The 136,299-nt window shown below is 44.1% G+C and overlaps 2 protein-coding genes across 2 annotated transcripts; one reads left to right on the forward strand and one right to left on the reverse strand.

The window, feature by feature from the left end:
* The first annotated feature begins 6,742 nt into the window (after nt 1-6,742).
* Nucleotides 6,743-26,709, forward strand: NOS2 (nitric oxide synthase 2). The gene is made up of 27 exons (XM_009488897.2): nt 6,743-6,971; nt 8,578-8,753; nt 9,880-9,976; nt 10,567-10,689; nt 10,781-10,929; nt 12,943-13,105; nt 13,545-13,636; nt 14,030-14,171; nt 14,578-14,717; nt 15,306-15,480; nt 16,232-16,333; nt 16,969-17,163; nt 17,517-17,599; nt 17,918-18,062; nt 18,318-18,422; nt 18,582-18,631; nt 18,725-18,899; nt 19,367-19,499; nt 19,911-19,989; nt 20,924-21,102; nt 21,752-21,915; nt 22,710-22,920; nt 23,247-23,334; nt 23,779-23,900; nt 24,718-24,866; nt 25,617-25,811; nt 26,391-26,709. The coding sequence occupies exons 2-27, from the start codon at nt 8,647-8,649 to the stop codon at nt 26,502-26,504; spliced, it is 3,477 nt and encodes a 1,158-aa protein (XP_009487172.1). The 5' UTR covers nt 6,743-6,971; nt 8,578-8,646; the 3' UTR covers nt 26,505-26,709.
* A 10,294-nt stretch (nt 26,710-37,003) lies between these two features.
* On the reverse strand, nt 37,004-109,919 carry KSR1 (kinase suppressor of ras 1). Its single transcript, XM_075719492.1, has 20 exons — nt 109,665-109,919; nt 71,952-72,092; nt 60,592-60,739; nt 57,940-58,411; nt 55,758-55,762; nt 53,786-53,846; nt 52,595-52,678; nt 51,950-52,011; nt 51,736-51,842; nt 51,256-51,424; nt 49,929-49,970; nt 48,900-48,954; nt 48,135-48,180; nt 46,704-47,083; nt 45,697-45,793; nt 44,776-44,909; nt 44,219-44,350; nt 43,811-43,946; nt 43,322-43,455; nt 37,004-37,858 (listed from the first exon to the last, which is right to left on the reverse strand). Exons 1-20 carry the CDS (start codon nt 109,917-109,919, stop codon nt 37,780-37,782), a joined length of 2,739 nt encoding a protein of 912 aa, XP_075575607.1. The 3' UTR covers nt 37,004-37,779.
* Nucleotides 109,920-136,299: the final 26,380 nt, after the last annotated feature.

Genomic DNA, 136,299 nt, shown 5'->3' on the forward strand with positions numbered 1-136,299 from the left:
TTTCCTGATACATGTAAAATCATTAAAAATTTCTAATGATTTAACTTCCTACTTCCTTAATCCAGGACGGAGTTCTGTTGCTTCTGTTTACATCTGAGGTTATATATACACATCCTGAGTGTATATTACCCACTTTAGTATTAAGCAAAAATGTGATTTTCATTATTTCAATGTTACGCCTATGTGCTTCCAAAACAGAATATGGCAGAAATAGACTGCCTTACATGCTAACTTCAGGCGCTGGGGATTTTGGTGGACTTCCCAATAGACTTAATAATAACAACCTTTTTCAGAGCTCATTAAACTTCGAAGAAAGAGTCACTGTTCATATTTCATGCAAAGCATGGACTGTGTTTTATAATTATACAGTCTAATGTAAATATGTGAAATCAGTCATTTAGGAGAAAATTATGTAAAAGGTAAGAAACAAAACCCCCCAAGTTTCAGAAGTGAGTGATGGAACACTGGATTAAGAGCCCTCATCGTTGCCCAGACTGACTTTAAACATTTATTTGGTGTGAATTGCAGGTAAGTTTTCAAGTCCTGTTAAACTGAAGAACATGATCCGCCCTCCATGATAACAGAGACTCAAGGACCCTACTCAAGGATTTTATAGAGTGCCTAAATCAACCTCTGGAACGATATCATTCTCTACTCAACTTCACAGCTTTTGGAGCAGTTTCTGTGGAAGTGCATTGTTTTAATGATATTTCTAGCACATTCCCATGAGAAATAATACAACGATTGGCTGTATGTTCCTTCACGTTAGGATTAGGGACTGTGCTGTGAGATCAAAATTTTGATATGTTTCAGCGATACTTTAATATCTTTGGATGAAAAATGGCACAGAAATGCAGAATGCAGTTATACCATATAGAAATAGTCCTCGTGATTTCTTAGGCTGAATTTTAGCTTCTGTTCCCTTTTGTTTATTAGGTATTTTTAACTTTCAGAACTGAAGTTACTTTTATACTTGAATATTCTGTTCTTTGTTTCAGCCCGGAAATTTACGGATAGTTTTTTGAAAGCCAGTATTTAAATCTCTTGTATTAGCTGACCTTGATTAGAAATTCTGAATCCTACTGACATCAGCCAGTGCTCTGTTACTTAAATGGGAGTTTCTTCCTCGGACCATGCTTTTACTAAATGAGAACACATTTGCAATTCTGTCGTTCACTCTTATTTCTCAAGCAAAAAAATCTTTTTGCACACAGTAATTTTAATGTCATCTTTCTTTACACTCAGCTGTGACAAGCGTGAATTGCAGGAGCAGAACACACACCATTCTATACGTTTTCCCTATCCACATGCCAGCTTTTCCTCACGCTCCAGACAGTGACACCTTCGTTCAGTAGGCTGAATAGAATGAAATCATGTCAAGGAGCGTAGGGCACGCAGCCCAGCAGACAGCCACATGCAGGACACCGGTTTTTATGCCCAGCCAGCTGCCAGTTGCTGTTTTACTTTTCTTGCTTTAATCTGCGAGTAGCTAGCCTTTACTGCTGCCGCTGTGGCTGAGGAACCTGGGAGCGGGTCGCTACATTTCCGAAGTCACTGCTGCTTGAGGCGACGTGCATCCAGGCACAAAGAAGTCTGGTTATTGGTTGTCTGATTGCTTTGTCCCTCCTTCACTTCCTCGTTGATGTTTATAGTGTGCACACATGGGAATTTTGAAAAGGGTGGCTCATGGGGGGTTTTGTTATTACCGCATTTCTGAACTTGGCTTAACTCTTACAACTAGCAGACAGGAAGGGATGGGTTTACTGGCACAGCGCTGCAAATATAGCATTCTCCTTAACTTTCACTTTCACCCTCAGATGTCATATCATGAAATTTTCCACTCTGCCTTGTCGTCATTTGACAAGCAATCTCACACTGCCTAGATCAGGAGAGGGCAAACGAAACGTTAGACTTTTCACTGTAAAGTGCTGCTTTTAATATACCTTAAATCTAAAAGAACTAAAAAGGAGTCCAGACAGTGGATTTGGGATCCTGCTTGTATTTGCCTATTTTAAAGTGCCTAGACCCGAGTCTTTCATTTTGCTTATGATAGAAAGTTGTTATCCCCACTTTATGAAGAGCATTTCAAAATAATAAAGAAGCCAGTGATGAAGACATTAAAATCCTTAAAGGTGCAGTAAGCAATCAAAACACTAAACCAAAGAAACAGTTTTGCCATCTTGCAAAGTTTGAGAGAATATTCAAACCGAAGAAATTTTTCTTTGGGAAATGAAAAACCAGACCAGTGTAAAAGATGATGATTAATGGTAGTCAATATGAGGAGCACACCTTTTTTAACAGTAGTTATTAGTGTTATTAATTTCTTTGTCAGAAACTTAGCAGAAGCTTCCAATAAAAACAATGAATCTATTGAGGATCCAGAGCATAAAGGCAGGAAGAATTGGTGAGAAGCTCCATTGTTTCATTGCATAAATCTTCATTTTAAGACATACACTGCCCGGGAGTTGGCTTCCATGGACCAGCTTTTTTGTGCGTTTAAGAGTGGAATGTCATAAGGAAAGAAAGTGTCCTTAGAAGTATTTGTACTTTTTTTTCACCTTCTAAATTCAATGTAGCAAACTGACAAAGTAGAAGTCTTGCTTTTTTATAGAAGTTACCGGTTTCATTTTTCGCATCTCCGTTAGACATTTAAAGAAACAGAGTGTGAGAAAGTGGAAATGTCTAGCCAATGTTACTGTGTAATTCTCCAAGTGTGGTGTGCATATGCAGTTGTCACTGTTTCTACCTCCGTCCTTTAGTACAGAACATTTCCACCTTACTCCACTCGGAAGAGCTTTAAGGACAATGACTCTGAAACACATCGCCATGAGATTAGCAAGCACTGAAAAATAAGACCAACAGAAGTGGGTCACCTATACCCTTTAAAAAGTTCTTACCATACAACTCCTGTATCACAGGCTTTCTCTTCCATTTCTGGTACATTTGGTATATAGTGTAGGGAATTTGGCAACTAAAAATATACTTTTTGCGGATAACATTTTTGGATGAGAAGTGCAAAGTTGCCAGCAAACTGCGACTTGTAGATGCTCTCCCAGGGCGGTCTGGCACCTAGCCTATGACACAAACCCTCACCGTTGTCATTATTTCTGTATTCATTTACCTCCAAGTTGAAAAAGTACCGAGAGGCTTTCCCGTGGCTCAGTGCCCCATCGTACCAGGCATTGGATACAGCACAAACAAAGAGACAACGCTTGTCTTAAAATAACCTTTTAAGTATGTAATACGCAATTTCCCTAGCAACACTTTAGTATGTCTCTTCTACAGTCAAGTGATAGCAAGCTGGAAAATGTGAATGAAGTCTCATAGCTAGTAGAGAAAACGGCACTTAAAGGAACAGAGAGTGAATAAATGGTCTTAATGGACCAAAGGAGTTATTTGTACCACAGAGCGCTCATGTGTGAAAGAAGTTGTGAGCGTTTTACTGAAAAGCGTGTGTCCATTTCCATGATTTAAATGGTCTTTTGTGATCTGACTTCATTTTGACTGATTATCTTACTCTTTGGTTACTGGGCAGCTTTTCTGCTGTTGAGTCCTGCCCCTCATACTGACTTGTAATCGTTTTCTGGTGGTTCAAAAATATCTTGGTTACAGCTGATCTTGCTGATGGGCCAGGGAGTTGGGCAAGGTGCCACGTGGGGGTTCTTTCCAATTCTTTTTCAATGATTATGTGTTGCTGGTACTTCAAAGACCAAATTCCCTGTTCAGCCAGGGAAGTTAATCAAATGGGGTAAAGCAGGAAAAGGGGAAAGGAAATGCATACAGAACAGAGCCATCAGTTTGTACATGCACATAGAGTACTCTGTCCACTCCTTCATACTTCATCCTGTGTGCTACTCCTACACGGGAGGAGCATGTGAAGTCTGAAAAAATCTTCGAAGTGTGAAGTGTTTATAGGTGCCTGCGATGTTATATTTTGAATTTGTGATGTCGTATGCAACATTTCTGAAGGACCATCATGGAGACATCTCAAATAGTTAGAAAATAGATTAGTTAGGAAAAGGGGGTTAGAAAAAAATCACTAGTAATTTATGAAAAGTTGGGACAATTGAACATTACCTCTTTAGGGTTACATGAAGTTCGGAAAATCAGCCCTTGTTATCATCGGCTTTGCCTCAGTGTAATAGTTCTTTGAAGGCTCCAGGTGTCCTGATCTCAGAGGAGCAACCTTACAGACAGAGCTTGTTTTTTAAATGTTTTTAAGAACATAATTTCTTGAGCTGATGCCGAATATTGCAGTCAGGCAAAGAATGTGACTTGATTTGAATGAAATTGCAGAAGGCTTATTGTTGAGGCTACAGGCCATCATGTTTTCAGAAACAAAACAAAATTGAACTCAAAATGACAGCATGGTCAGAATGCCATTGAATAGGTCAAACATTCTGCTCTGAAAGGGCACCTCTTTCATCAAAGTTAATGCAAGAAAAGCAACCAGTTCTTGCATTTTAATATGGCAGAGGCAAAAGTGGCTGCGCAAAAATAGGAAGTATGTGCGGAACTGGTTTTTCGAGGGAGGAACTTTCCAAGCAGTGTAGAATATTTGTAGGAGGTATGCATGGTCAGCTTGTTTAGTTAGTCTCTGACTGCAGCTAAGGAATGAATGGTGCTCTCATGTTCTTTTTACATAGAGGGAGTTTTATTATTGATTTTGGTAAGTAAAAGGGCAGGTCCTGCTTGAAAAACGAGTGATTAAGCAGTTCCCTGAATGGCTGTACCTCAGCCAATTCTTTAACCAATTCTCATGAGGAAAGGAGGTGTTTCTCCTCTTCTGGTCATTCCAAATCTGATTTTTCATATCCAATCCCTACATAGCCTTTCCTTGATTTCAGCAGTCTCCAATCACAGGGAAATAAGGAAGCTGAATAATAAAAGCTTAGAAACCATTGGACATAATTAAATTCACTTAAATTTCTAGTAAGATACGTTCTTTTTTACAATACTAGACATTAAGGTTCCCTATGTTCTGTAGAAATTAATAATAATCAGATTTAATAAGAAAGGGAAGGATGCAAATAGAATTTTTAAACCCTGACAAAACAGCAAATGCGAAGAAGAGCGTAACCTTGCTCTTTGAACTCTGAAGGTTTCTTTCAGTTCAAGCACCTTCAGTTTGACCCTTAAGATACACAGAGTTGTATTCACACTCAAGCAATCACAGCTTGTCTGTATGGTTTGGGACGAGCTGCCGTGGATCAGAAGCAAGGTAGAAATTTGTGGCATGGCATTGGGTCACACAGCTCACGCGTTATTTCTGCCTGCTGATTAAATGTCTGGAATATTTTAAAGAAAGGGATGTCAAGTGATAATTCCAGTGAGAGGAAGGGTATCACATAAAAAAAAAAATCTGAGTGTGAATATTCATGAGCGGTGAACGCAAAGAAACTTTGGCTTGATACAGTCAAGCCGATGAATGTTCAAACTGCAGAAAGCTCAGGTCTATTTTTCAAGAGCTTCATCTCTAGCAGCCCTGGGTGGGATGTATACGGGTATCTTCATGCATGAACACATGTACACGTAACTCGGTTTACCTCTAGCAGTGCTTTACACAAGCACTTAATGTTCATTTTTAAACAGAGAAACTAGACACACAAAAAAGAAAATGCCTTGTGCACGTTTGTCCAGTAAAAATGTGACAGATGAAGAGGGAATGCGATTTCCTTGTTTCTCTTGCAGCCTTATGCCTTATCTGTGTAGATCTTTGTTCGGTACCTGCAACTCCCTCTCTAGTTATCGGTGTACTCATTTTGACCTTGTATTTGTCAGCAGATTTAAGTATTGTCTTTAATTTGAAAACAGTTCCAAACAGTTTCCTTAAAATAGTCATACATAATGTCAATGAACAAATAACTCGGGCCAAAATCCTTGAGAGTGTGCTGGCATGCCACAGCAGTTCTGAGCCTGCAGCTGCCTGGCAGCACTTTGCACTGCATGCCGCCGTTGGCTCCGGGATTGCCTGCGGCTTTCAGACCGCAGGTTGAAACCTGATTTTGGAATATGAAAATGTCCACATAATGTCTAGAATTGAAAATCAGCTCACTAATCCCATCTTCATTATCTAGCTGTGCTTCTGGTATTCATGCACACAACGCGGCATGAATCGTTTACATGCCGGGGAGTTGCCGTTTCCTTCCAGTTTTTTTAGTACGTTGGAAAAGCACAAAGGGACGAACCGCACAGGCAGCAACAGGCAGGATAGGGAGCTCTGGAGAGGAAGAAACTCTACAAATACTCTATTGACAAAGATCCTTTAAAACTTGATCAAAAATAGCGAAGTAATATATTTTTGCTAAAATACCTGTCCTCAGTTACAATCACCTGTTTAAATGCTTTACTGGTCCGTGTCCTAAAGCTCTGTGGTTCTGTAAAATTTCTCTTGGAGTTGCTTACTCTCCTTCTACAGCTGCTAGTTTAATGTATAGGAGAATGGCCAGCCAGCGATAAAATCTGTAAGAGCTCTTTCAGGATTCTTTAAATGTTTTTATTTTGTTTTGTTTAGGTTTAACATTGCCTGCCAGGTTGTAAAAACTGTTTGGTGTGGCACACTGTGCTTATTACTAAGCACACGCAGAAACCGAGGTCACAGCACGCGGCGCAGGAAGGAGGGGATGCTCGTAACACCAAGAGCTCGTCACTGCTCTCGCTCCTGTCACACGCATTATGCAATAGTGCAGCGGCTCAGCGGCTACGGGCTGGAAGGATGCTGGGACATTTCGGGATTCCCCTTTCATCCACTGTCTGTCTGTGACCTGGCTGCTGCTTTGCTTACTTGGTCCTGGAGTATAAAATGCCTTTGCCTCGCAGGAGGGGTACAGAGCAGGCGAGGTTGGAAGGAAGGAACTTGGCCAGGGAAGACCATCGCCTCGCAGGTCTGGAAAAACCTCCCGAGAGCGCAGCAAGACAGCACCGTGTCCAAGCGTTCAGTTTGCCGTTCATTTACTGCAGCCACAAGTGAAGTAAGTACATGGCAAACTGTTTGGGGTTGTTTTTTTTTTTTTTTCTATATTAGGAGTAAAGTGTTGGAATCAGTCTTCTGCTCAGTTTCCAAGCTGTCCTGCTGCTCTGAAAACTTCATCCCCCTTTCTGCAGATTTAAAGGTTTGTGCATCTAACAGGTAATATTGTAAATGTTATTTACAGAACTTTGTTGTGGAGAACACAAAAAGCAAGCAAGTTCTTACTCTGAATGCCAGTGAATGGAAAATGTGAGTCTTCTCTCTTCTCTTTTTTCTTTTTTCCTTCTTTTTTTTCCTATTTTTTTTTCTTATTATTTTTTCTTCTTTTTCTTCTTGTGTATTGTTTTTCTGGGTTTTTTTCTGGTTTTATTTTTTTCCTTTTTTCCTCTTTCCATTTTTCTTTCGTCTTTCTCGCTTTCTTTCTAACTTTCTTCCTTCCTTTTCTTTCTTTCTTTCATTCTTTCTCTCTCCCTGTCCTTTCCTTCTCTCTTCCCCACTGTGTTTTACAAAATTGCATATGCACACTGCAACATTTTTTATTGCAGAATGGTAATTTAGATTTGTTCCTATTTTGTAACTGTAGAGCTTATTCTTTTACTTTTTCTTTTCTTTTACTTGGAGTAACAGAGAAGTCCTAGCACCTAGAGTTTCTGCACAGATAGTTGAATGGATTTCTTTTCTTGTGTGATTTTCCAGCAGACAGCATCTTGGAAGCCCAGCAATATAAATTTTACTTTGACTGAAAAAGCAATATAAATAGCAAAATAATACATAATTTACATCCGGAATATGTATATTTTCTTTCTTTATCTTTAATTTTTTGGAAACACCAGTTTCTTATTTCTGTTATGAACCAGATGAGGCTAATTTTGCTTTACCTAGCAATTTACTAGTTTGCTCTTTTTCTTCTGTCACACTTTCCCTAGTGCAAAAATCCATTTTAGGATCAGACATTAGCAGAAAATGTATGTTAACGTGAATAGCATTAAACTTTGTATGTTCTTATATAAATGCTATATGTTACATTCAAATATGTTTATATGATTTATATGTTTATATATCTCACAAAATGCAGAATTCAGAATCTCAGAATTCCATTTGTCTCTGGCAGACGAACACATTGCAAAACCTTTTGGTTAATTTACAGACTGATTTACTTTTTTTCATTACTATGTGAATAATACAGCAACATTTTACATCCCTTTTCCTAGCTAACATACAGTGACGTGAATTAACCAAATGTTTAATAACACCTAACAAACTTTAGAAAAACACAGAACTTTAAAAAAAAGTGTCAAGGTGTATTTTTCATAGAAGTAAAGCATGCATGTGGTTTTCTTAGACACTGATGTTTGCTGGTTTATGCACCTGGGGGACATGTGAAATTCTTGTGCCAGTATTTTACAGTAAGGCATGGCTGCAGCATGACACTGACAAAGAGAACTGTTAGTTTTGGTATCACTATTCTAAGAGTCATGCAACTTTCATTTTTAGAAACAGGCCGTTAATTAGATCAGATCGGTTATTCTGGTGAGTTTCTGGGTAATTTTAGAGGGGGTTACCTTCTCTACTTAAAAACTGACCTTGTTGTTTTTTTCCCTCCTCAGAAGTGTTCCCACATCACACAAAACAAGATTTCAGCACTGTGAACTAAAATCATAACTAAAGTGTACAAAATGTTGTGCCCGTGGCAGTTTGTGTTCAAACCTCGTGCTGCTAAGAACGAGTCCTCTGAAGAGAAGGATATCAATAACAATGTGGAGAAAATTGGGAAGATCCATGGGTAAGACCTTTGTCTTTTAATGGTTTCATAGTTTCTCTTTCATTTGAAAAGGAAAGATATTAAGTGACATGGGTTCTGGAGAAACCTGTAATGTGTTTCCAAAGCTATAATATTAAACCAAGAACAGTTGTCCCTGGGGGTCACTGGGTGGTGTTGACTTGGTAAGGTACATTTAAGCTTTTGTGTCCAAGTTATACAGTCATTGAGGAAAGAAATCATCTTGCTTTCTATTTCATAGCTGTAAATTTATTTGGTGTGTTATAATGGTTTCATGTATGCTAGGACTTAGCAGGCATGAGTATGCTATAAAAATTAGCAAAGTGATTATTCATGCTGCAATTAGTTTGGTAAAGTATTTCTGTGATACAATTTATACAAAACACTGTATAAAATAAATTGCACATGCATATTAAATTTCTCATTTTTCAGGCCATTATTTATTTCAGTTTTCTATTGCATACCATTTCTTTCCCTGCACATTCCCAACCCTTTCCTGTCATTGCTCGAAGTAGTTTGTATTCAAACGTGAAGATACGTGGAGCTGACTAGTGGAAGTGGGTGACCACATATGCTCTGCTAGCTAAAACACATCATTGCCCTCTCCAAACTAAGGGTTTTGTTTGGAGTTTGTGCTCTGGATGCCTCTTGGGTGTTTTTGAACATCTTTTGAAACCTGATATCCAAATTAAAAAGTAGTTCAGAAAGTAAGACTTAATGCAGAAAACAAAGGAAATTAATATGAAAATATGTCATTTGCTTAATGGACTGGAGACTGGACCTAGCTGAAATTTTCACACGTTTCCCTGAAGTATTTCCCTGAGTATTTTCTGGCCAGATCATAATTGTACAGATGTCCTTCATTTAGCTTACAGCAACGATACTCGACCTTTACTATTCCAGGCCTTATCTGTTGTTCTTCCCACAAAGTGATCTGGAAAGGGTGATTGTAGCTTTTCTATTGAATTCCAGTCCGCTCCACCCCTCATGCTGCTGCAAATGGTTGGCTTATTGACTCAGTACATCTTTCAGAGACAACTCTGAGCATCTCCCTACTGATGCTGCAGGTAAAACTAACAAAAACTAAGCACGTTGCATTATACTGAATTTTCTTTCTCTTCTTTTCAAGCTTAGAAAATGGTGATGCCAAATTACATGGTCTGAGCAAGAAGCGGATAGAGATGCCGCCTATGGTAACTTCAGCGAAGGCCAGTGATGGGAGAGAGGTCTGTTTCTAGCATCATCGTTTGATACTAACAGTTCACACGGGTTGTGCTTACTGCTCAAAACTTCTCAAAGTTCTCATGTGAGGACTAACTGTGGTTACATGAGGTTAGGACTGCTGCGAGATCTTTGGATGAAAGATCTTTTCTGAACAAAAAGGAGCTTTGGTAAGACTTAAGGAAAAGAGGTGACCCAGTAGGGCTGGAGTGCTCGATCCCTTTATACACCTTTGAAAACCCAGCCTTTAGTTACAAACATGTCCTTTCTCTAAAATTCTCCGGTTCACTGTTTTCCTGAGACTGTGATTATTATATTAAGAGGCCTTACTGAAATTAAAAAGGTGTTTGCAGTGGCAGATATTGTTTGGTTATTACAAAAATACTTTTTTTTTCCCCATTTCATATCAAACTGTGGATTAGATCAATAGTTTTGTTCAAATGAGTAAACACACATGCCGGAGAAGATCACGTTTATACCCAGTTTCTTGAATTTAATTTGTAGCATTTTAATGGTCAAATAAAATTAAAAATTAAGCTTTAAGATATTTAATAGGTCTGAAGACAGTATGTATTTTTATCTTTTCTCTGTCCAGAACCCCCCCCAAAATGGTATCAAAGCTTCAAACCAAATATCAAGGTGTCCAAGACATGTAAAAGTAAGAAACTTGGAAAATGGATCCAGCTTTCTCGACACACTACACCTGACAGCAAAGGAGGTAAGATGTGGAAGCCTGAACAGTGATTTTTTGATCATTTTGAAAAGATAGAGAGTGCAACGTTGTTTTTTGACATTTTATTGTTTTTCAGGTTATCAACTGCCGGACCAAGGCCTGCCAAGGGGCACTCATGACCCCAAAGGGCCTGGTGAGAGGTACTAGAGATGGGCCAGTTCCACCAGCAGAGCTTTTACCTCAGGCAATAGACTTTATCAAGCAGTACTACAATTCATTTAAAGAGTAAGCCAACTTTACCTTCATTTTTGGTATAAAAGTCCTTTACCTACCTGTCTGTCTGTGAGACTATAGGAGTGTTTGGTTTCTTCACAGCTATTGGTAACTATCCCGTTACATAGCATGCATTCAAAAAATAGATAAAAACTATTAGAAAAGGTAAATAAAACTATTAGTGCACTTCATAGGCTGTACCTGCCAATCCTAGGTCTTGGGAATACAGAAATGAACTCTGTACAGTGCATTCCTCAGCCCCATCCTTCTGAGTGTGTGACATTACGGTACCTTTTAATAAGCAGCTTGCTTAGGACCCTTACATAATGTTACCTTCTGTTTTCTTAACACTGGATGTTAATGGGATTAGCTCCTACTCAGGTCAGTCTTAGACATGAATAATGTGCATAATGCTTTTTGTTTGTGCTGTTCCAAGTATCTTTTCTCTGTGTTCTTTTGTTCTCTGTTTTGACTCTCAAGGCTTTAGCCAAAGATTGGAAGGCCAATCTCTTGCTTCTCAGCCTTGCTCTGTGCTATCATCAACATAAGCTTACTGAGCATGCTGAGAGGGATGCTCTAGCTTCCGAAAAGAGGTTTGTGTTTTTGCAAAAATGGACGTGGTACAGAGACATCTTGTTGCAGGAAAAGCTGGAACATCTGGTTGAGGTCCAAGAGTTTGCAGCGACAAAGTTTTCACATGACAAGCTTTCAAGTGACAGTTCAGTGTTTGCTCATCCCATTATAAAACATTATCAGACTTTCAAAGGGACTCAGCCACGTAATGGCTACTTCTTTAGACACTTTGAACTCTTCTACAAAGCCTTCTTCCATCTGAATCTTTCTGAAAGTCCCTATCTTACACACAGGCTGTACTCACTTGCCAGCGTTATTACATTTGCACATCCCTGTGTTTCTGCTCATGGCTATTTGATCACATTGATTTACACTATCTTACATGCTTGCCCTTGATCTTTCATCTCGTTGAAAATGTGAAAACTCTCAGACAGTGCAGGCTATTTTCATTCTGTCTGTAAGCCAACAAAACAATTTTTGTCTGTGCTGTGATAAATATTTCCTGATGTTTTGACTTCATTCTCTGTTATCAAACTGAAGAATTTTAGAGTTGGTTTCCCTGACAAAGGAATTGCTCAGTGCTTCCTTTTAGGAATGAAAATCCTACTTACTTTGCTCAGAAGACCTGCGTCCCTGTGAAAGTAATGGAACGTTGAGAGGACAGTCACTATAATCCTACTTTTGAGCTGAAGCTAGCCTGTTCTCTACTCTTCATTTGCTTGTGATTTGACAATCCAAATTTAAACTGAAAACTTACACAGAAAAGCTTGTGATGAATCCATGTGTGTGTTGGGTGGTGAAAGGATGGCTACTTAAATTCCTAGCATGTTAGTTTCTTCATTAGGCTAGTAAGCTCTGTCATTTGCACTCGATAAGGACAGTTCCTAAATTCTGAAGCCAGGAAAAATTCTCATCAGCAGTCCTCAGCCAGATCTATGTACTTAACTCATCCCTTTACCTGGAATACCCCCTGCTTTTTGATAAAAATCTTGGACCCTAGACTGCTGCGACAGGTAACAGCTATGTTTTGGGGACAAAAGTGTGGTGCAGTAGAGGGGAGGTCAGGAGTAGATGATGGTGGCTTCTCGCAGCCAAAGCAGAGTGAAATTGCTGACTTCATGAGGCGATGGATGTTTTCATAAAGGACAGAGTATTTTATGTTGACCTGTTTCACATCCAGAGGGTGTAGATTTATACCAGGGATGGGTTTCTCACTGTTTATCCAAACTTGCTGTATCAACCTACATAGATGCTAATCCCCTCTCTGGAAATCTACCTGCATCCTGGCAGATAAAATCAGTGATGTGAGTAGAAGTCGTCTTGTGCAAAAGGATGCTCAAAAGCTTTGTGGCTTCAGCTGTGCTCTTTTTGACCCAGAACACAAGAAGAATGTCTGCAATTTAAATCAGTTCTGAGTAATGAAATTCTCATTGTTTCTTTCCTGTTCAAAAGGCCAAAAATAGAAGAACACCTGGACCGACTGGAAACAGTGACCAAGGAGATAGAAACAACAGGAACCTACCATCTGACAAAGGACGAACTGATCTTTGCTGCCAAACAGGCCTGGAGGAATGCTCCTAGGTGTATTGGGAGAATCCAGTGGTCCAATCTACAGGTAATCTATGAGCCTAGACATTATGGGCCAAACAGTCATCTGCTGTAAATCAGAAGAATGTCCTTTACTTTGGTAAAATATAGCAGTTGCTTCAACTGAGGACTACTCCCTCCTGTACGTGTCGTAAGATCAACATTTTTTTTTTAGTTCTCTGCTTCATAGTTGAATGAAAACATGTGTAGGGGTGCTAGTATAGGAACCAACTATGTCGTGGAACCAGGTGCATGTCTTGGTTCTTGGATGTGTGAAAAGGATGCATATAAGAACAATAAAAATGAACCTTTCCTTGTGGAGCTACAATTAAATTGAGAAATACTGATTTTTCATTTCACTTTTTTCCTGAATCTTGCCTTTCCTTAACTGCATGAGAAAAACAATGACTTTACATTACTGCTTCCAAATCAGGTTTTTTCTTTATGTTTCTTTTGGAAACATATAGGTATTTGATGCACGTGATTGTAAAACAGCAAAGGAAATGTTTGAGCATATCTGTCGTCATATTCAGTATGCCACAAACAATGGAAATATAAGGTAGGTCTCTTTAATTTTGCACAACAAAAAGCACATCCAGATCTGGATTCAAAACCCTACATAAGACCTGAAATGGTCTTTCTAGATATTTTGACAACTTGTCTCTGCTCTTAATTCTCCTGGTAATTACATGTTCCTCTCATGTGTACCATCAGCCATTTTGAAATTTTGTAACTTTCATGGCTGGTATTGCAAAATCTTGTAATTCCTGGGGAAAAGAGATGATTTGAAGATTCAGGGAGGTGGGTAGAGAAAATGAATTATTTTATTTCTACTGATGTTTATTTTAGTAATACAAAATAACTGCTGTTGGTAACAATTTATGTCTTAATAATTAGAATGCATTTGATGTGCTGCTGTGGTGTAATGGGATTTGATTGTCTCTCTGGGCAGATCAGCCATCACTATCTTCCCCCAGAGGACTGATGGGAAACACGATTTCCGTGTTTGGAACAGCCAGCTCATCCGATATGCTGGATATCAAATGCCAGATGGGTCTATCATAGGAGACCCTGCCAGTGTGGAGCTCACACAGGTACAGGTCCAAATACAGAATCATAACTGCTTTCCATCTTGTCTAACCCATCTGTTTTTTTGTTTGGGTTTTTTTTTCCCTTGCATGTTTATGCAGAGTGGGAGGGAAGAGTGGCGGTAAGGAGGGAATGGGATGTTTTGCCCCACAGGCTCTAGGTGCAGGCTGGAGCAATAATTTCGTATAATCCTGATATAAAAATACTCCCTGCCATCTCAGAACAGGGTGAGCTAATGCTCCCCTTAAGTCAGGGGCACAATCAGTACTTGAACAGCATGTCTCAACGTTGTTTGAATGTGAAAGATAACTTAGAATTTACCTCAGCAGGTTCTAAAGCATTAACATTCTTTTGTCTTCAAATCTGGTGGGGAGGGAACCTAAAAAAACCCAAAATGTACTTTATTTACAGTTATGCATTGAGCTTGGGTGGAAGCCGAAGTATGGCCGCTTTGATGTAGTTCCACTGATTCTCCAAGCAAACGGCCAAGACCCAGAAATATTTGAATACCCGCCAGGAATTGTCCTGGAAGTGCCAATGGAGCATCCAAAGTAAGCATGCAAGATTTAGATAATTGCATTTTTGCCTCTGCCTCACCTTGGCAGGTTATTAGCCTGCGCCTGCGGCAGTCATTTTATGAGTTCTTTGTTAGGATGAAAGTCTGGTAAATTGTCCTGAAAGATAAAATGCCTGTTAGAACAATGAAATGAGATTTGAATTAGGGAAGTCAATAGCAATTTTGTTGGAAATCTTTTTTTCCCAATCTACATTTCAATGATATTCAGAATTTAAAAAATCATTTCTTATGCTGGTGTAATACATATGTAAAATATGGCTGCACTCATAACAAAACGTTTTTTGCCTAGAGAGGCAATAAACGCTTTGCTGTTTTTATTTCATGGCTGCTTTGGGAGTGGCCTGCAGATTGCAGAACTCTGTAATACCATTCTGCAATTTCCTTAGCTGGCACTTCCCAGTTTACCACATTGTAAAGGAAAACGGACATGGGCTTTTGCAGACTGTGCTTCATGGGCCATTCCTCCTAGAGATGGTACTCTCTCTCTTCCCGGACTTTTCTGGTTATCACCTAAAGAGGGAAAAGACATATCAAGTAATAAATCAAAATGCTTGTTTGACAGGTATGAATGGTTTAAGGAGTTAGACCTGAAGTGGTATGCGCTGCCGGCTGTTGCCAACATGCTTCTTGAGGTGGGAGGCCTGGAATTTACTGGGTGTCCTTTCAATGGCTGGTACCTGGGGACAGAGATAGGAGTGCGAGACTTCTGTGATGTACAGCGATACAACATCCTGCAGGTAATCTTCTGAAGTAGAATTGTGTCGATCTGCGGAGGGAATGAACTTGGTGGGTGGAGCGTTTTCGAAAAAGAGACACCGCCGGTCTTTGCTGGGATGGGTGTTGTATTTACATCACACTAACACTGCCGTGCTAATCTGACACAGTATCCTGACTGCTGTGGGACATCTTGAATTGCTGCCAAGATTATGACTGCCAGATTATATGACAGTTTTTACAGTGTTCTGACAGTATCTGTTCCAAATACCTGGCTGGAATGGTGAAACTGCACCTGTAAAAAAAATATAGAAAATGCTATCCCAAGGGTATTCTTCCCCAATTTCACCCCGAGTCCTGCTGATTCAGGACTTTTGGTCTCTGACCGTACATTTCTCAGAGGTATATTTGTGTCAGTTCTGGTCTGCTGTTGACAAGGCAGAGCAGTCCTGGTTGTTAGCTGCAGGTCTTGGGCACCTCACCAGTACAAATTAATAATGATGACTTATAACCAGATACTGCCACTTTTTAAACCATTTAGTCTAGGAGAGAACCACTCCCCGCTTCACCAAACTGGAATAGCCTCAAGAACCAGAACTCCATAATTGAAGTTTACCTCTAATCTCAAGTGTTTCTGCTGCCATCACTTTCCCCAGCATAAGATTGACTCTTCCCCCTTCCGCAATACTTTTTCCTGCATATTAATGTGATAAGGTGGAGAAATCATGAGGTTGAAGCCCCACTTTCCCTTTTCTCTCTCTTTTTCACATGTAGGAGGTAGGAAGAAGAATGGGACTGGAAACAAACAAACTTTCATCATTATGGAAAGACCAAGCTGTTGTAGAGATAAATGTGGCTGTGCTTTATAGCTTCCAAGTAAGTCGACAAGAGTGGTATCTGGAGAGACACTGAATATTGTGTGTCCCTTTTTCCTTTCACTTACAACAGCTTTATACAAATATAATGCCAGTGGACCAATGCTCAGTGGAGGTTATCAATGGAATTCCAACAGAGTTATTCTTGATTTACACCTGGGAAGGCAGAGGAATCCATATTTCCTGTTGTTGCCAGAAAAAAATCTGAGGTGAAGGCAGAAGGGAGAGAAAAAGAAAAGCAAGTTAAGGGCAAGATCTTTTTAACACATATGTCTAAGTGTCAAAATGTATGTAAAGCCATTGGATTAGTATCTTTTATTTACAATTACAGTTCATTTAAGGTACTATAACAATATGAAAGATGGGTAAAAATGAATCAGGGGGGTTTCAGCATGCACTCCCAGTGCTGGAGAGGTAAAATGCTGATGTTTAAAAAACAGAAAAATGTAACAGTCCTTAATCAAACGTCCACATCCATCTGTATCTATCTATAATAGCTGCTGATAGTAAATATTTCCCAGCACTGTATAAAGTCCTTGAAATATTAACCAAAGCAAAAAACTTACTTTAACTATATCAGGAAGAAAAGCAGAATGGGCTTTTTAATGTATGTCTGTCTTTTTGCAATTATTCTAGAAACAAAATGTGACTATCATGGATCACCACTCAGCTGCTGAGTCCTTCATGAAATACATGCAGAATGAGTACCGTGTGCGAGGAGGCTGCCCGGCTGACTGGGTGTGGATCGTACCTCCGATGTCAGGGAGCATAACCCCCGTGTTCCACCAGGAGATGTTGAACTATGTCCTCACTCCCTTCTATTACTACCAGGTACACGTTATCTAAAAAAATATGATTCTAGTAGATGACTTCAGCAGTGCAGATGATAATACGGGACCTAAAGAAGTGTGAATGAAAAGCCCTGGTTAATGAAAGTTCACTAGAGAGATTCATAAATAGTAGGCAATATCTATTATACTGTGAAAGGTTATGTTAGTTCTGTTGAATTCTCAAGCTGTAAGTAAAATGCATTTAACGCTAGAGACTGATCCCATATTTGTACACAGTGGATTGTATATATAGATTCTATTCAGTCTGGCCCTTTCAAAGATATACAAATTTTGTATTTATTATTTTACATGTCTTACCTGAAGCTTAACTTTTTTTTTTTTTTTTTTTAAAAGGTGGATGCATGGAAAACACATGTCTGGCATGATGAGACTCGGAGGCCAAAGAAAAACAGAATAAAGTTTAGCATCTTGGCAAAGTAAGTTGTTCAAATAAGAATCTTCATGCTTTTGTCCCGCTATTCTATTCTTGTGATGTTTCTGTTCCACTTTTTTTTTTAATAATTATTACAGTAGGGACCACTTGAATTGCCTGAAGCATAGACTTACCTGTCCACAGTTAGGTATTACTCATATCTAAGATTCTTATTCAGGGCTATCTATAGGGTATTTCTTCTGAACAATATTCCAAGGAAAAGCTGTGCTCGAGATCAGTCTTTCCTATCTTGTTTGTGAATCAATCTGAATTACTGTGTAGCTATATTAAAAGTTATATGTGATTACTTTTTTTTTCCCAGGGCTGTACTCTTTGCATCTTCACTCATGCGACAAACAATGGCAGCCAGGCCCAAGGTCACTGTAATCTATGCAACAGAGACTGGGAAATCTGAAACACTAGCCAATGATCTGTGCAGCTTGTTCAATTGTGCCTTCAACACTAAGGTAAGAAAGTATAAATCATACACACTAAATGGAGAAAGAAGTTTGGCTAGTTTTATCAGATTCTGCAAGCTTTTTCATTCTCTAAACCTATGTTTTGAATGTCCTGTAAATATAAGTCGGACTAGAACTTCGGGTTTGTATTCATTTAGCATAATGCCTTGTGAATTTGGTCAACAGTCATCTGACAATCACAGAGCTATCTAATGCTAGTTCTTATGTCTGCTAGCAATTTCTCATGAGCTTTATATCTTCCAGATTCTGTGCATGGATGAATACAACATCTGTGACCTGGAAAAAGAAACACTTCTTTTAGTGGTTACTAGCACTTTTGGAAATGGAGATTCTCCAAATAATGGAAAGGTAATATTCACCGCAGAAATATATATGAGGCTCAACTCAAACCAAAGACAACCCTTTCATTTGTCCCATGTACTAGAGTAAGATATGGATCAGGGTGTCACTTCTGTTTTAAATCAGAGTATTTTTCTAACCTTAAGTATTCTATGAATTTTTATACAGACCTTGAAGAACTCCTTGCTCACCCTGAAATTGCTGAGAAAGAAAATGAGGTAAAAATACTTTGCCATTTTGTTTGCATGTGATCGAGTCCTTTTGCATTTCACTTAGCATAACAATGATCTTATTTGTATCTCCTTCTGCAGATATGCAGTGTTTGGTTTGGGGTCCAGCATGTATCCAGAGTTCTGTGCCTTTGCGCATGCCATTGACCAAAAACTGGCCCAACTAGGGGCTTCTCAGCTCACTCCAATAGGTGAAGGAGATGAACTCAATGGGCAAGAAGAAGCCTTTCGCACATGGGCAGTCAGTGCATTCAAGGTGACTCTATAAATAGTTAGCTCATATTTTAGTTCTTTCATTTGTTTTATTTCAGTATTCACTAGCATTCCATAAAAATGGGGGAAAATTAAGGAAAATAACCATCTGGATTTATATCTCAATTTCGAACTCCCCTCTTTTCTACTGCTTGCCTAAGTCAAAGCGGGAACTGGGCCCCTTTTCTATTATTTTTTAATATTCACATAAAGTTCTATGAAACCTTTTGGATAGTGGGATGCACAGTATGAACAAGGGTGGTAGCATCAGACTTCAAAATTTTTTGAAGCAGATCCTTTTCTTAGCTATACTGGTGTAGAAGTGGATCCTTACTGAACTCACTGAACTCCTATAACAATACTGAACTCAACAGAATTTATAAACAGTAGCAATCTGTGAAATTAGGATTATGACAATGCTAAGAATATTTTTTTCTGCTATGACTAGCCTTATTTTTTTCTTTTTTCTAGACTGCCTGTGACGTTTTTAACATCCATGGGAAAAACAGTATTCAGTTGCCTAAGATATATACCTCTGATGAAAGCTGGGATCCTAAGAATTACAGGATAGTGCCTGACTCTCAAACCATGGACTTGGCTAAAGGTACTACCTCCCACCTTCCACTTCCTCTGTCCATTTTGCTTCAGATAGGTCTGAACTGTAAAGGTTTTCTAGAAGTGATATTGGTCCTGCTAGATGATCAAATTCATATAATAAAGTACAGTGGTCAGAGAAAGAAAGACATTGGTTTACATTGCATAAATCATTATCTTTTCCAGCACAATAACATCAGAACACAAGAACTAGCACACATTTTGACAGCCCCAGAAGAACAGAAGCTGAGATGAACTACTTTTAGTCAGGGAAGACATGCATATAGGACATATAACTGAGTAAAAGTATATTGCATTCTAGGGCGAGCATGGTACAGTTCTTTTCTGCATATTATTTGAAGGCATTTGAAACAAACCTGATCACAAAATTGCTATGAGTCATGTCCTCTTTTCTCAACAGCACTTGCAAACATTCATGCCAAGGATATAATTCCCATGAAGCTGAAGTTCAGACAGAATCTTCAAAGTTTAAAATCCAGGTACGATACCTCATTCTTTTGAATAATGCACGACTACATTTTACAAATATCTTAAATGTCTGAAATGCCTGGTTATAAACATCTTCTCCCTGCAGTTATTAAGAAATACATGTGAATTTTGTACCATCATTAGTAGAAGTAAATCATTATCGCAAGACCACAAGAACACGTACAGTCTTAGCTCTGATTTTGATAGGAGCGACTTCCCAGTAGAGTCTCTGGGAGTGTAGGGAACTAAATAACTTTGTAATATGGCCCTTTGATACCTACTAAATGTGGAAGGTCTCCATTGCTTGGTATTCTATATGCCAGGCAAATGTCTACTTCGTTTAGGGGAAAAATTGCCCCTTAGCAGAAAAAAAAAGAAAAAAAAAAGAGAAAGAGACAAAAAGAGAAAAAAGAGAAAAAAAGAAAAAGGTATAGTGTGAGAAGCTGCTGCTTTCAGTTGTACTGCAAAGCAAGCTGAGACAAGACAATACACAAAGAAATACAAAAAGGTAATTAGTGCTAACATCTGTCTGAGAAATAGCATCCATGAATGGCTCTTCGACATCCTCCGGTAGGTCTCTCTCGTCCCTGTTCTAAATACAGTCGTCTTATGGGAAGCCCTCTGAGCTGGTTCCAGATGTGAGCTATTCAGCCCTCAGTAGAGCGGCACTCCCTTTCACTGGCTGATTGCAGGCACGTTTATTCTATACTGGACAGATAGGCAGCACTTCAGCAGCTTATTTGTTTTGATACAAGTACTTCACATATCTGGCTGTTATTTGTTTAAGTCTCCATGAAGTACTAAGCCGGTCTGATAATTTGGTAATGAACACAAGTAAGCCCTTGCAACTGTCACTTCGGATTTCTTCCTTTTCTGCGCAATTCAAGGGAAATCCTGTCGACGTAACCAAGATCTGTCTGATTTCTTTTTTTTTTCTATATCTAGTCGTGTTACCATTCTAGTTAAGCTTTCCTGTGAGACTAATCAGGAAGTGCGCTACCTGCCCGGAGAACACATTGGGATTTTCCCAGGCAACCGGCCAGAATTAGTCCACGGCCTCATTGCACATGTCAAGGATGCCCCTCCAGCTGATCAGACTATCAGAGTTGAAACCTGCACCGATGGTAAGTTGGTTCTCTTTAGACAAAATAACAGAGGTGTTTGACAGATTTCTCTAAAATTCCCAAGAATTTTTATAGGCTGAATTTGATTCTATTGTACTTTTCTTAAGTTTCAGTATGATTTTGTTGATGCTTTTAGTTTTTCCTATAATTCTCGATTCTGATTTTGCATACTCTGGCAGTCCATGGTAACTTCACCAGTGTTCGCAGAGTTATCTTAGGTTGACGCTGTTTGTAATTCAGTTGCTAAACTGGCCATGGACCACAGTTAAATTAATCAACAGAGTTTGCTTATTGTTGCTACATATCAGAGTCCTAAAATAGATTTACATGTCATGACTATCTTTTCCATCTTAGTAGGAACAATCTGCTAAATCACAGGATTCTGACACACAGAAAGATGATTTCGTCAAATGAAAGACTTTTCATTTTAAAGTGGTGTTTTGTTATCATGCAATTCTCTGCATCAGATCCTCCCCTTACAAAAAGTTTGCACCCTCACATTAACGTCTTTTCAGAAGGGCCCTGTGGTCTAGACCTGCTGCAACCTAGACTGAAGTCATATTTTGAAGGACACTGAGTTTTGCAAAGCTTTACAGCTGTCAAATGCCATGGGAATTGCCACGTGTTCTTTTATTTCCCTCATTTCCAGGTGGCTACTGGACAAGTGACAAAAAGATTCCAGCCTGCACACTCCCTGAGGCTTTGACATACTTGCTTGATATCACTACTCCGCCCTCCCAACAACTGCTAAAAAAACTCTCCCAGCTGGTAACAGCGGAAGGAGACAAACAGAGACTGGAAGTTTTATGTCAGGTGAGTGTTAGGGCGAGATTTATGTTAGAAGTGCTGTATACTGGACCATTTACTGTGTAGCAGAAGCTTAACAAATTTTTGTAGTGATGGTGCTTGATTTTTATCCCTGTGTTACCTGTTCTGTGTGCTTGTAAAACCAACCACAGTGAGAGAAAGGGTGGTCTTGTGGCTCAACTTGGGCGTGGGAATCAAGAGATTACTTCAGATCTGATATTTCCTGTGTGGTTCTGGGTGGGTCATTTTGCCTGCCTGTTTCTCTTGCCTGCCTCATGGTGGTTTCTGATGATACACCATTAAAAGACCTTGCAGCTTGCAGGTGGAGGGGTTGGAGGGGAGCTGCTAGATATTTTTGTCAGAGAATTTGGTACCGTGAGAGTAAGAGGAATGTCGCTTTAGGTAACCAAGACTCATAGGTGTGGCAAGTGCTTGCCTCTCCTGCTGTTTCAGCAAGGGTCCGTAGGTATCGGTACCTGGGCACATACAGTTTTCTGTATATCCCATAGCAAGGGGCTGAGAAACAGATTCTACTTCAGTTTCTACATCCTCACTGAGAGAGATGGTATCTGAGAAAATTACAGCAGGTATTCTGTACTTGTGTTTTCAAAAATTAAACAATTTCTTAGGAAACCCCAGTATTGGTCTAGGCAAAGTTTTGAGAATTCTCGGTTGATTTGCCTGCGTATTTAATTGAATGTAAAGCAGGAATCTTATTTGTAAGTGACACTTCAAATATCCCTGCTCTCCTGAACTGAGCATGACCTGGTATCATTGTGATGCTGGCCTTTGGCTTTTAGAGCACGGAAGAATACAATAAATGGAAGTTTTACAACAGCCCGAACATCCTGGAGGTCCTGGAGGAGTTTCCTTCCGCTGAGGTCTCAACAGCTTTCTTACTGACTCAGCTGCCATTTCTGAAACCCAGGTACTATTCTGTCAGTTCCTCCTGTGACATGACACCCGGGGAGATTCATCTGACAGTTGCAGTTGTAAACTACAGGACAAGAGGTAATGAATTGTTGTTTTCATTTCTCTCTTAATTGAACGATATTTAGGCTGCATTGTGGCTCAGAAAAAAAAACGTGTCTGCCATATGGCATGAAGCACATCTGTAACAAAAAGTTTGTATTGGCATACACGTGGAATAGTATACTGCAGTGCAGATGTTCATGCTGTGTCAGGATTTGCTAAAATCCTGCCTCATCATCAGTGTATCATTTTATAAAACATTACTAGATATACACCTATTTAAAAAACATAAGTATAAACTGTGCTTTTTTAAAAACTGAGAGCTTTTCAATACTGACAGAGGTATTTTCCTTTGCTCTGATTAGATGGACAAGGGCCTTTGCACCATGGAGTTTGCAGCACATGGCTGAATACAATAGCTCTCCATGAAATTGTCCCGTGCTTTATACGCAGGTAAGTGTGTGACAGAGAAAAAATGAAAAAAGAAGAAAAAATCCAAAAAAACCAAACAGCGGTTCTTAGTTCAGCTTCACCATTTGTTTTCATTGTTTGCATATGAGTTTCAAGCTACTGGTGAGTGCAAGTTGGAATATCTGAGTTTGAGAAGAGAGGGAACTCCCTGTCTTCCAGAGATGAGACCCTTTACCTTGTCTTACGTTGAGTAAAATCATAAATTATTAGAAAATTCTGAAAGAATTCTATTCTTTCGACACCATCCCCACTGTCAGCATATCCACTATAGAGCAAGTAAACAAGAAGCAACCGTCACCAAGCTAAGCCCCATTACTGTTTTCAAATCAGTAACTTGGGCTGTGCTGTTCAAAATCATTCAGGAAACTTGACACTGAGAAGTCAGTCATAAACTAATTACCTGATTAACATATTTTTGCATTTCAGTGCTAGTGGATTCCATCTCCCAGAGGAGCCAACCAAGCCATGCATTCTGATTGGCCCAGGAACAGGAATTGCTCCCTTCAGAAGTTTCTGGCAGCAGCGTCTCTATGACTTGGAAAAGAAAGGTACTTGTGGGGATTGCCACAAGGGGGAGGCCGTACCTCCGCCAGCAGCAGAAGACATCCCTAGTCCGCCAAACGAAATCCCGACAGATGGAGACACCCTGAAGCATTAGCCAAGTAAACGCCCTAGGGATCTGTCATCCCGAGACTGCTTGAACACTGCGCTCCAACAGCCAATCCATCCCACTTGAGACCGTTCCGGTGGTCTCGAGGCGCTGGGTCACTGGGAGCGCTCCAACAGCCAATCCATCCCACTTGAGACCGTTCCGGTGGTCTCGAGGCGCTGGGTCACTGGGAGCGCTCCAACAGCCAATCCATCCCACTTGAGACCGTTCCGGTGGTCTCGAGGCGCTGGGTCACTGGGAGCGCTCCAACAGCCAATCCATCCCACTTGAGACCGTTCCGGTGGTCTCGAGGTGCTGGGTCACTGGGAGGGAGCAGCCTGTGTGTCCCTGTGAATGCTGCGCGCCCAGTGACTGCCCCGGCGCTCGCACAGGGGCCACGACGTGGGGAGGCAACGCCTTGGCCTGCCTGCCTGTATCAGCCCCTTTGGGGAACCGGCTCCAACGGAGTCCATGTAGCCCTCCAAGGGCTTGGGCAGGTCCAGTCCTACTGCAAGACCCTGAAATCAGAAGCTGTCACGTGCAGACGCACACGCTCTCCCTCTCAGGTGTTTAGTGAGGAAGGCTGATTAGAGAGTAGCTGTACAGGCAGCTGCACACAGCTAGTTACTGGGACAACAGGGCCCTCTACGGGAATGGCTGTATGAGGTAACAGGCTTTACCGGGAAAGACTAACCACTTCCCAATGTTGGTTTCAGGGATCAAAGGTGGTGACATGACATTATTGTTTGGCTGCCGGCAGCCAGGCATGGATCACATCTACAGAGAAGAAACTGAGGAAATGAAGAGGAAAGGAGTCCTGAAAGAAGTCTATACAGCTTACTCCAGGCAACCTGGCCAAGCTAAAGTAAGGCCGGTTCCTTTGTTCTGTAAGGCTTGGCTCCTTTCAGAACGGTCCCTCAAGTTAATATTTGGGCTCTGTTTAACAATGTTCTTTACAAAAATGTTGGCATTTTGCTTCAGTGTATTGTGAACAAGTGACAAAAGGCCCCACTCCTTCAAAATAAAGGAGAATCTCACTGTGCGCTTCAGTACGAGCAAGCTACATGAATATAAAGCCCTCACTGCCATATAGAGAGGCATAATAGACATATAATCAAATCTTTGAGTGCAAACAGCCTTTGAAACTAGAAGCTGGAACATTTTCAGAAATTTTGCAGGATTTGATTAGCCCATGAGTTAGGAACGAGTTGGCTCTGGCCATTTGTCACCATTTCAGTGACACAGTGACCCTGGAGATTACTTTTGCTTAGATGAAATGTTGATTGGAGAAAACAACTGTGCTTAAGCTATCCCCTTTTTAGCTATCCTAGTCTCCTGGCAAGTTAGGAGACTTTGGCAGTTGTAACTGGTTCTAAAAAAGAAGAGTCTTAATCTGCTCTCGTTTAATCCAGAGACAGGCCTAGCCTCCAGATCTGGGGGCTTGTAAAGACAGCATGAAGACAGTTTTCTTCTCCTTTGCTGTGGTGCAACACACAGCTGGAATAGATAGGGCATGTAGAACCTTGCTACGCAGACCCACACTGAATTTAGAAAAGCCAGTAGCCACAGTAGCATTTAAGAAACCTTGTCCAGTGATCCTTTTTCTGTTTCTAAGGTCTATGTTCAGGACATTCTTCAAAGCAAGTTGGAGACCAAAGTGTGTGACCTCTTGCATAAGGAGGAAGGGCATCTCTATGTCTGTGGAGATGTACGCATGGCCAAGGATGTCGCTCAGACTTTGAAAGGGATGCTTGCAAAAAACCTGAACCTCAATGAACAGCAGGCAGAGGAGTATTTCTTCCAGCTAAAGGTATGCTGTGGTACGCAAGGCATTCTTCCCAGTCAGACAGTGTTCCAGGATGGGTTACAGAAGTCTTCAAAGTCACACTCAAGATCTTGAGGGCTGCCGTGAGCTTCTTTTCAGTAGAATGCACAAGGAAAAAAGCTTTAAGCGATCAGCTTAGTCTACCCACCATGATTTCAAACGCAGTTTCTGTTTGGTTAGGGTGTATGGTTGCACATCATGTTCTTCTCTTACATCGACCATTTTCCCCAGTGTCTCCCTTTGGGGTCCTGGACAGCAGCTTTGCAGCATGTCTGGAACATCAAGAGTTTGAGACTTTGTTGTACCAAAGGAGGAAAGTGAATTTAAGAAATTAGTGGGCCCAGCGCTGAAAACACAGTGCCTGGGTCTGCTGGCTCTTTAGGACCCTTTTGTTATCAGAACTCGTCCGGGAGCACGTGTGCCTGGGGTCCAGATAGTAGCAAAAGTCCACTAGCACAGAACCAGTCACACGAATGCAAAAGACCTTTTAGTTACTTAACTGTCACATAAGGAGGAGCTAGCAGCATTTAATTCATCTCTTGGGTTTCCTTTCTTTTTTTGCAGAGCCAAAAGCGATACCATGAAGATATCTTTGGGGCTGTATTCCCACATGAAGTCAAAGGAGGTGTAAGAGCTTTGCAACCCACCAGTCCAAGAACGAATCAACTTATGTTTTAGCCAATACTTGCACGTTTGTTGTTATTTTCAAAAAACAAGGGGTCAAATCCTCTCTCTTATACATGTTAAATCATACACATGTATATGACTGGAGGATTTGACTGTTAAACCTCAGCCTTAATTAAGAAAAATACTAAGTTTTAACTTTTTTGCTATTTATTCTGAGATTTCTTTTAATAGATTATCTTAATAGTGAAGATGCAGATTATTTTTAATACTGTCTATGCTAGTATAAATCTATTTTTTGTAAAAATAGAGTTTTTTACTGTGTAAGCTAGAAGTGAAATCTTTTTTTGAAATGTACTGTTTATCTTTGTGAATTTATTTATATCAGATTGTTTTACTGTGCATATTATCTTCACTTTAAAGGAAGTAAATGAATGGCTGTGTCACTTGGAAATGTGTAGTCACATGCCTTGTTGAACCTGAAGCAATATTTGCAAATGAGATAATAATATATAATATATAATGGTTCGTAAGTGGAAATACCTGCTGCATATACTTCAAATGTGTATACATGAGGAGGTGATAGTTTTGAATTCTGCTTTGTGTGATTCAGGTGCTTGAACCCGAATTGTTGTTGTCACAGAGCCTAAGGCAGTAAGGCTCAGAAAATTCAAAAGCACTTTATACATTTGAATTCTGTGCTCCGATTTACTTGATTTGTTTGTAATAAATGATGCCTTTATATTGAGACAAACAAGTTGGTGTGGATTAAATGTGCCTCTTTTAGCTATTGGCTTCTGCCTAGAAAAGTAGGGGTAGGTTAAGTTTGTTCTCAGGTTGCAGTGAGGTGGGTTTGGGCTCCAGCCGACACTCCTTCCTTAAGTACAGAGCCCGTCTCCAGGAGTTACTCACTCTGCCTCAGATTAGTTATGCATTTTTGTTACTGCCAGGAAAGTGTGAGCGTGCACCATAGATTGTGAGACTGGCGTGCAAACTGCAAGAATATAAAGTAGCAATGACAGCCATTTTAGTTATATTTTGACCTTGGCTTGCTCTGTGCCTTGGAGTTATGTCAGAGCTTTTAGTTCTTTCTCTAAAATTACCAGGGTTATATGATCACATCAAAAAAGTTTAAGGTGAGATTTTCCTGTCATCCCTTGCCTCCAGGAGCTGGAATGTGATGAAGGAGGAGTTGAGACTCAAAAGTCAACAGTGCCGTGTATGTACAGTGTGTTTCACACGCGCTTCAGGACAGCCGTAGGCATAAGATCAAAACCACAGCATAGATGAAAGAATGTGGACAGTGGTGGCAGAGAAGAGGACGTAGCAGACGACAGGTACAAAGAGAGTAAAGGACAGAGGAGGTTCCTAGCAAGTGTGGAGTCACGGGCACCTAGTATATATACACAATGAGTTTATTTCATACTTTGTTTAATTCATGTTTTCCGATTTTACATTTTTGGGGTGGGATGGAAATGGAACAAGGTAATTGCACTTTCCATTAAGAAAGTTCTCCATAAGCCCAGGGCTCACTGAGTCCTAGACTTCCAGTGAGTCCAGCCAAAGTAGGAAACAGAAGTAAGTTCCATACATCAGAGTGCTAATGTGCTCCGTGCCCTTTTGGGCGGTGCATCACTACACAAACCGTGTTCCACGCACCTAAATAGGTGAATTTCCTTGCCAGGATGCTTTCTCTGTATCTCAGGTGTCTTTTCGAAGTAATCACTTACTTTAAAGCATTCCCATGATCCTTTATAAATGCTTGCTTGTGTACTAGAGGACCACAGTTCACTTTCATCTGGAGGGTCAGAAAATCAGGAAAAAAAAAGTCGTGCTGTTATAGCAAGCTGAGAGCAGACTGGGGTGCCCTTGGGCAATGCCGTGTCCTGAAGACGTGAGACCCCGTTGAAAACTGCTAGCCAGGGAAGCAAGAACATCGGTTCCTGCATGGGACTCTGACAAGTCAGAGCGAGAGGCACAAGTGTTTGTGTACCAGCTCAGAAGCTTCATGACTTCCCATTTATATATTCTAAGTCGACGAGGCACATTTCATTGGGGGACCTTGTCATCTTAGGTCCACCACTGCAAAAATTTCCCCCTAGCAGAGAGGTGAGAAGGCAGTTAAAGGAAAGGATTAAGAGAAGCAGAGATCTGTTTTAATTCTTTGTGAATTCATTTAAACTGGTCCAAACTGTAAGTTAAGTTCAGTTGCAGCACTGATCTGAAGCTGTGTATAATTGCTTTTTCTACAGAAATAAATGGGGAAGATAAAGTGTAGATGTTAAGGTCAGTGGATAATTATTCTATTCCAAGATAAAACTGAAACTTCATTTAAGAAACCAGATACAAAATATACCTTTTAAAATCCTGAAGACGATCAAACAGCCTGTTCTGCGGTTATTGAAGCGTTCATTACAGCCCCAAGTCAGTAAAGGATTTAAGCACGTGCATTAGTTTAAGCACTTGAGTAATACTGCTAGAGGCAGAGGAACTATTCTGGGCTAAAAGTTACTGAGATGATTCTGCACCTCACTGAGAATTACAGATCAACACTTTCTGAAGCAATTAGCAGCTTGTTTCATTAATGCTTAAGTCCAGCTTACATGGCTATGATGGAATTCAGCATTCACATGCTGAATTCTGCACTGGAATGCAGACCTTTTCCTTAGCCTGGTTCTCCAGCTGCTTTTGGTTGTCGGTAAAATTCCCTTGCACTCTCGGGCACAGCGGGTAAGTAAATCACTCCAGCTGATCTGCAGGTTGCCATGGAGAGTGACCAGCTGGGTATGTCACGGGGCTTGCAGCGTGGATACGCCGATCGCTGCCCTGCAGCCCGTAAATACGTAGGGCTTGGACATCTGAGTCTGTCTCTTAGATTTGTTTAGCGATCTAACATTGATGGATCACAGTAACAGTCTGTATACACTTTTAACCTGCTTTTAAGTAACATCTATTAACTTCAGCTCTTTCCTTGAGGGAAAAGGGAAGGAATACGTGGCAAGGATGCACCAGTACATTGTTGCATGGCTGAGAGGGAACAGAAGTTCAGGCCTTGCGTTAGGGTAAATGCTCGGGGAACTGAAGTGTCTCCAGCTGGAGCGGGCGGTGCAGCGGGGAGCGGGCTGCGAGGGGCCAGGCAGCTGGGGCTGCTCAGCTGGGTAACGAGGGGCTGCTGAGCTCGGGGGGCAGAGCTGGGGCAGACGGCGACTGCACGGTGCCGAGGGGCAAGGCTGATGAGCTCTGGGGCAAGGAAGGCAGAATGAGTTCAGGTAGGCGAAAGGCTTTTTTATTTCTTTTTTTAAAATGGAAATTGATGCATTATATCCTAGCTGTGCAGAGGGGTTCTCCCTGAGTGTGTGTTCTGAAAGAGAGCCTTGCCTGCCCCAGTAGCCCTGCTGGGAAGGCGGGTTGGGCTGTGAGGAGGGGGCTTGAACGCTGCCTTCTGCAGGCGAGAGCAGGCTGAGCTCTGAGCGAGGGCGAAACGGGGACGTGTGGTGTCCAGCTCCCCCAGGTCTTGCTTCAGTCGCTCCATCTGTAGCCTGATCCGTGCATTGCGGGCTGTTACTCGGTGCCTTCTCCAAATGAACCACCATTCCTGCGGCGGCACTGGGATGTCCCGTGGGTGCTGGGAGGAGCGTTGGATAACCGGGAAGGTCTAGCAGGGCTGGTAAAATGGTTCCCTCTGGTTTTAAGGTTTAAAATGCAATTGAGCATTACACTTCAGCTGTCTGGAGCTACAAATGCTCTCTGTTTGTGCCTGAGTTTGGCTCTGTTGAGATGTGAGTACTGGTTGCTTCAGAAAAAAAGAAGGAGGGGGAAGCTTTTGTTGTGTTTCAGAGCAAATTTTTGGACTATTCATCAATAAAAGAGAAATATTGTTAAAAGGTTCTTAAAAAGCTAAGAGTATGATCTAAACAGCAGGAATACGCTGTATGATATAAATTGTAAGTTAAAAAGTGGTTTTAGGCTTTCAGCAGGAGACAGGTATTTAAGTTTTTTCTAACAAAACATGCTTTGACAGACTTCCTAGACAGCTGCTAATGTTAAGTGAGGTCTTACCGAGATACACGGTGGCTTGTGAAGCTGTGAGTGGGTTCTTGCCTCTAAACCAGAGCCTGGGTCACAGTAACATCTCCGGTCCCGGGCGCATCGGCCCGCCGCAGAGCGGGAAACCGGTAGGTGCCATCAGGCTGGCGGTGTCCCCTCCTGGCCGCCCCAACGCGCTGGCCCTCACAGTAGATCCAGATCTATAAACGGGGAGAGAGCAGCGGGAACGCCGCAGCAAATCTTCTGGGTCAGGGGAAGCGAGAGGTAGGCAGTAAACACAAATCTTCGTGTTCGTCGAGTCTCTGTGAAGCTGCTCTTGTAAATCCGTCAGTCGTTGCGCGAGGGCTAATGTGTTAAACAGGCTGGATGGGGTTCAAGACCACAACTTTTGCAGGTAGCTCTGGCTGTTCTGCTGTGTAGCAGCAGAGGAAAAGTTTGATCTGAGCCTTAACTGAGCCTTTGCTTTCCAGCTCCGTACGGTAAGTGATCCGGCGCCGCTCGCGTCGCCCAGCGGGTCCTGGGTAGGACCTGGTGGGCTGTGACTCGCGGTTGTTAGCCTGGCAGTTGCCACTCGTGACTGGAGCAGTTAGTTAGTGACTGGAGCAGTTAGTTAGTTAGTAGAGCAGTTGGTTACTAGAGCAGTTAGTAGCCTTGGGTTGCTTTGCTGACCCTGCCTCCAGCAGGGCTGGGTGCGAAGGGGCAGCAAGCGCTAATGCTCGGCAGGCGGTGGAGGTTTTTACCCCATCTCAGAAAATTCCTGGCTCTTCCCTGAAGCGGCGAGTTCCAGTCTGTCCTGGTTAACAGCCTGCCTGCAGATACCGTCTGCTCTCCTGGTCATGAACTCGAAAAAGGGCTGAGGGGCTCTCGGTGGTTTAGCTCTTAGGCTCTTCAGGCTGTCCCAACACAGCTGCCTCGAGCTCCAGGCCCATCCAAAATGGAACGTCACTTTGGAAAGCCTCAAGACAGGGCGGCAGCGTAGCTCTCTGCTGAGGGGTCTTGGTGGCTGTGCGGGCTTTGCCAGCGTCGGCGGGCGCAAGAAGCGATAATGTAAACCCGCTTTGCCTGCTGTGGGGCCCTGCCCCGGCGGTGGGGTGTGTGGCCTGGGGGCTGCGCTCTGCTCTCCCCCACGAGCGCTCCGGCGAGGCCTTGCGGGCGGCGGTTCCCTGCCCAAGCCCTGGCTTTACGCGGGGCGTAATCGCTTCGCCTGCCTTCAGCCCGATGAGGAATCTGAACCCGCAGAGATGTGAAGTCCTCGTATCAAAGCAAGACCAATGCTTGCTCTAAGTCCTTGATGGGAATAAAGGCGGTGAGGGGGCGTGGGGAGGCGTCCCATGGTTATTTTGCTGGGAATGAGAACTTTTTCCTGCCAGAAGCTGGCCGGGTGACCTGGTGATCACCAGGGTGCTGCCGTGTGCTGCTGGTCTCTGCAGTTCAGCTTGAGCCGCTCCGCTCGAGGTTAAAATTGCTTGGCTATAACTATGGGCAGGCGAACACCCCACTGTGCTGCTTCACAGCTGGTGGAACATCACCTTTGGGCTTGAGGGTGGGGTTTTGTTGTGGTTTGGTTTGTTTGGTTGGTTTTTTTAAATTAAACGCCCTTGCCCTTCACGTTTGATTGAGAATTAAATTCATTATTTCTTATTCTTTATGAAAGACAACAAAGCTCAACTTATCTGAAGCTCTTTTCACTGTTTGCATATGAAAGGTCTAGATAAGATGGATGAAATGCAAAACTGTGCTTTTATAATGCCTTGGCCTTTTCCCCGCAGGGCAGCACAATGCTGCCGTTATTTTCCGCACAGCGCTGTTTGGCAGCAGCGTAACGTTCCTGGGATTAATTAACGCGCCGCAATGTCGCTTCCACTGCGGAGAGCAAAGCGGCCCGCGTCTCGCGGGCAGAGCTTTTCCCCGGCTCCGCGGGTGGAAAGGTTGTGGCAGGATCCGGGGGGCTGCGGGCGCTCCCCGCGGCTCTGGCGAGGGGCCGGGCGGGTGCGAGGGGCCGTGCTGGGGCTGCGTGGGCGCCGGGGAGCTCTCGCAGAGCCCGCGGGTGAGCACACCCGCCAGCGCCGCCCGCAGCGAGCCCGTGCCCGAAGGGAGACGGCGGAAGGGATCGCCCCGCGGCAGGGACGCCGGGGCAGGGTTCTGCGCAGGCAGCGCTGATCCCTCGCAGCGGCCAGGCTACAGGCACCGGTGGGGCGAGGAGCGAGGAGGGGGAAAGGTGATCGGGCTCCAAGGGCGGCCTGGAGTGGTGCATGGGTAGGAGGCAGCTTCTCAGCATAGTTTAGTGCTTGACGGAGCTCGTAAAGCACAAAATAACTTGAGCCGTCGTATCCAGGAGGGAAAACTTCCTTTGATGATTGCAAACGGACTCAAGGTCTCTCAAACTGGCCTCGCACGTCGGTGCGGCGGGGAGAGCGGCGACGGCCCAGGGGAAGCAGAGCTGCAGCCAAGGCAGCAGCCACGGGGGGGAAATGGAACCAGGGCCGGGCTTGTGCGGGGGGCGCGGAACCCCCGAGAGCCCCGCTCTGGCCTCACCCCTGCGCTGCCTTTTTGATGCGATTCGTTGCAAGAATCTGAGTTAGAGCAAAAGGAAGTGAACGGCCTGGTGCTTCAGCCTGTCAGGCAAGCTGGAGAAACAGCTTTGCCAGCGGGCCTGTAACTGCAGGCCTCTCAAATTTAACTTCTAAGAGGAAACAAAATGAACCATGCTTGCCGGGAAGACACACACTCGTAACTTCATTTGTGGAAGGATGTCGGTGATTGACAGCTAATATAATGGGACGAAAGCAAAGGGGCTCAAAGGCCATAAATTAACAGGTCTGTCTAGTGAAAGCGAGCTGTAAGACACAGCAAGGGCTATACACAAAAGCTGTAATGCTGATTTTTTTTTTTAAAGTTTTAATTTTTTTTACATCTTACTGTTTTCTTACACGAGCTAAACCTGAGACTTGCGTCACCCTTTGCCTCAGCGCACCATCCCCAGAGCTCCTCTGCTGCGGTAGGGTTTCTAGACACTGGGCCTTCTCCTGGCACGGCAGCTGCTCGCTCTTGCCCAACTCGGGGACGGGGTTTTAACAGGTGGTGCCCCCCCAGGTCCGCCGGGCTCGGCAGGGCAGGGTGGCTTTGGCACGGCTTTGGCATGGTTTTGGCAGCAAGACGCGCCCCAGCCTTGGTGGTGCCCGGGGCTCCGTGCTCTCCGGTGGGTTTCTGCGTGCACCGGGGCTGCCCTCGCCCATCGCGAGGGGCCCGCTCTGCTCAGCCGCTCCCCGAAGGCTGCGCCGCCTGGTTCGTGTCACCCCGTGCCTGTCGCGCTCAAGAGCGCGGCAAAGGAAATGGGGAAATGACGGGAAATCCCCTTCTGCTGCCGCACTGGGGGCAAGCGAAGGGCGGGGCGGGGGGTGAAGAACCGCAGTCAATGTGACGATGGAGCTGGCGACCTCCCTGCGCGAGCCGACCCGTCAGGGTGGGACTGCCATCCCTGTCCGTCCGCTTCTCTCTCTCCCTGCACCCCCCCCCCCATTTTCTGGTCTTTTAAATACATCGCCTTGAATTCCTAACTTCAAACCGCCAAGCGTGTCTCGCGTATGTGCGTCGGGGACTCGGGCGGCGTTCCCTCGAGGGTGAACGCTAACCAGGTGAGAGGAGCGAAGAGGCGCCGAGCGCTTCTTTCGGTTCCGTCTCCTGCCCGTGAACTTCCCGGGGCCTGGCGCCAGCTGAGAGTCTACGGTTCTGCGGCGGCGTTTGGCAGCCTCCCAGCGTCGCTGCTGCGTGGCGTGGAACGCCGCCGCGTCCTGCGCGTCCCCCAGCCCGGCGCGATGTGTCAGTGGGTCACTACGGGAATCTGCTCTTCCTTTAATTTCGCTACAAGTAGATGGGGGGGGGGGAAAGGTCAAACCACAGTTCTGTAACGCGTGCTTTATCCAGAGCAAAGATTTATTCACTGAAAAGACTCCTACATATCCAGAATTTCATTAGCATAGAGTGCACTCTTTTTTTTTTTTTCCCAGTTGCATAAACTAATACAGAAACTGTTGTTAATACTAACAATTTTTAATTAATTTAATAGCAATTCTGGAAGACACTCAGTTGATAGAAAATATAAAAAAAAAATTTTTACTGTACAAAGTTTACATCACATTTGAAAAGAAAATGTGTCCATTTTTACCATATTACAGACTCGATTTACATTCACTACTGACGTGTGGCTTTTGTAGCAGCATTGTACAGCCAGCTTCACATTTACAACTCTAAAATGGCACGGGCTTACAGTGCCTCACGCCCTTAGGCCAGCACACAAGCAGACAGGACGCGTGACCGCAGAACGACGCAACCCAGCCACCGCCGCCTGGTTTGCAACACGCTGAGGGGTGAGGGAGCCCCGCTCCCCTCGCAGCTCTACAGCCCCGCTGCTCTTGGCTCGTTTCTGTGTCTTACACCAGCCGATTAAAACAAAACTTACTCAGAGACGGTGACCGGTCTCTACGCTCTGATATACTGGGTCCAGGAGGCTGGGTTTTGCTTTCAAGAGCAATTTATGGGCGTTAAACACAAACCCAGGGTCAGGTTGAATTAGAATCCCAAATCTCATGATTAAAGGTGGGTTTTGAAGCCCCTCCTGCCCCCGGGACCGGAGCAGCAGGGCAGCGCCCAGCGGGGACAGGTCTGCCCGTAGCGTTCAGCGTGCTCCAGAGCGCAGCACGAGGGGACGTCGGGTTTGGGGCGAGTGGCCCTGCCCGGAGCGGGGGCGAGGCAGCTTCCCCTGGAAAGCCTCTGCAGGCAGCGTGTGGATTCCACCCGAGGGCAGTCATAGGAAGGACAAACGGTGATAGCGCTTTTGGGTTTAATTACTTTGTTTTAATCTGGCTGGTCATCCAGTGCTGGCTGTCCTTCTCCTAGCCAGTCACCTTATTAGAAAAAAAATAAACCAAAACTGAGGAGCTATTGCTTTCCCAGCGTAGTTCTTGCACGTTTGCACAGCAGCGTTGGCGCTGCTGAGCGGCAAGGAAACGCTGTTTGCAAGTTGGCGACTGGCCCCCGCACTGAGGAGTTCTGGGTGTCGCAGCTTTCGGGCCCCGTTTTATGCACACAGAGTTTTATGCACAAAGAACTCGTGAGGGGCAGCCCAAGGCTGCTGCCACCCTCAAAGGCAGCGTGAGCTGAAGGGCTGCTCGGAACTGCAGGCTGCAAAGCACCGATTCGCATCCAGCAGCAGCTTCTGCTCTTCCCCAAGGCAAGGCGCGCAGCGAGGCCCGCGGAGGGTTTTGGCTCGTGGGTCCGTAACGTTACCGGCGCAAAGGAGCACGTTCCTCCCCGCTTTAGGTTTGTGTTGTGCCATTGTTATTTAAGCAGTACTCAGTGGGGAAACAACTTCTGCTTAAAACTGCCGACACGAAATTATTGAGAGAGAACAAACGGTAGGAAGTCTCGAAGAGAACCGTGTGGCGTCGGTTAAATACACAGCATGTTTGGAGGGGGTTTATTTGCTTTATAAAGGTGGGGGAGAGGAGGGAGGTCAATAGTACCGCAATGCCACGCTTGGCTACCACCAAAGCAATTCTTTCTTTTCTATCTGAGACACATTTAAAAAGTCATTCTATCAAAATATTTGTAAGAGAATAGAACTGACTTGCCCATAGTAGGAGTGAAGCTCTCTGCTCAACAGAACTCAGGAATTTTTTTTTTGCCACTTAATTTTCTACAAAAGTCAGCCAAGCTGTGCCTGTCACCTTGCCTGCCTTACAGAGGACTTCAGAGCTCCTCTCCATGTGACCCTCACGTCAAACCCTTGCGACGACGGCGAAAGGTGTAGAGGGAGGTGTGTAACGTACTGGGGCTGTCGGAGGAGTGAAATTTGGCGACTTCCAGGGAGCCCTAATGAACTGTCTCAGCAAAATGAAGTAGGATGAGGACAGACGGGATCTGAATGTTCTTTGTACAGTCAGGGTCCTCCCACTGCCCTGGCAGGAGAGGCAGAGCAATATGAACAGGAGGCAGGAGGGAGCCTTTGTGAACGCTCGCAATTCATTTGCAAGTGGGATAACGCATCCGTCACCTTAAATGCAGTAATGGGACGTGTCCTTTATAACCTGCAGGTTACGCACTGGAGAGGGTGCGAGGGGGTTTTTTGTCTTAAAATTAACCTTTGCAACAAGTCTGAGCTGTTGGGTTGAGTTGGGTCCTCTAGACCCAGATGTAACCTTCCTGGCTGCAAGATTTCTGTTGCTCTTTGTTTTCCCCTAAACAAGTCCTAAATTTTTTAAAACAAACAGCTTGCAAACTTCAGTGTGACCAGCTATAGGAGCTGGTGACGCTCGGCAGGGGGAATGACCGGATCTCTTAACAAGCTCTGTGCATCAAGACCTTATTTAATGTGTTATGTAGGGATGGCTTTTTCCCTTGTCTCTCTTGCCTCTCCCTGCAGCTCTGGAAAATGTCTTCTACAAATGAAACGGTGACTGGGGCAGTAAGAGTCAAGTCAGGTTGGGCAGTGCTGTATTTCCAGAAAAGCTGCTAGTTTAGGGGACTAGAACTTGTGCCTAAGACTTCAAAAGAAGAATTAGGCCCCTGTGTGCGCAGAGCTAGAACAAGTCATGGTCTTACTTTTTCAAAGGCTGGCAAGTCTTAAGCTTCCTATGGGATTGTATGAGAATAAGCAGCTTTCATTGTGAGTTCTGTGTAGAAGAGCGCTTGAGTCTTTGAGAGAGCCTGCGTGATCAGAAACTCTCCTCTCGGCAGGCGGTTTGTGCTAGTGTAACTTCATTCCAGGTAACCCAGAGCTTGGACCAACCCTGCTGAAACAAACCTCAGAGCTCTATGATTGGTTTGGGCAAATCACAGTGTAGTAGATTAGATTGATTTTTACCTTGATAAAAGAAAAACGCAATCTGCAACTCCAACCCCTTGTACAAGCCACTTCCACTTCGGGAAAACAAATACTTTGAAGGCAGAAGACAGCTCCTATTTACCACAGACACAAGAAGGAACTAGATATAGTTCTTCTTTTTTCAGTGCTATTTGAGAATGGCTGTAGTTAAATGATCCACTGTTTATTATGTTTAAAAAAATATAGTTCACACAAAAGTATCATGTAAACATTCTTTAAATAACTGCTGGTGCTCAGGCAGAATTCAGACTTTGCAAACAACACGGGACTGTGAATTGATGGTCGTGCGGCTTTCAGCTGCGGCTGCACCAGTCTCATAGCTCGGAAGATTCAGTGAAGACTTCTGATGCTTTGTGTAAGTAGGCAGACAACATTATCACAAGACAATCACACACCATGCTATATCTTTTGATTACTTGGTTCCAGGATTCCCAAGCCAAATCTTTCAAAACGCAGGACAACTTTGCTACTGTTAATGCTGAAAAGAGTGGGGAGGGAGAGGAGAAGGGAGGGGGAAAGAGTTATTTAATTTTTCTTACAAAGCTACAGTCCTATAAAAGGAACTAAAATGGGTTAGATTCTGATCTCGTACAACTTCAGACCACCCACAAAAGAGGCTGAAGTAATTAAGCAGCAAACACATGAACTTATTCATGCTCAGTCAGCCTCATCAGTGGAAACATACAGCACAAACATGATTTGGCTCAAACTGGAGAAGCGGGAGGTTTTCACAAGGACCTATGGTGGGCAGAAGCCCGACACGCGTTTTCAGCGGGCACCTGGTTTCCCTGAAGAGAGCCCCAGGAGCTGCAGCTTGTGTGACAGCAGCCGGTCACAAGTGGTGTTCCCCAGGGCTCAGTACTGGGGCCAGTTCTGGTTAATATCTTTATCAACGATCTGCACGAGGGGATCGAGTGCAGCCTCGGTAAGTTTGCAGATGACACCAAGTTGGGCAGGAGTGTCGATCTGCTGGAGGGCATAAAGGCTCTGCAGAGGGATCTGGGCAGACCTTATCGCTCTCCACCACCACCTGACAGGAAGGGGTAGTGAGGTGGGTCCCCGTCTCTTCTCCGAAGTAACAAGCAACAGGACAAGAGGAAACGGCCTCAAGTTGCACCAGGGGAGGTTTAGATTGGATATGAGGAATGATTTCTTCACCAAAAGGGCTGTCAAGCACTGGAACAGGCTGCCCAGGGAAGTGGTTGGGTCCCCATCCCTGGAGGTATTCAAAAGCCACGGAGATGTGGCGCTTAGGGACAGGGTTTAGTGGTGGACATAGCAGTGCCAGGTTAACGGTTGGACTTGATGATCTTAAAGGGCTTTTCCAACCTGAACAATTCTATGATTCTAAGGGAAGGAAAAAATTACTTACAGAATTTTCTTTTTAAGAGAAAGGGGTGTTTTGACAAGGTACATCAATCAGTTAAAAAAAACTCAACAGAGCAAACCCAAACCCATTTGCTCCTCTTTATAGACTGTAGCAAGTGCATGAAAGATGTCTTTTCCTTCACCCTTAAACTGCTAGCATAGCTAAAACATTCTCACTCAAAATGCCTTCCTACACACACACACTCAGGTGACAGCAAGGCAGACAGCCTGGATATGTGAGCTCTTGCAGGAGACTTTCTGAGAGAATGAATACGTGAGTGTATTTGTCCTCACTTGAAGACAGTAGAAACCTCTCTGGTTCTTGGTACATATTGTCCTCTGTCCCTGTCCCCTCCCCTTTGAAACAAGATAGTTTTTCAAAATCGTGAATTGGTAAAGAATGAAAAAAGACCTTTTCTAAAAAGGCACGTATTTGTTGTGTTACCTACAATTCTGCAAAGCCCCTAACGTTAAGTCAGACATTTTGCCGAACAGGGGATGTAAACAGAAGCAAATCATAAAATTCAATGCACTGGATTTGCAAGGGGAGGAGGAGGAGGAACTGAAGGGTGCTCTTGCTTTCCTCCTCTTTTACACAGCATTGTAGCTGATCCCAGCTGACCCGTGCGGGCCAGTTCTGGACACCGCTTGTGGCCTGGTCCCCAGCAGGCTAAGGGACTGCGGCCTGCTCCAAGCAGAGCAAGGACCATCCTTTTTTCCACTCAGGAAGTGCACCAGCTTCGTCCAGCCCCCGACAAAATTGACCCTGGCTTCAACACTGGCTCTGGTCCCAAGCAAGAGCCGGCACAATCTGGCCCTCAACTCTTGCTGGTTTGCAGTGCAAGGGGAGCGTTCAGCCATCGGCTGTGCCTGTGAAAATGTACCTGTCCCCTTCAGTCACAAAGCCACAGTCCAGCACTAAGGATGACAGGCGTAACCTCAGACCGCAACCAGGAAACTGCACCCCTCTGCCTCGTGAGACTGGCAGGCAAGTCACACCAGTTTCAGGAAACCCCCCCAACCTGCTGGGCAGGACACACAGCAGTCGCTGTTGCTTGCACCTGGTCAGTTAGAGAGCAGATCACTAGACCCTTTCCAGGAGGAAGTTACAGCCTGCTGAAATGCTTCAGAAGTGAAAAGACGGCCACGTTGTTAGACAGTAACTTCTTGCAGACAGGAGTTGTTATTCAAGCTAACAGCCCACACCAAGCGGAAAAAGGCAGAAAAGGAGAATTCGGATAAAGTGTTGATTATGTCCATGGGTTAATTTCGTGGTTTGTTTTTTTGCTTTTTTAAATGGAAGGTGATTGTCCAAGTTGCCGGTTAGGATACAACACATGGAAGCATGCAAGGTGGAGCCCGTTATTGCACCAGTAGCTACAACCTACAAAGAAATATGGGAGGGAAGGGAAAAAGACACCATGAGCGTTAGTTTTCAGTTATTTAAAGCAAGCCCTCGAGAACTACATATTATAAAGCTTACACCAGAATAAAGCATGGGGTTAGTGCAATGTTTGTTTCTCAAAGGATTTGTCAGAGGGGACGCGAACGTGTCTTCAGCGGGTTTTGACTCCGAGTAGTTCTCTGGCTGGCACGGCTACAGCGAGCCACCCAAGTGTGACTTGAATATAATGCAGTTAGCAGGGGATGAACAACAACTGAGCTGCCTGCACTTCGATTTCAATGAGCACTAATTCAGCTGTCAATGCTGAAAATTAATACTGACACTTAAAGCACTTCTCCCCTATTAAATGCTTTGAGCAGAGAAAAAGTAGTAATGTATGCAAATTGACATGAACCACTTGTGGGGATGGAGGGGGGGTGTCGGTCCGTCTACCCGGGGAAAAATAATTAGGGTAGCTACTACATAAGACATCGCTCTGCAGTTCCACAAGCTGTTCAAGAGTAACTCCCTATGGAAACACTAATCCAAAATAATCACTTGCCAAATTGCTCTGGAATAGAGCATTCTCATGAACTGGCTGCCCAAATGGGAACATTACTTCAAATTCATTTCCAATGTGATGTTAGAGGACAAAGCGAGAGCGTGACTGCATGCAATGTGCAGACAGCCTGGGCTCTCAGTCTGCTCTGTGGTGTCTGGTTAGGTAGGTGAAAAGATGTCAAATCAGTGATCAGAGTTAATGATCCAACACAAGTAGATCTTATGCTAGAGAGAAATGAGGGCGTGGAAGTGTTGACACACAGAACCATAGTGTTGGAGTACAGTGTGTTTCTGTAGAAAGGAAAAAATATTACCAAAGGACACTGCTGTATCATGCAAATTTCCTGGCAAAAGAAACGCTGTCTTCGTAACATAACACGACTTAAATACAACGATCTTTCTTTGAGGCAAGGGAGGATTAGTTTAAAAAAAATAGCAGGCAATGTCACAAGTGACATTGGATGACTTGAAGGAACGGATAATGGAAAAGCACATACTCAAGGTAGCTGGGTACAGGTCTGGCCAATGCAGGCTGTGCCTGGAAATAGGGTTCAGTATGCTTTAGGCCAGAAGAGGAAAAAAATTTTCTCTTAAATTATGCCTGAAGGACATATAAGAAGTGGCAATTACATGCAGGTCCACTTTTTAGCTCAGATTTTGTTTGTTTCTCTCTAAATTTTTATTTTTAAAAATCTAGACAATTGAAATCACAAGGACTGAAGTGTAGCTGTGACAGCTCTGCTGGAGGAGCGAGTGTTCAGGGTGCAGAAAGACACCTTGCCTCCCAACTACACTCCACAGCACGCAGAGGCAGTAACCGATGATGCAAAGAACAACTGCCCAATGTAAGGCTCTGCCAACCCTTTGTTGTACCTTACTGAGTGCTGCGACATGCACATATACCTGCCTAGTGTAAGGAAACAATACCAGACAGTTCTACTTATCTGTGAGTGGGTAGTAAGCATTCAATCTTTGCTAACAGTGTCCTTTTCTATAAGAATGAGGCCGCAGTCTTGGAGAAGTATTCCACATTTTAAAGTTGTTAGACATTGTAATGTATCAGGGACCCAGTACAAATGTTAGGGAAATTGCAGAAGAGGCAAATGGCGAAATTTTCAACCAAAACCCCAAACAAGCCACACCCACCAAAGCACAAAATGCGATGATAGTCACCATATAAGCAAACAGAAGCATTTGGTTAATTATGATAAGGCATTGCAGAAAGATCATGAAGGGTTATGGGAAAGAAACGGGGAGATTAAACATCAAAAAAAGGAAAAAAAAAAGAGAAAATAAATACTTAGGGGTTCAGTAGATGAAAATAAACAGTTAGCAAAGTACATGGTAAATGGGCACTGGTCGCAAACATGTCTGATCTCCCACAGACTTTGAGAAAAAGCACTGAGGTGACCACGATGTAACCTTGCGCCTCAGAGAAACTCTGAGCGTGTTCCTGGCGCTGGGCTGGCTGCCTTTCACCGGGGCTTGCAGGCCCAGCCTGCCAACTGACGTCCGTCGGAGCTACTCGGGGCAGTCGGCAGTGGAGATCAGACAACTGGCATAAAACTGGTCTGGGGTGGGGCTTTCAGTCTCTGGGCTCCAGAAATTGTATCTGCTTTGCTTCCGCTTGATTTTGGTAAAAGTGGAACTGGGAACCATCCTCCTCCGAGAGTGGCAGGTTATTCATGAGAAGGGAGGCTGAAAGTTTTAGGCCTTGTGGCTTTATGCTCATCCAGTGTGAACTGGAGTGAGTTTTATATTCTGGTCTGTCATAACAGATGTCATGGATGTGCAATCGGGTGTTTTGAGGGACCTCTTCCAGTTTTGACAGTTTACGGCTACTTGATCATGTAAGACCTTTCATCCCCAGCTGCAATGCAGAAACTGACTTTGGAAGTATCACGATCTGAGAAGGATTTATGCTGACTTCTCATGATTTATCCTTCCTTCGTCCAGATCTCGACATCATTCCAACTTAGAGATTCAGTCCAAACATTGCAACTTGTTCCTAGCTGTCAGTTTACTGCATCTTCAGGATTTCTAAATCACTCAACACACAATTACCACCTACTTTGGTTTTTCCCCAGAAGTCAATTATTCTGAGTCAGGACTAATGCTGCATTTCTTTATCTGCCTGTGCAAATGGGGCACTCTGCCATAAAGAGGAGGAGGGGACTGGATTTTTCTCCTACATACCCCTTGAGGAAGGCTATGAACTTAGGGCTCTTCCAAAACGTGGCAGTTCAGTTTCAGAGGGAAATGGTGGCACATTCTTTAGTCCTTCCCTTCTTCAGTCAGTACCAGCCATTATAGGGGAAATTGTAACCACTTTGGGGTCAGTGTGGGCCCTTTTCAGTACTATTGGTAGATACTCTCTGAAACTAAACATAGAGCTGGATAAGCAATCTACTGAAGGAGGGAGGTGAATATGTTTAAAGTAGGAAATTAACTGTCTGAAGCACGCAAGCTTAATTGCATAATTTCCTAGTAACTAGAAAAGCAGAACAGCACACTGTTGCTCTCCCATCAGAGGTTTGACAGCCCGCAGGAAGGCAAAATAAAGCATAGAAATGATCAGCTAGCAAATTCTGAGCGGCATAAATGTTCTTAGCAGCAGCAAATACTCACTCAGCAGACTTCCAGAAATGCCCTGGGTGGGAGAGCCGACGATTCAATTTTGGCAGTTTTTCAAGCATATCCATGAGGACAGTGAAGCTGGGTCTCTCACTGAGATCAAATGACCAGCATGCCGAGAGAATTTCCTGCAAAGGGTAGTTGTGGCTCATTACTCCACTTAGTTCACAGGTCAACTGTGCAGACCAAGCAACTCATTTGAGCATTGTGATTTGTGTGAGCCCAGCCAGAGATACTGTTTAACAGCAGTCTTGGACATTCTTCTAATCAAACAGTTCCTGCGTGCCGGTGGATGTCCACTTCTATATGACAGTTCTGTGCAGAGGCTTAGTATCTAAGCTGGTGTCCCATTCTAATCTGTTCTCTCTCCTGCCCTTTATCTTTAGGGTTACAATAAGAGTAAAATAAATCTCCTCTTTAGGCAGCTCCCTCTTTTCCTGATGAATAGCTATATGGAAGGATTCCTGCAACTGAGGTACTTACGTTGACTTCTTTCCCCAAACTAACAGTTGAAAGGACTTGTTTCACTCCTTCGCCACTTCCAATCTGCCAGATGAGCGCCTCTGCAGGCTGGCTCTTGAAAGGCCATTCTCTTGCTTGGAGCTCATACCACACAGTCCTGCAACGCCAACAGATGAATCAAGCCTTTGCCTGCTCTTAAGGGAAAGGTACAAAACCCTGACACTGTTCCAATTTCTTCAGATAAGCTCTGGAAGATGTATAAGGCTGTGCAGCAAATCCCTCCCGCCCCACACACCTCCCACCCCTGACTTTTGTAGTAGGTGAGAAAAATGCGAGTCTGTGAGAAGAGGACCGCTGGCTCACAAGGCTCAGGCCTCTAACAAATCTGATTCAGCAAGCTCCCGTGGTACTCAGGTGTTCCTCTCTTACCCAAAGGCATAGATATCTGCAGCTTTGGAGAAAGGCAGCTTGTCTTCATCTTTCCCAGGGGCCATCTCACGGACAATCTCGGGTGCCAGGTAGCATAACCAGTCATGAGGCAGCTTCAATTCATTCTCCCTCCTGAGTTCAAAAGAAAGAAGTGGTACTGAAACACTACTGCTTCAACCAAGAAGCAGTGTACAGACCGTATCTGTGCTTCACCTAATGCCTTTACTTTATTTACTCAGCTGTTTTTGCTGACATTTCCTTTCTAATTTTCTTGCTATATTAAAAAATATGCATGTGTTAGCCTGACTCTCCAGCTCATTCTTGGGCTTAAAGTTTTCTTTGTTCTGAGTCTTACTCCATACATAACTTCCTAGCTGTGTGTTAGGGGAACTCTAGAAAGAACTCTGCTAAAAAAACATGAAAACAAAGAAAAAGTGCATATTCCAGAAGTGTATGTACTAAAGCAGTCAACACCCCTCACTTGTATTGTGTAACACATCAAAATGTTTCCCTATTTGATCATTATTTATCACTCGAGAATTGGACCGAGCACTTACCTTCCTTCCTGAACCACACCCGAGATTCCAAATAATCCAAAGTCAGTGATCACAACTTTCCCATTGTCATAGAAAACATTCTTGGACTTTAGATCCTTATGTACAATCCCCTTTGCGTGAAGATACCCCATGCCCTGGGAAATATATGCGGAGAAGTAAACTTTATTATTTACAAGCATCTAACTCTAGGCATGCTTTGCTTTCTAATACACATTCACTCTCATTACTCCAGCATAAATGATTAATTGTAAGTGGGGACACAGCAGCTGTCTGACTTATGCAGGAAGGGTACAAGGGAGCCGATCTTAGTTTAGTGCTCAGCCTCTGAATTGCTTTTCGTTCTCTGCACAGCAGGGCTGCTGGAAGGCTACTCTTAGTTGAAGCATTACGTGGCTGTGGACTTCACAATTCTGAAGAAGTCTGTATGTGTAAGAACAATGAATAACTGACAGAAGTTTGCTCACAAAATTCACAGGATATTTCCGCCAGAAAAGGAGACAGCAACTTTAGAAATGCTTCTTCAGTTGAGAAATATTGAAAGCAAGCACAGAAGACGCTGTGCACATCTAGGAGAAAATGCCATCTACTTCAGAATGCATTACCTTAGCTGCAGTTACTAATAAAGAGAAGCGACGGGGAAGGAAACCTGTCCTGCATACCTTTCTTCATTGTTCCCTTTATTGAAATTCTCCCTCCCCAGCCCCTAACTGACAAGCAAAAGGTCTGTTTCTCTCCTTACAAGCCCTTAGCTTACTGGCCACTAAATTAGCACTTTTTTTCAGCCAACTTTGAGTATCTCCTGCTGCAACACGCTGTCGGGCTATTGAGACTTACAGAACCTTTCCAGCTGTGCAGCCTCTAAACTCTTGCTGAGGCACTGCCCAGAAAGCAGGTGTCTCCGTTAGCATAACGTACCCTTACCTTAATGATCTCCTGTGCTATCTGCCTGGTTTTGTTAATATCCAGGGATATCTTGGGGTCCCTTACAAACGAGTGAAGCGTTCTTCCTTTGCAGAAGCTACGGGAAAGAGGAACAACAATCCTGAAAAAGGTCTTTAAAATATTGGAGAGAAATAAGAATGTAACACTGGATGTTCACTTGGTTTTCTTACCATGTTGACAGAATCCCAGCCCTTTTCCTCTGCTGAGAAATGCCATTTCAAAGAGCTTTAAGGACCCAATTGTACAGGAGACCTATTGTTAAAGCATGCTCAAGGATACGCAACAAATGCTTAGGTATTTCTTCAGAGGCCCAGTTGTTATACTGCTCTGACATCTGAAGTCCAGTTTTCAAAATCTGAGCATCAGCTTCTGCTGCTGGTGTTACTGGTCACTTAAGCAGGAAACATCTTTTGGAACTGGCGATTAGAAATGACTGAGTGCCTCCTTGCCAGACCGTGAGAATGGCGTGCCCTTGGCCTTACTTAAATTCAGCCTGCCTATGAACGTGCCAAAAAGCTGTTATTTAGGGGCTAAATGATCCTCATCTCAACTAAATACTGAAAACAGAAGAGAGGAGAAAAATAATAACATTTTTGCCTAATCAGCAAGTGTCCCTAGGCGGAACAGAAAGGAACAGATAACTGTAGCATTATCAGCCTCACACATTGGTTTATGTCACTTTGCTGAATTGGAACCATCTGGAAGTAGATGACAGAGGAACAGCCTGTTCCAGATTTTTTTTTTCTCCTGCTTTTTGAATTTTATTATTTAAGAATTACAAAATAAAAAGAAAATTGCCAAAAGGTATTATACGTTCCCTGAAAGGAGACAACCCTAGTATCCAAAACTCCGAGCAACATAGACTGCATTCATGTCTGCCACCTCCCGACTGCAGTGAGAGGTTTATTTTTATATATATAAAAAAATATATTATCTATCTATATAATATATATATTAAAAATAATACTAAGATGCTATATCCTTACCTGGTAATGATTGCTAAATGAGGAGGGTTCATGCATGCTCCCATGAAGAGTACCACGTTCTCATGCCGGGTCTGTCTATAGTTCATCACCTCCTTTTTAAAGAGCTTGAGATGATCCTGATTGTTCCCGTCTATCTCCAACAGCCTGATGGCCACCTCCCCGTGCCATTTTCCCTTGTAAACCTTGCCCCATCGTCCTTGGCCAATAGGATCCCCCAGTTCAATCTGTTCAAAGGGAATGTCCCATTCTTGCAGGTAGACGCTGGTCTGGCTAGGTTTGCGATAAATCATCCCTTGCAAGTGTGGCCGTCTGTTTGGCAAATCTTCCACCTCATCCTCATCATCTTCAGGTTCTGATTTATTACTCTCTGGTTCTTCCACCTGTTTACAAAAAGAGAAGGGAAACATAGGCTGAGTCCCACCTGAGGGGCAGAAGCAGCCTACCAGCCAGCAGCAAAGGCTGCTTTGACTCAGCTTCAGGGGGCTGGATGTACGCATTTGACTACGGCTCTAGAAATACACCTCACAGGACAGACATCTCGGAAGGCTACAAAAAGACATACATCTTCGCTATGTCAGTGCACGCAGGTGAAGACAAGAAAGGCTTTATCCCATATAAAGTTAAATTTGTAGAACCGGCACTAACATGTAGGGACTCAGCATCTCTCAGGATCTGGCCTTTAGTGTGGGGAAAAATACTACAAGACCACTCTAAAAGGAAGGGCCAAGAACCTCTTTGTTCTTCAAATAAATGTGGGTGGGTTTGGGGTTGGGTTTTGGGTTTGTTTTTTTTTTTATTACTAAAATTCTCCTGTTAGGGAGAAATGCTCCAAAATTCAGCAAATTCCAGTAATTTCTGCTGAAATAATTGATTCTATCTCTATAGGTTTATTCATCCCTACAGAAACCCATTTCAGTGTTCATACTACAAGCTGAACATGTGCTTAGGCACCACCAAAATCAGTCTTGTGAATAGGCACGGAAAGGCTCTCCTATGCAAAACGTCAGCTCATGGTAGATCCTGCAAAGCAAAGTGTGTAAGCATGGGCTTACGTGATCACAGGTAGCACCTACACATGCATGACTTGCAGATCTGAGGTCTGCAGAGCATTTAGACCTCGCAACTCCAGCAGCAGGCCTGCAGCTCTTGTAATGCAAAAACGGCTGCACCAAAGTGCGTGAGCCAGAAGTTTGAAAAATACCATCTTAGCCCAATTAGAAAAAGTTAAGTATTGTTACAAGTACGTAAATGTTTCGGCCTAGTTACAGAAACCATGAATTTTCAGTTGAGCTCTTTGCAGTACAAACAGGTCGGTGGAACTGAGGTAAAGGCACAGCTAGTCTACACTCGTAATTCCAGGGCCACGACTTTTTTATCGCACTTTCAACATGGCATTTCTGACTGTACAAAGGGGCAAACCAGAACACCTACCTCTGCTTCACATTCAACTCCACCTGTGTCTGGCCGTTCATGAGCACTAACAAGAGAAGACAGGTTTACAGTGAAAATAATGTTTGCATATCCACCTGAGTTAGAAAAGTGGGCTGCTATACGCACCATGGAGTGGAAGGAAGCAAATAGAGAACAGATCTTGAGAGCATTATAGTAGGTCAGAGAAAAACACAATTACTGCTCCACTTAACAGATAAGGACTTTCTAAGCTTACTTCAGAAATGAGGGACAAAGACTTTGAAGTGGTTTTCAAGGATTAAGTGGCAGGAATTGATTTGGCAGTGGCATGGCTGCATTATTACAACGTGTTCCAGTAACAGATACTCCTATTCCCACTACTGAAATCCTACAGTGGAGAAGCAACTGTGAGCGCTGGCAATGCAGGCTAAAATCTTTTGCGTGCCCTACAACTCAGATCCTTAAAAAGATGTTTGCTTGCAGCTAAGCGTGTCATGCTCTTTTAATTGAAAAACTGTAACTTCTATCTCATTGGACCTTTCTGATCTCAAGAATGCACATATAACCATAACTAGATATTAAAGGTGTGGACTTCTTACTGTCCGATTTAAAGTAAATATCACATTCAGCTTTATAAAACTGGGAATACCAGTATCACCCTTGCTGACTAAAATTATCCTCTGAGTTCTCAGATGATAAGTTCAGTTTTGGTCATAACATAGCGCTTTCAGACTGATCTGAAGATTATCAGGTAAACAAATAAAAAGAATTTAAAACTATACTTACTTAGTGTCTGCAGCTGTTTCTGGAGGCTGTGCTATTTGTGCAGGACTGGGAATTTCTGGGAAAGTAGAAACATTTATGATACATATTTTACACTTTAATCTCTTACAGATTGGAAGTTTTAGCATTGCAATAGTGATAATTTGCTTCTTATCGAGGAATTATAAAGTAAACTCAACCACACACAATGTGATTTTATACTTCCATGTTTTTAAAACTATGCTCATCTTTCCTAGTACTTACATGCCTGTATATTGACCAAGCCCAGTGGTCTTCCCATTCACCTACTTATCTGTAATGTCTTTCAAGGTCGGCCCTTGTCTGTGAACTGCTCACAGGCTTTCAAGTTGCCTTGGACAATCAGAAATACTTAAATCCTCACAGAACTAGGACGTTTGAATTCATCTGTGCTGCAGGTCATGTATTCCAACTGCACCTAGTCTGTCCAGTGTCACCAGTGCACAGGAAATTCAGCTTGGGTTGCAAATCCTCCCGAAATTCAGAATAAATACTCTGTACCTGGCATCCTACGTCATCAATTCTCACTTTGGAAACAAACAAACTGTTTCTAAGGGTTCATGGACAGCTGACTGAGAAAAGTTTGTATATGCAAATCTACATATGAATAGTGTTGCATCATTCTTAAATCCCATAGGCAAAAGCCTCAGTTGATAAAGGTGAGCTCAGCATTCCTGAACTGCCAGTGTCCATTTATACTAGCTAATTACAGAACCCTCAAAGTGAGCTTTTTTAAAGAAAGCAAGCTGTGTATAGAATCCCACAGCAGAAAGCTACTGGTTTACAACTGAATATTCAAAGTTTCACCTTAGTATGTAAATCACATCACTACCTCATATTAGGAGAGAGAGGCCTGAATTATATACTGAGATAAGAGAAAGTTTGAATTGTTTTAGATACTTTTTTTTTTTTTAAAAAGCAGAATTACTGTCCTTGGGCAGCATGCAGAAGTTTACAAACAAGTTACTTTTTGGCAGCAGAAGCTGGTTAGTAGAATTAAAACAATCAACTCACCTGGGAAGATAAACTGTTGTCTATGCTGAATGTAGTAGGCAGCTTTTTTTTTTTAATTTTTAAAAAAAAGGACAGCAAAAAAAAAATTACCAGGAGAAAAAAAAACAAAACAAAACAAAACACAAACAAGTTAGAGGATCATCAGTAAGTGCCCCATATGCATTCAATGACTTAGTCCCAACTTACTGTTGGGAAACAGATTAGTAGATTATCAGCCTGCTTGAGGGGGTGAATTTCAGCACATGCATTTTTGGAAGACTATGACAGATGATACTTATCAAATGAAAGCTATGTTACCAATAAGCAAACAGTCTGGTGGGAAAACAACACATTCAGACTTCAAGTGGCAGAAGCAAATTTAGAGAACCCAGGAATGCTAGAAGCCAGGCCCAGGTAAAAGCTGGTATTTCGATGCTCTCTCATGTCTTCAGCTTTACAGAGATGCACCCAGAGAAGCTGAAGCTCATGACCCATCTGCAAGCATTGTTTTTATTTCAGTGAATTTGAGCAGTATGTCCTAATACAAAGTAGTTGCAGTAGAATCCTTGTACTAAACTGGCTCCGCTTCTGCTCCTTTTGAGTAGGCTAAAATAGCAACTTTCACTCACAGATCAAAAGCTTGATGCAAAATACAGCAATGTTGACAGCTAGATGTAGCAGCTAGTGAGCAGCATGTGACTTCATTTCCAGATCAAAGGAATTAAATTTATTCTCACTATGTAAATCTAGACCCTTGTCAGAGATCCTGGCTTCTGTTGACTTTGGTAAAGACCGCACATTTGGGTCCTTAATCTGTAAAGTATTGAGGGTAAATTCTTCTCCACCATACATCTATGTCAGTGGTTTAAAAATGAGTGTTGATTGTTGGTTATGTTTTGGAAGGGACTGGTAAAGTATTTCATCCCAGTTCTCATTTTCACGTTTTGCTCTAGCAATCAACTTACTCATTATTTAAAGCCACTGGTGACCGAACACAGCAGGCAGCATGCATTTTACAATACAATGAGAAAAGGGAGGAAAAATGTGATTTTTTTTTTCTTTAGTCCTTTTCAAAAAAGGAGAAAACAGAAAGATCAAATCATTTAAGAAAGGTGCCAACACTCCTTAATAATCTGTCTTCTGCAAAGGTATCTTATTGATACCACTTAAAAACTTTTAAGAACAGACCATTTTCTTTTATCAGGTAACAAGATATACCTTCATGCCTTGCTTAAGACACAACCATGTATTCAGAAACCTGCAACTACCTGTGAGGTCTTGGTAAGCCTCTGCTTACTTAGAGGCCTTTCTGATCTTGGCAGAGGTCTCCTGACAAAGGTAAGTTTACCTGGGAAGTTAAATCGTCCATCCCTCTGGCCCATCGGAGATGGGTTTGGGGGAGGTGTTGCACTGGGAGGGTTGGAAGACTGGAAAGGTGCTGGAGATGATGGTGTGGATGAGGTTGTAGAAGAAGGATTACTGCTGGAGTCCAGATGATTTATTGCTGGTGGATGCTCCTGCAAAGCAAGGAAAGTCACTCGTGAGAAAACAATAAAAAGAAAGAATTCCCCTCTGTTTACTGAACAACAGAGAAAGGAAAGCTGTCCCTAGCCTCGATTGTAGCATGGTTCTTCTAAGTGAGTAGGCAGCTGGAGCTGTGCACAACCTATGTTTTATGAGGAGAAAATGTCATATATCAAAGTCCCCTTGCAAAGCGAAAGCTCAAGGTGCCATTCTTGTTCCAACCAGAAAGGTACTGCTGCCACCTCTCCTTATTATAGCTCCTCAGTGACTTACAGACACAAGACTCGCTTCAATCGCCGTGTACCTTTTTAGTTAGTGCTTTGGGAAGAGTTCCAAATTGTGGCTCTGTTGGTCTGTCTACTGGATTATTGATATCAGAAGGGACAGACTCTGTTCTTCTTATTTTTGTTACTGAAAAACAGGTTGGAGAAGGGAGAAAAAAGCTTTAATCAGACTTTTTATTCTTGTGATACCATTAATTACATTGAAATGCTAAGAACTTGTAGAAAATTACTTACTGGGAAGGAAGGATATTCTACAAGCAGGTGCCTCTTTAGTACATTTGTTGTGACATTTTAATCTGAAAGAGAAACATTACATGTTAAATAGCAACTTGTTCTTTCCCAAAAAGAAGCAGCCTACCCTTAATTTGTAATTCTTATGCTAATCTCAGAGGGAGTTCTGGAATGCTCCAGGCCCCAAAGTAGCATGCATTTGTATGAAGAATCCTATTATGTGTGTCATTAGGCTAATGAAAGCCATATACATATCTTAGCATCTGATTTATTTTTAAAATAGTTACCTTCACTGACTCTCATCCTGTGACAGTGAAGCACTAAAATCTCACTGCTCTGGACTAACAACCCGGACAGAGAAGCAAAAACTAACATTCTCACTGTTATTTAGGTACCCAGCTCCACTACAAGATTTGCCCATGATCAGGTAGGAGGCCTGTGGCAGGGAAATAAATTTGGTTCATCTATGTGTCAGGCTGCCAACCTAAGTATAGGTTGTGCCAAAGCGTCCCTTTGCCAGTTCAGAAGCTGACTGAAAAAGTGATGCCACCGTTAAGAGTGCATTACGTCAAGAGATACTTGTCACTGGCAAACTTTAATGAATCAAATGCAAAGTTCTTCTGAAAAAGATCATCACTGTGTGCTCACCTGCAGTACTTACACTTCACCCCGAACATCATGCTTTTCTGACAGACTTGGCAAATCTGAGATAACCAAGACTTCGTAGAGAACCTAAGTGGAGACAAGAGGGGAAAAATTCTGTTAACTGGTGTCTAAAGGAAAATTAACATTTGTAGGTAGTGACGGGCAGGCTATACTCCTTTAGCCCTTTCTGAAAAGGGCAAGTTGTGGAAAAGACTTCTCACTTTTCTGATCAACAGCAACTGAAAGAAGGCTGGCACCAACTCTGCTGGCCTCTTGCTAGTTCTCCACTCTTGGAACAGGGCTGAGAGGGGCTCAGAGGTGTCTGACAAAGAGACAGGGTGTGCATCTACACACATCTCTAGAAGGTCCTCAAAGCTGCAGCTCAGCAATTACAGACCTGAAGCCTCATGCAGTCAAAGATATCCAAGTGATAGAATATCACTTCTTTTCATAAACACCCCCCCGCCCCCCCAAACTGGAATTGAGCTTCACCTCATGAAACAAGCAAGCTCTGAGAGGAAGCAGCCAGCACACACTCCACCTGCAGATCCGGCCCACGAGCACGTGCTGCCTATCAGTTGCTGGTGTCCTGTCTCAGGTCAGCAGGACATGTCACGTGGTGCTGGTTATATTCATCTGAACATCTCTGTAGAACTGGGACCCAATTTACGGTGGGTGGGTGGTGGTGGGAGTGTTATCCCTTTTACCAAAAAATTAAACGGATGGGCTGGTTTGGCATTAGAACTGGCTGGCCCAGTTTTGGTTTGGATTTGGGAAGGGGGGGGGTGCAGGAAGCTGCAAGGGAGGAAAAGGGAAATATATGCTCTTTCCATGTGGGGAGGAAGGAGCAGCTTCCCTTTCATTTGTAGCAGTGGAAATGTTTTAGAAAAGGCCTTGTCACACATCTGGCATGCTTGGTCCTATCACCCCATGCACAACATTGCTACTGCTGGTACGCTAGTCATTATGGAATCACCAGTCAATTGGCTGTGTAAAAAAGATTTCAAGTGCATATATTAAAAAGAAATTAAGCTGAAATACACAGTTAAGGCTGAACTTGGCAAATGAAGCACCCAATCCAACTTCAAACCTATCTTAGAGTCGTGACTGCCACAAATGCACTAAACAGAATGCTGTCCTGGTCTGACCCCACAGTTTGTTTCCTCTGTGGCTCCCACAGCACGTCTTGCTTACCTGTGTGTTACAGCTAAGCCAAAGTCTCTTCGTACCGTTTGAGGGGATCCTTGGGAGAGTTCTGATGGAGAACAAAAGGATGTTTTAGGGAAGCATTACTCACAAGTGTGCTGCTTACCAGTCTAGACAGAAACAAAGTGATCACTGTCATAGGTAAGGACTAGTAGCCATGACACTGTTGTTAGCACAGCTGAGATTGCTTTGCCTTCTGCAGTAAAGCTACTGCCAGATACTATTCTCTTATTTATTTCCATATGGAGGCAATATAAGATAAGATCTGGTGGTGGAATCATAATTCTTCCTTCTTTTTATTAAATCGTTATGTTTTATGTTTAGGGATTACAGAGGGCCATCTGATTAGGTCTAGGCCATTGTTAAAACAAAATGGCAAGTCAGACTTTACTCCCAACTGGTTTACCACGAATACCATTACCCAGTTTTCATACAGTGTCAGTAGACTTCAGAATATTTGTTTACACTGAAAATTATTATCTCCATTTTACAGACAGGGCCAGTGTGACCCAGAAGAATAAAAAGACTTACATGAGATCACTTAGCTAGCTGATAAGTGCAGAAAGGGAGACCTAGACTTCAAGAGGCCAGTCCAGCGCTCCAGTGGTTATACCGCATAACTTCCTAAAAACTCTCAAATACTATGATTCAGGCATATTTCCTGAATTAAATCTATAGCCATATTGCAAATCTGGAGAAAACTCATCTGCAAGTATCAACAGAGCTTCAAGGCTGGACACTGTCAATGCTTACAAAAAGCCAGTCTCTTTATTTGACCCTAGATGGCACCAGATTCTTTTTTATCATTATTCCAGTGAACTTTTAAAGGCATCTGTGGTCTTCAGCATCTTAGAATAGGCTGGAATGACTAGTTGCTTTTCCAAGGAATATTGCTGATTTGGTGTGGCCATCCAAATGCACAGTCATCTGAATGAATCATAATACAACAGCTGAGATGGCTGTTAACATCAATTAAGATGGCTAAGTCCTTACTGAAGAGTCCTAATGAATATAAAAAGTTTGGAATTGAATGGGACTTAAAGGAGCCTAGAATATAGATTTTAAAACAGACAATATGACTATATGCATAGAAGCACCAAAAGTCTTCATTTCTGTTTGAATTTACTCTAATGCCTTTTTTATTTATTGCATAAATTCTATCACTTTCCACAGAGAAATGCTCGGATTTCTGCTTGCATTTTCATTTTACAATTTTCTTTCCATGCTTTTTCATTTCTGAAAGTAATTCCTGGGATTTTTGTTTTAAAGGGCATTAGATATATGTGTGGTGCTATAATGTCCTTATTTGGACTTTTATACCTTACAAAAAGGTGAGACACTTTCCAAGATGCTCATATCTCTCTACAATAGCATCCAAGGTTTCAGGTTGTGTCAGACAGACACACACAGTCATGTCAGGATAGCTAAAACACTAAGTGGCATTGATACTTTACTGGACAGAAACACAAGTCCTAGTCCTGTAAGCCATTAAACATGTGAATAGATTCATCAACATCAGAGGAAGCATTCCACATTTAAGCAAGCACATGCTGAAGCATTTCTCAGAAGGTTGCACATAACTGTCTAATTTCATTAGAGAGATACTTGGCAATGAATATCCAAAGATACTAAATGGTTAGATATGAAATTATTGATGCCTCTTGGTACTAGAAATAACAGCTGTCTGAAGTCACAGACAAGCAGTTACACCCAAACCCCTTGCTTTAACCCTTTTCCTTGCTTTTGTCATCTGAAGAAATACCAGGTACAAAAAAGATCATGTAAACATCCTGCAGTTTTCTAGTAGGCCAGGCTCCTGTTACAGTTAACAGAAACTCTGGGATGGAAGGCCCTATTGAGGACCTCCAGAGGTTCCACAGGGATGATCAAAAGATAGTTGACAAGGTCAGGTTCTTCTCTCTCAGCAATGAAACGAAGACAGCCCTGTAAAATCTCTTACCGAACCTAGAGAGAAAGAAAAAAAATATTTTTTTTTAAACATTCATATTCATGTGACAGGATACACACTTTGATAGAGCAGAAACTCTTTCCTGCAGCGTTTGATGTCAGGTTTACAAACATCTCTGGTTTTGCACAGGCTCCTGAAGTTGCTGCACAGCCAATGTTTTCCTGCCTACAAATGGTAGTCTTTGCTGGGTAGAGCTCCAGGTCCAGCCTGTGAGTGAAGTGTGCAAGAGTGTACCTGAATTTTGGCTTGCAGACAAGAAGTGTTAATGGGGCTGCGCAACTCACTCAGCTGGCAGGCTCCGTGGAAGTGTCTAAATCACAGAAATGCTACATTTTGCAATTCCTATCAGACTTAATCAATATGACCTAGATCACAGCAGAACCAGGTTCTCACCACTGAATTTCAAAACAAAGCTTTGCATTGGCCACAGATGCTTACTTGCTGCATTTAGATGTTTAGCAATTTGCAGGTTTTGGTATATACTTCACATGCACTCACAGTGTGGAAGAATACCAGACTGCTTACAAGGCTACACATTTATAGTGAACTCTCATGTCAATCAGCAGGCAATACAGCACTGCAGCATCAAAAGCACAGCCCTTCGCTGTTAATGCTCACCCCCAAAATCTCACCTCCATTCTCAGCTGGGCTAGTTTCCCTTATACAAAAATGTAATTCTGGCAAAAAGGTCCTGAATAGAACAGGCTCTTTGAACTCTTTCAGGTAGTCAGAGAGTTAGGGTAAGTTGTAACGATCCAGTGCCTGCTACAGAATTTGGATGCTGACCTAAGTCTCTGATGTTTGGGGATAGCCAGAGTCTTTGGAAAGCACCTTTCTTTCCCAGTTTCAACTATTAGTTAAATGTTAGATTAATACGCTTTTTTTGTGTAGGTAGGATGGAAGGTATCTCAAAGCCTGGATCAGTCCAAAAAAAAAAAGGTGTAGCCTAAGACCATTTATCTTGCTATGGAACTATAGTTGTCTATACTGTAATAAATGTGTTTTAAAGCTCACACTAGCAGCTAAATACATGTTAAGATAAAAACCTAAAAGGATCATAGAATCATAGAATCGTCTAGGTTGGAAAAGACCTTTAAGATCATCCAGTCCAACCATTAACCTACACTACCAAGCCCACTCTAGACTAATCAAGGGTAGACCAGACTAAACCATATCCCGAAGTGCCACATCTACCCGTTTTTTAAACGCCTCCAGGGATGGTGACTCCACCACCTCTCTGGGCAGCCTGTTCCAATGCCTGACCACCCTTTCCGTAAAGAAATTTTTCCTAATTTCCAGTCTAAACCTCCCCTGGCGCAGCTTAAGCCCATTTCCTCTTGTCCTATCGCTAGCTACTTGGGAGAAGAGACCAACACCCACCTCACTACAACCTCCTTTCAGGTAGTTGTAGAGAGCGATAAGGTCTCCCCTCAGCCTCCTCTTTTCCAGGCTAAACAACCCCAGTTCCCTCAGCCGCTCCTCATAAGACTTGTTCTCCAGACCCTTCACCAGCTTCGTTGCCCGCCTCTGAACACGCTCCAGCACCTCAATGTCTTTCTTGTAGTGAGGGGCCCAAAACTGGACACAGTATTCCAGGTGCGGCCTCACCAGCGCCGAGTACAGGGGGACAATCACCTCCCTGCTCCTGCTGGCCACAGCATTCCTGATACAAGCCAGGATGCTGTTGGCCTTCTTGGCCACCTGGGCACACTGCTGGCTCATGTTCAGCCGGCTATCTACTAACACCCCCAGGTCCTTTTCGGCCAGGCAGCTTTCCAGCCACTCCTCCCCAAGCCTGTAGCGTTGCATACTAGCCACCTGAACTGTGAGGAACATTTAAGGACAGAAGAGAACTCTAGTATGTGAAATTGGCTACTAGATACTTGAGAAAAACGGACTGGGGCCCTTTAATAGCAGCAGCCATCCCAACCTCCCCCGCATGTGCTATTTCAAATAAATTCAAATAAATTTCAAGTAAAGTACACTATTAAGAAGCAGGTTTTGTGGTTATCTTAGAATATCCCACTGATACAGATTCTCAGACTGCAGTGAAACCATGACGAGGCAACTGGACACCAGCTCTTTCACAGAGTCAGAACTGGAGCACTGAACGCCCTTTGGTGTGAACAGAGCCCACCAGTGCCCCTGGGGAAGGAGGAAGTGTCATGCTTACTTTATTGGAGGAACTTCATCTATCCTGTTTCCCAACTGTGATTCGTGGGACTTGCTCCTTGTGAGGGTTGGAAAGTTAGGTAGCAGCTGAAAAACCTTCCGGGAAGGGGGAGGAGGAGTCCGTGGTGGCTTCAACTTATGCCGTCTCTTGGCTTGAGGAGTGGTTGGTGGAGTGATGGTGATGCTGTGAGGAGTCCTTGGCGTTAACCTTCCACTGTGTGCGGGGAATGCAAAAGGGTCCAGGAGGTTTTCTGCATAGATAGAAGGTCCATGACTCGAGGCAGGAGAATCTGAAGATGGGATTGTAGATACTGACACAGAACGTGCCTGCTGGCTGCTGCCCTTGGGAAGGTGCAGTGCAGAGGAAGTCCACGTGGGCGCAGAGGAGCAGGGGGATTCGGTCGTGTTTGTAGAGCTGTTCTCTCGGCGTGCCTCAGAAAGATTCATCAGCACATCATCTTTTAAATCCCCACCTGTTCACCAACCGTAGCAATGTTCGTGATTGATTAAAAAGAAAAGCCAATGTGTATATATATACCACATCATGCTGCTTTAGGCTTTAAGGTGGTTTTCTTTCCCTGCTTTGCACCTAGCCAAATTGCAAGCCTAGTTTCTCCTCCCCTGACACCCATCTAAGCCATCAGCTAAAGTAACCTTTAAAACAAGAATGGCAGTGACTACCCTCCTTTCCTATCTGTATCTATGTGTCTCAAAAGCTAAAATCAGGTCCTATGTTCTAAGATGGGCTGAGTTTTAACAGATTTGGGCCTTATTGAAGCACATGGGATATACACACCTACATAACACGGGCACCCACATCCCAGTGCAAGCCTGTGTGGATTTGGTGCCAATCTGTTTAGACAAATCTGTACGCCCAACCTGGCACCCTGTCTGCCTTTAGACTGTTCTTTGGTAAAAAGAGGAAACTATTTTCTGTTAGCCAACAGAACTGCTGAATACCACTTAAATTGAGAAAGGCCATTAGATTGGAAATAAGGGGTATCTAGGAGCTCCTCATGCTCATTTGGCCACTTTTCTCTCTCTCTCTCCATGTAACCAGTGCCTAGAACTCACCTGACACCTGGAGTCCTGGGGCACTGCTGTTCAATTACAGGCAGCAGCAGCACTCAGCACAGAGTTGCTGTGTTTGTTCAGACTGTATTAGCTAGAGCTGCACCAGGGACAGACAGCTGGGCAAAAAGGAACCACCACATCCTGCTGGATCGCTGGTGGAGCCCAGCACTGCCTTCTACAATGCCTAGCACTGTACTTCAGAATGATCCAGTACAGCTTGTAGACCAATCCTGGGTATGAACGGGGAAAAAAAAGTGCAAAGGCCTGCAGGCAGCAAAGCAAGAAGGCACAGATTATTGGGATAATTTCAGAGGCTTAATTCATCAGGATAACTCTCCATCTTGAAATTAAGCATGTCCTTAATGATTTAAATCAAGGTGAGAAGTCAAAGCTTCAGGCCCTGGTATCCTATTGACCAGTCAGTCGTTGAAAAGAGATGATATACCTGGATTTTTAAAAATGTTGTTTCTTTATAATAAGTGAATACCATGACTTCTGAACAATGGCTGGTTTTGCCACAGTATGGGTGGGAAATATTTGACAGCCCAGGACAAGAAAGATTAGAGAAAAGGAAATATGAAACTGAGCGGTTCACTGACTTTTCCATTAACTCATCTTTATGATTTGCAAATGGTATGAACTGTCATAATACCAACAGGAAACATCACCTTTCAGTGACAGATTGATAATTGCTACAAAGAAAGAGCTGATGCATGTTAGTACCAGTATGCTGTGAGAAACACTCTCGTACAAACAGATTTTACAGTGCCTTTGAAAGTAGCTGGGAAGGTGATAGAGGAAGACAGTAAAACAGCGCTCTGGGAATCCTGAGTTTGACCAATCTTAAATAACTTGGTGAGATCCATTTGCGTGCTGAACACATGCATTTCTAATTACACAGTACCTTTCTTTCCATAATTTCAAGGTAAATCAGGGTTCTTTCTAGCTCTTGAATTTGCTATTGGAATTTGGCTAATGATTCTGTCAATTCTAGCAGTCAAAGAAAGATAGCAGGAGGCAAGCGGTTTTAAGAAGTGAATCAATTGGCAGACTACAAGCTACAGTGATAAAGGGTTGTCAGAACAACATTCTTCTCTTCCAAAGCATTGAGCTGAACAATACTCAGGCTTCTGAGCAAAGTAATGCCAAACAAAATTACACCTTCTCTCTGTGCTGGCAGTATTTGGGGAGGGGATTACCTACAAGAAATCTGGTTGTATTCATTAGGTCAAGGATATGCGTACTGAATGATGGAAGATTAATTGGAGCATTAGACACAACTCTGAACAGAGAGGGAGTAAGGATATAGTCTACTGAATAGGGAAGGATATTTCTACGTACATTTATTGCCACTTATTTATTTATTTGACATGCTGTCAAAACCAAATCCAATTCACAGCTCTAGATGCATTTGATCACTGCAACTTTATGTACATCCAAGAGCCACAACCTGATACTGGTTACAGAATATACCCAAAGACATTCTCTAGAGGTTTTTGCAGATTGTCTCATATGAAAGGAAGCAGGATGGGGGCCGGATTGCCAAGAAACTAATTCCATAGAACAAGGCAGTCCGTACCTGACTCAGTCACCTTCCGTAAGCAGCTCAGTGCCCCATTGAGTCTGGAGCACTCTTCATCTCTGGCACCACATCTCTTCATTGTTTCTTTCACCTTTGACTCATTCATTTCTAGTAAGGCATCTAAGGTTAGCTCCTCTGGTATTCTCTGCGGAAAAACAAGACGATGCACATTTTTTTAAGATACGTACATAAATAAGACTGTCAGTTGTTATTCTGATGTATTTTAAATAGTGCTACTCTCTCACTGCCTGGTCTGACTCAGGATTTACTCATTTTGGTAGCGCATCTCAATTAAGGATCACTGGGTCAGTGACAACCATGCGGCAGACCTCAGCAGTGCTCAGCAGCTGCTCTCTCTCCTCCCTACATCATAAGAGACCAGGCGTATGCTCGAGCGTGCTCTGTAGCATTAGGATGTTATGGTCGTTCTCTGGTATTTAAGTTAGGATTAGAGGTGATTGAAATATTCTTCTCCCCTTGCGGAAAGTGTTCACTCAGTATTTTTGAAAAGCTACTAATGAAAGCTTAACTTTTTCATTAAAAATAGCAGTCAGAAACAAAACAGGCCTAAAACCTGAAAAAATGTCAGATAAACTTGTTTGGCTTTTCAGTAGGATAGTGAAAAGTAAAAACAGAGAGGAAAATTACTTCTTTTGTTAAACAAAAATAAATTTTTTGACAAAGAGATAGCGACCTCCTCCTCAAGCAATTTTTCTTTCATTAGAAAACCAGCCTTACCCATATCTTGCTTGGAAAGATATTTGTGCAGAACTCCTTGTACATCTTAATACACCAAAGCCCCCAAAGTGATAAGGTTTCGATCAGGCAGACACAAAAGATACAAGGGACTGGAAAGCATGAAATGATCTGGTATTTCCTGACACAGAATTGAGCTGTATCGCCTCTCTCCTCCCCCATTCAAATGTTTCCAGTGTAAGTCTGCAGCAATTGTGGTTAATAAACAAAACCAGGATATTTAGCCCAGATACCCAGGAATTTCCCTGAAAGTTCTGCCTAAACAAACCTCACTGCTGCCTACTCTTACAATGAGATCACAAATTTCACAATATTTGGCCTCTTTCCTAAAGTTTCAACTCCTGGAATCGAGCTATATAAAAGGGTTTCAACTTTTATTTGAAGAGGAAACTCAAAAGAGTGTCTCACTGTTTGGAGAAACAAAAAGCTTGAAATCCTCTAGATCCTTAAACCCCGCTTCCGACTATAAATCAAATTTGAATGTTGTTGAATGTCCTTTAACAATCACATCTTTCTTAATCCAGACTCATGCCTTTGAGATCTGACACATGACTTTTGGTTTTAACTGTGACAGTGCTAGAGAAAGCCCCAACCTTTGGAGCTTTGTAGGTGGTAACACAAAGAGTAATCACATAGTTTCCATTTTTAGTAACTGTTGCATGGAGCAAAGAAAAAAAATAAATTAAAAAAGGGCAGAAGTCTTAAGAAATGCATCCTGCATCTTCTGTCACATGCCCTGAACCGGATGAAACGGAAAACACAGCTGACTCAAGGAGAGGCCAAGAATTTAAATGAGCAGTAAGCACAAAGCAGGTCCATAGTAGAGCCAGAGTTCAATGAAGTTTGGGTAAAGTTTCTATTAATATTAGCAGAATAACAAAAGCATAGCTATCCCACCTGGCGCTGGGTATTATTATTCATTTTTCTGCACACCTGCACCACCAGGATGCAGGAGTAAGACTGCCCCAAAAAGCTTGTTCCCAAATGATGTCCACTTGGGTAAAATGCAGGAGGCACAGAGACTCCAGTGAAAACGCAGTGCAAAATCTGCTCTCCCAGGATTCCTGACCTGATGTTACACTCCAAAGGACAAAAAAACCCCAAGGGTTCAGATCATCTGAGATGAAGTTGGAATGGGTTTCCACAACTCAAATATTCCAGCATGAAGCCAGTACAGGTTTGCTCACACAGATCCCCAGCCAAACTGGGCTGATAACAACAGAATTAAACCAACTCTTTCTTATAGTTAGTTATTTCCCCAGCACCCCCTGAATTCCTCTCCCCTGCACGCAGACAGGCAGCTCACAGAAGCATCTTTGTTCAGTGGTATCACAAGGGTGGTTCTGCGATGCAGGACGTCAGCCTTGCAGTGACACAAGCAGCTCTAAAAGGGACAGTGACTGGCGGCAAACATGGAGCGAGTTTCAGTGTAATACGAAAGACAGTTTTCCACACCACCATGGGTGCCCCTGTCCTCCGGAGCAGGGAAGCATTAAGCATAAGGGAAAGCCAATGTCCCTTCCAAAAACATTTATCCTATTTCATGCTGTTATACGATCTTAGAGTAAGCGGGATTACAGCGATGTCATTCTTGAATTATCTTGAAACATTTCCTCACCCCCACCACTCCCCACTAAGAAAACAACCCAGATTATGCAGCCACTGTTTTAAGCAACAGCGTCATTCCAGATCCCAGTATAAGCTACCAAGTCACATTACCCAGTATCACCTCACTTCCCTATCCTTTGCACGACACAAATGTAACCAGTAACTTATTAGAGCTATTAGTAAGTCAATCAGTAAAGTGGAAGAGACTAAGATTTCCTCGGGAAAGCAAACCTTTTCCACCAGAGCCAGTTCCATAGCCCAGGCTTTAAATGGTCAGCACAAGCAGCTGAAGTGCAGGGCCAGCTGGGACGGGGCGCAGCACGGTTGGGGATCTGGTTTCTCCAATGCCTGCTCTGTGGCAGGATCCAGAGCGCGCAAGCACCGCTGATCTGCAGTGCTAACGCTCAGGGTAGTGACTGGCACCGAGGGGTATCAAGGCTTGGCAGCAAGCAATGTTTGGGCTGGCAGAAATGCTAGTGAGCCACAGTGCTTCATGAAAGCAAGTGTGGCATCAGGTACTGAAAAAGGTTCTCCCTGCCCAGTTTAGAGATCACAGGAAAGTCAGTAAAGCAAATCCCAATAAAATAATTAAAGAACCCCACAACACAGAGGCTAGAAAAAAAGGAAGAAATCAGCCTGGTCTGCAAGCCTGTGTCCACTCAAGTAGCCAGGATGCAGTCAGGTCCTCTTCTGTTTGTTCTTTCACAAGGAGGGCAACGTACAGCAGTCACCTAGGGCAGATGACACCGCACCTTTGACAAGAGCCTTGTACCTGTACAGTTAGTCCTCGGTGGAGTAAGAAATGGGCTAGTAAGCCTTTGGACTGAAAAAAATGAGTATGTACACTGAGTGTGTGCTTTAATTTGTATCAATAAGGCGTAATTGACTATTTTAACTTACCCCAAATTAGCTCTCCTGGTTGTGCTAGTATAGGCAAGGCTTAACTGGGGAATTCCCATTCCCTACTGCAAGAGGTATGTGGAATGTCATCCAGGCTCAGCTCCTGGTTGTAACAGCACACACACTCACTGCTCCCAAGGCACAACTCACAAGCACAACATTGTTGAGCTCACGACCAGTGCAGATGCCTGAGGATGGCAGGGATGGGGCACTGCAATATTCACGGAGTGGGCCTGGGCCCTGCACAGTGGTGTTCAGAGCCTCAGAGGTCCTTCTCTCATTCCCAGAGGGGAGCACAACCAAACGTTTACTGGCACAGAGAATTTAGCTGTCATCTTTGTCACATGGCAGCCTGATGGTTAAACTCCAGGATTGCCTGTTCTTGCAAGCCTGACGGTGTTCAGTGCCTTTCTTTTTTAAAAGATCAAACCCCTGCAACCAGGAATCCCCAACTTTCACTTTTAATTTTCAAGCCTTCCTGGTTGCAGAGAAAAAACTTGAAAACTATTTTCAAAAAATTACAAAACATTCCAAACTATTGAGCTTTTTAGAAGTGCTAGGGCATTTTTTCCTTTGTCTCATTCACTGCAGGACACAATCACTATGGAGGGCTTGATCACCCCTAAGCTGACTGGTTTCACTTCCTTAAGCAGATCTGTGCTCTACAACTCTATGTGTGGCCTGCCATGAAAAGCTATAGCGGTTCACACAAGGCACAACTGAGCCGCAAAGGGCAGCCCCAGCTCTTCACTGTGAACTTTGCTCTGCATCCCTAGCACGATCGCACACAGACACGCACCCTGACAAAGGGTCCAGCCTGCTGCTAGCTTGCCCCCTTCCTGGCATGTAAAGCCCAATCTACTCTTTTGCTCAATAGTTTAATTTTAGAAAGACAGAATAGCAAGTTGTAGGAAAGTATAAGTACAGAAAAGGAGATTATATTTAAACAATCCCAGTGACCTTGAGCTGGGAGAGCTCAGACTTTCTGAACCTGCTGCCAGCCCCCATGACACGCGACAAAAGAAATAAGCCTTAAAAGAGGGGGGAGGGAGGGGAAGTAAGAGGCTTTCTTTAAACAGCCACTCATGTGCTGCGCGTATGTGGTGGCTTAATATAAAACTGGTCAACCTGATCCCTGTAAGATTGGCCTGACATGATTTAGCTCCGTGTTAGCCCCCCAGCCAACGTGATAATTGAGGGTCACTAGTTCAAGACAGCTCTTAAAAGAGGTTCTGTTGCTGCTGATGCTCTGGCTCAGCTGTTGAGCTGGGGGGAAGAATGTCCCCTGCGAAGCGCCCTGACAGTGTCCATCCCAGGAGCATGTGGTGGGCTCCAACACCCTCAGTGCAAGTGCAATTCTGGGCCCTTGCAAAGGGGTCAATCCTAGTCTTCAGCACTGAGGGTGAGAAATGTGGGTCCAACAGACCTCTCTCTACCTGCTTCTTCGTGGGTGCTGTGGCTTTAAAAAAATACAGCTTTAAAAAATGCAGCTTAAAGGCTCACATTAGGGCCAAGCTAAGTACCATCTCCCTGGGCGCACCTTGCCTTGACTACAGAACGACAGGGGAAGCTGCAAGATATTCAGATACTACTCTAATAATGAGGTCAGATTTAAAAAAAAAAAAAAAAAGAGCAGGAGGAGACAGAACCTGCTTTCAATCTGTCAGCACCTCAAAACTGCCAGCAAAATCTAAAGCCTTGCTCGCGACACATTGCTCAGAAGTGATGCTAAAAAGCCCAAACCAGGAAATTATTCCTTTCTACAACAGGCAAGAGGACTTTTCTACAAAGCCCTCCTGCTTATCACACACAGACTGTGCACTTCATGGTACACATGTTTAAAAGAAAGAAAAGTAAACCACAGTGTATCCAAGAAGCCATCCAAAGGTTAGTCTCAATTAGTCAGGGTGAAGAGTTCACAATAGTGTAAGAAGGTCTTTAATCTTGTCTGGTATCCAACTTAAATCCCTGAAACATGGCAAAAATGCTGGTATCCAATGTAGTGGATGGGTTATTTTTGGTAAAGATTCCTCCCTGCAGATAAGCCTATGGAGCTAATGCTGCTGCTAGCACTCCACAAAATCAGTCTGACCTGCTCCTCGACCTAGACAACATGGCTCTTCCTGTAAAGCCGGACAGTTGTCAAGACCTAAATGCCTCCTCTTAAATCAATACATTCCCTCACCAATCACCTTCCCGTAAAGCAGCAGATGCTAGAAGAGAAAGCCCATTACATAAGGTGCTTAAATTCCCACTGATAGCTCTAAGCAAAGCATGTAAGGATGCTCTTAAGAACATCTTGTGCCTGCTAGTTGTTATTTTGCTCTGGTTTTCTAGTGTCCAGTGAAGAAGGTACTGAAAAATTGTTGTATTATTAAATTTCTGGAGATTTTCTGGGCATTCTGGAAAGCCTCTCACATGAAATTTCTAGCTTGCGTTAAGCTGCAAGTATATACAGGCTATGGTTTCACATAACATCTCCCTCTTTACTGTTTCACCTCTCACAACAGCTGGGGTGGAGAGGAGCTGACAGTCTCAGGGCATTCCCATTCAGTTTGCTCTCTGTGGACAGGATAGCTGCTGTCACTTACTACTTTTCCATGGGAAGACAGATGCAGCGGTTGCAGCGTTCCACTGCAGATCCTGAGGGGTAGCGCGAGCCTCGTGCTGACCCCAAGCCATGAACGATTCACAGTGAACAAGGCTGTGCAAGGGGCACCTGGCTGGCAGGGGAAGGGAACACTGGCAGTAGTAGAGAATATTTTCCAAGAGCTGTTTACACTAGGGAGGGGCCTTCAGCTGGAACATGGGGATGGAGTTTTAGGTCCAGGAAACCTGCAGGACAGAGTTAATTTGCATACACACAATTAGCACATTCAGGATCTCTGCTATCTAGCAGTCCAGTCAGAGCTTCTGCTGCCAGACCCACGGAAATCCCCAGCAAATGGCCAAAGTCCTCATAGTCTGTTCATGTAGATATGCTGACAGAAAAAGATGAGAGGATCCAGCTGTGGAAACCTGATAGGCAGATCTGCTTCTTCTATTCCCCCAACCAAAGTAAGGATGTACACACATAAACCCCACACTTTTCCTTCAACGACTAATCAGCACAATCTGCTACAAGCTAGATCACAGTCCAAGCAAGCATAGCCATCTGCCATGGTCTCATAGTATCAAGCCTATGCCAATGCCTCATCCTCTACAGATTTTCACAGGGGCAGCGGGAGACTCTTAACCGACAATTCCTACTCAAGGCATGGGCCTTTCCTGCTCTGCTCCCCAGCATGCCAAGCGCTGCCCCCGGCTTGCTCAGGAACCACTCTCGCCTACTCACAAGAAAGTAGGTCTTTGGCATAAATGCTAAATGGGGAACAAGACAAGCTTCATAAGCAAAAAGGAGGCATTACGAAAAAATACATACATTGGGAGTGAAATACGTTCCCCAAACACAACAGCTGTAAACTAGACCCAAGCACAGAAGTGTTTGATCTGCTCCCACATAGTCTCCAAGGTGGCAAGGTTCTGCTTATAGCCAGCAATCCCTAGGGCAGGATTTGCCCCTCCCCGTGCACGACAGTTATCTGCTCTAAAAACAGCTTTCCAAACTTGATTGACTGGAACCTCTGCTACATGGTGAGCAGGGCTAGTTCAGACATGTTTCAGAAGATGTAAGGAGATGACTATGTTCTTAAGTTACTTTTTAAGATGGTGACAAGTTATATGTCGGAACAAATACAACAGTGATGTTTCTGGGAAGAACAATGGTAAAGACAGAGAGGATTTTTTTCTGTGCTAAAGAAAATAAGCCAATAGAGATTTTTGTAATCTCTTTTTTTTTTTTTTTTTGGTAGACATACCCCAAGCCCAGAACCTAGTACGTAGCTCTGCAAGAGACTTCTTCCATCAGCCTAAGAGTGGGGCCAGTGCTCTGTTCACATCCTCCTTCCCTCCTACTCCCCCCTCAATTCTTGACGCCAACTCTCAAGAGGAGCAGGACAATCCAGATCAGCGTATTTTTCTAGGTCCATTTTCAGAGCAACTTTTACCCACTGGGGACCACTACATAGCTTAAATATATCTTCTGTCTGTATGGTTCCTGGTCCTGCCTTTTCTAGTTCTCAGTTCAAGTATCTCTTTTCCCAGCTTCAATCCACCATATTTAACCATTTATGCTTCATTTATGGTATTAAACTACATGTAGACAGTGCTAATCAATCTCTGGGACTCCTAGCCAAAAACAAGGACTCCAGCATTTCCTAGAAAAATACTTAAAACGAAAATTACAGAACAATACTAGCCCAGCTCCAAAGCAGAGCCTGCTCCACACTAGCCACCGCTTTCTAGGATAAAAATTTGTCTGGCAACTGATTCAAGGAACAGTAACAAAGAAACAGAAATAGCGCAAGTTGGGGTAGGGGTTCAAAGTTTCCCTACCCCTCAGAACTGTGTATTCACAGAGAGCAAACAGGATCACAAACTCGAAGGTTGTATTCACCACCTACCTCCGAGTCTGCTAGGTCCACACCGAACAGCCCTTTCACTCTACGCAGCACGACCGGCTGACTGTTATCCATGTTCACAGGAGTTTTAGCTGTTGCCCAACGCCATAAACAGTGCATTGTTATTACTATAATCTCTTTCAGAACTAAAGGATTTTACAAGCAGTCATTATTCTTGTTTTAAATATAGGTTTTCAAAGAAAGAAAGGAGCACAACAACAAGACAGCAATTATAACAGCAAGAGCTTTCAAGCTTCACAATGTCTAGAGCAAGTCACCAAGCAAAAATAGTCTTCACTCTGGACTAGAGGAGTCAGCAGATATTCTAAATTAGAGCCGGTGCTCTATTTCTGACAGGAGAGCCTGGGAGCTTCTGTGCTTCCCTGCATGGCAGCTTTATTTGGGAGAGGAGCGGGGGGGAGAGAGGGGAGGGGAAGAGACTGAGAGAAAAACAGCATTGTTTCTCCAACCTCTGAGCTCAAAAACTGCTTGCAATTAGGCTGTTTTTCAAAGGTGTTATGTCACAGATTAGCACAGTCTTGAAATACTCCCTCCAGCAACACTAGAAATGCAAAGGGAATCGGAACCATTTAAAAAAGTAAAAAACCATGAACAAGCAGTGGGCCACAGGAGAGCCCTTCACCTGCACACACCTCCTGCATTGTACCTGCTGTTTCTATTCAGACCTCGGAGGTGGACAGGGAAGGGCTGTGTTGCAGCTCTTCTCTGAGACTCTCCAGGTACTTGGCAACTTCTCCAATTAGTTTCAGAGCCTAAAAGTCTCAAGAAGAGAGGTCTATGTTTGTGGGGTTTTCTTTCTCCCTGTAGCACATTTTGGAAGCATTAAGAAGGAAACCCAGTATGACTATTTCAGTTTTACAGTGAGCTAACAGTATCTTAGAGATGGCGAGTCATTCCCCCGTGTATCTTGTACACCAGCCACAGAACCAGGTATTTCCCCGTTTTCATTGTCTGACCTACACAGCCATCTCTTTACAGGCTCCCTAACCACCTCTCTCCCCAGTCATGTCACAGGCAATGTGCATAAAGCTAAGGGAAACCATTGTATATTTCTTAATAACTAACCTATTAAAGCTCCTTCTGTCAGTGATTTCCATTTTGAAAGCATTCAGCTGAATTGCGGTTCACCCGCGGTATAAAATCTCAGCGACAGCAGGAATGATCCCATGATACCTGTAACACTTCTGAAAGACAACTCATCACAGACAAACATCTCCCCTGCACTGTCTGCTGATGTCCATGCCACAAACACCAACAGTGGCTCCATTGCTATTTTCTAAGCAGTGAAATAAAAAAAAAAAAACCTGACTGCAAGAACAGAGCAATGGTTTATTAGCCCAACTATTTCCATTTCCCCCAGATTACAGCCTGTTTCAGCATGCCTACTCAAAAATAATTTTGATGACCCAATGGGTGTTGCAGTTCTCCTGTCCAGCTAATATAAATGCTACAGAAGCTGTCTGCAGCTGCATGAAATGGATATAGAACTTTTAAAAAATAACCATACATTTGGAGTCACAGAGGAATTTAAATGCTTTGTGCACCTCTCATATTTCTGTCCCAGGGAACAGAAGGAACATGGTTCATTACACTGGTCAGTGCCTGGGAGAGGGTAGCAAGAGAGCACTAATAAAAATAATAAACAGCTGGAATATGTTCTCTTCCTGCCTTAGACCAAAACCGAACTTGTTCGCCCACTTCAGTGACCACACAAACGGAAGGGCAGTCTCAACACTGTTTGCTCCCTGAATTAGCAGGATGTGGCAGATTTGAACTGTCCACCTCCCTCCCCCTTCTTCCACCCCTCCTCTTCACCCCTTCCCTTCCCCCAGCTCTGCAGGCATCACAAAGGATTTTAAAAAGAGCTACAAAGAAATTCTTTTAGGCTCAGGCAATTCCAGTAACCTTAGAAACCAACAATAGTTGTGAGCCTGGCAGTTTAGCCACAGCAACAGGCTGCTTTTCTGTTCTCTCATTGTCACTGCTGCACCTTTAGCTGTACTACCCAAAACTGCGCTGGGCTGGAAGGCAATATGCAACATCACATTCAAAATAAATAGCAGTAAATAAAAGGAACAACTCGGTCCTGAACTCAGCCTATTTCACCAGAGTCTCCTCAGTTACATCAGGACCAAGCTGGAATAACTTCCATGAAAATTCGCTGAATTTTTCACTCAGGCAGATCCCTGCTGAAGTCAAAGAAAATTTTTGCTTGTGTAAGGATCAAAGGCAACTGAATAAGAACACTGTGATCTGGCCTGCAGAGCCAAAAATGGGAAAAAGAATGGAAAAAGTCTTTTCTGCTTTGCTTAGCCATCAGTGGACTGAGCTCTACTTATATTGCCATTAATGTTACACTGAACTCAACTGTCCCCAGTGCAGAACAGCATGGGGAAGCCACGCATGGTCCAGTCCCAAGGGAGCAATCTGATGTCAGTGCCCTGCAGTCCTGGAGTTCCCAGTAACCACATTTCAGGCTCCTCTTAAAAAAAAAAAAAAAAAAAAAAAAAAAAAAAAAAAGTGTTAGACAGGAGCTGGGGGCCTTGGCTTATCCGGCCATTTCTGATTCCAGCAGAAGTGTCAGTGCAGTAAAGAGGTTTCCAGTAATTTGCACGTTAAGAATTAAACTGTAAAGATCAGAAGGAACCATGGGCTGCAAGCATGAACAGCTGATGCCGGCTGCCACACAGACCACCACAGGAGAGTTATTAATTCTATTCTTTTACTCTGGTGCAATGCTCTTTGGTATCAGTTTGAACCAGAGACTTTACTCATGGGGTGGAGGTGTGGGAGGGGGATGGGGGTAAAAAAAATGAAAAAAAACTCTCTTCTGAGCAAAGACTCCCACCCAGTCAAAATCCAGGTCAAAATCCACCTGCCCATTATTGGGTTGCAGTCCACTTGATTTTGTAGTCCGAGTGATATGTGAGGCTACACAGTTTCAAAACCATCAGTCTGGGACAAACTTGTAAACTCTGACCCCTTTTGCTAGTCTAAGTTTAGAGGGACACAGGGCTATTGGTTATTTTTGGATCTTCACTAATTTATAATTGTGGCATGTATGCTTTTAGAAATAAGAAAACTCTAGGCTGTCGCAACTCAACATTTTTGTCCATTTGTTGGATATGTCAGTGCACAAAATTGTAACTCTTGGTCCTTTTTTGGCTAGTACTGGATACAGAATATAGCATGGTACAGTGTTATCATTATCTAGAAGTTAGTGAGTGATTAAGTTATGGCATCATTCTCAGCCCTAGCAGGCAGAAGGATGGAGGTTCTGGTAATGCACAACCTTTTTCGCACACTGAGCAATAGGCGTGAGGCATTGCTTCAAATGCTGTGATGAGAAGGAAGAAGGACAAAGGGAAGGGAGCATTTCAGTGCTCCTGTTGGGTGATCGCTGCTTCTGGGAGGAAGGAAGCACCCCTTCCACCAAAGGTCCTCCCTCTGTGTACCCATGTACTCCCACCTTGCCTGAAAGTAAGTTCAGGAAACTAACCGAAAGCCAGCAGGCAGCTGGAAATGTCTTGAAAGGGTGGGAAGGTTTTGTGCTGAGGGTTGTCTTCCCCTTACCTGTACAACTTCTTTCCTCACATTGACAATGTCTAACCAGTCATTGAATCTTGGGTAGCTGTTGAGCTCTGCTGTCCTGTCATTCAGGGGCACACTCAGCTTACACTGCCGTTGTCTGTGGATGTAGTCAATCAGTTTCACCTGTTGGGATCCAGAAAGTAAACAGTTAAGTTCCTTGGGATATGTTGTCATCCTCCTGGGCAATGCTTGTACAGTACCTAGCCAAAGGGCATGCTGGTTTGCGAGCGGGGCTCTTTCATGATATAAAAATGACATACTCTTACAAGCACTCGGGGAAATTCATACAGAGAAGCACTTCTCTCACGCCGAGCATCTTTATTCTTTAACATTTCAGCAGAAAGCAGGACCTTGCGGGGCCCATCCCTGCAGGACTCTTCTCTAAACCCCTATCAACAAAAGTTCTGTGCAGAGGCTGGGCGTCATGTCAAAATATGAAAGGGCGTCCAAACCATTTGAAACAATTAATTACATTCAGTTTAAAGGCACTGCACATGTACATGCAACTTAATTCCGGATGCTGCGGGTATTGCTAGTCTAACTTACAGGACTATCTGCCCTCTCATCCATTGCTCCTGTATGTTTATTACGTTCTCTTACATCGGGATTCATTTGGGCTAGAAGACCAGTGAGGCAGGAATAGCCAAAGTACCCAAAGGCTCTGATGCCAGTTATGTGATGAGCATTCCTATTACAAAATCAACATTAAAAACAATGATCTTAAAAGAACAAAAATTCAGGCAGTTAGACTAGATGATCATTGTACGTCTTCTATTTTATTCTAAAGTTTTATTCCAAAGCTTTTGTCACCTGACCATCTCATGCCACATGCACTACACAGAAACCTTCACTTCAGACACAGAAAAATAAAACAGCAAGAAGGAATATTATTTGTGCCTTATGTTTGCTTATCAAAAAGAAAATAGTCTCAAAAGATTTCTCACTATGTCACACATTCCCATGGGGCAGACTTAAGCTTCAAAACCTTCCTAACAAAACAATGCCTCAAAGCAAGTTAGCTGATCCGTGGTTTATAAACTAGAACATGTTCTTGGTCAACAAATTTTAGTATTCAGGACAAGATTAGGCTACAAATGAAAAGGAAAAAACAAACATGGATTCTTTTACCACTATAATATCTCTCCTCTGAAGCTTCTGCTCAAAGTATTTTTGGTCTATGTATCTGAATGATGCTATACATGACTTGTATGCACAATCTCAGTTATACAAGGGAAAGAGAATTAGATCATCTCCTCCTTCCCCAGATAAAGGGTATGTCAGATATTATGGGGAAAAGAGATACTTCATTTGATCTCAAGTGAACAACCCCCATATGGAGCATAACGCTTTTGGCCTGCTCATCAGTTTGGGAGAGCTACTACTTCGTAGTAACTGTCCTAGAACAAATGCAAATTCTTCCTTGGCAATATATGGGAATCACTTGTTTTATTGAAAGGGAGAAATTCTTTCTCCCTCTCATCTTGTTTACTGTGACCCAGTCCTGCAAATGTATAATGATGAGGCTGATCCATGTGCTCTTAGACACAACCCTGTTAAATAAGCAAGGCTCTGCAGGGGATAGTAACAACATGCACAGAAACACAGTTAACCGTAAACAAGCTCTGAGCAGGAAGACCCGTATTTGCACAGGGGAACTACACTCTGCTAAGTTATTACATTGCTAATACTGTTCTTTTAAAGTGGCTGATGAGGCCATGGTTCACTACAGTCACAATTTCTTGGGACTCAAGCCATTGCGGGCTGCAGTTTTTGCCTATGGCTAAAGACTGGTAGTCAAGAGTAGGAAAAGCCCTGAAGGCCATCTTTGGGATGGCAACAGATCACAGCAACATTTGACTGAAGCGACCCCACCTCAGTGTTGGAGACCAGCACATCCAGCTGGATGTTAGTGGCTGCAACTTCAGAACTAAGCTATTTCTGCGTGCATGGAAGAAGCATATAGATCACTTGCACTGCAGCTGAAGGCAGTGGAAGCCAAGTGGCAGCAGCAGCCCCCAACCAAAACGCTACACTGGATGTTTCTTGGAGGTTGGTTGTGTTCTAGCAGCAGAACCACCAGTTCTGTGTAACGAAGAAAGCCAGCAGCTGTTGATAAGGCATTTCTAGTTTGTGCTTTCCTGTAAAGTTAGCTGAGGGTTTTGTTTCATGACCGATCTGACTCCTCACAACTATCAGGTATAACAAGAAGTTTGTCTCTGTCCACACACTTCTGAATTCAGACAGCAGCGTCATGAAGTTTGGGATTTATCAAAAAGTGGGTTAATACAAACAAAAGTGATTCAAACTCTTCATGCGATGAATACAGAAATGCAAAGCAGTGCCACTCTTAGGAGAGGCAGTTGTGCAATAGAAGGACTGGCATGTCCTAGGAGACTCAGCCATCCCTTTGCATTTACACACTGACCATCCAGCTGAAATCAGAGGAACCTTTTAAGCATAACTTCCTAACATGGCTTTGGAGCGTAAGACCTAAAAGAAATTACCTTGGAAATCCCACTCAATTGTTCGCAGTCTCAGTACCTCTTTTTATAAAAAGGGGATGATAGCACTTCCTTTTTTCCACCCTTTGTCTGCTTTCTCTAGTCAGACCCAGTGCTGCAGAGCGGGGCAGGGCAGGCCCCCGCAGGCAGCCACGGTTCTGCTGAAGCCAGCTGGGCTCCGAAGGGGCTGCCGATGGGCTCAGCAGAGGCTGGGCACCACCGACAGCCACGTTCCCGTGCCCGTACTCTGCGCCCATTAGGGACAAGTCAGCTCCCTCAGCACAGTGTCATATGCCGGTGCGACCATGTGACTTTTAAACACCGCCGCAGCTTGTTCTGTCCGTACCTGTACTCTTAAACTTGCTGTCAGCTGTAGTCTCCTACACAGTCGCACCTTCAGTTGTACACATCCCTAAATTAAGCCATCTCAGGAGTACGCGTGCTCTGTTCCTTCAGAGGTAACTTGGCGCAGGCAAGGGGCGCCTGTGGTATCACTGGCTGCCGTAGTCATGACCTTCCGCTTTCTCACTGTCATACGTATCTTCCCACAACAGCTATCCAGCGAGCTCTCCCATTCACAGTCAGGTCAGAAATGAGCTTGGAGATGCCGTTCCAAGTATTTTCCTGCTAAGGGCTTGGTTTAAATTTTTTCTGCTTCTCATTGTACTTTTTCCTCACCTCATGGCTTGGCTTTGTATCACATACATCCTTACACAGTACAGCCAGCTGGCCCACGTTAGATGCAGTGTGACACTGCACAACTACCTAGCCATTACAAATAAGTCTGTGCACAGCTCAGGGGTAACTTCCATATTAGGGGGAGGAGCTGGAAATACTGTCTCCTACGGTTAAAGCAATTGTTCCACAGTTTAAATGGAATGCTATCGTGGCTCTTGACTTTTGCCTATCTGTCCTAAACCTCCTTTTTTACCAGGAAAGACCTACATTCTCATCATTAGAGTTTCATTCCACTCACGATACTTGGTTCTGTTCTTCTGGCCTCCAAACATATCTTGTTTGCATCCTGGCTTCTTCCCTCAAAAGACATTAGGGAGGAAAAGATTAGAATGAGAAAGAGCTGACTTTGCTGTGGGTAAAGACAGGAACAGGATAGTCAAAGCCGTGGCAGGAAAAGTGAGGGGAGCACATTTTGCCCTTTTCGCGAAGAAGAGGGGATCTTGGCAACCCGTGGGCTAGAAGTGAGGTTAACCAAGAGCACAGAGTGCGAATGGAGGCAACAGGAGCAACAAAGACCTGGTATGAATAGAGGAGGAAGGTCCCCTAATAAGAGGCAGAAAGAGGAGGCTGCAGGAAGTTTGAGGACTACTCAATAGCCCCCAATATGCCAAAAGTCAGCCTACATAAATCAAAAATAGTGCACCTTCCTGGCTGTGCAATAGATATGCCATGGAAAGGGGAAGGAAGATAGAAATCATCCAAGCCGCCTCTTTCTCTTGAGGCCATTCCAAGCAAGGTTCAATGATGATATGCACTTTGATATAAAAACTGCAACCACAAAATCCAACCAAAGGCAAACAAGTCAGCTGCGCATTTGTAAGCCACGGTATGTAGAATTCCCAGGGTACTGTGGTATGTTACTGCTTCTTCCCCCAGGTCACCTCACCCCTTCCCCATTCCTGGGCATACCTCAAGGTTGCTGAGCACCTAGGGAAAGAAGCAAGATTGTTTGCAAAGTGATTTTGAAACTGGTACAGCCAGCTATGACAGGCCTACGTGTAAAAGTAGCAGCTCAGCTCCTCAGCCTGATTGTAATCTGCTCTTTTAGTGTAGGACCTCCCATCAGGCAAGATTTATTTTCCTGGAAGAAGGATGAGCTATCAAGCATACTCTCTAAAGCTAGAGCTCCCCGCTTAGTTATATGGAACACTAATTATATGCAAATGCCTTAAAAGTAGCACATGACCCAGTATAAAGAAAGGAACTGCAAGCACTGATAGTGGCAAGGAAAGGTTTGGGAATCTGTTCCAAAAACCATGGTGGAAGGCAGGAAGGACTTAGCATCTCTTCATAAATGAAAAATCACAAATTAAGTAAAAGAAATGATACAAAAAAACGTACGGCCCCACATTATCCTATTACAATCTGCAGTATCACGAGGCCAGTGTGCTGCTCTGAGGAAGGGTATTCTTGAGGTACAGTAACTACCCTTGCATTCCCTACAGAAGTTCTCCTCACCAATTTCAGTGTAACACCAGCAGCACCACATTTAATGAGTAAAAGAATGGAGCTCAGCTCCAGGGAGCTGGACTCCACTCCTAGCTCTGCCACTGACCAAATTAAATAATCTGTCTCCTCTTCCACCCTGCGTGTGGCTTTGCCTGCTTGTATCACATAAACTCCCTGGAGCAGGCGCTGCCCTCAACTATTTTCGTACTGCTTAAAAAAATACGGGTTCAAATATTTTCACTTGACAAGTCTCATCCATAGCATAAACTCCTAAAAAGATACTGCTGGACGGTACCCAATGCAGCACAGATTTCAATGTCAAACTTTTCTTCTTCATTGGGATATAACAAAAATAATAATTCTCAAAAATGGAAAAGTAGTCTGACAGCACAGATCTGAGCATCTTAGATTGCCAAGTCTTGTTTTCCCATGATAAGTCCTTCACATTTATTCTTCAAGTCCAAATTTGTTTTCCCCTAGTCCTATAAATAGTATATTTGCATTCTCTTCCCACCCTACAGGCACCACGCTTCTCCCCTAGGATGAATTTCATTTTGTTATTTCCTGCCCAGACTTTTAACTAAACTACATGGTTTGGCTTTAATAGCTGAGCTGTTGCAAAACCCTTTTCTGAGAATATAATAAAACTTCTGGGTTCAGTGACGCACGTACAAACCCACAAACAACATGCAGGTCTCCAACCACAAACTAGACAGAGAGATAAAGCCAATAGTAAGCTATTCACTGCCTGCTTGCCAAACGGCACATCCTACTCATCACAAAGGGCAAACCCCACAACAGAAGCAGCGATACTCCAACTGCCTTAAACCCACAGAGATGGGAAAGAGCAAGAACAGAGACAGGATATGGAGCAGCTGGAGTAAATCGCTGTTTACAGGGTGCGCTCCATCAGAGCCCTCCTTCCCTGTCTGGTGTAGCTGATGGCCAGGACACCCAGTTCTCATTTGCTCCAAGAACTGCACATGCTGCAAGGTATGGCCCTGGATGCACGTTTATCTCCTCCTTAGAGCACTTTTAAAATGAATATCCCTTTAGAGCACATGTGACAATCAGGCCCAAGATGTTTAGGAAAAAACTGCCAAGCTTGTACTTTTCTATTTATTTATACAAAATAAGCAGCAGATCTCTGGAGATACACGTTTGCTCATATCCATGACCTCAAGCCAACAGCTGGGAGTTTAAACGATGTGAACAAAAAACAAATACCCACAAGTTCTTCAGCTGCAGTTCTGCAGACATGGCACAAGAAAGCAATGGCATCTGTAAAACTAGTTCACTGACGTCAGGGTGCGAAATTCAGGAGTCCTTGGCAAGCAAGGAGATATTGCAAGGATGAGCTGGAAGAATTCAGTATTCAAACTGCAGCCCAAATATTTCTGACCTCTGGTTAATTGATCAGAAATCACATCCTAACTTAATTTGTCAGAGAATGTTAATAGTTATGGTCCCTAACCAGAGAAATTAAGTTTCATGCATTTGGGGGTCAGTTGTCTCCCAGCTTCTTGTCAATTATATTTTATTCATTTTCAGAAAAGTGTCATTTTATTCCAGAAGTCATTAACAGGCAAGCACATTAAACCTATTGCAGCTTTTGCACTTGGCCAAAAAACAGTCAGTCTGAATTCAATGCCATTGATCCAAATAAACAGGGGGAAGGGAGCAGAGGATAGAAGAGTCTGCATTTTTCTTAAGTCTCCCCTAGCTTATTCTCGTGCTTCTAATCCACATATCTTGGAATACCCTACAAATTCACAGAAAAAGGGAAACCGAGGCACAGAATGGAAATTATACCTTAAACAACTTGGGGACAGCCAGAGGGACTCTGATAGGGACTCTGCTTTACCAAAGTGCCAGCCAAGATTCCTTCAGAATATCAACAGTTTGAGATCAGCCATACATTTCACAACCAACTGTCACATTTTCACAAAACTTACCATGTTCTGCTCACTGATGCCTACAACCTTCCTTGATGACTTGAAACATATGCAATGTTTAAAGGAGGGGTTTTTGCAATACCCAAAACAAACAATTGTCATTATTTAATCAACAAATCAAGCACATGTTCAAAAGCAGATCATATTTCTCTTGTCCCAGGAGATGGAATCTCACAGAGTCTGGCAGCACTTGAAAAGACAATAAATACCAGCTTACACCAATACTTCCAAGCCTACAACCACTTACTGCCTTGCAATTTAACAAGCCGGTGGCTTAAGTTTTGAAAGGATTAGATCAATGCATGACCCAGCTCTTACATGTGGCTAAGAGAAATGCAAATCATCTATCTTCCTTCAGACAGGAATTAATCAGGAAGGAACTCCTCTATTAACCTCCTGCCAAGAACAGGACCCAGAGGGCAAGGGTGCGCTCTGAAGCATCAGACAATAGCTACTGCTGTAGCAGGACACTGCACTAGCTGGATCAGGATCTCACACGGTGAGGGAGGTTCTGCACTTCTACCTCCTGAAACAGAAGACAAAACTTCTGATCTTGGGGTTTAGCTGCATGGGACACTGGGGAAAGTCAGATGAGTCATGTTAAGGCATCCAGTGAAAGTGGATTCACTTCACACCTTTAGCTGACTCCTATTTTCCTCAGTGCCATTAGATAGACAAACTCTAAGTCAGGCCAAAAAAAATCTTGAGCAACCTGAGCACTGAAGAGAACATAAAAAGGTCAGAATCTGACTTGCCAAATTTGTCTCCAAAGTCATGCTCAGCAACCATGTGAGAAACTGATAAAGATCTCAACAACCATTCAGAGACCAGCAGCGGTGCGAGTGTACTTCAGGACACTTTTTTCAAAGTCATCTAAGCAAAAAAAGAGAAAAAGGTGCAACAGAGTTGATCCATGCAAAGGAAAGAGCGAGTAGTTCATTTTTATAGAGCAAGCTATTCTGTATGCAAGGCTGCTTGCTTGGAGGTATGAAAGCTGTGAGCTGGGGAAGAACCTGTGATCTGAACGACAGCTCAGAAGGCCTCTGTGCAGATGGCCGGCACAACGAAACACCACCTCGCTGACCTCGCCGGTGCAAGGCACGCACAGCGGCTCGCTCCCAGGTACAGCCCAGCAATGAGGGTAACTGTTCGGCACTTCTGAGATACGGTTGTCGCTACCCACTCTGCCTCAGATTCCCATCTTTGAAACAGCCGTAAGAACAGACCTTCTTCCATGGGTTTTGGAAAGATGACCACAACAGAGCTAAAAAGTCACCTGGATACCACAGTAACAGGGAGGGAACACCGAACTGGCGGAAAGTAGCAAGAAGCAGTAGAAATGCTGGTTGGTTTCTCCAGTTCGGACTGAAATGCAGCAATGCTAAGTGTGTCCAGAGGAGAACCTTCCCTGGTATGCAGTAATCAAGGCAATCACAGTTTATGATCTGAGTGCTGTTGAGCCTGAACACTTATCTGGGGCCAGAGGAGACCCAAAGAAATACAACCAGGATGAAGTGCCCGACCAGAGGAGACAAGAATAAAGCCAAAGGATCATCACGCAGAAATAGTGCTGAGATTTTCCTGGTCTGTCCTGCAGACTGTGCACAGAGCCAGGAGCAGATGGATGGAGGGTCATAAGACATAGCTTCTAGTCCCAGCTCTGCCAGGGATCTGCAGACACAGGGCAAGCCACTTCATGCGTGCCTGCAAGGCCCGCTGTTCAGTCAACCATCCTAAACAGTTCTGATTCAAAGTAACGGTCTGCAGTACCCTTCAACTAACAACAAATCAACTGTCTTTGCAACTCCTGTACGCCACACAACCCAACGCTGAGCTGTTCCTTCTGTGAACTTAAGCTTTAAGCAGCTGACTCATTTGAATGCCCCCGGCTATCTGAATTGTTATCATCATCTGATCACAGCATCACCAAGCAGCAACTGAAGTCTCAGAAATTCTCATTTCCCCTCTGTGTTCAGAGGACTAGCTTGTTGCACATATAGGTATAAAGATACCTTATAACAACGTGGACTGTTCCCTTTCCAGGATAGGGAGAACTAAACCAACGCCTGGTTTTGACTGGTGTAAAACCAAATCTGCCTGCTGAAATGGAGAGAGTGGGTCTGTACCCTTTTAACATAACATATGCTCATTTTTGCAGTGAAAACTCATCCAAACCTGTTCATAGAACATTTAGTTCAACCACACATTAAACCATCCTTCCCATCTGTGCTTTCATTAGGAACACTCAGACGATGCAGGATTCAGCTGGAGAGTCTTACAATCTCACAAACTTCAAAGCTACCTTGAATCCAGCATGGAATTCAAAGAGCTCTTTTCAAGGCAAGCACAAGAGCTGCACAGAAGCAAAATGCACAACCCAAAATAAGAAGGAAAGATGCAAAAAATATTTCAAGGAATTATTTGTATCCTAAAAAATAAGGTAACTCGATTTCTCACCCACATGGCTTTGCCCTCAAAACCAACTTAACTGAATCCACTAAAGGATGACATTTTGACATCTATCTTCACCAGCCATATATGAGTAAGGCCAAGCTAGCAGATAAAACATTACAAAGAATCATCTGGTAGCAGATTAATTTGTTTATTTGAGATGGTATCTGATAAAAGGAGCTCACATACATGTCAGACACTGACTTGCAGTCTGTGGAATTCACATTCACTTGCTTGAACCCAGCTGACTCATTCAGCAAGGAAGCGTGGCAGAGCGAGCAGGGCTCCTGTCTGAGATGTGAGGCCTGGCTTCTAGTTCTGGCTCTGCTAAAACAGTAGCCAGAGTACTCCCTTCCGTGGCTCTGTTCCCTCTCCACCTCTCCATTGATTATACAAGTGCTATCAAAGGCGCCAGGTACGTAGATCACCGCTATGCTGGACCACAGGCGCAGTCCCCTTTGAAAAAGACAGCTTGCAGAACAGTGCTGCTGCTTTGAATGCCAAAAACCAACTTACAAACATTAACATACTCGCAAGACCCCATGCGGTAGCACCTTATTAAAAATAAGAAAGAGGAAGAAGGATTAAAAATAATTTGCACAAAGTCAAGGAGCAGTTCTAAAAACAGGTCACAAAAGACCTAACTTTCAGTCCTCTGATCTAACCACTAGATCATGGCAGCATCGACTGTGATGGAGCTGCTAAAAAGCAGAGGAAATCAGACCGATGACAAGGATAGGAACAGGCACCCTGAGGGACAGCTGCACTCGGGGTACCACTCCGCAGGCTGCAGCATGCCACAGCGAGGGAGCTGTGCTAGCTCACACCGGCTGAGGGTCTATGCATGGAGTTTCGATGCCAGCCTCACTTGCAGCAGCTTCTGCACAGCCTGCTGCTTCTGCAGAACCTGGGTGTCTGGGCCGACCTAAGGACTTTTGGTTTTGCTTATAAAAGAAAAGGAAATAGTTTCTCAATGCATTGCTAAACAAACCCTGCAAAACAAGACTCAGGACAAGCCAGCAGCAAAGTGTACGACACAGTATGCTCTGGGGGAGGAGGGAAAAAAAAAAAGTCTTAAGAGAAATTGGTAAATCAAAGCACAGAGAGGTAGAGGGATAGGGATAGACGGAACACCAGATGGATGGATTTTCCTTTGAGCCTTCAGTCATGCCTGAGGCTGACACAATAGCCACTGCCCAAACACTACAGTATGTTATTTCTGCTTTGTCAGATGATGCAGACAGCATCATTTCTGGGTCACTTGGAGGCCACATACCATCCCTTTTCTCTCCCCTCCTTTCTTTTTCACAGTCCCAGCGACTGAGAGCTGTAAACACTCAGTTGAGGCCTCCCCAGCTAAGAGCAGGAGCATGAGGATGAAACTGCACAATCAAGTGGTTCCCTGTGCCTGATAACACGATTCTCTTCAAAGATTCCATCCTAGGGAGGCATCTGAGCCTAATGCAGCTGCAGGAACAGTCCTCTGCTTAAATATCAAAGATTTCACACCCACTGCACACTAAAAATGAAAGCCCTCCCCCTTCCTTTTTAACCTGAGGACATGCAACTGCAACAGAACGATTGAGAGTGCTCTGCAAGACTAAGAACTGTACTTACCATTTGCTGAGCACAGCCCTGCTGCTGCCACACCAGCTCTCCAGCTCAACCTTCTCTCAGCTCAGACTTCTCTCCAGCACCCATCTAGCTGCTTTAGCTCGGCCATGCTTCATTAGGCTTAACTGTATTTCCATATGGAGCACAGGAAGACTAATACTTCCTCCTGCTCAAAGCGGACACTGAAGGATATCATTACTCCAACCTGGCCTACAGACCTGTTAAGGTTTCCTGTCCACTCATGAAATTAGTGCATGTGCCATTTAGCAGGCTTATGGATTTACCCTGCTATGAAGAATATTTCTGTCCAAGCACAGCACAGCTCCTGTTCTCACTCATTTGATTCCTTCCACAGGGTCCCCAGATCCTGTATCCATTCACATGCAGCCAAATCTCAACCAGCCCAAACGAGGTGACCATCTTGGATAGTATCACCATCAGCCCGGAACCTGGTCCTCAACAGCTAAGGCTTCACAAAGCCCAGTTCAACAGTCTTGGCCCTCAACCAAGGTCTTTAAAACTAAGTTAACAAGCATCTGTCCAAAAAGGACCAGGCAGAGCTACTCATGCCTTTGGCAAGACAGCAGAAAGGATCTCCTGAGATCCCTTCCAGGGATTCTACATTGGCTGAGACACTGACCCATACCATAACAGCACTGAAAGAAATCTGGAGAGCCTCAAGAAATCAAAGACTTCCACCTCCCTGCCCCAAGCAAAGAGCAGCCCTGAATAAATCTTTCTTGACAGTTGGGGAAACCTAGACTCAGATCCTTCTTCTCCTTCCTATTTCTTGCATGCTCCTAAGCAAACCACTGCAGGCCAAATCCCCTGCAGACTTCAGTAACACGCTAGGAGCTTACATACTTCGATGGTTCCGCATCTTACAGTCTTCAAGGCTCGGTTCCTGGTTTGTTAGAGCACACACAGCGCTACTCCACCAAGCTGGGGAAAAGTGAGGAATTTATGAGGTGCTCAGATCCTAATACCACACAGGCTTCTCAAAGTATTGTAGATAACAATTATCCAGCTTACCTGCTGTAGCCCGTAAAGCTATACACAGGTGAACGCAGCCCAAAGAGAACACTAATACTATGCTTCTCCCTATAACTACAATTGTTCAGTGTCTTGGCAAATCCATTGCCTCTCTCCTCCCATAAAGAAAACAACTACCCCAAATCCCCTGCCGGTTTTACAATGACTGCAGCCAGAAAGCAGCAAGTGACAGGGAGAAAGATTACAAAAGGTTCATAACCTAAAGAGGAAACACCAGGTCATATTTTGGGGATACAGGTTGTGTTCCAACCCATGGATCTCTCTGTAAAACTCAAAACTTGACGTGCCTTTAAAAATAGTATCTTCCATTATTTTTATGATTGCACTGATCATTCTCACACATCTGTAAAAGAACTCTTGAGTATATTTGATTGTATGGCAGGGGAGGCAGGAACAAAGAAACCAACAACCTGTGCATGTGTAAACTTGCAGCACAAATAAAGTAGTAGGGTTTACAGCAAAAAATATAAAGCCAGACATTTCCTTCAGCAAGGTCAGGAAGGGAATGACTAATTCTAGGTCCTCCTCATATTCTTGCACTTCCCTTTCCTTTTCATTGCAAGCCTCATCCTGCAAGGTACTGAGCACCCACAGCTCTCATCAGAGACAGTGAGGGCACACGGGGCAACACCTTGCATGGCTACCCTGAAAGCTGTCTGAAGGAACTGAGAGGTCTCTGAAGGAACCGAGCTCCTTTAATGAAGCACTTCACTGCCCAGGATGCTGTCCCTAATGCCAAAGGGGTTTTTTCACATTTCTCTTCCCCTTGCTTTCCCAACCATCTCCCTTTCATCTTAGACATTTCTATTTCTGAAGCCTCAATAAAATAAAATACATTCACAACCCTCCTGTCTCTTCCATTCCCTCAGGCACTGGCTGGGGAATGAGACAGATTAGCATCTTGTTCTCTGCAGCACTTGCACTTACTAGCAGACCAAGGGAAGGAAACAAAACACAAAAAAAATCAAATCCTCCACTCGTTTGACTCGATTATTTGAGCACTTCAAGAGTTCCACCTTCCCCTCCTCCCTCTGACACACACACTTCCCCACACTGCTGCTGGGCTGGACTTTGGGGAAGAGGTTTATACAGAAAAAGTTTTAAGTCTATGTAGGAGCAGGTTGCAGGTCGTAAGAGCTGAAGACATTATGCCTCTGCACCCTGGGAAATCTTAGCTAAGAAACCTTATTCTGTGAAATGCTCCAAATTATTAGCTTTCTGCTAGAAAGAATGGAGCTATTTTGGCAAGGACTGGGGTCACATTTCTCTTTTCACAGACGCTGTGTGAGAAAGCTGCCATGGCTCACTGCTCACATTTTGTTTTTCCAAAAATCTCCTTGGGGCTCTGTCTTACTGGTTAACATTTGCCTATAGCAACCACATGGGGTTTCAACCATTATTTTAAGTACAAATATAGTATTTAGAGTGGAGACACCTGAATCCCATTCCCACCTCACAAAAGAACGTTTTTCCTTTGTGACTCTCAGACTTTCATCTAAACCATGTTGCGCCACTTAGAAAGCAGAGGAACATACAGTTGCTGACCTAGTAATAGTTGTATGAGGCAAAGCACACAGGAGACTGATAAACAACAGTTGGCCATACAGCAGACAGTACTGCAACAGCTATTTGGCATCACACAACAGCCTGGGAAGATTTTAATCAACGCTTGAAAAATGATCACACACACACACAAAGACAACACGCTCCAAGTTCAGCATCTTTAAGCCAGGTACGATATCCGTTACTTTTGTGAATCTCCACAGAAACTGCACACAGCGCATTCGTCTCTGTGCCTAGTCAGAAAAGGAGGTGGGGGTTTTTGGTTGGGTTTTGGTTGTTTGGTTTTGTTTGTTTAAGAGAAGTGTATTGTAACAAACAGTTTGTTAAAACCAAGACTCTTCCATGGAAATGATTTACGTAAGTTTCTCATTTTCAAAGTGTTCTATGGAAACAAATCAAAGCTCTCAAAACATGTTTTTCTAATAAAAACTGCATTTAAAAACACTTCTGCATTAAATGTATAATGAAAGGAAACGTACCAGTTAAGGATCAGAATTTAAGCATTTTGCATGTGTGTCCAAAAATTATTTTACGCATAATTTGTGAAAAATCTGAGCCTGACTTTTCACTCCAATTGGGGATTTGAAAAAGGCCTTTGGAGCAGGAAAGTTCTCACATTTGCCATCACTTCCACTCAGAACTCCTGATCACTCCAAGAAGATTCAGAAAACAATCCCAGAGCATCAGCCTGTAGCAACATTTCTACAGTTATTTATACAACTTGCTCTCCTTCAATCCACTCATCTGCTGAGCTTTGCAATTTTTTTTAAGTCTCGCACTTTTCATGCTATACAGTCTCCGTGGGAAACATTCTTCAAAATACTTCTTTAACACCCCTTTTGCATTACATGTGCTTAGTTATATCCGTTTTGTCTTAAAGTATCTCCTCTGATTATCCACTGGAGAACAAATTCAGCAGCCTCTGGGGTTCAGGATTTTTGCTCCATCTCTTGCTCAGATGACTGCAACAGAGTAGGGACTCTGCTGCGCGACAACAGCCAGAAATGAGAAAAAAACATGCCTGCTTATGAGAAAATAAAAAGCCATTGTAACAAGCCTGTATGCTATTTTGTAATGGAAATACTCCCCTCCTAAGGAGCAGGGGAAAGACAAAGGGATTCTATGTTGTATTTTTCTGCCTGCGAAATGACAGTTCTGAGTACTGGATACAAATTCATTCCTTAAGCTTTAAGATTTTTTCACTGCAGCCAACTAACCCTTCATAATTACACAAAGATCACTCATGTTTTTTTCAGACTCCTTTCATTTACAGTATTTCATCCTGATCTTTCCAAAAGGAACACGAATAAGTTGGGCATTACTGAAAATACTTACTCCCCTAGGATGCTTTTGAAAACTGAAATGCCACACCTGTACAATGGCAGACTCTAAACGCCTACTTACTACACCTCCTGCTATGTGTGATATAAAACACCGCTGGGTGTAATTCTTCCCACAGCACTCCTCCAGAGTAACAAGGCCAGAAATACAGCGAAGGCCTACAAATATCTGAGGGATCCAGCCGTGCTGCAGATAGATTCTTACCTATCTCACAGGCACAAAGTCAGTTCCCACATCCGCTTTCCTAATATTTGGTTCAGACGGTAGTTTGAAAATAGAGCAAATTAGCTCTCCTTCCAAAGCTCAGCTGAGGACCTCCGCAGATCCAAAACTTACATCTGCTCAGCCATCACGTGATGAGTGAACAAAATAGCAGGATTCCCTAAGTATCAGCAGTCTTTCTTCAGTATCCAGCTTCTGAATCCAAAACACCTTAAACCAAAAAACTTTTTACCTCCATCCTTTCTTCATAGTCTTATTGCTCTTTTGTATTTTGGCAAAGGGAGTTTATAAAATCAACTAGATTGTTTACAGTATAATCTTGAAAGTGCAAATAATGAGTAGCAGACTATTATTAGCTTTCCAGCCTTGCCCTGATTCAAAGAATACTGAAGTTATCTGAAACTGATTTCCCAGATTCACTGCTTTCCCAGAATGCTGGATTAGGTCCTGTTCGTGTTGTCTGTTACCCTAACAGTACAACTGACATTAGAGCCTTGTGCTTAGAAACGCAGGCATTTGGTAGCTCAATACAAGCAGTCCGGCTGCCCAGGCTGGTCCTCAGCCTAGTGTTTCATGTTCTGGAGTCCACTTGCACAGCCTGCCTGCAAAAAGCCCTGCATGTTGAATCTTGTCTCTACAACATTGCCACTGCCAATCATTTTCTTCAGCTGGTAAGAGAGAGGACTGAGCACAGTCACCCAAAAATAGGAAGCTACAGCATTACTCACTACCTTGAGGACTTGCCTGCCCTTCTTCCTTTTTGATTACTCAGCAGACATTCTTAAATCAATCAGTTACTCAGTTTTTAAATGCACCTGCCAAAACCTGATTTCGCAGGACACTCATCTACCCGCTGAACTCAGCAAGGCAGTTACTGCTACCCCCTTGCTTCAGTGAGAAAGAGCATGGCCTTTTATGTGAGACTCACTACTTTGAACTGTGCCACAGCATCAGATACAGCAGCGCTGCTTCATGTGGTTGAACAGCTATCTGTTCATTCTGCTATCACAAGCTGAAATCTGTAAGGGCAGAATTCCGAAAAATTCCATTACTGAGTTGCTTTTGAGGTCCGCTGCAGTAAAAAAAGGCAAATCTACCCCCTTGAAGGAAAATACTATTTCTAAAAAAGCCACAGTTCTTAAAAGTTCAGGTTTGCCATGTATGTTACAGTCACTAGTGCCAAGGCTCCATGTTCTTTTCTCATGATGAGACAAGCAGAGTTTGCTCCAAACTACTGCTACCAGCACTATTTCCACTGAAACATCTCAGCAAAAAGCAGTGGATTCCTTGATTGTTTGAATGCATCTGAATATCCTTGGAGGAGAACAGGTGAGGAGCCATACAAAAGAGGAAAAAAGACAAAAAACTATTCACATAAAAGCTTTTATTTCTTTATGTCAAGATGTTTGTACTGCCAACAGTTAAGTCTAAGAATAACTTAGCGTCACACAGCTGGACAGACTTCAGCTCCTGGAAGTAGAGTCTCTACTGTTGTATGCCTCTTTCATCCATTATGCACTTTTTTATACTAGCATGTAATACGCCAGTAACACATTTCTCCAGAGCAACTAAGAGGTATGCAGCTATAAAAACTTTGCACTCTGCACTATAACTGGATTCTAAATATGTAACCCATTCAGAAAGGAAAAAGTGTTAAAAGAAATATTTTTTATTTACACCATACTTGATATCAAATATTGCCCACCACTCCATATTTACATTTGTTTCTAAGAGATCAGATGTTTACAGTCAGAAGATCTTTACACTATGAATCAAAACACACAAGCATGCCACTGATAGACATTGGCCTTCCATGGTTTCCCAAAGAATACTCACCTCAAATGTGTAGGGGTTGGGTTTTTTTTTCCTTCTTGCAGTGAAAATGGAGGGAGATGGCTGAGAAAACCACGCATTTTAAAAAAAAAATTAAAATATGTCAACTATAGGAAATTGCTTAACTGGAATGTGGCAACTTGCCACATTCTCTGAAAGTGTCTTTTAAAACAGCAAAACAGCTTTATTTTAACAAGCTGCTATGAGATTGCATTTTGGGATTGTCAGAAAGAACAAAATACACTAAAACCTACTCTGTTCAAAATGCTTTGAACCTATAAAATCTGAAATAAGGAAGCTTGCTTTAAGAGGAAAAAAGAAAAACTGTGGTACGTTCTGCCATGAAGTGGGAATCAGAGATTTTCAGTTGGCTCATCAATTTTAGAGAATGCTTCTGGAGCGCTATGTACAATGCACAGAGGCACAAAATATAGGAATGAAAAATCTGTGCAAGCATAACTGAGATTCAGCTGCCAAGTAGCAAGTGGCTCACTCACAGCTCAGCTCTAGAAAAGGCTCCTAAAACAATTCAAAAATAAAATGGAGTCAATGGATTGTATGAGTTTTCTTTCTCTTTCCTCTAGGGCTGGGTATGTCATTAGTAAGTGGGACCCATACTGAGTTTGCTTCTCTGGTCAGCTCGCTCTCCTCAGAAAACAAACATGTAAACCCACACAGCTTATCTTTCCAATTCCCTCTCTTCCTGCAGTCCCATGCGTCCTCAGGTTAGCCTTTCTACCCTCTCAAAATCAAGAACATTACAGTCTCAGGCAAACTTCTGTGAAGTGTAGTTGATTTACAAGTGGGAAGAGAATGTAAGAGAAGAGAGAGCCTAGCCCATGGGTCTAAGACATGCCTCCCATCAGGCAAGTAGCCCCCAGCCAAGCCTCATGCAACATGGTGAGTGGGCACATCTCACAATTAGGCTATGGTACGATGAAATTCCAATTATGCCTGAGGTATCCTCGCTGAAGATTCACTTCTCCAAAACACTCCTGACTTCCTAGTGTAGAAGTACTCACACTCCTAGTGTATTCACTTTAGAAAGCTGAAGATTCGTGAGATTTAACACAGTTTGAGAAATTTACTTCTATGCAATTAGGAACAAGGGAGAACAGTGTTCTGGAGAGCCAGTCACCCAAAAACACAGGAGGGACTTCCCTGCAGTGGATTACAGGTAGAAAATCCTCTCTGAAACCCCAGGACCATCCCACTGAAGGAGTCAGTGTTATTGTAATGAGAGTGAAGGACTAGTTGAAGAAGTTTGGGTTTAACATGAGATGCGGGGAAATGCTATAAAGCAGAAGAATGGTGTTGCAGAAAGTCTTTATTTATTGCCTTTTTCCTGATTTTGTTTTGAAGTTACTGAGGTGAGCTACGTGCATAAGCTCTACTGTTTTACTCTGCCATAAAACTGCTGTTCAGTTGCTGGGTTTCTTTGCCTGTGTGTTGAATGAGGTTTTGTACTGGACTAGTTCTCCTTCCTTCCTACTCCCGCTGCTATTCTGCAGGGACATGAACAGAAAGAGTGAGACAACAGGAAGAGTAGGAGTCTCCTCTACAGAGACAAAGCAGGATATGACCTCTGTTCCCTTAATAGGGCACAAATGGTCGGATCATGATATCCAAGCTAGTGTCTCCCTAAAGGGAACACTATAGCAAGGACCAAAGTGACACTGTTGATCTTGGGTTAGAAACTGTGAATTTAATTACATCGGTGGTGCTTCGTAGGAGGAACTTAATTAACTGCAAAAGAACTTAAATTAGTGACTATTCTGATGGACTCTTGCTAAACAAAGCTTAAACACTCTAGTACTTGATGGAGCCTCAACTCTGCTAAACTTTGATCTTACAAAGTATTGGTGCTGCTCCTACCTGAGAGCTTCCAGCTCCTGCAGCCTTGGTGCTCTGCTCACATAGGACAGGGTGTCTGGAAACCTGTGTGACCTGTTTGTCCAGCTCAGAGGCAACCCTTCCCCACTCAGGCTGCGCTGCCCTATTAAACTTTGCCTTTGAATTTAACAGCCTATGACACTGGCTTGTTTCCATGAGCTGCCTGACCCCCCCCACCCCCGTTTCCCAGGGCAGCGTACAGGTTACTAGCTGGAACAAGGCAATGAGAGGGAATTACCATAAGGTAGTCTCATCTCCAAGTACAGATACTGCGCTGTACTGAGCCATCTTTTCAGCCTCAAACCTAAAAACCCGCTATATTAGCACACAGCAAAGTACAGTTAAGGGAGGCTTTCCTGTAGCCAAGCACCCTTACTAACTCAGTGCTCCCCTGCTGGCTCTAGTTACAATCGGATTACTGCTGTTGGGACTGTAAAAACACCAAAGACGGTACCCCAATGCTAGAAGTTCATACTTTGAGGGTAGTGATTCACCTAGTTCAGCCTCTTTAATCTCCAGTCTAGGAGACCACGCCAACAACTTCTGAACATGCCTGCCTTCAAAGCCAGGGCCTTGGGTGATCTTGTCTATGAAGGATTTCTAGTAGTATCCTAGATAATAATAATAAAAAAAAAGCACTGCAGTTAAAACGACTCACTCGGTTAGTGGTAGCTAGGATGACTGAACTCCAGAGTAGCTACACCCACATACCATAACAGGGTTGTGACGGCAAGTGCAATTGCTCAGGCCATTGAAGTCAGAATAGCCACATCTGCCAGGGCCACTGAAGTCTGACCCCCAACCTAGCAAGGTAACTCTGTGTACGTTTTATCCAGCTATGCCCTAGCTCAGGAGTTCAAACACATACTGAGGCAAAGCTAAGAACTGTACTCAATACATCTCCAGAGACTAAAAAGGGAAGCTTCCACTGCAGTGTTAGAGCTTGGTGTTCCTTGTATATCTCTTCTACTGGAAGGGACCTTACTTAGTATGCATGACTGTTGAACCAGCTTCTTGCAGTGCCTTCAGCTCTAGCTTGCTCTTCCTGTTTAGCTGAAACACTTGTGTATGAAGCTAAGTAAAACTGACCTAGAGTTTGTTTATGCTTTCAAAGGGTATATGTTCTGTGCTGGAAATGAGTACCTCTAACCAGACTGACTCTGTACTACAATAATAACTGGAAATGAACTCTGGACCATCGGCTCCCAGCCACTCTGGGTTAGATCATGTTGCATAAATAATAGCCAAGTCTGGGGGAGGGGAGCACTCTTTCAGTGACACAGAGCAACCTGCCTTCTGCTGCAAAGGCAAATACTCTTCTAGCAGCTGCACAAAGGTTCAGACCAGTGATGATATATATGAAACCAACAAACACAGCAATGGGAAAAAAAGAGAGGAAAAAAACTTTTGGGTTATGCAGCAGCTGAAAGGAAGGGACCAGGCTATAAAGCCAACTACTATATAGCTTCACTTGAGCTTGAACCTTGAGACTAGCAGATAACCTGTCAGGAGTTTGCTTCAGATACCCGATCCAGATAAGCAATGCTAAGGCTCCATTTGTCTCAAACACGCCACCTGTAATAGCCATTCCAATGTGCGAATTACAACTGCACTTTTATTGCATTAAGTCCCTTCTTATCCCAACTTCCACATTGTCCTGTCTCCCAACTACTAAGTAACATCAGGACTACAAGCACTTTCTCCAAAATGTGTCTGCCCTAGCTAATTGCCAAGAGAGGTTAAAAAAATTGAGGCTAGTAGCAATGCTCTCATGAATAGATGGACTACTTTCAGTTCCTTTAAAGTGAGACTGTAACGTGCTCAGCTTTCACTTACGAACATTAAAAAGCTCCCTTCTTGTCTTTGGTCATTCTGGAGAATGAGGAAGGGTAAAAGAGCATGGGTTGAGTGTAGGCAGTCCTCCCTCTTATTGCGGGGGGGAATTGTAGAGTACACGACTTCTCACCCCAATTGTTCATTCTGAGGAGCCTTTCAAAACATGCTGACACATCCAGTATATGTACACAATAAGACTGTAAATTAGTCTGCTCCTTCACAAAAGGCTCATGACAAATGATGATCTCCAATGAGATACAATGACCTGCTAAATTGTCTATTGGTCTCTGGGGGGGGGGGGGGTGGGGTGTAGGGGGGGTGTGTGTGTGTATCCAGGACCTCCATGAACATCATTTTCTAAAGTCAAACATCTGCACGCATCCACTGAAAGAATGCACGGCTTGGGTAATGGTTGAGTCATGTTCCTACATGCTATTCTTGATTCCTAACTATACTAATAGTTCATTATCAGCCTCAGAAAAAGGTTCAAGCTCTTAAAAATTAAGAGAAAGACTTTAAGAGTAATTGGACTTTAAAGCATTCCTGTTATCATTTTAGTGGCAGGTTTTAAAGCTAGGTGTGAATAAATGAAATCTTTATACAAACAGTGAATATTATTTAGCTCATGGGTAGAAGTTGCATGTTATGGGGGCACAGATGAGAGCATCATGCAAGAAATTTCTTGCCACATATATGGCTCAAAAGGAAGAAATACCAATAAGAGTTGGTTCTGGATGCTATGAAGGGTCTGAAAGAGCTGGAGCAGCAAAGCTGATATACAAAGAGAGGAATAAGGAAGAACAGAGGGGGGTCAAGAGCAAGACACAGGCTTTGGAAGGTGAAATAGCTCCGATGGTATGCTATGATTGTCAAGGTACTATGGCAATTTACTGTGGTATTGGCCCCATGTGTGATGCCAGAAAAGTAAGTTAGAAGCCCTTGTCACACGGTCTTGTAATCTTGGTAACAGTTCTTTGTCCTTGTGCAGTGGTGTGGAGAAGTAGTAACTTGCAACTTTTGATCTGGAAGCATTGGCCTTTTGAGCGCAGGACACTTTTTGTATAAATGATTAAAGTTTTTTATAGGTTGGAGACCAGCAACGGCAGAACAGCTGTAAACGGGACTCTGACAATCCTTCTATACCCCTTTAAGTCCAGTTTCAAATATTGTACAAGATAACTACATCAAATTTTGTACTTGGTTGTGGGACTACAAAGTCTGGACAATTTCTGCACTAACTTCTATAGATCAGATGCACAGGGTAAGTCAACCCAGGGTTTGTTTCTTTACCATGCATATGGGAGAAATAAAATCAGGGTAAAGTCATTGGCCTGATGTCAGATACGGCCTTCCATCATGTATCAAATATCCTTTCTCCATACACTCAGTTGAGATTTGTGCTTCAAAATGAAGGTATATTACTGTCCTCTGTTGTGGATCAGATCACAAAGCTTCAACTGAGCGGTATTTCTCTTCCTCAGCACTATGAATCCATCGAGTGAAGCAAGACACCACCAAGAACCTGCAAAACTATTCCTTTAGATCCTACACTGGAAGGAATTTGACAGAAGCAAGAAAGACAAACTCATCTTCAAAGGTACTTAGCAATTTTCCAATAATGAATGGAACTTGAGTTGCATCTACAGCCTGCACACTAAGTGCTAAAAACGTGCCCAAGCTTATGGTCATTGTAAACACCAAAGCAGCATAATAAATACCTGGAATAAGGTTTCCATAGGTGACAGTTCTGTAACACTGATTATATATCTTCAAACTGCATTTTACTTCAGAGACTACGCAAACAATGAATGGAAGATGGTTATTGCTGTAAACTTACAGGTATACTTGGGTAGAGGCAGGCTGGTATCCTCCCATGCTGGGGCTTTCTCACAAAGAATGTGAGCTGAACTGGAAAAAAAGTAATGTTGCTGAAACAAGCATCCAACAAGATGAAAGAAGAAAGGATATCTTATAGCTGTTAAATTTTGACCACCTTAAGGGACAGGTGAAACAAGGCAGTTTCTCAGTTTATTATCCTTTGCTATTTGAGTGTTGTTTTTTACTACACTGCCCATTCAAAAAACGCTCACTTTACATCAGACCAAGTCTGAAGACACTACAACAGCACTTTTGTTTAAGTAGCTGGAGCTTCAAGTGAGGGTCAAGGCCATGCTGTTTAAGGTATTCAACCTTGAAAGACACTTATAAAAGAACTGAGCCAGCAGAGACTAGAGCTAAATTCAGCTCTTACCCTAGTTTTAAACTGCTTCAACTCCTTTGCTTTCAGCACAGTCACATTCAGTTTCTACTACTGTAAGGGAAAGTGGGCTCACATAACCCAACATTTGTCTAATGTCAACTGGATAACCCTAAGGAACACAAGCAGGGTCCTAAGCTAAAGCCGCCGTACTCTTTGCTACAGATATGTCACTTACGTGATACTTTTAGCAGACCAAGTGTTCCATCAAGTGATACGGCTGTAAATAATTTACCAGCAACCCCATAACACTTGATTAAAACCTACTGAAAGATCTAATTAAATTGTCTCTGAAAGAACAGATAATGATATGACAACTGTGTAAAGGGCAGATGGCAAGTAGAAGCTCATCAGAAAACGAGAAAATAATTTAGAAAAAGGTACCTTTATCTATATTGAGTTGTGGTGATCTCCACCTGTCTGATGCTGGCTGTTCTGGAGGTCATTCCTTCATTCTGCCTGTGGGCATCTGAAGTGACAGCAAGAGTACTGGCTGTCCTCATGAGTGGCATTTGGGTACCTGTAGAGTAAGTACCTAATCTCTTAGGCAACCAGGTTACAAAGCGTTTACTGCACCTTTCAGTGATAAGCAGCAGACAGTGGTTAAAGTTAGGAACTGCGCGAGTCATAGAACTAGCAGTCTTTTTTATAAAGGCTGTAGAGAGGACTACTGGTAGCATTCGAGCCATTAACAAGTACAGCACTTGGTGGCCAATACCATAAAACTTTGCAAGGCCATTAGTTTTAAACATGTGGATCTGCTGTACTGTGAAAGATATGTCTTATGGATTAAAGACTAGTTGGAAAATACATTACAGGCACATAGTAACTATCTTGCTGCAAATCATATGTGCTTTAAGATAAAGGAACAAAGCTTACAGCAGATTTTCTCCATGCCTTTCAGCCTTTGAGGAAGAAGAGAGTTCTGTTTCTGACCTCACACCTAAGAACAGACATGTACATACACCTAACATGAGGGAGTTAATTATAAATCTACAGTAGCCCCAATGTTCAAATGTGTATCACCTGGTTCAAGGTTTTGCTTGGAAACTAAGAACTTACTGAAGAAAATATAGACTTCCGTACTCTGTGGAATGAAGTACAATTCGTAAGAAGGGCATGAACCACGTGCGTGCTGCTTTAACACTACTATGTTTCCAGTAAGGTAGACCCAGCAAATAAGGCATTTCTTTTCCATCAGCTGAAGGGCAGTCCAGGGCAGAATCAAGGCTCATCTCTTAAAAGATGTGCCCCTCCTCATGTCTGAATGAGTTTCACTGCTTAGGTCTCTCAGCTGCGATTAAAGAGGAGCGATGTTATAACCTTAACAAATACAGTCTATAGCATGTTACAGACTATTGCCGACTGCACTACCGGTATGTCACAATGAGGGCCCTAAATTCTATTCTACAAATAGGTCAACCTTGGACAGCCAGGCAGCAGCAGACATTCTGTGGAGTTTCAGGAGAGACAAATACCCTGGCCTAGAAGTCATGCTTATTTCTGGCTGGGATAAATTGATACACACCTCCAGGTTGGGTCCCTGTCACTGGACACAGTAAAACTGAGCTGATTTTTTTGACTAGCAGAACAAAGTTATGGTAAACGTAGGGATTGGGCTGAGTGCAGAAAGTTGAGTGGAAACTGCTCCAGTATAATCCTCAATACTATTAAAAAAAGTTAGCAATGCAGATACCCAGAAGAATAGCTCTTGCCTATATAAGCCCACATTAGAGGATGCAATACCCAAAATAAATCATCCCTTCCTCATACAGAGTTCATGCCAGCCCTCAGCCACAAATGCATATTTATAGCCCAATTTGCCAGCACCTGGAAACAGGTTTCTTTTGAGGATATATTGCTAACTACCTTCCCCATTCCCCAACAGCAAAGGCATAAACAAAAATGGAAATGAAAGCAATGTTAAAAGCTATTAAAATCAAAATTTGGCAGGTACCCAACCACAGCATTTCTAGACAGATTTGGAAGACAGCCCTTCAAGTAGACAATAGTCATTAAGGAAAGAGATTTTTCCAGTCATTCACTCGGGAGTTGGCTGCTACACATGCAACTGCAATGGCAGGGGCACTGTGATCCCCAGATTATCAGAGACCAAACAGGAAATGCTTCCTGCTTTGGGGTAGGACCTACTTGCTTTAGCTAAGGGTCTGATTTCACATGAATCTATGTGAAATCCTTACATGAAAAGGATTTGAACCCTCTTGACTGAAAGTGTGTGTTGTGCCAGCAGTATGATGGGTGAAGGAGGGGTGCTCTGAGTATTAAGTGCCATTGTTCTCATTTTACAAAAAATCTTCCTGTACCCCAGCAATTGCCCAAGTGACTTGGAAAGCTCATGAGAACTGAACCATCCCTCCTGAGCGAGGACACTAGCCACTGGATCAACCTGCCTCTTTCTGCCCATCTCTCAGCCTGGGATTTTAAGCTGTGAAAGGTCTCCCCATTGCTTTGCAACCTCAGAAGGCGATAGATAACAGTAACTCTTCCACTAGTTGCAGAAATGAAGGTTAAGCTTAGCCTCTGAACTTGTCTGTCCCAGTTGGGGTAAGAGAATCCAACGCTCAGAGACAGGCTTTCAAAGAAATTAAACGTGATTCTGGTGCAGCTACATGAGATCAAAGCAAAGCTATGCCATGTTATCCACACCCATCTCACAGAAGCTGCAGCCTATTTGCAGTCAGTTACATCGGGATTGGGTGCATGCTGGTTTTTATTAAGGGGGAAATTGTTAGACTTATCTCACACTTGACAAATAAACACCGCAAAACTCAACCCTCCTTGGTGGTTCTCACACTGTTGCTGTGCAGGCTAACTTATGAAGTACCTTTCCCAGAATGCCTACTATTTAAGGACAGGAAGGTCATGCACTTTAGAAAATCTTATCCTTAGACAACTCGGCAACCATCTGCACAGCAGCATGGAAACCATACTACATTTTCCTGTGAACAGAAGGCGCTTTGGACTACTTAATATGCCAATACTGCAAAAAGAGGTAGTACCAGGACTTCTTAGAGGAAAAAAACCTCTCAAAATAATTTTTCCCAAAGAAATGAGCCTTTCTTACTGCTAAATTTCAAAATCCCTCACCCATCAAGGTGGCTCTCCCATTTTCCCCACGTTCTCTGCCCCAAAGTCTGAGGCCAGATAAATCTCAGAGCCACAGCTACTTGCATTAAGGGGCTGAAGGCTCAGCATTTAGAAGAACCCTAAAGAATTCTAGCAATGCAGAGACTTGCAGTGCTTGCCGATACTGTTCCCACACCACTGAGGCTTTGTCAGCTTTCCTGACAAAGGCCATGCTGCTAACCCACCCTGCAAAATACAGTTTGAATGTGGAGACTTTATTCTTTGCAGTACAAAGGGGCCATGCCTGGTATGGAAGAGACCTCACACCAGGCTCCTCTTGTCAGGAATACAGGAAGACAGAAAGGGCTGAGCCAGCCTATTTATGCAGAGGATCCATGAGGAGTGAAGGGGAGGGGCAGGGATCAGACCAGGCATTTCCTCGTGTGTTTCCCCTTCCCCCCAGCACCTTGGTTTTACAGCTGCAGGAAAGATCAAGCCAGAACTGTGCAAAATTGCTGAGTCAGGCTATCGCTGTGGGGCCTGAGAGAGGCTGTCCGACGCTTAAGCCAGCGGACAAAGCCTTGTGATAAGGCAGAAAGCTGAGCAGACAGAAAGGCACTGCGGGGTAGAGACAGTCAAGGGCTGTGATGCACCCACTGCAGGCACGAGCAGGATTCCCCAGGCTGAAGGTACATAGTGTAGCCCTGACGGGGAAAGGGAAGAACCAGAAGCACTTTGCATTAGGAGAACTGGAAAGAGGATGCAGGTTAACCCTACGAGAAGTATTTAGCTAGTCCTGGCTGTAAGCACAACAAAGGAGGCCAGAAATGCACATGGGTGCTTCCGTGAGCTCCCCAGCAGCCTCCTCAATGTACAGCAGGAGTCCCTAACAATAAGAACAATGCCCCAAAACACGCCTCAGGCAGTTAGGAGGTCTCTGTTGCCACAGAGTTCAGGCTCCCGCATCGCCCACGCTTCCAGTCTTATCTGGAAAGCAGCCCGCCTTTACCCCTGCAAGGAAGAGCCACTGTTCTGGGCAGAACTTCAGCTGCCTTAATCAGATGTTGAAGTCAGTGAGGTGAGGGGTTAAAAAACCTGGCCTCTGGAGCTAGACAGGTAACAGGCATTTTACATCCCTTCTCTTCCCAAAGACCCATATATCAGCAGTGTGTTAACCCTGAACTCTCTGGGCCAGAGCACCTGCAACAGTATGTGGTCAGCATGTTTCAGAGCTCTTACTGCTCAATTCCTGCAGGACCAGGCATGGTCACAGACACCTGAGCCACCAGCACTTGGCTGATGCTTCCTCTCCTCAGTCTTCCTCACCCCACCCCAAACAGCTCCTAGTTGCTCCACTGCATCACAAAGCTGCCTAGCACAGCAATGATCAAAGTAATTTCTGTACGCGGCTTTAAGAAGGAGTATCTTGTAGTTGTCAGCTCTGCATTCTCTTCCCTGTGCTGCCACGAAAAACTGGGTGCCTCCAAGCCAGATGTTAAGTCTCTCTCAACTCAGCCTTCTTGGCACAACAGCTCAAAAAGACACTGAAAAATCTGTTAGTAAAATGCTACAGGCAGGATCTGCCCCTTCATTAAGGCACACGGCTAAGGCAGTTTGACTGGACTCCAGAGAGGAGCTGCAAGGAGCACTCTAACACTACCACAGACTTCAGCTAAGAGCAGTGCTGCATCACCACTGCACTGCTGCTGCCAAAGTACTCATTGCTCACTCAAATGAGGGGATAGATGCTGCTACCTTCAGTCTGAAATCTTACGTTGCGAGGTGTCCATTAACCTCAAAGCTCTTCGCCTCAGACCACAAACTAGTTATTCTTGGCAACTGCGGCAATTTGAATAACACGGTAGGAAAAAAATAAGGAAAGAACACATCAGTGGAACCGGAGCATGCCTTGGCAGCAGAATAGTGTTGTAGATTTCGTTTCCATAAGAATCAAAAACTAAGTATTAGTGTCACCCTAGTAGAAGTATTCAGCTAGCTCTTGCTAAGTTAGCTATGCCTCCAGTTACAGATTGGCAGATGATTACTGATAAGGCCCATTTAGTTAGATACAAACAGGTAATTACTGCTACAGAGGTGCATTCAACATCATTATAAAAAGCATCATCTCCTCCAAATGCGGTCTCAGCACAAATCCAGCCAGCATTTCAGCACAGTAGCTAAAGACCTGGGCTTACAGCAGCTCTCCTTTCTCCCTCCAAGCCTTAGTTTCCACAGACTCCGCTCAAGTTACTGGCCATGACTGCAAATGGCCCAGGAATTTAGGATGCACCGAGAGGTGTCCCACAGAAACTCTGCCTCATTATACGCATATGAAATGCCACCAATACCACAGTGCTTAAATCAGGCCTGTAGCAGTCAGCCAGTGGTTCTACAAATATTACGCTTGACCCACAAAGCAAGACCAAACCAGTTTTAACACACTACTATCCTGGCTTAATACAAATGGGGTTGACAAGCCCTTTGATATCTACTCTGGGGTTTCTCCCAGCTTAGTTGTATGAGCAAATGCTAAAAGTCTTTGGTGTTTGTGCTCACCTTGGCTTACTTCAACATTGTGACCGCCTTCCTCTTCCAGAGTGCTTACAGACACCCTTGTGTTTCAAAGGAAAAGGGAGCAGGTTGAAGGCCTATGCAAATCTCCCCAAACAGATCAATCTAACAATACCTGTGTATTTTAGTCAGTTGTTTCCTTAAAACAAGGGAGAATAGACAAGGGCATAGCTTCCCGAATTCACTAAAATGAGGGGGAAAAACACTGCATATGATCTGCACCCTTACTAAGAGAGTCTGATACTATTAGCTGGCACTGGTCTGAGGCACTTGGAACTTCAACTCTGTGAGAGAGTTAAAAATCTTCAGAAGAAATGTTTTACTTTGTGGAAAGTTTCAGTTTTGGTCAGAAAGACAAAAGGCCCGTGAACTGAAATGTTTTGCTTGGCAGATGAAGAACAGTTTTTAAGAGGGAGATGTCTAAAAAAGTCAGGAAGCTTTAAGCAACAAAAACTTACTGCTTCTGCTTATTTCAGTGGAGCTACGCAACTGTACCCTAAAGCAGGATTTAGTCCTCTAGCTTACTCTAAAGGTAAAAAGAAGAAAACACTGCTCTGGAAGATGAAAACCGTTGCTAGAAAATTCTCCACGCTTTAAGGATGGGTAGAGAAATGGGTGTGGAGAGGTTCTCCTAGAGCACCGTAAGGCAGCCTAAGGGGCACTGACACACATCTTCCAGTGACTGTACTTACTGCCAGATCCATTTACCTCCCCTATCTAATATATTTTAGCAGTGCTGCCTGGTTGAAGTTCTCTATCTGTAAAACATACTCGTTATTTCTTCTTTCCAGTTTATTCAGCATCATTAATAACTAAAAATAAAACCTCACACTGGAATCTGCAAGCCTCAACAATAGCCCACACACAGAGCAGCAATGAGAAGCTCAAGACTTCCTTTCTAAATTTAGATTGCTTCAAACAGAAGTGAAAGTTCTTTGATAAATCGACAAACCCATGTTTTACAAGCACATAAGGAGAGTAGAGCTGCACAGTAAAGTGCTTGCCTGCACTGTTAAACTTACCTGCAAAAGGCTTCTGAAGATCTTCAGGGACCCAGACCCGAGGCTCCTGGCTGCATTCTGAAAACTGTAGTCAATGACCTGTTTCGGCAGCGTCCGATCAGAGCCTGGATCTGCAGCAAGATTCCTCAGTGTCACGTTAATCACTGCTCTGCAGTGGATCTCACAGCTTCTGCTATTAGAGCTCTTCCATTTGGGATAACTAATAATCATCATATCAGAGGCACTCTGTAGCCCCTGATCAAAGCATCATTCCTTATTCTACTGACTAAGTGTCCTGTGATTCTTCTCTGCTTCCCCAAGACGCACACAGTACCAATTAGATTTTCTTTCTAGGCAGAAAAGGAACGACAGAGATCTGGCCTCTGTTCACTTTAGAATACGTTCTTGAGAGAAAAGACAGCTGTATTTTAACTTTAAATCCAAATTTAAAAGTACCAAAAGCAAGATGGAGGCAGTGGGTCCAATTCTGCCTGCAGAACCCAGAAAGCAGACATAGAGTCTCCCTACTGAAATGTAAAATGGACCCTACTGAAATGACCAGGACATCCTGGTCAGTGGCTTGTTTTGCACTGTGAGGGCCAGGGCAGCCTTTATCTCTGTGTGAGGGGAGGGTTCAGAAGATGACACACTCACAGAAAAAAATTCAAGGCAATGACAAGGAGTCACCAATCTTATTCTTAGACAAAGGATGCCATGGGCCTGCAACGGGGTTCAGCCCCAGCCCTCAACACTGTCCCTCCAACCACCTCCTCAAGGATAACTAGAAGACAGGCATGAAACTCCTTGTTTTCTCCTTTTAGGAAAATCACTGCTAACAAAAAACCCCCACCACAGCAGGATGCTGTCTCTTTTTTTCCTCTCATTCATTAAAGCATGGAAAGTGTACTTGAGTCACAGCCACCTAAGCACACATTCTGCATGCACCAGCTGTTCACCCCATTCCCCAAATCACTTTTGACTGACCAAAAATCTTGCTAGTCAAGCTAAAAAAATTCACAGCCCATATTTAGGTGGGGAGACTTCTACTGAAAAGCTGGCTGCTTTTACCTGCCATTGTGCCTTTACTTTGAAGGAAACAAGTAATTTTAGTTATTTTGAACAATATCGTAAATAACACCTGAAAAGGCTCAAACAGAGCCAAAGCAAGTAAATATTCTGGCTTTGAGTTCTGTTTTAGTCTTTTCCACACTAAGACTAATATCTTTCTGCTATCATGTGCTTTGCCCACTATGCCGAACATCACAATCCCTCTGCTACGCTGAACTTGTACAGTTCTGCAGCCAGCTGCAAGCTGTTTCCTTCTAGTACCTTTCCCCCCGCACCAAAAAAAACCAACCCCAAAAACACAGACACTTTTTGGAAGTAAAAGCACTAGGCAGCTCCTCATCTCCTGTGTACTTGCATAACCACATTGATTTCAACAGCAATTTAAAGCAGCACTGTATAGGTCACGTTGCTAGTTGAACAGTCTTGAGCTCGGGTGCGCAAGTCCAGCGAGATTTACATCTTCCATCTACCTACAGCCCCAATAGCTCAGACTTAAGATACATGTGCTGCGCTTAGAGAGAGACGAACAAAAGACATCTATGATCAGACTGGGCTGTGATACACACATGCCCAGCGAGATTAGGGCCTAAGCTAGGGTTTGAGTTTCCACCTCAGGAATGCTCCAGGGTTCAGTTCCAACAGCTCGTGCAAAAAGCAGGTTTACAAGGTAGACAGGGAGCTCAGCCACAGAGCCGGCGACTGTCAACTAGCACAGGTTCAAGTGAACACTACAGCTGCGCCGATCATTACTTCATGTTCCTTGGAGTGTGTACAGTGGGAGTACAGCTGGGCTGGGACATGCCTCTGGGATCTGTAGGTGGCACAGGAGCTCTGTGCAGCTCCAGCTTAAGGCAAAAGACATATCTGACCACCTGTATACTTTGGTGGTTCTAAATTGTCCTCCCACCTTATCAGCAATGCAGAGTTTCTCTAGTTTAACTTGGGACTGATCCTGTCCTAGATTCTGGGGGCATGGACTACAACCTGCCCTCATCTGAGCTATGCCAGTAAGGAACAGCTGCAGTCAAAGCCAAACCAGATTGCCAAACTGTTTCTTAATCACATCAAGCTAGTCTTTGACTAGGTTCAGACTCCCACCAAGAAGCAGGAGTGCCCACGACACTCCTATGCACAACTGCTCACAAGTTAGGTCTTGGAAGAACTACCCATTTCTTTTGGAACAGGAGTGTTCCCAGACTCAAAGAGCCTCTGTTCCCCCGATTTGCTAGCAGTGGCAACACTGTGCTGCTGGTAGCATCGACTGTGTGGGATTACTCCACGGGAGCGAGAAATGAGCATGGAGGGAAGTCTCCAAGAGATGTCTGAGTCAGTATCTCTGGGTGGTGTCATCTATACATCATTCTGTACCTTTCACCACAGCAGTAATCTAGCCAATACATTCTCCAACCCCCAAAACAATGACAGATAGCCAGACTTGCTTGCATCACAATTTTCCTTCTGGGTTAAAAAAAAAAAAAAAAAAAAAAAATCCCCTGTGGGCTGAAAATAAGGATAAGAAATTTTAGCCTTAAAGGAAAAGTGAGGGTTCATCCCTCAAGCATCTGAAAGATTACATGGTCTGTGCTAGAAATATCATTTTAAGCGTAACTATTCCCCAAATAATTTGGTGTGCCACATGACTTCTTTTGTTAAGTGTTCCTATTTATGAACAAGAACAGGTGATAAATTTGTGTACCACCATGCTGACTCATAGCTGTAAATTTGTCACTAGTATGCAGCTGTAACGCTAACCGGGGTTTTCCTTGTGTAAAATGTAGTTAGTAGCTAGCATTTGAACTTGAGTAGCAGACCAAGTTCTGCTCAGGTGGTATCTGTGCAAGCTTGGTTACATCCATGAGTTCAGCTAGATACAGCTGAGGTTCAAGTCTGGCTTCACTGATTAGATCAATTAGTTCACTGATTAGATCAATTCTGAACATGCAATAAACACCAGAAATCGTATGCAGAGACTGAGGCTTGTCTGGCACAACAGACTGTGGGTTCCTTTTAGTGTATGTAGGCACGTACATACAGAAGTCTCAACGCCAGGCCCTGCTGAACTTCTTTATTGGAATTTAGCTGCTGAAAAGGGTCTCCAAGCTGACTCTGCGTGAAGATGAGCAAGAATAATTCTGTTTTAACATAATCCAGTGACCACACAAGCAGTCTTAGAGAGACAAAGGCAGCGCAAAGCCTTACTCTGATACTTCCTTGCTTGCTTCCCAATCAGCACATCGTAGAATCCTACTGAAGGCGAGAAGTACGTACAGACCTTGACAGAAAAGTGAAGGGAGGCCCTTGTTGCATCTTCATCTTGATGATAACCTACTCATCAGAGCTTGTCCTGGAAACTCCAGGTAAGTTAAAACACTGCTGCTGACTTTTTGTGTCAACATTTATGCAAAATCAATGGTAGGAGATGAGCTAAATTCCATTATGATGTGCAAATTCTGATCACATACAGAGACACATTGTCACAAAGAAAAGATGATGTCTACAGACTTGATAATAATGTATGGTTCTCCCTCCTTCCAAGTCAAACAGCATCTCTGTTGAAGCCTATCTTATACAAACAAGCACACAAATTTAGGAAAAAAGGAGTCCTACAAAAAAGACGACACCTTTAAGAAAAAACAAATGTGTTGCATATATGCAAAAAGTAAGATGAAGTAAGAGACTTTCTTCTTCTCTTACATAAGACCTGCTGGAAAAGGAAGTCTTTTCAGCTGAACAAGATTCAAACATGTGGCTACAGGTTGCAGTCTGGCCTGAAAAAATCACTACTCCCACCACTTCCAATTTACAAACACACAGTCTTCCTTTCCTTATGCATACCACATGCTCAACTTCCAGTCTGCAAGTTTGGATGATTACAATTCCTCTTCCTCTCCTCTCATGCCTCCCCCCATTTTCAAAGCATTTGTTTCTGCTCAGAGATTGCTTGGTAAGAGATAATCCTCTTCTAGCCAAATTGCCAAATGAATCAAGATAATGCCAAAACAAGTTCAAACATATTTAATCCACAGGTATCATTCAGCCAATATGAAAGACTGATTTGGGGAGTAGTAGACTCACTTATTGGTGACACAGCACAACTGGAGTCAGGCTTCCTGATCTGGTGGTGTATTTTCTGGAGGTGCTGAACAGAAGACAGTCGTATGGAAGAAGTCAAAGTGATCTTTGCAAGCAGAGCCAAGAGCATCTCTATTGCAGACATAGTCCAGCCAAAGAGCAATGAGGACAGTTTTTCTTAAAGAGCAGGCAGATCTTAGCAATGTGAGCTACGCCCCACCCTGACACTCCCACCATAACCAGTTTGGAGGCAGCTTCCGTGCCAGAAACACCATTATCAGCTTCCTAGCCAGAGAAATGAATCCAGAAAGATACTGCTTTTACAAAGAAATACAGCTAAAAATAATATGCTTCTAACGTTGCAAAACAAATTTAGGAGTCATGCAAGGGATTAGCATAGGGACAGAGTTAAAGACTGACAGAGTTGTTTCTTTCCAAGGATGGTTGGAGCAACATTGGATGCTCACTGCATGGCAAGACATTTTTTGCTCTCTTACGTATGGCTTAAAATTACCATTATTTTCCATTTCAGTTTTGTAGTTGACTTAAGAAGTGAGTAAACCTGCTAGGACAGAACTGAAAGCAAGCCATATATCAAAGCATCGGGTAAAAAGAAAAACACTCAAGCACTCATTCGGCAGAACATATAAAACTTTTAAAAAAATACAAGACCTTCTGGCATCAGAGAACCTACTCTGCTAATAACCAAACTAACACAATCTACTTTCCACTACAGGGAAACTCCCTGCCCTTCTAAGAAACGGCCTTACTACATGTGAAACAGGGTCAGCTCATGTAACACATCTACACTCAAACACATTATTTGCGAGCAATTCCCATAGCCCTTTATTCCTCCCCCCGCTTCTTTCTGTATTACAGAAAGTTCTCCTTGCACTCATTTGAGCTACCATGAGTGCTTATCTTTACCTGTCAAGGTCCCAGTTTGAAATCCTTATCTACCACGTGCTTTATTTTGAGAAGACCTTATACACAAGAGGAATGAGGAAGGACTTAAAGCATTTCAGTAAATTGGGAGGGACATAGGCATGCACTCCAATACCTTTAGTTAGGCTGACGTTCTTGACTTTGAAACACATTAGGAACATGTGGTATACGTGACAGCTATCTAAGCTGTGAACAGGCACAGAGGGAAGTGGTGCCAAAAGGACTAAGCCAGTACACCTAGTGTAAAAAAATAAAATAACACAAGCATTTAGATGAATTTGCACTGGTGTTTTAGGTTATTGATCCCATTCACATTACAACTACTTTCAGAACTTTACTTCATGGCTGTGCTAACCTTGGGATTAGAAATGGCAATGAGCATGCACACTGTCTGGCCTGTGCTGGTACAGAGTTTAGACAGCCACGTCCACCTGACAGCATTCATCCCCATGTGTGGGTGGTCTGAATGCCTGCAGTTCCCTGATACAGAAGATTGCGTTCAAGGAGATATCCCTTCACCTGTTAAGTGCACGGTTTGGACACCGAAACCAGACATTACAGAACTTTCAGAGATGTATGAGCTATATACAAATTGTATTACAGAAGCTTCCCTACCTTTTTGTCCTTTTGAATAAAAACAAAAAGTGACATCAATAAACTGATTTTTGACTTAGTATTCTGGACTGTCTTCAAATCACACACATGCAGCCTCGCATTTGGTCTCAGGAGCTACTTCTCCAACTTCCAGAGTCAAGTCCCCCCTCCCTTCCCAAACTAGTACTTCCTGCTAGTACTATTTCTATCTCATGTTTTATCATTTCCTTGTGGCTGGGCTACACAGTTTACCAGTTATACTGATGCAGCTAAGTTTTCATAACTCTTTTTCCATGAAAAAGTTTCTGCACAAGAACAGAAGACACGTGTAGATTCAAATCCAAAGTACAGACGAGGCTTGCAGGCCCAGCAACCACGCCACTAGTAGCCAACTGATCACGATCCACAGAGCCGTTCGGCGACTCATCAAGGCCACCCAGAGAACCACAGCAGGCACTGGAGATCTCCTCCCTTCTGGTTAAACTACTGACTCTTGAGGAGCTGCCTACAGTCTGCACAGAGCTGCGCACCACAGTCAAACCAGCAGTAACGCTGGCTCTCTGCACTATCGGAGCACCTGTCTCTGCTGATGCGATCCGATAGGCAAATGCATATGACCACACAAGCACTTCTGACACATTAACCAAGGCACGGTAATTACACCGCGTCATGCCACAGGCAGGCCACCTGGTACTGGAGACAACGCCGCAGCCCACCACCCTCTGGCGCGCCATGGGAAATTACAACTTAGGGAAGCGAACGCAGACCCTCATCTCCTACGGTCTGGCTCGCTGCTCTGCACCTGTGGTCAAACCCACTGCAGACGGGCGCAGGGAGTTAAGCACAAGACTGGGGCTACGCTTGACAACATGTATTTTGGTACAGGCAACTGAAGAGAGCAAAGGGCACGGAGTCTTTATCCGTGTCCATAGCTTCACATGTTGGCAGAGATCCAGTACTTGGTTGAATTCCCAGAGAAATCATAAACTGGACCGTGCATCAAAGAGAATTTTTTCAGCTAAGATTTTTTCTGGTCATAAATTTTATGATCATCAGTGAATGCAGCACCCATTTCTTTAAGCCGATAAATGTTTAAGAGGAATGCACGCACACACTCGACAGCTATCACTAGAAACAGCTTTTGTTTCTCTAAGAAGACCCTGAAGATGATAGCAGGTTTTGTCCTTTGTGAATAAAGGTTTCCTTTTAGAACAGTCCACCAGCAAAATACTGATGATCATTTTCCAAAGTGATGCTGACTGACATTGTTTGAGCATTAAGGCTGTCTGCAGGGTTGCCAAAAGCCTACACAAACATTGTTTTATAAAGAATAGCCTTCTGAACACTATTTGGAGGTGGCAGGAGGAGAGAGTGCTACAAATTGGAAAAAAAAACCAAAACAAAACAACCCACAAAAACAAACAAAACACACACAAAAAAGGCAGAGGAAGAGAGAAGGAAGAATGATAGGTTTCCAAGAGATTGTGCCAAAAGCTACCTACCACCTATTGTTTCACAGCTTTTTTTCCCCAACCTTGCTTTCTCATGTGATGGATGCAGCATAAATGCGTGTTACAGTTGCACTGTTTTAATGATCTTTCCTCCTACAGGCCCAATGCTCCAGCCCCACAGCACCAGGCTGGAGAAAAGGACCGTTAGCCTTTACATGCAACTTCTATCAAAGAAAGGGGGGGGGATGGATGTTTACTCTGCTTAGAGCAACACTACCTGCACACAAGGTAAAAGGAAATGTTATTTAAGTATCTAAAGGTCACACAAACTAAGCAAAAATACATCTACATTCCCTTTCGAGATGCTTATGCAGACTCGCGTGCAGATTCAGCCCTTCTTTCACAACAGCACATGCTTTGCGCTCAAAGAGTTTCATATAATCTTTCTGAACAGCAGAACATCTCTCCAGCCAGGACCGTGATGCTGTTTGTCAGCCACACCAGTGAAAAGGAGGATCAGATTAGATCAGCGAACCCGAGCCAGGGCAGAGAGACGGGCCTGGAGCAGAGGGCAGGAGCCATCAGCAGCAAACGCCAAAGAGCCCAGGGAAAACGTGAGCCCACGCAGCCGCTCAGGGCGGGCGATGCGGCGAGCCGCTTCTGCAGGGAGCCCGGGCCCCCCCGCTCCCCACCTGACCCGGCACCTCCCTCCGCGGCGGCAGCGGGAGCCCCGGCGGGGCAGGGCCACCGCAGCCCCTCGGACGGCCCCGGGCGCCCCACGCCCGCCCCGGGACGCGGCACCCACGGGCCTGCCCGGCGGCTCCCGCACCTGCCCTCCCCGGCCGCGCCCTCGCCGCTGCCTTCGCACCCACGCTCCGCGGGACGCCCCTCCGGCGGCGGGGGGCTGCCAGCCCGGCTGGGGGGGGACCGACCCCCGACTGACAGGGCTGCAGCGGGGCTCCCCCCCCCTTCCCTTCCCCGTTCACCCCGCTCTGCCCGGGGGAGAAGGGAGGGAGGCAGGGAGGGGGTGCCGCACGGCCCAGGCACCGGTGCGAGGGGAGAGGGCGCCGGGGGAGGGGGCGGGCCCCGGCGGCCCCTGCGAGGGGCAGGCCTCGGCCCCCAGCCCCGAGGAACGGGCACCCCGCGGGGCGGTAGCGGGGCTCCCCTCCGGCCCCGCACCGCGGCTGCCGAGCCCCGTACCTCCAGGGTGCGGATCTCCTGCTGCGTGAGGTCGTTGGACGCGGCGCACTTGGTGCGGAGCCCCCGCAGGTTGGAGAGCGAGATGTCGATGAGGTCCTGCAGCAGCCCGCACTGCTGCAGCGTGCTCCGCACGGCCGGCAAGCCCCGCGCTGCCGCGCCCGCCCGGGGCCCCGCGCCGCCGGCCGCCGCCTCGCCGCCGCTCCGCTCCTTCCTCTCCAGCATGCCGGCGGCTCGCAGGGCAGCCGCTCTATCCATTCCTCGGCATCAGGGAGGCCGGGGATGAGAGGCGGCGGCGGCGGGGGGAGCAGCAGGCAGGGCGGGCGGGCGGGCAGCCGGCGCTTCGCTCCGCCCCGCCTCTCGCCGCCGGGCAAGCCCCGCGCATTAGCACGCACGGCGGCCGGGCACCGCGGGCGCGGCCGGACCGCGCAGGCGGTGGCTCCTCCGCGAGAGGGCGCGGCGGCCGCTCCGCCCCCCGGCCTCGGCCCCTCAGCGCCCGCCTGGGCGCCTCCCTCCGCCCCTCGGCGCCGCCCTCTGCGCGCCCCAGCGCCCGCCTCAGCCCTCAGGGCCCGCCTCGGCGTCTGCGTCTGCCTCCGCGCTTCAGCCCTCAGCGCCCGCCTGGGCGCCTCCCTCCGCCCCTCGGCGCCGCCCTCTGCGCGCCTCCAGCGCCCGCCTCAGCCCTCAGCGCCCGCCTCAGCCTCAGTGCCCGCCTGCGCGTCTGCCTCCGCACCTCAGTGCCGCCCTCTGCGCGCCTCAGCGCCCGCCTCAGCCCCTCACCGCCTCCTTCTGCTCTCCTCAGCCCCTCCCTCTGCACCTCTCAGCCCCTCACCGCCCTCCTCAGCTCCTCACCGCCTCATTCTGCTCTCTTCAGCCCCTCACCACCCACCACAGTCCCTCAGCCCCTCACCACCCGCCTCAGCCCCTCAGCACCCACCTTACCGCCCTCCTCAGCCCCACTGCCCTCCCCAGCCCCTCACTGCCTTCCTTGGCCCCTCACCACCCGCCTCAGCCCCTCACCGCCCACCTCGGTGCCTCACTGTCTCCTTCTGCTCTCTTCAGCCCCTCACCACCCACCACAGCCCCTCAGCCCCTCGCTGCCTGCCTCAGCCCCTCGCTGCCTGCCTCAGCCCCCCACTGCCCGCTTCAGCCCCTCACCACCCGCCTCAGCCCCTCAGCCCCCGCCTCAGCCCCTCAGCCCCTGCCTCAGCCCCCGCCTCAGCCCCTCAGCCCCCACCTCAGCCCCTCAGCACCCGCCTCAGCCCCTCAGCCCCCGCCTCAGCCCCTCAGCCCCCGCCTCAGCCCCTCAGCACCCACCTCAGCCCCCGCCTCAGCCCCTCAGCCCCCGCCTCAGCCCCTCAGCACCCGCCTCAGCCCCTCAGCGTCCACCTCAGCACCCGCCTCAGCCCCTCAGCACCCACCTTAGCCCCTCAGCACCCGCCTCAGCCCCTCAGCGTCCACCTCACCACCCGCCTCAGCCCCTCAGCACCTGCCTCAGCCCCTCAGCACCCACCTTAGCCCCTCAGCACCCGCCTCAGCCCCTCAGCGTCCACCTCAGCCCCTCAGCATCTACCTCACTGCCCTCCTCAGCCCCTCACTGCCCGCCTTGGCCCCTCAGCGTCCACCTCACTGCCCGCCTCAGCCCCTCAGCACCCGCCTCAGCATCCCTACTGCCGCCTCAGCGCTTCCCCTCCGCCCGCCTCAGCCTCTCGCCGCCCTCTCGGCCCACCTCAGCCTTCCCGCAGGTACGTCAGGACTCGCAGCTCGCCTTAGGGGAGCCCCCGGCTCCGCTGAAGGGAAAATGGTCAGGGGCAGCGCTGGGCCTGGCCAGCCCGTCCGGAGGTGTGAGGGCCCGGCTGGCGGCTGCAGCCTCTCGCTGTGGGCGAGGGGTCGAGCCGAGCCCCTGGCACCTCTTGGCGCTGGAAGGAGCGCTGTGTACAGCACGATGAGATGAGCCCATCTGTGCGTCTGTCGCTAAATGCCACGAGGACCCGAAGGTCCGGGGGTTAAAAATAGCATCAAGATGGCGCTGCGTGTTTTCAGCGCCGTGCCGCAGAAGCTCCTTGCGCATTTCCAGACGGGGTGGTCTGCTGTGGCCGTGGCACAGATGGAGCCGTCGGGGCTGGGGGCTGTGGTGTGGCATGAGCGGTTACGGAGTTCACTGGCGCTGGTGACGGCTGTGCCATTGCGCTGGCACAAACCAAGTGCTAGCTGTAAAGAAGTCACTTACTAAGGCCATAGAGAGTTTTGCTAAAATAGCCTTTCCCAAATGTTCTATAAATCGATCAGGTACGTGTTTTATTTGAAATAAACATTTACTTAGTAAAGAATAAGTGCAGGTCTAGTACATGAAGTGGGCTTTATTATAAACATCTTTTAATGAATATAAACGCTTGAGTGCAATAGTTGTGTGGGTTCATTCATATCATGAGTAGGAGGGAACTTTATTATGGCCTCGTGGAACCACTCTGGTTTCAGCTTTCACAGTGGAAACGCTAGAAAAATGAAATGCAGGGAACTGCATTACAGGTGCATTTGGTTGCATATCCTAACTGTCTGATGGACTCGCACAGAACTGAGATGTCAGTGCAAGAACCACGCGTCTCCCAATTATTAGAAGAATTAGGACTGTTCATCTGATGTGAGGGATCCAGAAGGGCAATTTGGTTGCTTCTTTCTGACAGAAGATAACCTCCTTAATTTGGACTTAATTCGGACACCAGGTTTTAAAAACTAAAATGTTGTCTGAGCCACATCTGGCAATACAGAAGAGAGTTTTATGCAAAAAAAAAGGGGGAACAATATGAATATAGGACACAAGGCAGTGGAGCAAGGCAAATCAGCTGACACTGAGCTGTTTTTCTCATGGTTAGATGGATACTGGTGTCCCCATTAGTTTGTGTGCATTTGCATCAAGTGGTGTGGCGTATGCTGTTTAGTAATTTTCTTAAGAATGTGGGTCAGGTTAAGTATTTGATTTCATTGTCATCATTCACATGCTGTAAATTTCATACGCACTAAGGGCTTTGCTGGATTAGGGTTTAATTAGTTTGCCATCTGATGAGTCCTGTGGTTTTGGGAAAGTAACTTATTTTGCTTATTACCTCCATATTTCTGACCTTGTGAAAAAGTCTTTATTTACCCCCTGTCCTCTTAGAAGCACTGGAAGTTTAGCACTGGAAATTTTAGTTTGTAGAACTCTGACTGACTGAAGTACTCTAATACAGGTGACCGTGGAACTGGGAAATATTATTAACAGGAATATTATTCTTGTAGACGTTCTCTGTACACCTACCTGAGAACATCCATTTGCTAATAGACAAGAAACCAAGTGTATTGCATAAGAAAGCAAACTAGGAGAATTGTGGGCTGTGCATCACAAGATACTTGGCATTCTCTGCAAGTGTTTGTGTACCGCGTTGGGAGTGCCGGCCTCATTAACTGGCTGCCATAAGTGGGCAGCATTCCAGTCCCAGCACACAAGACTGCCCTCTGGGCCTGCATGGAAAAATGTGCTGACTAAACACTCCATACGCGCCGAGCATTCATGTCCCTGCTCAGCATTGCTCGCTGGCTCGCGCGTTCGTGAGGCTGTCGCATTCACAGGAGAAACGGGGAAACTCCGAGTGCTGTTCTGTGGAAGCAGGTTGCATGCAAGTGAGCTGCTCTCATTCGAGCTGGCTGCTTTGACTGCGGTAGCAAGGCCGAGAGAAGAGGCAGAGCTGCACACACTGAACCGCAGGGAAACCATTGTTGTACACCGAGATGAACCCAGAGCTGTGTTAGCACAGGACTGCAACCTTGGGCGTCCCACAGAGTTGCAGCCTGCGTCATCCAGGGTGACCACTGAACAGATGTGATGCTGAGGTACCAGGAGCAGGCATTTGTGAACACGGGGGTGGGGAGGGAGTGTAATTTTTGTGATTTCATGGATGAGGCCAGCAGGATTTCACAGGGAGTGTATCCCTTTTTCCAGACCCACAAAACCAGCTGTCACAGAGCATCCCCATCTCCTGTTCTTATGATGGGACACAGATTCTATTAAACCATCACACACATCTATGTTAGGGTCTTTCATTCCTTAAACACACTGTGTTTCATATGAGGACTGTATGGAGAATGTATATTGGAGAATGTAGCTCAGAATGGGGGGACAAAAAAATGATTCCAACTCCATTAGTATTTGTGCCTAGTGAGCAGTATTTCTCAGCATCTTGCATCCTGTACAGACAACTTAAAACTCTACCATGTTGATCCTGTTCTGATTTTTTCACAGTCTTTGCCTTGCAAACAGACACAGAAAGAAATGGAAGGAAAATACGTTGATTGGCAACTAAATTCAGGTTGCTGTTGCACCACAAACTTTGTGTGTAATCTTGATAATGTAAGTTGTCTGGAATCACAGCTCTGTCTATAAGAGGAGACTCGTGGGGGAATTCTCTTCCCTGCTGCCCCCCATATCTCTTGCCCACACAGACCAAGTTCTCTGGAAGAAGAATTTTCCTTTGCTAACTACCCCAATAAAGTCCTAACCTTGCTAACCACCTCTAGGAAGTCTTGCCCTAGAGACCGTATCAAGGGTCTTCAGTTCGGTAAAATAAGCTCACTGGAGAAAAGCGAAAACCTTTTTCTTTATTTTTCCTGAAGAAAGAAAAGCACTGATGCATTTCACATGCTGCTTTTATGAAAAGCTTCTATTACCTTTTTAGCTAGCTTGCCCCAATTTCATTCAGCTATCACAACACTGAATTTAGATGATGAGACTGAATTACTCTATTTGATGTGTTTAACACATAATAGAAACCTGTTCTAAGAAAATGCAGTGTTGGGATTTGAAGAGCTGAAATGTTAGGTGTTTCAGATAAAAGAGGCCTTTATTATCGATGATTTTCCCCTCAAAGGCTTCCTCCTACACAGACAGTAAGAGTATTCCTTTCTCATTGCAGCGCAGCACAGTAATACAGAGCACAGTAGCTCTGGCATCCTTGTCTGCTCTGAAGTTTAGAAACTTAAGTCCTATTTTTAGACACGCTGCTGGATATTCTTTTTAGGATATACAGAGAAATGAAGATGGTGAGATGGTGGTCATGAGACAAAGCCTCACCATTTTCCCCAGTTTAAATGTCTCCATTGCCTGCAACTGAGCCAAACCAGTTCATACCAGTTTAAGATTTGGCCTGCGCCTTTAAGAAAATTTTTAGCATAGGTTCACTTCTTCCACAGACATTTTCCTGCTCAGCTGTCCGTTTGGTGAGCCTCGTGCACAAATTATAGTAGAGGCCACCTTGGTGAAACACCCGCTCCTTTCTGTTTGTTTATTTTTTCCTTCTTTTGCATCACCTGCCATCAGAGAACCCAGGAATTTAATAGGAGTCTTCTGTTGGTTCAAATGGCAAGGTCAAAAGCAAGGGATGGAACAGCAAATCCACAGGTTTGACAGTAGTGTCTACCACTGAGACATGGATCGATACAGGAAACTGAACTGTATGCTGAGAATAATGGAGGAAAAGATGTGAAAATTAAACATTGCTGCTGTTCTTAAAAATCATTTTCATGGGTGGGGAAAAACCATTGTGCTTGGGCAATCTAAGAGAAACAATTATTGCTCCAGAAATGGAGGACACAAGAAACTAGCTGTGTAGCTACACTCAATGTTTTCTGTAGACAGGTCAACAGAATGGAACTTCGAAATGGGACTGAAAGGAGGATCATTGGAGTGATGTGTTCATAAGACCTCACCTCCTGGAGTCACGTGAGTAAGCAAGAATTGCAGCTGTTACAGCAACCAAAAACTTTCTAGCTTTAAGAAAGCTTGAATATACAAATTTTAATAGTCTATTAAAAAAAAAACCAAATCGTCTATAAAAAACCCCACACCCTAACATTTATTTTTAGAAGAATCTCATGGGTTCTGCAGTCTTGCTTTAGCATTAGCTGTGTTGCAATAATGCTGCCTTTTCTCTGCTATTTATCACCAGTCTCTTTTGCTTGACTATAAACTGTTTGGGGCAGGAAGTGTCTTTTACTCTCTGCTTGCATGGCAACGCCTGAATCTCAGCTAGAAGCCTCTAAGCTCTGCTGTAATGTAAATACTAAATAATGATACTCAGAGAGGACTTAGCCCCCACCCCACTTGGAGGCCTGCCAGTCTGCGGGGTTTGTTCTAGCAGCAGACATGCCGACAGTGAAAAGTGACAAATTTTGTTGGCAAAAGATATTCATAGGTCTAGCGAGGATAAGAAACACCCGCCTCTAGAAACAGAGGCTTATGTATCTCTGAGGATAAACACGCCCAAGATTGACTCATGCTGGCATAATCCCCTTGTGCAATTTGTATATTGGCATTAAATGTGTGTGAGGCAAAAAGATAAATATTTGGTTAATAAAGCAACACAGGGATAATAAAAAATAATTAGGCATCTTTACCTCTCAAAACGCTGCAGCAGGTGAGCTGCTGCTCTTCCCCTCAGACAGGCATACCCATCCCTGCAAGCAGAGCTTCCTCACATTTGTTTTATCTGCAGAAAAATAACCAGTTTATTTGGTTAAATGTTATAAGAGTAAAAATAATAAATAAATAAATAAATAAAGCCCAGTAGCTCACAGTCTGGCGAGGGAGGGGGTAAATACCATGGTGGAAAAAGCAGGCTCATATTCCACAAGAGAGCTTTGTCAAGTGTATTGCATAAGGAGATTACAGCCCTGAGTCTGAAACATGGCTGAAGGTTTTAGTTGTTTTTGCTGCTACCTCTGTCATTAGGATGCTACTGAACTGCATCACAACAGCCCCTCTTTCATCTGTGTGAAAAAAGTCTCAAGGTCCATCATTATGTTTTTCAGAGCTGTTACTCCACATGGCTATTAGTTTCATTCCCCCAAGCCCTTACTTCTTGTTGTTTTAAATAAAGGGAAAGGAGTTGGACGGGTTAACCATCTGTTCACATTGTACCCTGTGCTCTTGGATTCATTTGATGAGACAGGCCTATAGAAAGGACATGAGTCCAGATTCTGCGGTGCACGCCCTGTGTAAGGCTTGTCCTGCACTCAGGGTTTTGGCAATGTAGTTATGTTGATTAGCAGAATGAGAAAAAACTCCTCACACCCCTGTGTGCCGTACTTCCGTCAGCAAAACTCTGACTCAATGGCAGTTTTGCTGGCCAAAGGAAAAAACCCCCAAACTTTTCCTGATGCAGCCTCTTCTGTGTGGAGAGAGGTTTTACCGCCAGTTCTCATACTGTTCTGTGGGAGGCCTCATTTCTAGTTCTGCAACCCTTCTTCCACCTCTGTATGTGCAGTGCCTCAGAAGCAGGGTGGCCACATACATTTCTCAAGCAATTCATTATGTCTCTCATCACATACCTATCAAGATGGCTGCCCAGGGATCAGCAGGGCCTGCTGGATAATCCACATCTCTTTCCATGGGAGGAGCAGGACCACAGAGACCACTAGATCCAACATCCGCATTCTTCCCAAGACTCATCTGCACATCTGATGTAGCTGTGTCCCTCCATTGTGCATGGTGGGACCTGGGAGGAGCTATTGCCGTTTGTGAAACGCCCGTGCAGTCTCTTTCCCTTAAGCATTGTGGTGCAAGTGTCTTGTAGTTCTCAGTTGTGTAGTCATTTCTGGGGAGAGCCTGGACAGACTAACGTCTCTGTTTTAGAAGAGCTGCAAGAACCCCTCAGTAGATAGAAATGGAATGTGCTGGCTTTCACAGCTTTCTAAAAGTCGAGACACTGTAAAACAGACTAGGCCAAATTATATTAGTAGAGAATCAGCCCAAATGCATCTGATTGGCGTTGCCTGTTGAGTTCCTTCATAGGAGGTAGAATTCTGCAACCAACTGCCTGTGCGTTCTGGTGCTCCTCCTGGCCTCACAGCCTGCTCCTGCTCTGCTGAGTCAGGCTCTTGGAGACCAGGTCTATGAAAAGCCTGCGTATAGTCTAAAGAAAACTTGCAACATTATTATAAATATTTAAAAATTCAAACCTGTCTGCTGCAAAAAACTGGCTCAGCTGTAAGTCATTACACTGATGATAATAGGACATTTTATTCACCTATCAATCATGCTAGCTCCTGATAAGTTGAGAATTAATCTGCAGAAGGAAAAGCAAACACAGATCTTTTGTTCCTTCCGGTTCAAAGTCCTTTGAAATCAGTGTCTTCCCAGTCAGTAAGTTTTGGATTAGGCCCTCATTCTGCCTTCCTTTCCCCTGTCCCTACAGTGCCATGAAAAATCAGGCTGTTTCTCTTCCTTCCTCTTCATAAAATGTCTAATAATCAGCCATCTGGTGTCCAAGATGCCTTGAGTATTAGGGCATTTCCTTTATCCAGGGGAGGCTTGTGCAAAGAAAGATAAATGTGTTCGTGACCCATCCCTGCTGTGTGCTGATTAGGGTCTGGCATTTTTTCTTTGTTCACAATGATTACTGTAGCACCAAGTTGTTTGGTAGAGAAACATATTTAAAGGGAGAATCTTAGTTTCTGGTCTAGCAGATTTCATGACGTTACTTCACTATTCTTAATTAGAATTCTATATAACAATGTAATACTTGTAATATGTGTTAAAGACAGTGGGATTTTGAAGGGAAGAGGTGAAGGGAGATCTATAGAAAACACTGCATATCCTAAAGAACTGCAGTCTGGATTCATTCTCATTTTAATTGTGGCTCACAGTGGCACCCTCCTTTTCAGAACTAGCTAAAAAACTTAACCCCTTCCTTTCATTCTGTATGGTAGCTAGCAGCCAGAGACCCAAAGCTGCAATGTAAACTGTGTGCAAGGCTCCGTTCAAGTCAGTGACAGTCCCTGCGGATTGCTCCGGGTTCTGTGTACCGTGCTATATAAAACTGGGTCAGGTCTCAAGGTGGCCAATGGACTGACATTCAAGTTTAAGAGGAAGTTACTGAAGGGCACAGAAAAACTGTGACACAGCATCTGCTGGACCATTGCATTTTTTTAAAGCAAAGCCTGGAGGGAGAGGGCAAGTCAGACTAAAATGAAAACAAAAGCAGCAGGAAGAATCTGCCATCTTAGCTCTTAAGTAGAAGGCAAAGAAAAGAACTACCCCTCTTATTCTATGATGACTTCTAGGTCAAATTCTTGACATAAAGGACATTTGTGTCTTGATTTGTGAGCCCTTGAGAGTTGCAAATCTTTTGTTGCCTTGACTGTGGTAGCATGAAGAGATGCCAATAAGGTACTGTTCATATTCAGAGAATGATACTCCCTTCCTGTTAGGGTGTGGACAGTCACTAGACGTTTGTACCAGGAGTCTTCACTTGATGGTATGTTTATATATAGTGAACAATTTTGGTGGAACAGGAGTTTGTCAGGTGAAAGAGAAGTAAGAGATGTCCTTAAAATACCTTTAGGCTGTTTCTGTACACCTTAGTTCTCAGCAAACAAGTATTTGTAACTTTTTTTTTTCATCTTTTGAAAATCACCTTTAAGGGCATGTACTATCCAAATCCCTGCTTGAACTCTGCGCACAGTTCAGACTGTGGATTATGGTAGTCATACCATACTTAAGCGATTTAGTTCATCCATGAATTAACCAGCTAATAGCATACATTAGCATGAGTGCAAGAAGTAATAAGATATGCTAAACTTTCTGTGCAAGACTATGCAAAACTTGCTTTAAAAGGAAACATTTGTCTCAGTCAGTGTAAAGAGCCAAGGCTCCATGCATATACTTAACATCTCACACAGCAGATAGTCGCTGCCCAAACTACTCACCAAGCACAAATGTGCATGCAGATGCAGCTTTTTCTGATGATACTACAGAAAATAGTGAACCACATATTCTGCAGTCTACTCAAACACAGTAAAAGTCTTTCTAAAATCCAATGGGCGTAATTTTTACATTAACATTTGACTTAAGTTCACATTTTGAAAGCATACCATTGCAGAAATGCTCCCCATTTTGGTTCTGTGGTTATAATGTATGATATTCCTAAACATATAATCGTGATAGTTGGAATAAAGTCTCGTAGACTAGACCATTTCAGACAAATAGAGGCAATTTAAAACCATACACCAAGGCGGCTGATCTTTTTATCCCTTTGGTGTCAAAAGGCCTTTGAGCTGTTTGTGCTGACACTTTTACTAAACTTTCCCTGCAACAGGCACTAGCAGACACAGTTAGTCAGTTATATTTATGGTTGATCATTTTAAGTGCTTCATGGTCCTGCTTTAGTGCTGTGGAACGTTCTGGGGAGGCAGGATGGCTAAGGTCTGGACAATCTGAAATCCTGGGCTGTAAAACTGAGATGCACAGTGTTACATTATAGCTCCTGATACTGGCCCTGACTCAGCCAAAATTTTTAAACACAAGCTCTCATGCTAAAGTCAGACTTGGAGATACACTTCTGTGTCTTGCTGAATCAGGGCACATAGATAACAAGGTGATTTAGAAATCCAGCTCTGAACTGATTCTTATTTTGCAGTGGTCAAGCTTTTATTCCTAAGCTGCGTTCTGCAGCTTTCGTCTGGTGTGGGCACGCTGCAGTCCCACTGCAATCTCAGTGCTGCAGTCCTGCTCTTCTGCCTGCTTCCCAGCAGAGAAGAGCGTAGCCTGCTGATGAGGCTCATACAGATACCTGGGATGAGTGGCATTGCTCTGATTTTAAAAAATCTCCTTAGACAGAAAATGCTAGAAAGCACAGCCTGTCTCACTACCCTATTTCTGTCAGTAGCTGCTAGTGTGGTAGGGCTCAGCTGCCCCAGTTCTGCACAAATGCACACTCTAATCTTGCTGATAATGTCTGAAGAGAGAATGGTCATGGCCAGTTCTTGTCAGCATTTGAATTCAGTCTCTTGGTTTTCTGCTAACTCTTCTTCCTCAGTTTCCATCACAATTGTTGACTTTCTCAATAACACCATCTCTGGAAATGGTTTGCACCGGAAGCAAGATAAGCAGAACATGAATGCTAGCAGGAGCTGAGCCAAAGTTTCGAAAATTCTGGCTCTCGCCCCACAGCACCAAATAGGAAATCCTTTGCATTCACGGCAGACAAATGTACAGGAAAGGACAAAGTAAACCCTTACCACTTTCCCTGATGTTTGAGCTTAGTTTTACCTGATCCAGCAGCTCACATGTTTCTTTACCTCATCTCTCACTGCAAAATCAAAGAGTTCAGCCAGCTGAGAAATAGTCAGCTGGCCCTGCCTACTGCCTGCTTCTGCAGTTCACAAGGTAAAAGTCCCCATTGTTTTCTGATGGGGAATATTGCCTGACAAGACCTGAGCACTTGAGCACAATAAGGACAGAGGTCTCAGCGCAGGAAAGTGTTTTTATTCAGGATGTTGCATACGCGTAGAGTTAATTTTAAGTCCACAGTGCTACAGCACTCAATATGACAGAAACGTTTACATTGAAGTCAAGTTAATATCTGATTTTAATTGCTACTGCACAGGCTTTGCCTAGGCACGCTTTCAGGAGCTGCCTTGGAAAGGAACACAAACCAGCACAGGCGTAAGTATTTTGCTAAATCAGAGCTTGTTGTAGTAAATTTTCTCACTCTGGATTGTCTCACTCCATTCATGGAAGAAAGGTGGAAGAAACCCATCTGTTGCCATTGGAATGATACCTGTGCACCCCAAACTGTAAGTTATTTTCATTAGAAGAAGAGTGTGAGTTATAAAAGCTAATACAGAAGACTTCAGACTTCCACAGGGCACTGATCTTTTCAGTGTGTCTGAAAGTAGCTGTGTAGGTCCAATTCAAACCCGGGGAGAAACTCCCCTTGACTTCAGTTAGCTCATGGTCAGGTTCTGAGCAGAAGCCACAAGGCTAAATGACCTGCTTATCACTAAATAGCAGATGATTCACATCTTCTGACCGAGAAGTCAGGAATTCTAACTGCAGGTCCTGAAATTGGTGCCAGTCTATTTTCTGAGCATACTAACAGGGGAGAGGCAAATCTCTCCAAAGGCAAAAATTTGTAAAAAAACACAGAAAAGAATTATCCGTCTTAAGAAAATAAAGCTTTTCCGTGTCTCCCATGTGGTATGTCCTATGGGAGCTTGGACACTCACCTGAAAGAAAAGAGAGAGAGAACTTTTAGTCTTAGCTTGATCATCATGAAGAAGCAGTTGGAAAGTTGGATCTGTCTGTACTTGGGGATGACAACCAGTTTACGCAGACCTTTGCCTCTCTGGAATGCTGTCTCTCGTCATATGCACCGATAACAAGCCCCCAGTGTCAGGAAGCAATACTAACACATCCTCTCTGCAAAGCTATCTAAAAAAACAGGGAGGAATTTGTTTCTGACTGAAGTAGAGTGACACCAGCCCTACAACAGCCCTCTGCATGCCTGTCCTGCTTCCTTCCTTGTTTTTATTCTCAACTCTTTTTATAGCAAATATATTTCTAAACACACCACATGAGATTCTGAGTTGTCAGCTTTTGCAGTTTCTGATTACTTGCATTAGACTAATGCAACATATCTGCAACAGCCTTCTTCCTATATAATTTACCAATACAACTGGATTAACCCAAAGCCGTGCTAATGGCTAACACTAAGCCATGAGAGGAAAGTGGCAGAGTACGAGGAACCAAATAGGTCAGCTACCTGGACTAAAGAACCAGTGGATTGGCATGGCGTCTCTCACATCTCAGGTGCTCATGCTTCCACCATTTGATGCACTGTTCTGTTTGGTCTTTGCTCAAATCAATCCCCCTCTTCCCTGTGAATAAAATCGTAGTTATAGGGAAAGGAGATGTTGGCACAAAGCAGCATGTTGTGTTTCTTTCCCATGGGAAAGTCCTGTTCAGTAAAAATCGAAAACAGCTTTCAAAAACAGCAGATTCATCTAAATCTGTCTCTTCTTCAAGCCAGAAAACGTTTATATGCCCTGAAGAGCTAAGGGAAATATTCTGAGACTTCATTTAGGCAGTGCAAGGAAAGAGCCCATAACTGTAGCTTGCGGTTTATTGGGAGTACGTGTTTCCACTACTTTGGCTTCCAGTCAGTATAATCATGATTTCGGAAAGCATTTCAAGGAAGGGAATGATGACCCTGTGGTTGAGACATTGAGACTGGACCAGTCTGGTTCAGTTCCTGGCTCTTTCAGAAAGTATAGCCATGGGCAAATCATCTAATCTGTCTGCCTCCCCCCATGAAGTAGAGATGATAATGTTTCCTCTGTCTGATATGTCTATTTAAACCATATAGAGCATTTAGGATTTAAAATTACAAGGATGAAAAGGGTGGATGTGATCCACATTTGTGCTTCCCAGAATCCTTTTCAAAAGGTCAGATTTTGCCCATAAAAATAATTCCATTGGTTTAGTGGAGTTACTCCACATACTCATTGAGCTAAAGGAAGTCAGAACCTATAGTACTAGATCGAAGTGCTTCATCTTGTTTCTTCTTCTCTGGCAGGATTGCGGTCATAGCTATTTGAAACTGAATGTCTCCAGCTCCCATCCATCCATGAACCTCTTTTCAGTTTCAGCCTGTTAGCTCTGTAGTTCTGCACCACCTCTGAGATTTGCAAACTCCTCCAAATTCAAAAGCATGGTTAAGTTGTATTGCCTATCTTTTACCAAAACATGAAATAAAAAAGCTCCCCTCAAACTATAAACAAATACCCTAAACTATTCAAATTTCAAATAGGAAATCTGAAATATCAAACCCACAAGCATTCAAGTGTTTCCATGAAGGATAATCAGATGTTGGACTTGCTAATAATTTTATGTAGGTGTTCAAGCTGTGAAAGAACCCATATGGTCCTTTTCAGTCCTGTATTTCTGTTAAAAAGTGATATGTCTGTAGAATTTCAACAGTTGTTGGCTGTCCTGGATGTCTTCAAAACAACATGTGCTGTTCACCTATGCTGCGAGGCTAGGAATTTTAGCCCAGCCAATGCTCCCTGTATTTTCTCTACATCCTGACCCCTCCATACCCTACAAACTGGGAAAGTTTCACAGGCAGAAAGGCTGTTACAGAAGTTTGCCCAGCTCCGCTTATCAGCCTTGGCTTGTCTGGAAAACAGCAGAACCGGAGCTGCAAATGTCTCTCTGCTCACATCTTTCCGTCTCTCACATGCCCCAGAGCTACACAATAGGTGAGCTGTTCAGGATATCATAGCGGAGTTTTGCCTACAGCTCTGTGCTGAGCAGATACAGCCATCTGCAAAGAATTCACATTTCAAGACACGCCGGTTCCAATGTATCTGAAAATCACAACTAGTCAGCAGGAATGGATGCAGTCTGAGTTGCTAAACGCTTGGGTGCACTCACATAATTGCATAATTCAATGTTGTCTTCTCAGACAATGTGTTTTAGATATTGACTGCACAGAAGGTCAGCTTGTGCTAGAAAAACAAACAGGCTGCTTTGCTTAGTACAGCAGTATAGAGAAGGCTGGGAATAGGCTATGACAGGAGACGTAGCCTCGTTAATTGTTGTTACTGTGATGTGGTCAAAGCATTTCAACCTAGCTTTTAGCAGTCCAGACAATGTGCTGCTTTTTTTTTTTTCATACAGTGATGTGTAGAGGGACTAATCCAGATTGGCTTCTGATTACATTAGTCATTGCACAGACAGTTCTCTGTCCAAACCGCTGACTGTCTTAAGTGCATAAGACGTACGGGTAAGAGGTGGACTGTGCACCACAACATGGCACAGGGGCGTGCAAACTTCTGTCCCACATGGCATGCTGCCTGTCCTTATGGAAATACTGGGTAGATCAAGGCAGCTTGTGTGACTCCTTCATAAAGTATTTATTGATTTCAAGCAAATTTCATAGAAGGGTGGAGATATTAGAGATAATTAAATCCCTACCTGTTTGGGGAAGATAATCTTATGATGAAAGTGCCAAGCTGTAGCATGAACTCATTAGTGATTAGACACCAAAGAAAAGTTCTCATCAGTGTCCCACCCATAAGAAACGCTTTGTTTGGAGCATGCAGTTAACCACAAAATCCAAATTGCTTTTTGCTCACAGAATTACTCGACACATCTGAAAGGTTACGCACAGGCAGCCCAACTAATCATATTAGGCCACACCATCATTCAGAGGTAAACTGGAAATGAATGGCTGTCCCCTCTTCTGCTTGTTCCTAGAATCAAGTTATCCAGGCTCTTGCAGTCAGCACAAGCCGACATCCCCAAACAGAGTAGCTTTGCTCCCAGAGAAGCAGTTGGGAATTACAGAGGGGAAGAAAAAGTAAAGTTATGCATTAGCAGCTGAGCTGAGAAGAGAACACAGGGGTTTGTCTGCACATTGAGCAAGTGAAAAATAACCATGCGGACTGCAATGTATCGGGTGGCTGCATAGATGTTAGGGACTTGTGTGCCTTATAGAATATTTCCAAGAGTCTAAGGTTCTGAGTATACATGGGTTTTTTTCTAAATGGATACAGTTAGAATGACACAGCCTCCCCTCGCTGGGGACACAAGAAAAGCAGGAAAAAACTGCTTAATTAAGGCATAATTTATTTTTCTGTTCTGCAGGGGCTATTGCTATTCTGTGAGACAGATAAAGCAACACATTAGAAAGGCACATAAACTGTGCTGCCAGGGAAACCTGACTTTTGTTCTCATTTTGTGGCTTCCTTTAATCCTACATACGACATTCCTGCTGAGAGCAGACTGGTAGAAGCTTGTGAATAATGGAGAGGCATAACACTTAGCAAAGTCATCGCAATGCGCATCTGCTGCACAGTGTTTCTATTTAACCCTTTCCTTTTAATAGGTGCTTCAAAGGTATATACATTGAGGCAATTACATGCAGAGAAATCAAAAAGATACCACAACAAGTAATAAGAATACCAGGAGGTGCAGAGATAGTAAATACCTGCTAGGTTTTTCTTTTTCCCCAAGGTATCTATTTTCTAGGGTTCAGCCACAGTTATAAACATGTTAGGACAACTTTTTTTTTTTCCTTTGGAGAGATGAGAAATGCTATCTAACTTGTGTGATATAGGGACAACACTGCCTGAGCAGTCCATCACCTCAACCTCTTGTAACATCACCCTTCTGGCAGATACATCTTCTTTTACACACTTAGCAGGAAACACAGATGCCCTGATGAATTAAGTTAAAATTTTGCAGGCAGCAGAAGATACACAAATATATTAGGTGTTTCCTTGATGGCAGGTGTGGTGATGGGGATGAGGAGTGGAAAATGTGGAAAAACAGACTGCAAAATAACAGGGCATGGAGCCCTGTGCATGTGCATCTGTGGGGGAAAGAAAAAAAGTCAGCAAATGATAAGAATTATCAATTCAGATGCTTACAAACCAGCTTTAATTGATTATCTTCAATGCTCAATTAAACTGCCTGAATCAGGGAGGATGCTGGAAGAGTTTGTAGTTGGGGGTTGGTCTGATTTATCGTGGTGCTTGCTGTAAGCCCTACCAAGGTGCAAGGCAGGTTTAGTCAGTGTTGCAGTTGCCTGTAGATGAGGATGGACCTCATAGTCAAGCGCAGTTCAATTACTAGGACTGCCTCTTCCAGCATGTTTTAAAGAAGCAAAATCTATAATATAGAAAGGTGAAGGAAAGAGAGAGCTCTTTCGAGAGCATGAGGCCCTGATGTTAAAGGCTGGCTTTGGAGGCAGTGCACTCCATGGGGATTACGGCATGGCATTAGGAGAGGAATGCAGTCCTGGCTTGCCTTCTGGTTGTATGTGATATGTAGCTTTGGGCATATCTCACAGGTAATCTTGCGATCTCCTTGTAAACTGGGGCTGATAAAACTTACCTAACTATCTCTTTCACAAGGTTTTTGAAAAGGTTGATTATTTAATTAGGAGCAATTTATCATGATGACTCCCATTTAGAGAGCTTTTCAGAGGTCCTAATACTGGCTCTAGAGACAAGTGCTGTTCAAAGCCTTGCAGGACCCAGGAAAGAAAGGAAGGAAAGCGAGTTGTCTGTCTTAAGCTGTGGGTTACTGGCAGAGCTGAAAGTGGTCTGCAACTGTTTCATCTGGTAGCCTGGGAAATCCTCTGTAAGTGTGAAGGAATATAAGGAATTGTTGACCCTGAAAATCAGGAAATAGACTGGACTGGCTCATCCCCCATGTGACTGTGGGCACTCCCTTCTGATTATTACCTGGGACCATGATAGCAAAGAACAGGAATGTAGTCAGGGTATCACGAGAGAAGGCCCTGACCTGGGCTGCCCAGGAGATTTGTGCTGGATGGTCAGAACAGCTCCTTTCTCTTCCTAAGAGCTGCAAAAACTTTGATGAAAAGCATTGTAGCATGCGACAACTCTGACACAAGCTTTATATGCACATAGAAACAGTTGTTTGTAGGTCAGCGCTTTAGACCAGTTCTGTGATATTAAATTATTTGGCAAAGGGGGAAAAAACGAGTGACTGGACACACATCAAATCCACCTGACCTGGGCTGTGGTATATATGATTCAGTTGCAAAGTTCTAAGCTCTAGAACTAATGGCCATTGGCACTCGGCTAGCGTTCACCGAGTCAGCTGATTCCATGTTAGAGCAGGTAAATAAATATCATCCTGCATTTTGGAGAGCAGGGAAGCGAGGAGATGCAGTGACCTCTACACAGCTGAATCACAGGAATCAGAACCTGCTGGATGAATCCTGTATTTCTGGCCAAAACTTTCTCTCCATCTTGCAGTATTATTCCATTCTTATAACTGAAGACTCACTATTTATTTACTTCAGCACATCAAAGGTGAAGGACTCTTTTCCCGTGCATCTTGCTGTAAGCTCACCGAATCAGTGTTTTCCAGGGCAGATACAGAGTTGGACCCATTTTCATCATGTAAGGATCCTGGTTCCAAGATTCTGTGTCACAAATATCTTTAACAGAGAAGCGTTAGCCATTGAAGAATCTGCCCAGCCTTCAACCCTCTCTGCAGGAGTGCTGGGGAAGGGCTGAGTTATTGCAGTAGTGGGGGTGTGCCAGCTCACACATGGAAGTGAGACTTGCAAATTCAGGCTGGGAGTCCCAAGGGCAGTACAGATACCACAACCGCTTGTGGAAGCAATTGTGATCACTGTACTTTCCCACACACACAGAACAACCTCGGAGAACTTTCATATAAAGAGGGGGAGGAACAAAAAGCCACTAGCAAAAAGAGACAACAAGAGCCTCCAGGAGACAATCATCTTATCTGCAGTTTGCACTCAAATAACCCCAAATGGCTGCTTATCTGTAGCAACAATGGAGCTCTTACTGATTTAAAAGTGAGGAAAAAACCCCCCAACAACCCTGAAGAGCTTATCAAGTTACTTGGATAAATATTCTGTAGTGATGTCACAAAGGGAGTAAATGATGAGGTCATAGGGAAAATGCAATCCTTTTCTGTCACTGGGAATGAAGGATCTTGTCTGCTAAACTCAGATGAAAATTTGAAATATTGATATGTTTGGGATGTTCAGGGCTGGGACCTTAACTGTTGGGAGACAGCTGGAGTTTGCTTGGAGTTTGCAGTAAAAGGTTCAACAATTTTCACACAAAATAGGGCTATTTAAAGATGCTGGGATAAGAATGTATAAACACTTCTGTAAGAAGAGTTGCAGAACAGATGCTAGCTATCTATGGAGGCTGCTAAACATGAAGCGTCGATGTTGCAGATAAGAGTAGTGCTTATTTCCTGTTCCCTATGGGCTTGATCCAGTGTCTCTTGAAGTCTTGAAAAGGCTCCTGATTGACTTGTTTCTAAACTATTGCTCTTTCTGCCAAAACCAGACATGATTCTTTAACCCATTCCCCCAGTGTTGCATGAAGAGCATCCCCCAGTCAGCCAGGGAGAGACACAGATGTGCTGAATTTATTAGAAGCTAAAGAGTAAGGTCTCACCTCAGACTCTCAGCTGTTTTATAGGGCTGGTTTCCCTCACACCAACCACTTAGGTCCCTGCTGGAGCGAGCACTTGTCAACCAGGAGGGAAACAAGTTAGCTGTGTGATTAATTGTCCAAAAAGTGACTGTGGTGTGTCCTGAGAAAGTCTTCTTGGGTGGGTTATTTTTCTTCCTAATGCGTTCAGATGCACAGGTAAGGAGAGTAGTCAGGACGATGTCCCACTTTCACTGGGACTGTAGTATGTGTTCTGAAAAGCAGCGATGCCGTGGTTTAACCCCAGTCGGCAACTAAGCACCACACAGCTGCTCGCTCACCCTCCCCCCTCCGTAGGACGGGGGAGAGAATCGGAAAAAAAGTAAAACCCGTGGGCTGAGATAAAGGCAGTTTAATAGGACAGCAGAGGAAGAGAAAGTAATAATAATAATAACAATAAAAGAATATACAAAGCAAGTGATGCACGATGCAATTGCTCACCACCCGCAGACTGACACCCATCCTGTCCCCAAGCAGCGATCGCTGCTCCCCGGCCAACCCCCCCAGTTTCTATACTGCCCATGACGCCGTATGGTATGGAGTGGCCCTTGGGCCAGTTGGGATCAACTCTCCTGGCTGTGCCCCCTCCCAGCTTCTTGTGCCCCTGGCAGAGCAGGGGAAGCTGAAAAGTCCTTGCCTGGCATAAGCAGCGCTGAGCAACAACTAAACCATCAGCGTGTTATCAGCATTCTTCTCCTACTAAATCCAAACCACAGCACTGTGCCTGCTGCTAGGGAGAAAATTAACTCTATCCCAGCCGAAACCAGGACAAGTGAGTATGAGCCTCTAAACCCCTTTTACGTCTCTGCAAATTTTATGAGAGCTTTTGTTCATTGCTATGGCAAACCCAGGGACAGAAGTGTGTCTGAGCTAGGGTGGGTTATGTATATGTATACGTCAGCATTACTGTTGCTGCGGAGGTGACAGCCTTTACTGCAAACTCATCTCCGCACACCTGCATTCTCCCTTCTAGGCATGAAGGCCAGAGCTTGCCCACAGTTGCTGAGGCTTCATCAGCTCTCTCCGAGATGAGCAACTTAAGTGGCTTTTAGTGACATCCCCTGTGCCCTGAGGTGACACAACAGTGAGAAAACGGCTACCCAATAACATTGCGCAATTCCGCATTTTCTCCCAGTCCAGGAAATTACTTAAGTAAGAAATTGAGCTGGTTGGGCCAATGTGTTTATTGCTACTGGTTTTGGCGTGCAGCCACTACCCAGATGAACCAAGTCCCTCAGGGCTGTAAATCCCCTTCTCTCCTCCCTTGCACCGCGGCGTAGCATCTCTCTGGTACCACAGGCTCTCTAGCACAGTAGCAGCAATGCCAGATGGTCCTGAAGCAGAAGAAGGGTTTCGTAACGGGATTCAGGGTGTCCCCGTAACGCTGCATGGATATAACTGGAAACTCCGCAGCAGGGGCTGGGCTTTGGCCCTTGCCCCCCCTCCCAAATCTCCCTCGCCCCCCACCGCCGGCACAGGAAGGCGTTTGCCGGGGCTGCAGCGGGATTTCTTCCCGGGCTCTGGTGCCCTCTGCAGCCGGGCGAGCCGGGCCGCTGCCCGGCGGGGAGGGAGCTGCCGAGCAGGGCTGGGCTCCGCTGCGGCCCGGCCGCGGCCCGCTGTCCCCGCAGGTGTGCGGGAGCGGCTGCGGCGCAGGGCGGCCCGGCGGGGCCGCTGCTCCCCGACGGGAACCGCGGACAATCGCAGGAAATGAAAAAATATAATCCTGCCGGGAGACAGCTATTTTCACTAGGTTAACTTAACACGCTGGTGTTCCGGCTGTCTGAGGCCACCGCCTTCGGGAAAGGGAGTCCTGCCGCCACGGAGAGTTTCCATGCGTGTGTGTACGCACGGGGCTGGAGGGTGAGGGTGGATGTGCTTCTTCCTTCCCCTTATATTCTGTGTTTTCTCTACCCCCGTCTGTGAATTCGGTGAAATACAACATAGAGATCCCCCTCTGTGCTTTAACTGAGCCATGTCCAGGGCAGATAAAGGACCTGCCTTCTTTAAATGTGCATAAATCAAGAGCAGCCCTCTCGCAACCTCTGGAATAACAGCAGCATGAATAAGCTGAGAGACCGACCTCTTCTGCTCCCTGTCCTCTTGCCCCGTGTCCAAGCGCTGTTTCATGCACAAGAAATACTTACAGTGTGGGCAAATGCAAGCTGCTCTCCCCACATCCAGTCCCTCTACTTACACAAGCCTCTTGCATCTCCTGTGGACCTATTATTTATGAACCTTAGTATCCATCTGTGTGTGTGTGTTTAGAAAATAGCAGAGGTGTGTATACTTTATATATACATATGTACATATATATATATATATAAACCTCAGGAGCAAGGAATGCTGGGGTGCTTAAGAAGATGGAGTAAATCAGCAGTGGTCTTAACAGACTCACTGCATAAATCATTGTCAAACCTACTTTCTTCTCAGCACTGATTGTGAGAACATACAGTTTCTCTTGTTGTGGGCATGATGAAATAAGGTGCACTCCAGGTGATTTGGATCAGTCTGAAGGGAATGGTACCTACCCCTCCACCTACCCATTCCACCCCTACCAATAGCTGAAATGTGGAGGTAACTGTGATGGATGACCTCAAATCATCTCCACTACACAGTAACAATCTCTAAGAGTTACTCACTCTCATGTCCTGATGAAATATTTTTTCAGGTGGCTGTTTTAGTGGTTTGAGTCTTATCACTGGAGTCCCATGCTGTAACGTATTCTCTGTTGGAGAACTTTGGTTTCAGATCTTTCCCTTCTTTGTTTCCTGTTGTTGAAGTTGTTATTTTTTTTAAAACCCAGCTATTCTAAAATCATTGCTAATGGCCTGCATAAGCAATATCCCACTTTCCTCAAAGGTACAGTTGCCAATAGAAATTGACTTTGATGTTCTTGGCACAGCTTTGCCTTCAGTCCCTGATGTGTATGTAGGTCTTAGCATCTCTGGTCAGGAAAAGGAGCTCCTGGCAGTGGCTGTTGCTTCAGCACAGGTGTTGTGCGAGCTCAGAGGAAGAGGATGTCGGACCCCTTGGGCCCAGCTCAGAGCTTTGAAGTCACTTCAGGCTGGCGGCCAGCTGTAAGCTCTCTCACAACTCAGTGGGTTCATCAGAAGTCTATTTCTAGCAGGCAGGTGTGTCATTGAGCAGCCACAATGGACACTTGTCTTGCAGACAGAGCCCCCAGTCACTTTCGGCATCTCTCCTTTCCTCGGGGGGTAAGGGGTCTGTGGCACCCCCGTAGGATCCTGTAGTGTAACACCCCCCGTGTCCATGTTGGGGAACCCTGATGTAAAGACTCTTCCTGAAGTGAGCTCTGAACAATTTCCTTGACTCGGTGCCTCTGCTGAGCCTCAGTCTGAGCAAAATGTTCCTACTTCTTCTGTCAGAAGCACGGAGACAATTAAAATAGCTCCTGCTGCTAGTGATGATTTCATAGGAGGTAAAAATAAATAGGGGAAAACAAACAAGGCACAGGAAAGGCACTTTATGATGACAAAGCATCCTAACACAGAGACCCTAAAATCAGGGGTGTTTATGTATGTGTGTTGAGCCAATTTCAGAAAGAGATTTGGCTCCCCGTGGAAGTCACTGGCTCAGCATAACTCTGGGTTTGGCCTTATGTACACATTGAGAATTCCCTTACAATTTCTCTGAACACAGATAAAATCTAATCTTTCGCCACAGTATCAAAAGTTGGCCACTGTGACCAGAAACACTGTTGAATCCAAACAGCAGCAAGGAAAGTAATGATGCCAACTTTATTGGGTTGGATTTTCCTGTGTGCTCAGCTGACCTTTTGGCACCCAAGAAAAAGGTTTTCTGTAGAGCTCAGCACCTGGGGCGCATCTGTGCTCCTGAGCTCAGTGGCTAAGCAGGCAGTGAGCTGTGACTGCTGGAATCCTGGGGGTGCATGGAGAACATCCTTGCAGCCGGACCAAGGTCACTGGTCAGTGAAAAGAAAAATAGCACTTGGCAAGCTCATTGCTGGGAGTGGAACCCAGCAGCCAACAAGAGTTGTCATTGCAAACTACAACTTCAGGGCAGTTTTGCCATCCAAGAACACTAGCCCTGCTTAGCGTGAGGAGATTTGTGCCCTGTAATCCCACATTGATCTGGATTACTTTTTTATTTAAAGAAACTGACCTCCAGCAGCCACACCAGGTCTCTCTGGCCCAGCAAGTGAGTCCTCGGCATAAGTAAAGAAACAAAATTTATAACTCAAAAAAATGGGGGTGACCAGTATTGGGCCTCAATTAAAAGGCCCAGAAAAACAGGAGAGCATTATCTTACATAGATCTTAACATTTTATGAGTAGATTAAATAGTTTAACAGGTTTCATTAATTCTGTTTCTCAATTAATTAAAGTTACCAAATATTCAGCACGTTTGCTAGGAAATAAGGCGTCATTAAAATTCTGGCTTCTCATTACTAGCAGCCAGCCCCATTTCTTTCGCTTTTGAAGAGAGACTACAGACCTCCATAATGCAGGTATTAACCAAAGACACAGGAAACCTATGTTTACATCTCTGATGTTACACAGACTTCTTGTGTGTCTTCTGATAAGTTCCCCAGCTTCTCTGTGTTTCACGTGTTCTCCAGAACTTCTCTGCCTCCCAAAGGTATCGTGATGTAGAAGTGGGTGATGCTTAGATGCCTTATTGATGGGGCCATGACAGTCATACTACATGTGGAAGTAAATAAAAGGTAAGAATATCAAAGGCACAGTAAGTGCTCAGGCACCATTTGCCCTGACTTGCAGTGCATGTCATGCAAGTCACCCAAGGTCCCCTCCCTCCGTAAATACCCCTCTCATGCATTGTCCTAAACGTTCTCCCATGCCCTTGCTAATTTCAGCCTCTCTGCTCCACCGAAAAGGTCTCTTTGGCACCCTCAGGTATTTCATGTGACCGTGTAAACTCAGGCAATGCTCGCTTAACTATCTTCATCTTTATGATAGAAACAAGTCCTAAAATCCCACTGTTAAACTTCTTCCTAAAAATAGTCCTTGGATTGCATGTGGGCTAGAGACATGATTTCATACCTGCTATTCCTGGAACTTCTTTCCTGACCATGAGCGCCGCCCAGTTATAATCCTTCCTAAATGCACTTCCTTAAGGAGACTTCTAAGAGATAAATGATGGGTGTGATGTTGCAAGCCTGAGGTTGCTTTGTCAACAAGGAAGGGGCTCTTTGTCCCCATGTGTGAGTGCGATAACCATTGAGCAAAACACAGCATTATTGATACAGGTATGCCAAGAGACCTGCATTCCTCCCAACCTATTTTACATTTGCCTCCTCACACTGCCAGTGTTTCCTATTACTCCTTTCTTACCAGAGCTGTAATGTAGTAGCTCCATGCCTGTAAGTTTGGGAAACAGCCGTTCACATCCATGCTGCCGTATTAGAAAAAAATACATTTGAAAACATAGTCCTCATGATGAATGAGACTAATTCTTCCATTTTATGCCTCTGGGAGTTATAAGCCCACAGAAGTACTTTGTACTAACAGCAAAGATAGGCTGCTTGGGCTGTGCTGGAGGGCAGTACCTCTAAGGAGCACAAGGGCTGTGGAACTAGAATAGAATCATAGATGTGATAGTTCTGAACAAAAAGATGGTGCTCTGCTCTCTTCCTTGATCTTCGGCCATACTGTACTGTTGAGGGGGTGTCTACCCAATCCTGATCGCACCTGTGTTCAGCATAGACATTTCAGCCTTAGATCAGGTCAGAATAGTGCCATAGTGCCTGGTTTCCTTCAGATAAAATGTGAGAGAAGTGGTGACATTACAGGTTACTAAAAAAAAAACCACACACTCTTGACTTTTTTTTGATAGAAGTAAACATCCTTGCCCCCTGTTACTGGCCAGATTGCCATTGCTCATCCCTGGAAAGTGTTTGATACCGAAATCTAAGTGATAGTGTCCTTTAAAAAAACAACAAAATCATTATTCCTATAGCAGCTATTGGAAAGTTACCTTGATGGTACAGAGAGGGACGGTGTCTGAATATGAGATACAGTCTTGATCTACAGACCTTGCCTTTGTCACCTGAGTAACTCACCCCCTCATACTCATCTGCCTGGTCTCATAATCTTACAGTTAGTGTTACAGTGTTTTCACTTAGAAGCCCCGTTTCCTGGAGTCACATGGTTTCACATAAACCTCAGCTTTCACTTTAATAAGAAAAAATAAGCAAATTCTTCACGACTTCAGAAAAAAGAATAAAAGAAGCTTGCAGGTATGACTGCATGGGTCCCAGAAGAAGGCAATAAAGAACACAATTTTATTTCATTATTTTAAAGTTAGCTTCCTCTCACTTTTCAGATGTTTGAATGCGTGTATTTAACAGATCATATATAAGGTAATGGGACAGTGTTAGGAGCTGAGGCTCCAAGATGTTAAGGCTACATGAAACAGGAAGATGGCTGCAGAGATGGAAGTGGAATTCAGTTACCTGCATCTTAAATACAGCTTTTTCATAGCTGCCTTGCTGGAAAAGGAACTGTTGAATTTATAGCAGTGAAAGACATTCTTTCCAAGAGTCAGGTTGGGGATGGTGAGCAAAACAGAACATTAAGGAGTTAAAGTTGCAACAAAACCTCAATTCTTTAACAAAATGTCATCTATGTGTGACAGAGCAACAAAGTCGTCATGAAGCTGGAAGCCTATAAAATGGTGACTGATGGCTTCATTGTGTTTGGGACAATTTCAGAAAGCAATTCCTCAATACTTGCTGGAAGAGCAGTTTTTCCACTCTTCCTTAGGCCAGAAGCCAGACCAGTCTTTCCCAGAAGTGATGAAAATAAGCAGCTTTAGCTGGAACTCTCCTGATACTTTCCAGCAAAAGGAGTCTTCCAATACAGCCCCACCAAACAAAAGCATGATTTTTTGCAGGCCCATAAAAATACTGCTTGCAGATGTCAAGTGAGCAACTTTAAGAGAGGAAACCAAGTTTTGATAGATGCCAGTCTCTAGTCACCATCAGGCTGCCGTCACGCTCTGATGATTCATACACAAAGTATATCAAGAAAGGCCTAGAAAGCTGTGCATGTGTGATTTCCTTCCTCTTCCTCTCCAAGAGCAGCAGTTCACATGTGGCCCAACTGACCTTTAGTCTCAGAAGGGGTGAGAGGCTAAAGAGCTGTCAGAGGTGTGTATTCAGGAAAAGAAAGCATTGAAGTCTTATGTTTATTTGGTTTTCTGGGACTGCTTGTGTTTCATGCATTGGTTCTTTCCAAATTAAACAGGGGAAACAAAAGAAGTCAGAGGTTTGTCTCCCAGCCTTGGCAGAGCTCTTTCATACTCGATGCTGTTGCTTACAATGTATGCAAGCAGCTTGCAGCTTACAACAAGCCAGGACACTAATGGGACAGAAAATCCCACACAGCTCATTTTCTTTCTCTAAAGCTGACAAATCCTATCTGCAGCGGGATGCAAATGGCTGTTACGATGCAGAGCGGAGCTGCTGCAGGATTCTTACCTCCAAACCCAGGCCAAACTGCAAATCCCCGTGCAAACACACCCTTGGGGTTTTATTACCTGCTGAAGAGCTACTTTCTCCACTCTGACCTCAGAGTCTCTACCTTTGTGCATAAACATGGGGATGTCACCAGTGAACATCAGGGCTGTCTCCCGGGAGCCTGTGGAGGTCAGCAAGCACACTTGCTTGCGGAACCAATTCTGCAGCTGACTTCCCGTCCCCATCCAGGGCTGCAGTGCCTCAAATTATAGTTAGACAGTAGCGGTACAAAGGAACCACAGGGTCCTGCAACAACATTAACGTTAACAGTGCTGGAGTTACTGAAAAGCCA

The sequence above is a fragment of the Pelecanus crispus genome, chromosome 12, assembly GCF_030463565.1.
Source record: "Pelecanus crispus isolate bPelCri1 chromosome 12, bPelCri1.pri, whole genome shotgun sequence".
NCBI classification, from domain to species: domain Eukaryota; kingdom Metazoa; phylum Chordata; class Aves; order Pelecaniformes; family Pelecanidae; genus Pelecanus; species Pelecanus crispus.

Coding starts and splice junctions, on each gene's coding strand:
- NOS2 (XM_009488897.2), top strand. CDS start 8,647: ATGTTGTGCCCGTGGCAGTTTGTGTTCAAACCTCGTGCTGCTAAGAAC. Junction 10,690..10,780: donor TACACCTGACAGCAAAGGAG/GTAAGATGTGGA, acceptor ATTGTTTTTCAG/GTTATCAACTGCCGGACCAA. Junction 16,334..16,968: donor CTGTGCTTTATAGCTTCCAA/GTAAGTCGACAA, acceptor CAATTATTCTAG/AAACAAAATGTGACTATCAT.
- KSR1 (XM_075719492.1), bottom strand. CDS start 109,919: ATGGATAGAGCGGCTGCCCTGCGAGCCGCCGGCATGCTGGAGAGGAAG. Junction 51,843..51,949: donor TAGAATATCCTTCCTTCCCA/GTAAGTAATTTT, acceptor CCTGTTTTTCAG/TAACAAAAATAAGAAGAACA. Junction 44,351..44,775: donor GGTGTGGTTCAGGAAGGAAG/GTAAGTGCTCGG, acceptor TTTTGAACTCAG/GAGGGAGAATGAATTGAAGC.